The 144,179-nt window shown below is 41.0% G+C and overlaps 13 protein-coding genes and 2 pseudogenes across 13 annotated transcripts in view; 8 read left to right on the top strand and 7 right to left on the bottom strand.

Annotated features, from left to right (window-relative positions):
- LOC114566263 (olfactory receptor 52N5-like) overlaps positions 1-598 on the top strand; it is a 1,265-nt gene extending 667 nt beyond the window's left edge. Inside the window, exon 2 of the mRNA XM_028594591.1 lies at positions 1-598. This exon is cut by the window's left edge and continues 348 nt beyond it. Coding sequence (XP_028450392.1) covers positions 1-598 — 598 coding nt within the window.
- An 11,333-nt stretch (positions 599-11,931) lies between these two features.
- Positions 11,932-12,876, top strand: LOC114566262 (olfactory receptor 52N2-like). The gene has a single exon (XM_028594590.1). It carries the CDS (start codon positions 11,935-11,937, stop codon positions 12,874-12,876), a length of 942 nt encoding a protein of 313 aa, XP_028450391.1. The 5' UTR covers positions 11,932-11,934.
- Positions 12,877-26,647: 13,771 nt separating this feature from the next.
- LOC114566261 (olfactory receptor 52D1-like) lies at positions 26,648-27,849 on the bottom strand. Its single transcript, XM_028594588.1, has 2 exons — positions 27,768-27,849; positions 26,648-27,597 (listed from the first exon to the last, which is right to left on the bottom strand). The coding sequence occupies exon 2, from the start codon at positions 27,590-27,592 to the stop codon at positions 26,648-26,650; it is 945 nt and encodes a 314-aa protein (XP_028450389.1). The 5' UTR covers positions 27,593-27,597; positions 27,768-27,849.
- A 1,800-nt stretch (positions 27,850-29,649) lies between these two features.
- LOC114566260 (olfactory receptor 146-like) lies at positions 29,650-32,416 on the top strand (annotated as a pseudogene).
- A 21,897-nt stretch (positions 32,417-54,313) lies between these two features.
- On the top strand, positions 54,314-59,423 carry LOC114566259 (olfactory receptor 1052-like). Its single transcript, XM_028594587.1, has 4 exons — positions 54,314-54,324; positions 55,005-55,161; positions 55,262-55,924; positions 59,253-59,423. Exons 1-4 carry the CDS (start codon positions 54,314-54,316, stop codon positions 59,421-59,423), a joined length of 1,002 nt encoding a protein of 333 aa, XP_028450388.1.
- Positions 59,424-66,857: 7,434 nt separating this feature from the next.
- LOC114566258 (olfactory receptor 10J4-like) lies at positions 66,858-68,788 on the top strand. Its single transcript, XM_028594586.1, has 4 exons — positions 66,858-66,867; positions 67,036-67,223; positions 67,330-67,992; positions 68,624-68,788. The coding sequence occupies exons 1-4, from the start codon at positions 66,858-66,860 to the stop codon at positions 68,786-68,788; spliced, it is 1,026 nt and encodes a 341-aa protein (XP_028450387.1).
- Positions 68,789-71,315: 2,527 nt separating this feature from the next.
- On the top strand, positions 71,316-83,972 carry LOC114566257 (olfactory receptor 10J4-like). The gene is made up of 4 exons (XM_028594585.1): positions 71,316-71,676; positions 82,110-82,297; positions 82,391-83,053; positions 83,808-83,972. The coding sequence occupies exons 1-4, from the start codon at positions 71,316-71,318 to the stop codon at positions 83,970-83,972; spliced, it is 1,377 nt and encodes a 458-aa protein (XP_028450386.1).
- An 8,525-nt stretch (positions 83,973-92,497) lies between these two features.
- Positions 92,498-93,427, bottom strand: LOC114566771 (olfactory receptor 52N5-like). The gene has a single exon (XM_028595501.1). It carries the CDS (start codon positions 93,425-93,427, stop codon positions 92,498-92,500), a length of 930 nt encoding a protein of 309 aa, XP_028451302.1.
- Positions 93,428-101,013: 7,586 nt separating this feature from the next.
- Positions 101,014-101,958, bottom strand: LOC114566476 (olfactory receptor 52N5-like). Its single transcript, XM_028594971.1, has one exon. It carries the CDS (start codon positions 101,956-101,958, stop codon positions 101,014-101,016), a length of 945 nt encoding a protein of 314 aa, XP_028450772.1.
- Positions 101,959-107,160: 5,202 nt separating this feature from the next.
- LOC114566256 (olfactory receptor 5B17-like) lies at positions 107,161-108,096 on the bottom strand. The gene has a single exon (XM_028594584.1). The coding sequence runs from the start codon at positions 108,094-108,096 to the stop codon at positions 107,161-107,163; it is 936 nt and encodes a 311-aa protein (XP_028450385.1).
- A 10,472-nt stretch (positions 108,097-118,568) lies between these two features.
- On the bottom strand, positions 118,569-119,513 carry LOC114566255 (olfactory receptor 5B17-like). The gene has a single exon (XM_028594583.1). The coding sequence runs from the start codon at positions 119,511-119,513 to the stop codon at positions 118,569-118,571; it is 945 nt and encodes a 314-aa protein (XP_028450384.1).
- Positions 119,514-124,200: 4,687 nt separating this feature from the next.
- LOC114566254 (olfactory receptor 5B17-like) lies at positions 124,201-125,220 on the bottom strand. Its single transcript, XM_028594581.1, has one exon. The coding sequence runs from the start codon at positions 125,134-125,136 to the stop codon at positions 124,201-124,203; it is 936 nt and encodes a 311-aa protein (XP_028450382.1). The 5' UTR covers positions 125,137-125,220.
- Positions 125,221-128,658: 3,438 nt separating this feature from the next.
- Positions 128,659-130,845, bottom strand: LOC114566253 (putative olfactory receptor 52P1; annotated as a pseudogene).
- Positions 130,846-132,834: 1,989 nt separating this feature from the next.
- On the top strand, positions 132,835-133,779 carry LOC114566252 (olfactory receptor 52D1-like). The gene has a single exon (XM_028594580.1). It carries the CDS (start codon positions 132,835-132,837, stop codon positions 133,777-133,779), a length of 945 nt encoding a protein of 314 aa, XP_028450381.1.
- Positions 133,780-140,015: 6,236 nt separating this feature from the next.
- On the top strand, positions 140,016-144,035 carry LOC114566251 (olfactory receptor 8U1-like). The gene is made up of 2 exons (XM_028594579.1): positions 140,016-140,936; positions 143,976-144,035. The coding sequence occupies exons 1-2, from the start codon at positions 140,016-140,018 to the stop codon at positions 144,033-144,035; spliced, it is 981 nt and encodes a 326-aa protein (XP_028450380.1).
- Positions 144,036-144,179: the final 144 nt, after the last annotated feature.

Raw genomic sequence — 144,179 nt, 5'->3', positions numbered from 1 at the left:
GCTCATGATTATGGCATTTGACAGATATGTGGCCATCTGCAATCCCCTGCGCTATGCTTCCATAATGACCAACAAAATGGTGATCAAGCTGTCAGTTTCTGCCTGGGGAGTGGCCTTAGTAATGGTCGGGATTCTGCTCAGTCTGACCATACGGCTAAACCGATGCAGGACTCTGATCCAAAGTCCTTTCTGTGACAATGCCTCACTGTTTAAACTCTCCTGCGAGGATGTGTCTATTAATAATGCCTATGGCCTCGCTTTCACCATAGTTCTGTTCACAAGTTCTATAGGCTGCATGGTTCTCACCTATACTAAGATTACAGTAGTGTGTCTCACCAGTAATAACAAGTCTTTGAACAGTAAAGCCGTGAAGACCTGCAGCACTCATCTGATTGTGTATCTGATTATGGCATTTAGTGGAATGTCTAACATTGTTCTGCATCGCTTCCCTCAGTACACAGACTTAAGGAAAATTATTAGCATTATGTTTCCTATCATCCCTTGCAGCCTGAACCCCATTATTTATGGTTTGCAGTCCAAAGAGATACGAAGATTCTTGTCCAATTTGAAGTTCAAGAAAGTATTGCCATCATTGTAAAAAGAATTTAAGAGTTTCTTTTTGTAAATTAATCAGTGCAGTATATAATGTGGACTAAGTGTGCTCCACTGTACCCCTTTACAAACACAGAGTGCATGATCACCTTTTAAATTGAAGCTCAGTAATAAGGGTTGATCTCTGACAACTGTGGTATTTGGAAAATTGAGATGCAAGGCACATGTACAAGATGCTCAAAGTAGGTTCATTTAACACTTTTTATAGTGTGTTGATCTATCGCCCTCCCGGCCCGGCAAACGTCTTTCTTACTGATTTTAATGACTTCCTATCGTCTATCATCAAACTGGAAAAGGTCTTAATTATTGGAGACTTTAACCTGCATATTGATGATTCTACATGTAACACAGCTGCTGATCTCCTTTCTATCACAGACTCTTTTAATTTTACTCAACACGTTACTGGACCTACACACATTAAGGGTCACACCCTGGACCTTGTCTTCTCTCTTGGTCTAGATCAGCGGTTCCCAAACTTTTTTTCCTGCGCACCCCCTTCTATGTCCCAACCGGGTTGGCGCACCCCCAATTCACACTTCAAAAAAACCGCAACAAAGCTTTGTTTTATCGCCATATAAAGACTCATGTTTAAACATGCGCAATAACCAGAACACGCATGACAATAACAACATCAACAACGTTTCAATATAATGCAACAAAGCTACGCACAAGCTTCCACTTTTAAGAGGACGAGTGACACACAAAGGCTCAGTAACAGAAAGCAAGGTTATTTTCCGCCGCGTAAAAGAAACATTATTATCCGCTGGATAGGCGAGCCTTTTCAGAAAATTTTCGTCATGCATACTGGAGGCCAAATGAAACGGATTCTCCTCAAAAAACCGCTGCAATTCGTGCTGGAGTTCAAAGAGCCTTGTCAGCACTTTGACAGCCAACGCACCTCTGTGTGCAGCAGCAGTGATTTGTGTTCGCTGCCCATGTCATTACATAACAGTGTGAATATTCATGAATTTAGCGGACGAGCTTTAATGAAGTTCACCAGTTTGACTGCGTCGTTCAGCACAGCAAGTAGATCAGCTGGCATGTTTTTGGCTGCGAGGGCCTCTCTGTGAATACTGCAGTGTAACCAGCTGATGGATGGGCAGACTCTCCTAATATGAGCTATAAGCCCCGTGATTTTCCCCGTCATTGATTTTGCCCCTTCTGTGCAAATTCCCACACAGCGCTCCCAGTCGATGCCATTGGTCCTCATAAAAACGTCAATTATATTGAAGATTTCCTGTCCTGTTGTTCGGGTAGCAAGGGGCCGACAGAACAAAAAATTGTCTTGTACTGTTCCTTCAAAAAGGTAACGGACATACAGAAGAAGATTGGCCAGATTTGCAACATCTGTAGACTCGTCTACTTGCAGAGCGTAAAACTCACTTTTCTTCACACGGCTGACTAGTGTAGCCAGGATGTCTTCAGACATGGCATCGATGCGGCGCGACACAGTGTTATTGGACACAGGAATCATGTCCAACTTTTTTGCCTCTTTCTCTCCAATCATACACTCCACCATCTCTTTGGCCGCTGGCAAACACACGTCTTCGGCAATTGTGTGCGGCAGCCCCTTTCTCCCTACTCTGTAAGTGAGCAGATATGAAGCCCGTAATGCGTCTTTCGTAGACCCAATGCATGAATGAAACTGCATTTTGTTTTGGCTTTTCTGCAACTCCTCCAATTTTGCTTTAAAAAATGTAAGGGGCTTTTGACTTAAATGGCCATGTTTCGTGTTCAGGTGACGACGGAGATAAGACGGCTTCAGACAGCTGTTTGCTAGAACTTCACTGCACAACACGCACTGAGGCTTCGGGCAATCTGTATCGCCGATCCAAGTGAAGCCCAGACCCAGATAATTGTCATCATATTTCCTTCTTTTTTTCCCCGTGTGGTGTTCACCCTCATAACCTCTTTTTTGGCATCTCCTTCCCTCCTCTTCGGTTTCCTCCGGTGCATCTTCTGACTCCCGCTCATTTTCTTTCTCTATTCTCTCCGTCTCTGTTGCCTCCAAATCCTCACTCTCTCTTGGTCCCTCTCCTCCTTCGTGACTAACCACTTTATCATAAGACGTCCCACTTGACAGTTTCCCTGATTTCAGCCAGTTAAGCATATTTATAAAATGAATGAAACGAGTTGGCACGCATATAGCCTAGCGGCTGCAGTAGGCCTACATTAAAGAAGAGCAATGCGTAGAAGAAGACAGCAGCTGTCTTCTTCTACGTTTCTATCAAAAACTAATAAATTATAGTTTTTTTTATTTAAAATAAAAGCGATTACAAAAGGAAATGTTTATTGTTCATGTTTTTTTATTGTATGGAAAAATCTTTTTATATATGTCAATGGAAAAATCCCACTTAAAAAAACAGACCGCCATTACATTTTTCCTCTCGCGCACCCCCTGGTGGCAGCTCGCGTACCCCTGGGGGTGCGCAAATGCATGTGTGGAAGATGTTCTTGTGAGTGATCATAGTTGTGTGTTTTTTGAGATTAACTTTCCTCTTGATCCTCCGCCCCTGAGAATTAGGGCCCAAAGGCGGATTATGAATCATGATGCTGCTGAGAAGTTCTCTGCCTTGTTCGACCCATGTTCTCTGATGGGATTCATTGATGCAGATGTTTTTATCCAGTCTTTTAATACTCAGTGTTTAACAATTTTAGATAAAATAGCACCAGTTAAATCAAGCATTATCCCTCATAAAAAATCCTGTCCTTGGATTGATGAAACAATTCAAAGTTTTAGGAGAAATTGTAGAAAAGTTGAACGTCTCTGGAAAACTACGAAACTTGTGGTTCATAGGATTCACCTTAAGGAACTAAGGGTTACTTTAAACGAGATGCTGAGAAAGGCCAGAACTTGTTTCTTTTCTCAGCTTATATCCTCAAATAAGCACAACCCCAGAATTTTATTTGACACCATTAATGCTTTAGTGTCTCCTTCTGGCCCACAAGTGTGTCTTCTAAATCGGACTGTGATGAATTGCTCCACTTATTTGTGAATAAGATCAGAGATGTTAGGACCAACATCTTACCATCACTTCCTCAGAACTCTGCATGTGACTTGTCTCCCGCTCATTTTTGGTCCACTTTTAAACCTGTGACACTGCATGACATAATTTCTCTGCTACAGACTTTGAAACCCTCATCTTGTCCTATGGATGTTGTCCCTACTGTGCTATTTGTACAAGCTTTTGACTCCACTGGCCCCTGCATTGTTGAGATGCTAAATACTTCACTTTTAACTGGTGTCGTTCCTAGTTTTTTTTAAACATGCTGTTGTTAAGCCTGTACTTAAAAAGCCCACGTTGGATCCACTTCAACCTAAGAACTACAGGCCAATATCAAAACTACCTTTCATGTCAAAAATTTTAGAAAAAGTTGTAGCAGAGCAACTCACCCTTTTCTTAGAGAAGCACGAGCTGTTTGATATTTCCAGTCTGGTTTCCGTAAAAGGCATTCTACGGAAACTGCACTTCTAAAAATCTCTAGTGATATTATGATGTCAGCTGATTCAAAGGATTTTACAGTTTTGGTCCTATTGGACCTTTCTTCTGCGTTTGACACTATCGATCATACCATTTTGATAAATAGACTTCGTGATCTGGTTGGGATGTCTGGATCAGTTTTAAAATGGTTCTCATCCTACCTTTCTGGTAGACGTTTAAGTGTTCATGTTAATCAGATATTGTCTGAAACTGCAGAGTTGTCGTGTGGGGTACCTCAGGGGTCTGTCTTGGGACCTATTCTGTTCCTCTTGTATATATTTCCTTTAGGACAGATAATTAGTCAATTTAGTGACATATCGTAACATCTCTTTGCGGATGATATCCAATTTTACTGTTCCTTTAAGGAAACTGAGTTCTCCAAACTGTCATCTTTAATAAACTGTTTGTCTAGTATCAAACAGTGGTTATGTGACAACTTTCTGCTTTTGAACTCAGAAAAAACAGAAACTCTAATTATTGCCCCTGAAAGTCGTATCCCTGAGATAAAGCATCATATTGGGGACTTAGGCTTGTCTGTCCAGCCGAGTCTCAGGAGCTTAGGTGTGGTTTTTGACTCAGCTATGTCGTTGGATCACCACTCTAAATTATTAGTTAGGAACTGTTTCTTCCACCTGAGAAATATTTCTAAGTTAAGACCACTTGTCACTAAGGATGAATTAGAGATGATCATTCATGCTTTCATTTCTTCACGCTTAGATTACTGTAACAGTCTTTTTACTTGTCTGAGTAAGAATCAGCTTTATCGTCTCCAGACTGTTCAGAACTCTGCTGCAAGGCTTTTAATGCACATTAACAAAAGAGCACACATCACGCCTGTTTTAGCAGCACTTCACTGGTTACCAGTCCAGTATAGAATTCAATTTAAAATTCTGGTCATTACTTTCAGAGCCTTGCACGGTCAAGTTCCTTTCTACATCTCTGATTTGATACAGCTACATACCCCCACCCGTAGTCTGAGATCATTAGGTCAGATGCTATTAGTGGTTCCCCGCACTCATTTTAAAACTAGAGGGGATCGGTCATTCCCAGCAGTGGCTCCTAGGCTGTGGAATGACTTGCCTCACTCGCTACGTTGTGTGGATTCTGTTGAATCTTTTATAAAGCAGCTGAAGACTCTGCTGTTCAAGCAGGCTTTTACTTAGTCGATGGGTGTTTTATGGTTGTTTGTTACATTTTCTATTTGTCTTTCAATGTGCTCGTATTGTGACTTCTTGTGTTGAATTGCATTTCATTGTAAAGCACTTTGTGATTTTTATCTGTGAAAGGTGCTATACAAATAAATTTTACTTACTTCTTACTTACTTAAAATCTGTGCAAAAACACCAATGGTGTAATTTCTGGAAAAACACAATAGTTTGATCTTTATGAGCATAAATTGTGGCAAGAAAATGCAAAACACCTGTGTTCTCTTAAGTATGTGGCAATAGTATTTTAAACTAAATTCCAAAGCCCAGAATCATCATCTGGGTTAGGGCTAACCTTAACCCTGATTATTTTTATACAAGGCCTATAGCACAATGATCTGACAATGAAATGCAAATTAATGTTAACACAGGATTCCCACACAATTTCATGGACCGGAAATAGAATTTCAATGACCACACAGAGCCTTAACCCTTGTGTTGTCCTCGGGGGAAATTTGACCCATTTTCCAAAATGTCTATATCAGAAATATGGGTTTCCTTTTAACAACCTAATTTTAATTACCCCAAAAATAACATGGATCATTCCATACAATGCGCTTCGCAAGTACAACAAAAGATAGGATCTCTACTTTCATTGACTTTTGGGTGATTTATAAAAAAACAAGTCAGCAGAGAGAATGGGAATACTGTGGGATCCTGACAGTAAGTTAACGTTATGTCCGATGTTAAGCGGGTTAGCTTAATTTACAGATGTGTAGTTAGCCTAAAACGGACATTTGGATATTTGACTTGGTAACAAAATGCTTGCTGCAAACTTAATGCTGGACATAATGTTATCTTAGTATCAGAATCCCACAGTCTTCCCATTCTCCCTGCTGATTCCTCAAGTCTGTACAGTACACATTTTTGTCTTTATAAAACCTCAGTTTTTCAGGTTGGCAGCTTATAAAACTTAAATCATGGGTTATTTACCGTGTTGGTAGTGAATATTACCACACCTATTTTGGTGGAACATGTGTACTTGTCAGATTGGACAAATAGTCTAGCTAGCTACCACTCGCTCTCACTCCCAACTGGTAAAATATGGACGCTTGGTCATTGGCTGTCAGCGTCAGATAAACGCAAAAAAAGACTACTAAGAGCGACAATGGTAGCGAGTAGTAAGAAAGCCCAAGATTCCACGTGGGGAGGCTGGTTTTAGTGGTGGATGGGTCAAACAACACAGGAGAACAGGGTTTGTGTCCCGCGTGTCACTGAAACGTGCATTTTATAACCCCACCCACCATCTTTTCCTAAACTCAACTATCACGTTTTTCTTTTCCTAACCTCAACTGTCCTGTTCGTTTTTTCCTTAACCAAACTGTCCTGTTCTTGTCCCGTATGTCACGGAAACGTACCTTTTATAAGCCCACCCACGATCATTTCCTTAACCTAACTGGGTCATAAGTGACGCCAATACTCCCGACCCAGCATTTAGATAAAGCTTGTTTAGATCGAGACTTTTAGCATCAATAACAGCGCCAAAGGCACCTGACCAAGTGTCTGTATTTTACGCAATGGGAGTGAGAATGTGTCTGAATCTACCCTGCAGAGATCTGAGGAGCAGTTAACCATAGTCTTCATGAATCCAGTTTAGAACGTCAACACAAAAAAAGAGGAAGTTGACGGATATCTGGCCTAAATGAGGGACATCTGGTGGAATTTCTGGTGGCACCTGAACAATCCCGGAAATGAAACGTCATAAACATACTCCCGCTGTCCTCCCCAAAGGATTCCCCAGGGGACATGGTCATCAGCCTTCTCGAAGTCCACAAATCACATGTAGACTGGATGGGCAAACTCCCATGACCTCTTCAGAAAGCTTGCAAGGGTGAAGAGATGGTCCACGGTGAGGAAGGAATCCGCATTGCTCCTTCTGTTTTTGAGGTTAGGCACTTGCTCAAATAGACTAATTTATTTTCATTTATTTATTTTACTATTTAATTTATTCTGAAACTTTGATGAATTTTAAAGTTGTGACTCAGACCAACTGGTAATGTCCAACTTGTGCCCCAAAGATGTTCACAATTAACCAGCCCAGTCTCACGCCAGGTCGTTATATAGTCACGTTATTGTAATCTATTAAGTCGTGGACAGGTTACGAAAATCCTGTTTTTTCCGTGTGGCCATTACGAAATTGAAAGCAATGCATTTTAATGGGAAGCATATTTCGTGATCCCAGAACGAAAGCGAGTAGCGAGTAGTTGATAAGGCGAAAGTCGCGTAGGGAGGTTGGTCGTGGTGGTGGATGGGTCAGAAAACACAGGACTTTCACCCCGGAGACCGGGAATCGCGCCCCGCGTGTGGCAGTTCCTTTGTCGGCGTGTCCCGTGTGTGACGGTTCCTTTCCCCGTTCTTTTTTTTTCCTAACCCCAACCGTCTTGTTATTGTGGCGTTTCATTTCCCCGTTGTGGTGTTTCATTTCCCCGTTGTTGTGTGCCCCTGCGCGGGTTGCGAGTGGCGGCCCGTCCCATTGTTTTAGCTGGCGTGTGGCGCCTCATTTCCCCGATCGCGTGTGGCGGCCGGTCCCGTTGTTTTGGCCGGCGTGTGGCGCCTCATTTCCCCGATCGCGAGTGGCGGCCCGTCCCGTTGTTTTGGCCGGCGTGTGGCGCCTCATTTCCCCGTTGTCGTGTCCCCCAGAGCAGCAGGTTCGAAAAGCGTGACCTGTACACGTTCAAAAGTCGTTGCATATACACGAAAAAAACGGGATTTACGTAACCTGTCCACGACTTAATAGATTACAATAACGTGACTATATAACGACCTGGCGTGAGACTGGGTTGCAATTAACACACACACAAAACAGAGGCACAGTTATTAAATATAAATTCTCAACCTGTGGGAAAAACTGAATTATAGATTTCTTGGAGCTAAACATTGTACATTGTTACTTGTTGACATGTGCAATTTCTTCATGTTGCATCACACATTAACTGACGTCATTGCAAGTGATTCCCCTGCAGATACAATCATGTCTATAAAACACAGCAAAAGAGATCTGGTCATTATCAGCAATGAGCAGGAGACACAAGAAAGAGAACTCAACAGACTGGAACAAGAGACTCTTAGTGTAAGCATGACTGTTCTACATGTTTTGTCACATTTTCAAACTTTATTTTTACATTGTTACTACTTTCATGATGTACATGCAAACAAAAAAAACCTATAAACTATGCATACTGGGATGTATTCAGTCATATCGATATTTGGGAAAGACTGCAGGTTTCTGTTGTGATAAGTTGCTAGCTCACTAGTATTGTGACATGACATGATCTCTTGATACCTAAATTGCCAGGACACTACTTGTGACATTTAAAGCATTGTTTTGTTGTTTCAGGTTAATGGAAAACTACACCTACAACAGCTACACACTCCAACTGCAGGGGTTAATTGTTTCAAAAGAGTCTACGTACCCTGTCTTTCTCTTTTTCTTTTTCTCCTACCTGTTTATAATTGTCACAAATGACAAATAACAGCTGCTAACTTAGGTCATCATAAAGCTACTATTAAGATACTTAATACAATTTCAGTAATAGTAGCTGCTAACTTAGGCCATCATATAGCCAACAATAAGCTACTTAATACAATATCAGTAACATTAGCTGCTAACTTTGGTCATCATGAGTCTAACATTAAGCAACATTAGACAGTGTCAGCAAAATTGGATAATAATATTAACTATTACAAAGCTAACATTGAGGTAAAATGATAAAATGTTAATAACATTAGCTGCTAAACTAGACCATTATACTGTTAACCTTGAAGCTATCACACACTCGCAGGAACATTAGCCTGCTACCATCTCAAGGCTAATATTAAGCTACATTATACAACTATCACTATCATTAGGTGCTAACTTGTTTTGGTCTGTACCTGAGTGCAATTGCTGTTTTCACACCATAATACTGTCATTTGCCTTTACACGCTAGGTAGCTTGTTGTTTCTGCCAGTTTCTTTTTTTCTTTTTAGCAATATTTGCCAGACTATCTCTGATCGTTCTGCACTCATTAAAGTAGCCATATTATGAAGAAAAAACAATTCTGGGATTTAGGGTGTTATTTCATGTCTCTGGTGCTTCCACACACATACTAACTTGGAAAAAACACAAACATCCATGCTGTTTTGAGTGAGATACGGGTTTCTGAATGTGTCCTGCCTTCAGTCTCCGGGTGAGCTGGTCAAAATCGACAGGGCCATCTACGTCATCGGCCGAAACATTTGGTGTGTGCTAACCACTTTAGCTAATACCACATCAGCTAGATGTTTCTCCAATTGTCAGTACAAGGCAGGATTAGCTTGGAGATTTCTTCTAAATGAGGGTGCACTTCCAATTTTGTGTGGAATACCTGCAGAACAGGGACATGTAAGTAGTACTATAATGTTGTAGTGCTGTTTTGCCATTGAGAATGAGGTGGCTAACCGCTAGCAGCGCTAGCTTCTAGCTAGTAGGCCTTACCTACCTACTGCACATATGCGACTCCCAACAAAGATGATGAAGTGTGATGTCTTTTTTATTTATTTAACCATGTAAACCTATTCTGGTACAACCTCAAAATGCAATTAAAGCTGCGAGCAGCGATGGACGGGACCTCGCGGGACGCCGCTCCTTGCGACCGTGCATTTGCGTGGCACTCAGACACCGCAACTCGTCAACAATGAAAAGGGAACTCCCTGCCGAGTTCAAACCATCACCAATTAAAAAGGAAGTCTCTGCTGAGTCCAATGATACTTCACACAAGACTCTACCTTAAATGGTTCAAATGTTATGAAAGGGGGCGTGGTCATATTATAGGAGGCGGCTCAGTATCACATGTAGACCACACATTATAAGTTTCATGTAAAGCGGATGTTATTTGTCATATATTACGCATTTCCTGTTGCCAGCGGGGGGCGCTATGACCAAAAGTCAATTTTGGCCTGTAGGTGTCCTCAGGCCTGGACTTTTGTCAATCCTGAGAAATTTCGGGCCGATACGACAACGTACACTCAAGTTACAACAACTTCTTTGTTTATCGCTAAACACTCAAAATGGCTGCCACGCCACGCCCACACCGTCTGGCGAAAAGTTTTTCTTTTAATAACTTTTCATCTTTAAGGTGTTGGGATGGTACAGACCAAGTTTGAAGTTCATCGGATGAAATCTCTAGGAGGAGTTCATTAAAGTATAGCACCTTGACTTTAAGGCCTACTTCCTGTTGCCACTAGGGGGCGCTATGACTTTGAGTAAATTTTGTCAGGTAAATGTCCTCAGGGTTGGAGTCTTATGAATCCTGAAAAGTTTCGAGCCAGTTGGACAACGTACACTCGAGTTACACCCACTTCCTGTTTCGGCGGCGAAACGCACAAAATGGCCGCCCCCGCCACAGCCACGCCCTATGACGAAAAGTTTTTCTTTTAACAACCTTTCATCTCTAACTTCTTAAGATGGTACAGACCGAGTTTGAAGTTGATCGGATGAAATCTCTAGGAGGAGTTCGTTAAAGTACGACATGTGGAAATGGCCAAAATCACACTAATTTCGAACTTTGAAATCAAAATGGCGGACTTCCTGTTGGGTTTAGGGTATGGCTCTAATGAAGTCTTTTGTACATCTTGACATGTTACATATGTGTACCAAGTTTCGTGAGTCTACGTTAAACGCACTGCAGGGGCTCAATTTTCGTAACTTTCTAGGGGGCGCTAGCGAGCCATTTTTGTGCGTGTATTCCCGAAAAGCTTAAAATACATAAATGTTCACCAGACTTGATGCGACTGCCAAATTTGGTGAGTTTGTGAATATGCTAAGCCCCTTAAAAAGCCAATTCATTTGACGGGATAAAGAATAGAATAGAATAGAAACAATAATTCCTTCAGTTTCAATAGGGCCTTCGCCGCTGTCGGCACTCGGGCCCTAAATATACGTAGCCTGAGATGGCACAGTATAATAATTGTGATTTTCAGATGTATTCATTCCATGGATATTCAAAAAAATCATTAAATGTTATTTCATATTTAAATTTTCCTATTTGAAAAGGCACAGATTTTGTGGAATCACCCATAAATCTTTGTTTATAAGTAAACCCAGCCATTACACGCTGCGCCGTCATATCCCGCGCCACTTGATCAATGACAAGTAAATTCTCAACCTGTGTGAAACACTGAGTTCTTGAGCTTATTGATAGGTACAATGGCCAGCTTAAGGATTACTTCTTGTTGCATCACACATTGACTGACGTCGTCCCACATGATTCCCCTGCAGATAAAATCATGTCTACAAAACACCGCAAGCGAGATATGGTCATTATAAGCAATGAGCAGGAGACACAAGAAAGACAAATCAACGGATCGGAACAAAAGACTCTCAGTGTAAGCATTACTGTTCTACATGTTTTCTCACATTTTCAAACTTTATTTTTACATTGTTACTACTTTCATGATGTACATGCAAACAAAAAAAAACCTATAAACTAAACTATGCATACTGGGATGTATTCAGTCATATCGATATTTGGGAAAGACTGCAGGTTTCTGTTGTGATAAGTTGCTAGCTCACTAGTATTGTGACATGACATGATCTCTTACCTAAATACCTAGATACCTAAATTGCCAGGACATTACTTGTGACATTTAAAGCATTGTTTTGTTGTTTCAGGTTAATGGAAAACTACACCTACAACAGCTACACACTCCAACTGGAGGGGTTAATTGTTTCTCAAGAGTCTACGTACCCTGTCTTTCTCTTTGTCTTTTTCTCCTACCTTTTTATAATAGTCACAAATGTTGGTATTACTGTTCTGGTTTTCAATGAGAAAAATCTTCACCAGCCCATGTATCTGCTTTTTTGTAACCTGCCCTTAAATGATGTACTTGGAAATTCTAACATGGTGCCCCGTTTGCTTTTAGACATGTTGCGTCCTCCCTCTGAGCGCATCATCAGTTATTATGAATGTGTGGTCCAAGCTTTTGTCTCACATATGTTTGGCACCGCTTCCCACACAGTGCTCATGATTATGGCCTTTGACAGATATTTGGCCATCTGCAATCCCCTGCGCTATGCTTCCATAATGACCAACAAAATGGTGATCAAGCTGACAGTTTCTGCCTGGGGAGTGGCCTTAGTAATGGTCGGGATTCTGCTCGGTCTGACCATACGGCTGAACCGATGCACGACTATGATCCAAAACCCCTATTGTGACAATGCCTCACTGTTTAAACTCTCCTGTGAGGATGTGTTTATTAATAATATCTATGGCCTTGCTTACACTGTAGTTCTGTTAACAAGTTCTATAGGCTGCATGGTTCTCACCTATATTAATATTGCAGTAGTCTGTCTGATGAGTAACAACAAGTCTCTGAACAGTAAAGCCTTGAAGACCTGCAGCACTCATCTCTTTGCATATCTAATTATGTTGTTGAGTGGAACGGTTGTCATCATCCTGCATCGCTTCCCTCAGTATTCAGACTACAGAAAACTCACTGTCATTTTGTTTCATATCGTCCCTGGCAGCCTCAACCCCATTATTTATGGTTTGCAGTCAAAAGAAATACAGAAATTCTTTTTCAAGTTCATGTCCAACAAAGCTTTTCCATTATCGTAAAGAGAATTTCCAATGTTTATTTGTAAATGTTATGTATCAACAAAAATAATATAACATTTGAACAAATAGTGACACAATCAGCTATTAGCTTTGTAGCAACTCATATTTATTCCAATAACACCACAAGAATTAAAATGATTTATTGTTAGTTTTTATTTATTGTTGAGTATTTTAAACAATTATATTTAACGTTTTGTTAAAATTTCAAATAAATAATTATTTATTAACTATTTGGCCTTTTTGTTCCTTGAGCCCCTGCCGCTCAAAATTTCTGTGCACATCGCTGGTCAAATCCCATTCATATTAAAGTACATGACATTGGGATGTTTTGCCATTATGTGTCCTGTTTGACATATCAAGCTGTACAGACAGAACAAGTGATAAGAAAAGAATAAATGCTGAATTAATCCTAAAGAATCCAAACGTAAATTGTTTGAAATTGATCCTCTATCTTAAGAACTCACTCTGACTAATGTTTACGGTAAATGTAGTTGCACCCCTAAAAAATTAAGATATGCCAAGAAAAAACATATCACCTGGAAACATATAACTTCTACCAGAAGAAGGACATAGAATAAAAACTGAAATGGATTGGAGGCACGCAATCTACAAGGAGTTTCTGGCAATGCTTAATACAGAGATGAAATATATATTTTTTAGGGCAGATATAAAATCTTGTTAATACCCTCACAACTCTTTGACACCAATGAGAGACTACATGTAGTTATCCACTTAATATAAATCACAGTTAGTAGATTAGCATTATATTAGAATATAGCAGTGGGCTGAAATATTTGTATATGTTTTCCTTTGCCATGCAGGTCCCTCTCCTACATGTTCTAGGTCTGTGTTGTGTTTTTAACCAAATGCTGGACTGAATCCAGACTGTGCTTGAGACTAAGTAGCCTATAGTAAAATGACACTGCAAAGCAAAATAATGCACATTACCTTTTTACCGGTTGTAGAAGATAAATGAAGTAATACATCAACAGTAAAGGAAATGGTTCATGCATAATTTCATCATGATGAAGGCATTGTTTAGCCTTCAAAAGTCTAACGTAACAGCAGCCTTTTCATCATGAGACTAATGTCTAAAGTCTGTAGTATTACGGTAAAAAAAAAAAATCAGTAAAACCAGTCACAAACTTTGACAATCATGTTTATGTAAAATATACAAATGTCAGTAACATGAGTGCCAAACTGTGAGAAACCATCACATTAAGGCACTTAATACAATATCAGTGACATTAGCTGCTAACTTAGGCCATCACATGGCCAACAGTAAGCTACTTAATACATACTCATTAACATTAGCTGCTAACTTAGGCCATCATACGGCTAACAGTAAGCTACTTAAAGTTCCAATATGTAATATTTGTACTGTAATAAATCCAAACATGACACCAATGCCTCATCAGATATTAAGGAAACATGTTAAACTAAAATACTATCTTTTCTGACAGTAATGCTAATGTCAGTATTTTTTCTTTTTGAAATTTACATTCCGTGACGGAATTTATGTTTATGTTTTGATCTGTGTGTTGTTATCAACGGCCCAGTTTGACAGGCAGGCCGGGTTGCCAGATATACCTGTAAAAACGTAAACCCAGCACGCTACAGCTGTAACGGTAGTACAGCCATGAAAGCAGCAAACAAACGAACAGGATCAACGGAGATAGATTCTACATTACATAAAAAAAGAAAGCAGCATGTTTCAACCCGCTGGTAAATATTGGAGATGTATTTGAAAGATGGAGACAGCTTGGATCCCAAAAGGACGCAGAGTTCAATTCAATTCAATTCAATTTTATTTATAGTATCAAATCATAACAAAAGTTATCTCGAGACACTTTACAGATAGAGTAGGTCTAGACCACACTCTATAAATTCCAAAACCCCAACAATTACAGTAATTCCCTCAAGAGCAAGCATTAACAGTGGCTATTGCGACAGTGGCAAGAAAAAACTCCCTTTTAGGAAGAAACCTCGGCAGACCCAGACTCTTGGTAGGCGGTGTCTGACGGGCCGGTTGGGGGTGTGATGAACAGTGGTGATAACAGTCACATTAGAAGTCACATTGACTTCGAAGGTTATCGTGGAAGTTCATGTCATAGCAGGGCACATCGTGTCATACTGAGTAGTGCAGTCTCCTATACCGGATCCTGACTACTCTGTGCATAGGAACATCACAGCAGGGCGTTGCGGGATGTAACGTGGCGCTGCAGAGCACGGGTGGAGGCAGGACGCAGCAGGACGCAGCAGGATGCGGCCAGGAAATGCAGAGAGTAAGAAGTAAGAAGTAACATAAGGACTCCGGGGAGTAAACTCCCCAGAGCTAGATTAGTAACAAGCATTTCTGGGACAGGATGCATACAAAAGTAACAAGTTGAGATGAGAGAGCAGCTCAGTGTGTCTTAGGGAGGAACAGCCTCCCCGGCAGTCTAGAATTGTAATAGCATAACTTAAGAGAGGCAGGTTAAAGAGAGGTGCCTGGTCGGGCTAGAACTCTCCCCAACCGGATCGGGCTGTACTGGCCTGCCTCCCTCTACTCTCGCTCGATTATTAATTATACAGTATAAAAAGCTGATGACTACGAGGAGAAGCAGGTGGGCCGGGTTAGGCGGACGCTGCAACTCCTCACTCCTTAACTATAAGCTTTATCAAAGAGGAGGGTTTTCAGTTTACTCTTAAATGTGGTGACGGTGTCTGCCCCTCGAACCCCGACTGGGAGCTGGTTCCATAATACTGGAGCCTGATAGCTGAAGGCCCTGGCCCCCAGTCTACTTCAAGAGACTCTAGGAACCATAAGTAGCCCCGCATTCTGGGAGCGCAGTGCTCTAGTGGGACAATAAGGTATTATGAGCTCTTCTAAGTATGATGGTGCTTGACCATTTAGAGCTTTGTAAGTCAGGAGGAGGATTTTAAATTCAATCCTATATTTCACTGGAAGCCAATGCAGAGAAGCTAATACAGGAGAAATATGATCTGTTCTCTTAGTTCTCGTCAGAACACGTGCTGCAGCATTCTGGATCAGTTGGAGAGTCCTAAGGGACTTATTTGGGCAACCTGATAATAAGGAATTGCAGTAATCTAGTCTAGAAGTAACGAATGCATGGACTAGTTTTTCAGCATCGTTTTGAGACAGGATATTCCTAATTTTGGCAATGTTACGAAGATGGAAAAAGGCTATTCTTGAGGTTTGTTTTAAGTGGCCGTTGAAGGATATATCCTGATCAAAAATAACTCCTAGATTTCTGACAGCAGTGCTGGAGGCCAGGGTAATACCATCCAGAGTAACTATATCTTTCGAAAACGAAGTTTGGCGGTGCGTTGGTCCTATCACAATAACTTCAGTTTTGTCTGAGTTTAACATCAGGAAATTGTGGGTCATCCAGGATTTTATATCCTCAATACACGTTTGAAGTCTTGCTAACTGACCACTTTCATCTGGCTTAATTGACAGATATAATTGGGTATCGTCTGCGTAACAGTGATAGTTAATCGAGTGTTTCCTAATAATATTACCTAGAGGAAGCATATATAAGGAAAATAGAATTGGTCCAAGCACTGAGCCTTGAGGAACGCCATGGCTAACTTTAGCGTGCTTGGAGGGTTTATCATTAACATTAACAAACTGGGATCGTTCAGAGAAATAGGACTTAAACCAGCTTAGTGCGATTCCTTTAATGCCAACTAAGTGTTCCAGTCTCTGTAACAGGATAGTATGGTCAATAGTGTCAAATGCAGCACTAAGATCTAGTAGAACAAGAATGGAGACAAGTCCTTTGTCTGCAGCAGTTAGAAGGTCGTTAGTAATTTTCACCAGTGCCGTCTCTGTGCTATGATTCTTTCTAAATCCTGATTGAAAATCATCAAATAGACTGTTGCTATGTAGAAAATTACATAACTGATTAGCAACCACCTTCTCAAGGATCTTGGATAGAAAGGGAAGGTTAGATATAGGTCTATAGTTTGCTAAGACCTCAGGATCTAGGGTGGGTTTTTTCAGAAGAGGTTTTATCACAGCTACTTTAAATGAATGCGGTACATAACCTGTTAGTAAGGACATGTTGATCATATCTAATAATGAAGTGTTTACCACGGGTAACGCTTCTTTGAGTAGCCTCGTAGGGATGGGGTCTAAGAGACAGGTAGATGGCCTAGCTGAGGATATCTTTAACATTAATTGTTGAAGTTCTATAGGATAAAAGCAGTCCAAGTATATGTCGGGAGTCGTCGTTCTTTCTAGCGGTCCTGCATTTAAAGATGAACTGTTAGAAGTTAAAGGCAAAAGATGATGAATTTTATCTCTAATTGTTATAATTTTATCATTAAAGAAGCTCATGAAGTCATCACTACTCAGAGCTAGAGGAATAGATGGCTCAGTAGAGCTGTGACTATCTGTCAGCCTGGCTACAGTGCTGAAAAGAAACCTTGGGTTGTTCTTGTTTTCTTCTATTAATGATGAGTAATAGTCTGATCTGACCTTTCTTAGGGCCTTCCTATAGGTTTTCAGACTGTCTTGCCATTCCAAACGGGATTCCTCCACTTTGGTGGAGCGCCACTTACTTTCGATGTTTCGTGAGATTTGTTTTAATTTGCGAGTTTGGGAGTTATAACAAAGTTGTTGGCTTATTTTCTCCTGAACAGGTAAGCATTAGCTTCAGGTTAATTTATCACAGCTACTAAGGATGGGCATTTTTTATCATTTCAACATTTGTGTACTCACATTGAATTATATAGCTAGAGTACCCGAGTTTGGTACTCGCAAAAACAATTGAGACATAGCCAGTAAAGTGATCCCGACTGGTCCTGGCTAAAGCCGCCATGCTAACCCTGCTAACTGCTAACGTTACCGGAGGACCAGGCAAGCAGCCCATGGCTGTTTACAACGTGTAGTTCAGCGGCTGGAGCCAACAACAGTGAGTTATTTTAAGCCACGAGAGGGGGGCTGTAAATCGGAAAGAGAGGACTGTTTGTTGGCAGTGTGTTTAGCGATTGGTGCCGTAATTCGAAGCCAATGAAGGGTGTTCCGTCGGCAAGGTAGTGGTATTTTTAGCGTTTTGTATTGTAATTATAAGCCGAAAAAGTGTGTCTGTCAGTTGGTTACAGAGCTCCGCGTGAGCACAGGCTTTTATGACTGTCAATATAGCCAGAATCTAACGTTAGCTACTCCGCTGTGTTGTGGAGTAACGTCTGGCTATGTGAGAAAAGCGTCTAGCAACATTGTTGTGAATGCTGCGGTCTCAGCCTGGCAACCCCGTGAACTTCGAGTCTGGGAAGGAGGGGGCGGGGGAAACGACTACAGTATTTTGAATTGGTAGTGCAGTAACTATTTTAACCGCTAGCTGCCAGTATTACATACAATATTACATATTGCACCTTTAATACAATATCAGTAATATTAGCTGCTAACTTAGGCCATCATACGGCCAACATTAAGCTACTTAATACAATATCAGTAACGTAAGTTTCTAACTTAGGCCATCATACGGCCAACATTAAGCTACTTAATACAATATCAGTAACGTAAGTTTCTAAATTTGGCCATCATACAGCCAACATTAAGCTACTAAAACAATTTCAGTAACGTAAGTTTCTAACTTAGGCCATCATACGGCCAACATTAAGCTACTTAATACAATATCAGTATCGTAAGTTTCTAAATTTGGCCATCATACAGCCAACATTAAGCTACTAAAAACAATTTCAGTAACGTTAGCTGCTAACTTAGGCCATTATATAGCTAACAGTAAGATACGTAATGCAATATCAGTAACAGTAGCTGCTAACTTAGGCCATCATAAAGCTACTGTTAAGATAATACAATTTCAGTAATAGTAGCTGCTAACGTAGGCCATCATATAGCTAACAGTAAGCTACTTAATACAATATCAGTAACAATAGCTGCTAACTTTTGTCATCATGAGTCTAACATTAAGCAACATTAGACAGTGTCGGAAAAATTAGATAATAATGTTAACTGGAGCTGCTCTCCCCGCTACCCGACACTGGATAAGCGGACGAAGATGGATGGATGGATGTTAACTATTACAAAGCTAACATTGAGGTTAAATGATAAAATGTTAATAACATTATACTGCTAACCTTGAAGCTATCACAAACTCTCAGGAACATTAACGTGCTACCATCTCAAGGCTAATATTAAGCTACATTATACAATGGCACTATCATTAGGCCTCTCCGGGAACCATCACCTTATCGTGGTGGGTTTGTGTGTCTCTATGAACCTGAGGGCTGTGTTGTCTGGAGCTTTGTGCTCCTGGTAGGGTCTCCCAAGGCAAAGTGGTCTCAGGTGAGGGGCCAGACAAAGAATGGTTCAAAAACCCTATGAAAAAACGAGGAAGAGGTGAAGTGACCCTGCCCGGAGGCCCGGGGCCCCCGTCTGGAGCCAGGCCCAGATGGCGGGCTCGTCAGCGAGCGTCTGGTGGCTGGGTTTGCCACGGAGCCCGGTTGGGCACAGCCCGAAAAAAAGCTACGTGTCCCCCATCTCTCCAGCCCATGGGCCCACCACCTCTGGGAGGAAACGCTGGGGTCGGGTGCGCTGCCACATCAGGGGCCTCGATGGACCAGACTTGGGCAGCAGACGCTGGCTCTGGGGACGTGTCACCTCTCTGTGGGGGAAGGAGCCGGAACTGGTGCGGGAGGTGGAGCGCTACCGGTTGGATCTGGTGGGGCTTACCTCTACGCACAGTCTCGATTCCGGGAACCATACTCCTGGATAGGGGTTGGACTCTTTTCTTCTCCGGAGTTGCCCAGGGTGTGAGGCGCCGGCTGGGGGGGCTGTCCTGGTTGACACGTCTCTTCAACATTGCGTGGAAGTCTGGGACAGTGCCAAAGGAGTGGCAGACTGGGGTGGTGGTTCCCCTTTTTAAAAAGGGGGACCAGAGGGTGTGTGCCAATTACAGGGGTATCACACTTCTCAGCCTCCCTGGTAAAGTCTACTCCAAGGTGCTGGAAAGGAGGGTTCGGCCGATAGTGGAACCTCGGGTTAAGGAGGAACAATGCGGATTCCGTCCTGGTCGTGGAACAACGGACCAGCTCTTCACTCTCGCACGGATCCTGGAGGGAGCCTGGGAGCATGCCCAACCAGTCTACATGTGTTTTGTGGATCTGGAGAAGGCGTATGACCGGGTCCCCCGGGAGATACTGTGGGAGGTGCTGCGGGAGTATGGGGTGAGGGCGTCTCTTCTCAGGGCCATCCAATCTCTGTACGACCAAAGTGAGAGCTGTGTCCGGGTTCTCGTCAGTAAGTCGGACTCGTTTCAGGTGAGGGTTGGCCTCCGCCAGGGCTGCGCTTTGTCACCAATCCTGTTTGTAATATTTATGGACAGGATATCAAGGCATAGTCGGGGTGGGGAGGGGTTACAGTGCGTAGGCTGGGGATCTCATCGCTGCTCTTTGCAGATGATGTGGTCCTGATGGCATCATCGGCCTGTGACCTTCAGCACTCACTGGATCGGTTCACAGCCGAGTGTGAAGCGGCTGGAATGAGGATCAGCACCTCTAAATCTGAGGCCATGGTTCTCAGCAGGAAACTGATGGAATGCCTCCTCCAGGTAGGGAATGAGTCCTTACCCCAAGTGAAGGAGTTCAAGTACCTTGGGGTTTTGTTCGCGAGTGAGGAGACAATGAAGCGGGAGATTGGTCGGAGAATCGGCGCAGCGGGTGCGGTATTACATTCAATCTATCGCACCATTGTGACGAAAAGAGAGCTGAGCCAGAAGGCAAAGCTCTCGATCTACCGGGTCAGTTTTCGCCCTACCCTCACCTATGGTCATGAAGGCTGGGTCATGACCGAAAGAACGAGATCCAGGGTACAAGCGGCCGAAATGGGTTTCCTCAGGAGGGTGGCTGGCGTCTCCCTTAGAGATAGGGTGAGAAGCTCAGTCATCCGTGAGGAGCTCGGAGTAGAGCCGCTGCTCCTTCGCGTCGAAAGGAGCCAGTTGAGGTGGTTCGGGCTTCTGGTAAGGATGCCCCCTGGGCGCCTCCCTAGGGAGGTGTTCCAGGCACATCCAGATGGGAGGAGGACTTGGGGAAGACCCAGGACTAGGTGGAGGGATTATATCTCCAACCTGGCCTGGGAACGCCTTGGAATCCCCCAGTCAGAGTTGGTTAATGTGGCTCGGGAAAGAGAAGTTTGGGGTCCCCTGCTGGAGCTGCTCCCCCCGCGACCCGACACCGGATAAGCGGAAGAAGATGGATGGATGGACTATCATTAGGTGCTAAGTTGTTTTGGTCTGTACCTGAGTGCGATTGCTGTTTTCACACCTGCCCAAACTTATTGCAGCAAGAGGGCAAACGCTGCAAGGTTCGATTAAACCGATCTAAACAAGGCAGATGTGAAAAGGTCCTTCAAAAGCGTTGTGAACAAAGCAGTACAACAATTTTAAGAATGTCATAAAGTCCTTTAAAGGAAAATTAATCAAAAACATCAAGTACCTTGCAGTACATTACTAAGCTCTTCCAATGTGTAAGATAATACTGTCATTTGCCTTTACACGCTAGGTAGCTTGTTGTGTCTGCCAGTTTCTTTCTTTCTTTTTAGCATTATTTGCCAGACTATCTCTGATCGTGCTGCACTCATTAAAGTGCCCATATTATGAAAAAAACACTTTTTCTGGGATTTGGGGTGTTATTTTGTGTCTCTGGTGCTTCCACATGCATACAAGTGAGTGAGATATGGGTTTCTGAATGTGTCCTGCCTTAAGTCTCCGGGTGAGCTGGTCAAAATCGACAGGGCCGTCTACGTCATCGGCCGAAATATTTGGTGTGCTAACCACTTTAGCTACCACATCACTTAGCTGTTTCTCCAAATGTCAAGTACAAGGCAGGATTAGCTTGGAGATTTCTTCTAAACGAGGGTGCACTTCCAATTTTGTGTGGAATACCTGCAGAACAGGGACATGTAAGTAGTACTATAGTGTTGTAGTGCTGTTTTGCCATTGAGAATGAGGTGGCTAACCGCTAGCAGCGCTAGCTTCTATCTAGTAGTCCTTACCTAGCTACTGCGACTCCCAACAAAGATGGAACAGAAGTGTGATGTCTCACTCTGTAGCTAAAACAGAGAGCTCAACACAAAGCGAAGTTGTAGCAATGTGCAGTACAACAAAAAAATAGTGTTTTTTTAAATTAAACCATGTAAACCTATTCTGATACAACCTCAAAATGGAGCTCAGCGTAAATTCAGTCAGGGAGACTTCTATTCGTGGTCTCGCCCCCTTTTACTGTCAGCTGGGCGGTGGGTGTTACGGTTGTATACCAATTAGAGTCTGGCACTTATGTTCTAACCAATCACAGCTGACTACCGTGTTTTAAATCTGTCCTCTCTCCTGCTTCTGTCAGTTTTCAGACTTCAGTGCGACTGGCGTGTTGGCTTATGGCACTTGTGTTTTTCCTGTATTGCATCTGGCTCGGCGCTCTCGCCATGTCGGATTCCGATTGTTTCTTTGGGGGTCCCGGATCTTGGACGGGTGGTTTCTCCGGCTTCAGGGCTGGATTCTCCCGACATCCGGGAGCTGGCGGAGGTAGCTGCGTGTGTCTCTCTGAGGGATGTGCTGGCTGTACCGGAGGCGGCTCGTGGTCGGAAGCGGACCAGGAACGCTGGTACTCCTCCTTGCACTCCGCCGAAGCGTCGCAGTTGTGGTTCTTCCTGCCGGCCTGCTGCTGCTGCTGTTCCTGGTGGTTCCTCTTATTCTCGAGTCTCTACAGGCTTTGGGCAGATCGATGCAATCTATGGATGCGAGGCTGCTGGCTGTGGAGGGCTCCTCGGCTGCCGGTGCTTCGGCGACTGTTAATGCCGCTCTGGCTTGTGCGGCCCTGCCGGTGCCCAGTTTTTCTCAGCCGTCCGTGTCGGCTCCGGTTGATGTTACTTATTCCCTGGCTTTGAGTGTGGCATCGTCAGCTGTGGGTAGGCCTTATATCTCCGAAGCTGCTAATGTCTCAGCCCGGATGAGCTTTCTAAAGAGCTGTCGATTGGGCAGTTTGTGGTGGCTTTCGGGATCTACCGGGATGTGATCTGTTCTGTGTATCCCGACCGGAGACAGGAGTTTGATGCGTATCTGGAGCTTATCGCTGATCTTAATTTGAGGTATGGTAGGAATGTGTTTTATCAGTACCACAAAGCCTTTTCCAGGAAGTCTGCTATGTATATTGCCCGATCCAATGTCCGCCTGAACTGGTCCATTCTTGACACTGAACTTTTGATCTTGGTCGCGGGGGGGTTCCCCGGCGTTGCTGGACATTTTGCCTCCTTTGCCCTAGTGTGGCATTTCAGCGTGACGTAGCCGGGGCGGGTCCGATGCAATGGGCTTCTCAGAGTAATCCGGTTCCTGCCGTGGATTCCCGTGGGCATCAGGTTTATAATCCTAGATATACTCCCATTTGTAATTTGTTTTAATGAAGGTGTTTGTACGTAATTGCGTTTTCCTTCATATCTGCAGCGACTGCCGAGATGCGCATCCCAGGTCAGTCTGCCCCCGGCGCCCAGCTCCGGCTCGGAGGGGCAAGCAGCAGTTGCGACGTGTTTCAAAGACATTTTGAAGATTCATCCGTCCAATAAATGTTCCGGCTTTGGCATTTGAACTGTCGTGTCATCCCAATTCTGTGTTTGTGGATCATGTTCTCTCAGGCCTCTCTCAGGGTTTTCGGGTGTGTGTGCTTTCCTATCCAACTGTGATGCACGTATGTAAAAATCTTATTTCCGCCGTCTCTGATCCTGATACCGTGTCACTGCTGTTGGATGCTGAGGTCAAGAAAGGGTATGTCATTGGGCCGTTTGCTTCTCCCCCATTTTCGGTGTTCCGTATTAGTCCTATTGGTGTAGCTACTCGGAAATATTCAGGCAAGAAGCGGCTGATTTTTGTTTTATCTGCTCCGCGCAGTGGTATGATTGCTAGCGTCAATAGCCTGATACCGCCTGTGCCTTTTTCTCTGCATTATGCTACTGTGGATAATGTCATCAGGCTGATTAAAGTGGCTGGGAACGGGGCTTGGCTCTCTAAGACTGATATCACTGACACATTCAAAATCGTGCCCATTCATTCTTCCCAGAGGCCTCTTTTTGGTGTTAGGTGGGATTCCAAGTATTATTTCGGGGTGCGGCTGACTTTTGGGTGTCGGAGTAGCCCGTGTATTTTCAACCACATATCGGAGGCTCTGTGTTGGATCCTGCTTAACAGGGTTGGGGTGCCATCCGTGCTTCATTTGCTGGATGATTTTCTGCTTGTTGATCCCCCTCAGGATAGTGCTGGCTCGTCCCTTGGCAAGCTCCGGGCTTGTTTTCAGTCACTTGGTGTGCCTCTGTCGGAGGCTAAAATTATTGGTCCCGATACCTGCCTGGAATTTCTCGGTATTACCTTCGATTCGGTCCGTATGGAAGCTTCTCTTCCGCTGGAGAAATTACAGCGTATCCGTGGGATTGCTGAGTCGTTTCTTGGTGCGGGTAGCGTGACCAAACGAGAGAGTTGGCCAAACGAAAGAAAACTTGGCTTTACATTGTAGCCTCAGACATTAGCCTATTCTCTAATTTAGCTAACATGTCACATACTCACCCTGCTACCCTTCTTATTAAACTATAATTAGCCGAGTCATCTTCTGGTAAGCAAGCAAGAATATTAAATTTCAAAACGTACCCATAATTTGCTCGCTACAGTGTCCAGTGAGTCTATTGAAAAGCCTTGAAATCAATCCACTCAGTTTACTTAATCCTGGGTATTCACTCCTCACAACTGTAAATGGCATACCTATCACAAAACGAAAAAGGCAGTTATAGCTAACGCGTTAGCAAACAATTACCTAATTTCACATCCAGCAGACATGAGTTTTATTTTAACCTTGTGAATAAGTCACTCTTGTTTTAGCTCTATTTGTATCTCCAACAACTCTTGATAAGCTCATCTTGCTAAAATACTTTCTTCAGCAGCTAGTTGCGAATGTTCCTTGTGTGTTGTTTAATGCTGAGCCATTAACGTTAGCATAGTGGGCTTATCATCACTGTTGCATGCTGTTGATACACATGGGGCAGATTAAAGTGCAGAACAATACGATAAATTTGACGGCAAGAAAATTCAAAACAATGAGCTAAAAGCTGCATAAAGCTGCTGGCTGATATTTCTTTCTACTTACGTGTCTTAAAGAGAGTTTCATTCTTGGCACAATTGACCCCAACAAAGAAACCGCTCAACTAGCAAAACCAGTTCTAACTGGTTCTGCAAGGCAGTTATAAGAATGTTTGATTTGTCAGTTTTTGGCAACGTATTACAGTTTTATAACACAATGTAACAAATAAAAAATAAAAAGGAGTTTTTGAAATCTGTAAACTTTTTAATTAGGTGTGATTTTAATAAAGGCAAATGAAAGGTTAAAAAAAAAAGAATTTATTTGGAGATTTCTATCAGCCCTGCTAATTAAAATATAGGAGACTCGTATCTAAGTACACTAAAACGGTGTCCAAAATCACCTCTATTTTCCACGGGGCACGTTTGCATATTCCAGCAGCGCCGAGAGCCCCGTGAGCAATCGCAGCCATTAAAGTTGGGAGTGTTCCCACATTTCAAAGAATGTTTTTTTTTTCACAAAAAATGAGGCCCAATGGTGCCACAGCCTTATGTTCCTACATTTCTAAGATTTTTTTCAAAATAAGGCACTATGTCACATTTACTTTTTTTATAAATTTGTATCAGATTTTATCCCTCTTTCTCCTAGTTTGGTAGCCAATTACACCCAACCTGCAATGGACTACAGATGGAATGTAACCCTAACATAGGACCTAATTAAAAAAAAATCTGTTTTCACGAGATTCACGAACTTCTGTCTGTAGGGCTGACGCCAAAATCGTTAGAGAAATTTAAGGAACAGCAAGAGCCGTGGTTGTTTATGACCAAATTACGAACTGGCTACTTGGGCCGCGCTGTAATGCCCTTTATCCTTATTCATACTTTTTTTATGAATTTGTATCAGATTTTATCCCTCTTTCTCCCAATTTGGTAGCCAATTACACCCAACCTGGAATGGACTACAGATGGAATGTAATCCTAACCCTAACATAGGGCCTAATTAAAAAAATTATCTTAGAAATGTGGGACCACTGGGCTGTGGGAACATAGGGCTGTTGGACCATTGGGCTGTGGGAACATAGGGCTGACCCCAACTGGAGAGACGATTAGATTCAGGAACTTCTGTCTGTAGGGCTGACACCAAAATCGTCAGAGAAATTTAAGGAACAGCAAGAGCCGTGGTTGTTTATGACCAAATTACGAACTGGCTACTTGGGCCGCGCTGTAATGCCCTTTATCCTGCACATGTCACCCCTCGCCTAAACCAGCGTATTTCCAGAAAGTGAGAACTCAGCTGAGATGGACCATCTCCTGTTGTGTATTACATGTGTAAAAGGGAAACATATGTGAAACCAGCTCAACATAACAAGTTCTTCCAAGGTCTTTAATTGCATAAACACAAACCTAGAGGATAGGAGTGTGTAAAATCTCATAACCATCACAAAGCTTCCCTCCTTTTACATTTCATTCTTTGAATAAACAGTTTTTTCTTTTGAATCAAATGCCACATGTAACATTCCTACTTTTTGTAGGGTTAATGGTTTGCGTCAATATTTGTGACTGAGGTTATCATCATAGATTGGTCACTGTTAAATTCATCAATAGTTGACTTCACATGTTACTTCACACAGCTGAAAATAAAGAAAGAAAACACAATTGTACAATTTTCATGTTTGAAAATAAACCCTCTAGATTTAAAATGATGGTTTAACTCTTTCAAGGTGGAATAGTTTTGACAAACACTTGAGTATTTCTTGGGATTGCAGCCCATAGATAACAGGGTTGAGGCTGCCGGGAACAATGCAAAAGAGAATGACTGAAATCTTCCTGTACTCTGGGAACTGGGGGAAGCGGTGAAGGGCGATGGGGATCAGCCCAGTGACAAGCATGATCAAATACAGGCACAGATGAGTGCTGCAGGTCTTCAAGGCTTTACTGTTCAAAGATTTGCTATTACTAGTCAGACAGGCTGCTGTGATATTAGAATATGTGAGAATTATACTGCATATAGAGGACGAGAGAAGGACGACAGTGAAAGCGAGGCCATAGACGTTATTGATGAACACATCCTCACAGGAGAGTTTATAGAGCGAGGGATTATCACAGAAAGGGTTTGTGATCAGAGTCCTGCATCGGTTCAGTCGTATGGTCAGACTGAGCAGAATGGCCACCAAAACAAAGGACACTCCCCAGGCAGAAACTGTCAGCTTGATCACCATTTTGCCGTTCATTATCGTAGCATATCGCAGGGGATTACAGATGGCCACATATCTGTCAAAGGCCATAATCATGAGCACTGTGTGTGAGTTGGTGCCGAACATATGTCCGGTAAAAGCTTGCATCAGACACTCATAGTAGTGAATAATGCGCTCAGAGGGGGGCACCAGGATGTCTGCGAGCACCCGTGGAACCAGGAGAGAGTTTCCCATGACATCATTTATCGACAGGTTACAGAAGAGGAGATACATCGGCTGATGGAGGCTTCTATTCTTCCATATCAAGATCACGATTCCCATGTTGGCAATTAAGATGAAAACATAGGCCAAGAGCAGAAATAAGAAGACAGGGTACTTGTTAGTCTTGGTGACCATTAACCCCTCGAGCTGAAGAGTGAGGCTGTTGTATGTATAGTTTTCCATCTGAGCTATACAGAAATAAAACGAGAGAGAGAGAGAGAGAGAGAGAGAAATAATTAATGATATACTTTACATACTGCAATAAAACAAACTGGTAAAAATGTATATTCTACAACGAAAGAAAAACACATACTACTATGAAGACAATATTCTTGAGCAATAAGAAGGCTTTCTTTACCATTTCAGTCACAACAGTAGATGGACAAAGTACTCGAAGGCTTTACATGAGTGGAAATAGTAATCCCACAAAAAAAAAAAGAAAAACACGCTATTACATGTAAAAATTTACCAAAGTAAAAGTAAAATGCGTAACAGCACTAAAAGTGTACTCAAAAGCAAAGGTAGTGAAGCTCAAACTCTTGCAAAATTGTAAATTACTGATGCAGAAATAATGGTGAAAGGAAAACACAACAGCAATATCAAATGCCACAACACTTTAGTACCATACTGCTACAGAAATTACTTTTCTCTATCATTGCTACCTTTACATTTAGCTGCACTAGAACCCAGTTGTCACCAGTGAAACAGGTGAAAAAAGAGATTACATATGTATGTACTGTTAATACATTTGTTTGATCCCCCACCTTCTTATTTAAATCCGTTTACCACCCAAAGAATTTCACATGTATGCCGTTAAAAGTGAACCCCTCAAACAAAATGTTCATTTACATGTAGATGGCTTAAACACATAACATCTTGAAAGCCAACTCCGATAATTCTGTCAATATGTGAAATGTGAAAAGTGACTCATTTTAAACACCCTTCCCTGTAACAATTTAAATCAGAAAACCAACAATAAGAACCGTTCTGTCCAGCACAGCAGTCTTCAGGCCTTCTCTAAAGGCAGTCTTTAAGTTTTATAAGCATCATTTCATCTGGGAAAACCCTGATCATTACCTAAGAAGCATTACGTAACCTTCATGGGATTAATTAAAACTGTCAACAAGCTTGTTAGGTAGAAGTTCATTATGAACTTATTGTGTTTTGCCATGTTATAATTTTAGATGTTGGAGCACATAGACCACATACACATCTGTGACGACGTATGAGAGCCATAGGTAGAAAAAAATAAAACCCAGCACACACCAATTTTATTTTACTTTTTAGATTATAAGCACTTGAATTGAACACCCCTGACCTGTGTTTACCACCAGGCGCCAAGGTTTTGTTTTGTTCAGTCATCCAACACTCGGCACAGGAGCGTACCAATGTTCCCACCGCCCTATGTTCACACATTTCTATGATTTTGTTTCCAAAATTAGGCCATATGTATGTGTGTGTGTGTATACACAATTCAACAGTAAGCCAAACTCCATTCAAATGAATTTGGGAGTCACGATATTGCGTCCAAGCGTACAGTATGACCAAGAGTGTATCTGTAGAACACAAACAAAAATATACAATAAGCAAGATGCATGTAGCTACTATGCATCAGTTGTATAGTGATTTAAGTATACAGTATACATGGCATGCAGTTAAGCTGATAACTTGCTAATGTACATGTGGTTTATCTTAAAATTTACTAACTTACAGAAATGAGGCTTTATAAAATATCGCACAAATTATGTCCAGATATTGTTCTATGGTCTGTGCTTAAACTAGTACTTACAGATGATGAATTCGAAGGAATAACAAAAAGAAGGATTGTAACAGATGGGATTTGAGTACACTCAGCAAAAATGTGGCAGCATACTAAAAACTAAAATGGCAGACTTCTAGTCCGGCTATCACCGGACCAAGCTCAATCTTTTACAATTGAACATTATTCTGGGGAGTCTGCTCTGTATTTCCTACTGCACAAGAGGCGTGATCAATGGGCATAGTTCATGACTCCATACCCAATTGGATAGTCCTTCAACCAATCAGACCAACGATCCGGGTAACATAGCAGCGACGGCGGCATCAACCGGTTGCTGCGTTTCGGTGGCCGTCATCTTGAATGTAAACAAAACACTGCTTAGTCGCTTCTCCCAGTCTAGCCGGCTTCCTGTTCTGCGTCAAAGTGCATATCAAACTACAAGAAATGTACAGGGCCAGAAGGGGATTCAAAACTTGTGGAGATGATTAAATCTGCTAGTCAGGCAGGCAAGACGCTCCCCGTGTGGTATGCCGAGTGGTATTTTTATATATATATTATATATATATATATTTAGTTTTTCATAAATTTGTATCAGATTTTATCCCCCTGACTCTTAATTTGAAGGGAAATGTAGGAACACAAGAACTCATTTTGAAAAAAAAGCGACGATTCTACTCTGGCTCAAAAGGCCAGAGTCTTTTAAGAACCACCGGTCACTTCTCAAAGTTTTCCCTTTAAATATTGTGTTCGTTGAAAGCCAGACCAAGAAATGAATACTCAGGATTCGTTCAGTTAAACTATAACAATCTTTAGTAAAATGATATTGCAAACAGATATTTCATATGCATATGGATCAGCCGCTCCTTCGAGACTTTCTCTCCCTAACCACCAGCAAAATCTTTCCGGGTCTGACACAGGACCTTCCTTTTCCCTATTCTTTTATTCATCTTCAGGTTCCTCCTTCCGCCATTGCGTCTGGGCCACCAATTGTTTGGATATCACTCAGACTTTCTGTCTCCAAGAAGATAGAGAAGTTGCGCGCTAGAGATTGTCTGTTCCTTTAAGAGATTTTATTAGGTGCATTCTGTTCCAATTGTTTATTAAACAAATCAGGAGCACTTTTGCTGCACTAAATTTGAACCTGTCTTATCTTACACATGCCAGACAGGAGGAGACAGCGAGGCCATCCCAGGCTACAGGACATTCTTATTCTAAAAGCAATATATTTCTACAACATAGGGCTGTGGGAACATAGGGCCTAATTTTAAGAAAAATCTTAGAAATGTAGGACCATTGGGCTGTGGGAACATACGCTCCCATGTCGAGTGGCGGATGACTGAACAAAACAGTGGTGCAGCTGGAACACATCACTTCCGCACCTGGTGGTAAACAGGGGTCAGGGGCTGCATCCTCCAAAGGATGTCGCCTACAAACGCAGGCAAGGCTGATCATGAGCCTCCTCTATCAATGAGACGGTTTAGCCTTCAGATAGATAATCAATTTGAGTGCTTATAGTTAAAAAAAAAGTAAAATAAAATTGTGCTCTCTCTCTCTTTTTATTTCTACATAGCTCAAACTATACATACAACAGCCACACTCTCCAGCTCGAGGGGTTAATGGTCACCAAGACTAACTAGTACCCTGTGTTCTTATTTCTGCTCTTGGCCTATGTGTTCATCTTAATTGCCAACGTGGGAATCGTGATCTTGATATTGATGGATAGAAGCCTCCATCAGCCAATGTATCTCCTCTTCTGTAACCTGTCGATAAATGATGTCATGGGAAACTCTCTCCTGGTTCCACGGGTGCTCACAGACATCCTGGTGCCCCCCTCTGAGCGTGTTATTCACTACTATGAGTGTCTGATGCAAGCTTTTACCACACATACACTCACCTAAAGGATTATTAGGAACACCCTACTAAGACCGTGTTTGACCCCCTTTCGCCTTCAGAACTGGCATGACGGATCCATGTTCTCATTCTGTTTACGCCAAATTCTGACTCTCCTATCTGAATGTCTCAACAGAAATCGAGACTCATCAGACCAGGCAACATTTTTACAGTCTTCAACTGTCCAATTTTGGTGTGCTTGTTCAAATTGTAGCCCCTTTCTCTATTAGTGGAGATGAGTGGTACCCGGTGGGGTCTTCTGCTGGTGTAGCCCATCCGCCTCAAGTTTGTGCGTGTTGTGGCTTCACAAATGCTATGCTGCATACCTCGGCTGTAATGAGTGGTTATTTGAGTTGGTCTTCTATCAGCTGGAATCAGTAGGCCCATTCTCCTCTGACCTCAAGCATCAACATGGCATTTTCGCCCCCCAGGACTGCAGCATCCTGGATGTTGTTCCTTTTTCAGACCATTCTTTGTAAACCCTAGAAATGGTTGTGCGTGAAAATCCCAGTGACTGAGCAGATTGGGAAATACTCAAACCAGCCCATCTGTTACCAACAACCATGCCATGCTCAAAGTTGCTTAGATCACCTTTCCATTTCTGACATTCAGTTTGGAGTTCAGGAGATTGTCTAGACCTGGACGACACCCCTAAATGCATTGAAGCAGCTGCCATGTGATTGGTTGATTAGATAATTGCATTAACGAGAAATCTTACAGTTGTTCCTAATAATCTTTAAGGTGAGTGTATGTTAGGTACCAACGCACACACAGTGCTCATGATTATGGCCTTTGACAGATATGTGGCCAGCTGTAACCCCCTGCGATATGCTACGATAATGAACGGCAAAATGGTGATCAAGCTGACAGTTTCTGCCTGGGGAGTGGCATTTGTTTTGGTGGCCATTCTGGTCGGTCTGACCATACGGCTGAACCGATGCAGGACTCTGATCACAAACCCTTAATGTGATAATCCCTCGCTCTTTAAACTTTCCTGTGAGGATGTGTTCATCAATAACGTCTATGGCCTTGCTTTCACTGTCGTCCTGCTCTAGTCCTCTATTTGCAGTATAATTCTCACATATTCTAAAATCACAGCAGCCTGTCTGACTAGTAATAGCAAATCTTTAAACAGTAAAGCCTTGAAGACCTGCAGCACTCATCTGTGCCTGTATCTGATCATGCTTGTCACTTGGCTGATCCCCATCGCCCTTCATCGCTTCCCCCAGTTCCCAGAGTACAGGAAGATTTCAGCCATTCTCTTTAATGTTGTTCCCGGCAGCCTCAACCCTGTTATCTATGGGCTGCAGTCCCAAGAAATACTGTTTCTCAAAACTATTCCACCTGAAAAGAGTTAAACCATCATATTAAATCTAGAGAGGTTTGTTTTTCAAACATGAAAATTGTAAAATTGTGTTCTTTTCTTTATTTTCAGCTGTGTGAGTAACATGTGAAGTCAACAATTGATGAATTTAACAGTGAGCAATCTATGATGATAACAGCAATCACAAATATTGACCCAAACCATTAACCCTACAAAAAGTAGTAATGTTACATGTGGCATTTGATTCAAAAGAGAAGCTGTTTATTCAAAGAATGAAATGTAAAAGGAGGGAAAGGCGGACACTACATGTGCACTTTTGTGTTACTTTGTGATGGATGTGAGATTTTACGCACTCCTATCCTCTAGGTTTGTGTTTATGCAATTAAAGACCTTGGAAGCGTTTTCACATACAATTTATCAGGGTAATGTCAGATAAGTTCAGGTTTGTAGTGCATGTGTGAAAGGGACTAACGTTTTTGTATGTATTTTCCCTGCTCAGAATTTTCTACCCCAGTTGTAACGATGAGAAACTGTGAAAGATGAAAGAACATTGTAAAACCAAGTTGATGTTGTGTTTTCAGATATTTGGTTGGAATATTAAAGTTTTTCCAAATTGTGATTTATTTCCTGTTATTTACTTTTATAAAGAAGGCTTGTTTGGTAAAACTGTAAACACAAAAATCAAAATCATAAAGTTGAGATAAATTTGTAGGATACTCGTAGGGTACAGATTTGATCATTGGCAAATTATCAAAGATGTTTTATCGATATTAATAAAATTATGAATATGGTTATTAATAACTTTATCAAATAGAAAGGGGTGATTTCGAGCACGGACCTGTTCAGCCAGCAATTATTACAATAAGGACACAAATAATCACAAGCAACTGCTATTTAAGTATAATAAGATTTATTAACGTCACAATTATCAGTAGCTAATCAATAATCCTTCAATAATAAACTTATATCCCCTTTTACGATGGTTGTGACCGCTGCCCATGTCTTCTGTGTCACTTACACAGATGAGACTAGGATGCACCAGAGTCATCCTCTGGGGTGTGATATCGACCAAAAACAGGTTTTGTGATGGGCGGTAGCTGGGAATGCTACCACTGAATGTTACGCCTAATACTGGTGTACTGAGGGGAAGCATTGTTTCAATGATTTCTGCAGAAGTGTTAGAATGTGTCTGACTTATTCTGGAGACGCAACCCAGCAGGGCTAGGATGCTCACACCCCCTTTTTCCCCTGCTGCGGTGTCTGTACCGTGGGCATTGCCGTTGTGGGCAGGGTCTCCCCAGGACGTCATGGGAGGGGTTTGTGAGGCGCTAGGCGTCGTGGTTTCTAGTTCTGCTGATGACGAATCAGTGTCAGGCCTCTTTGAGGAGTCTGACAGTTCTGCTGGATACAGACCTTGTTTTGGGGATGGACGCGTGTTGTCAGAGTCATCGGGAGCTCCCTCCCCCTTTCATGGGGGTGGAGTCCAGGCAGAGTGTGGCTTTGAGCTACACAAAGTCTCCATTGCAGTGGGTAAAAGTTTTGATCCACTTTTACCACACTTGGTTTGGAGGTTTTCTTCCTCTTTAACGAGTGGAGAAGTTATGGTTTCTTCAGGAAGAAGGATGTTGCAATCAGAAATTAGTTTCCAGCAAACGGCCCGATATAGGCTCTTGATAACTCTCACCTATGACCAGCTCTTGGACGTGTGAAGGTGTCAGCATACTTACCCGTTTCGTTGGGTCCCACCGGTCACTCTGTTGTAGTTGGAGAGTATCATGCAGCCAAGGCTCGATCAGATAATGTCTCTGGAGCTGGCGGGGGTTGTTCAGAACAGGAGAATCATAGTCACTCAGTTGAGGATGGCTCCTCCCCTTTGGCAGTGGGGATGGAGTCTGATCTAAGCGGGATGGCGAGCTTTGTGGCTCGCACCGTTTGTCAGTGGACGGAACTCTGATTGTATCTGTGTTCCTCTGATGTTGCAAGACATTCCTTCCCCTTTTGGCAGGGGAGTGGTGATCTCTCCTCCGAGGGGGAGGAGATGAAGAAGAAGAAGGGTCCCTCCTCCGGGAAGGTGAGGAAAAGGGTTTTCTCCGCCAAGGTAGCGGAGATGAACAAGATCGGTCTCTCTGAGTAGGAGGACGAGAAGAAGATGAACAAGAACGGTCTCTTCTCTGGGAAGAAGACAAGTGGGTTTTTCGCCGAGGTGGCGGAAGAAAATGGTGTCTCTGACGGTGAGGAGACCAAGGAGGAGGAGAATAGAACGCTGTTCTTTGCTTGGCACGCCGGAGCTGTGCCGAGAGGTGCCTCACGGCTCTCCTCTAAGCGGGAGACCTCATCACGCCTGGCTTGGACTCTCTGTCTAAGCCAGGCTGTTTTGCGCTGCTCAGCTTCATAGCTGTCTTGCAGCAGTGCGAGCTGTGCTTGGAGGACAGTGCGTTGCCGATGGGTTCTGCTCTGATAGATGAGCACCAATTGGCCAAGCAAGCCTTGTATGCAAGCTTTTAGCATCCAAGATGGCTGTGCCATGTAACCTAATAGTTCCTGGAGTATTTCATCGCAGGTAGTTCCATAACCATCACGGTTATTCCTTTCAGAGTCTAGGATGAGACAAGCGACCACATTCTGCAGGTCTGTGTCGGTCAGGTCGTTGGAAGCTTTCGCCTCCAGCCTCTGGTACTCGAAAGAAATCATTTTATCTCTAGTAAACAGATTCCTACCAGGGCTCAAAACCTTTTAGGTGACAAAGGAAAATTAACTGAACAAGTTGATTCAAGGAGCAGGTGAAAGGCTTAACCTGTAGTTCCTTTAGTTTTAAGTGTTGACTGCTAATTAAGCTTATTACTACCATTTACCACCAACCCAATTCTATCAGGTGGTCACAGAGGTCGCACCACCTCAGGTGAGTAATAGCTTTTACTATCAAAAATCTGAGTGTTAGTATTAATAACTTTAAGATCGAGTAGAGCGTGGAAATCTTGACTGCTAACTAAGCTAATTACTACCATTTACCACCAACCTGATCCTGTCAGGTGGCCGCAGAAACCCGGACACCTCAGGGGAGTAATAGCTACTGTCAAGGATTTCAAGTAGAGCATGAAAATGTTGTTGTCTACTAACCAATGTACACACTGAAAAATGCACAGACCACAACTGAATGTATGCTTGGCAGGTTGCAGAAAAATTTATTTAAAAAAATAAAAATTTCAGAAAAATTTATTTTTTTAAAATATTTAAAATTAAAAAGGTATGGACAATTGTGCATAATTGTTGCACTAAAGCTGGTATTCAAAATATGATATATATATTTGTTAAAAAAAAAAAATAATATTCAAAAATCATGGATTATTATGTATAATTATTGTAACGCTGGTTCTAACAGGCCTCACACGGGGCACCAAATGTAGGATACTCTGGTACAGATTTGATCATTGGCAAATTATCAAAGATGTTTTATCAATATTAATAATTATGAATATGGTTATTAATAACTTTATCAACAAACAATCAAAACGGGGCACCACCCTGCAAGTCAGGGACCAATAATCAAACTGTGGAACAGTCTCATTTCTGTGGTAATCCTTTAAAAGGAAACAAAGGAAGGGGTGATTTCGAGCACGGACCTGTTCAGCCAGCAAGTATTACAATAAGTACACAAATAATCACAAGCAACTGCTATTTAAGTATAATAAGATTTATTAACGTCACAATTATCAGTAGCTAATCAATAATCCTTCAATAATAAACTTACACACCCTTTTACGATATCACAACCACAACAAGCAAAAACAAAGCAGCATGTGTCATGGACACGTCTGTGTCTGTGTGTGTGTGTGTGTGCGTATGAGAGAGAGTGAGTGAAAGTGGAGGGGGCGGTGTCGAAATGTAGTCTGACACAAAAACAACTACCAAAATGGCTACTCCTGTGAGCTGCACATAACTATTTAGCCTCAAGAGGGTGGTAGTGGTATGCTAGGTCATGTGTTAGCTCTACTTACAAACGTAAGCCGACTCCACGTGGTTAAGGTAGCAGCGCTAACTCGGAAGCTACGTGGCTAGCTTGTGTCCGTGTGTGTGTGTATATAATTAGTAACAGAAGAAAGTGTAAAGAAAGAGGCACTCTGATCTTAGTTATCGATGATGACCAGCCCCCCTCAGCCACTCCGGTCTGGACCACAAGTGTAGTTGGGACAGACTCTGAGGCTTTTGTCTCGCTGAGGGAAAACGGTCACTATAAAAACTCCAGTGGCTAACAGCTGATTTCCACGATTATCTCGCAGACAGTAACTAAACTCCGTGAAAAGGAATGATTTAGCAGGTAGCGATTACAGTTATACCAAGCTACTTAACACAACATAATCAACAGTATCGTGATCAATAATACATTCACAGAAGCAGATTAATAACCACATATAGACCATCCATCCATCCATCTTTGTCCGCTTATCCGGTATCGGGTTGCGGGGGTAGCAGCTCCAGCAGGGGACCCCAAACTTCCCTTTCCCGAGCCACATTAACCAGCTCCGACTGGGGGATCCCGAGGCGTTCCCAGGCTAGGTTGGAGATATAATCCCTCCACCTAGTCCTGGGTCTTCCCCGAGGCCTTACCAGATGCCCAAACCACCTCAACTGGCTCCTTTCGACGCAAAGGATGACTGAGCTTCTCACCCTATCTCTAAGGGAGACGCCAGCCACCCTCCTGAGGAAACCCATTTCGGCCGCTTGCACTCTGGATCTCGTTCTTTCGGTCATGACCCAGCCTTCATGACCATAGGTGAGGGAAGGAACGAAAACTGACTGGTAGATCGAGAGCTTTGCCTTCTGGCTCAGCTCTCTTTTCATCACAACAGTGCGATAAATTGAATGTAATACCGCACCCGCTGCGCCGATTCTCCGACCAATCTCCCGCTCCATTGGCCCCTCACTCGCGAACAAGACACCAAGGTACTTAAACTCCTTCACTTGGGGTAAGGACTCATTCCCTACCTGAAGAAGGCACTCCATCGGTTTCCTGCTGAGAACCATGGCCTCCAATTTAGAGGTGCTGATCCTCATCCCAACCACTTCACACTCGGCTCCGAACCGATCCAGTGAGTGCTGAAGGTCACAGGCCGATGATGCCATCAGGACCACATCATCTGCAAAAAGCAGAGATGAGATCCCCAGCCCACTGAACTGCAACCCCTCCCCACCCCGACTACGCCTCGATATCCTGTCCATAAATACTACAAACAGGATTGGTGACAAAGCGCAGCCCTCGCGGAGGCCAACCCTCACCTGAAACAAGTCCGACTTACTGCCGAGAACCCGGACACAGCTCTCGCTTTGGTTGTACAGAGACTGGATGGCCCTGAGAAGGGACCCCCTCACCCCATACTTCCGCAGCACCTCCCACAGTATCTCCCGGGGGACCCAGTCATACGCCTTCTCCAGATCAACAAAACACATGTAGACTGGTTGGGCATACTCCCAGGCTCCCTCCAGGATCCTTACGAGAGTAAAGATCTGGTCCGTACATATAGACCAGTACATGATTAAAATCACAGATCACATTAATGGCAACAAGTGGTAGCGAACCCTTTGCTCATTAGTAAAACACACTATTTATCTCTGCCTAGACGTAAGGCTTCTTACTGTATGTTCAGTCCGTTTTGTTCCTGTCCATAGATTTCCACAGAAATGAAACAGAGCGGGTCTCTGGCGCTCGTCAGCGGCCACGGAGAAACTTCCCTCCAAAAAAGCAGCAAGGGGCAAGTTTAGTCGACTTTGAGAAGAAAAACGTTGTTTCCTTCTCACTGCAGATATGAAAACACTGGTGCGTTTTCAAGAATCCAACCAAATTAAATCCACTTTCTCCAGAAAATAGAAGTTCAGCACAAGCGCTTGCGTTCCTCCTGTCAGCAACGTGAGTTGCAAGCAAAGACAAAGGATTTTGGGGTGATCAGGCTTATTTATAGGTCAAGACTTAATGCTGTGTTTATGGTCCCACTGACCCAATAGGAAGACTCAAAACTCTTGAAAGTGTTGAGACTACAATCTTTCAATTCTTTGACTTCCTGCCAATTGTCCCCTCTGGCTGGGACTTTCGCATAGAGGTGCGAACTCACCAGGCTGAGGTGCTTGCAAGTAGGCCAGTCTTTTGTCTCTGAGCTCTTAATTTAATTTTAATCTGAGGCCTTTTGGTTAAAATCAGATTTAACACCACTGGTGGTCCCAACAAATTTTTGAGAGTGTGATCTTTATTCCATCATTCATGCATATATGTAACATAACTTTAACCAAATGTTAAACATATGCTATCCGTTCATGGTATATTTAAAAAAAGCAAACAATTCAGAATAAGACTTGGATATCAACAGGTTTTTGGATATGAGTCGACCTTTTCAAGAAGCTGTTTGAAGGAATGAATATTCCCATGTATACGGGAATATTAGTGGATTATTCACGTTCATTAGCCGTGTTAACAGTTTGGTTGAAATATCGTCTTTTTTGGAATAAGAGCAAAAACTGGAATAGTGACTCACATCAAATAATTTCTAATAAGGGAAGAAGTTCCACTCTCTCGTTACCTCAAGCTTCTGAACTGGTTGCAGTTCCACTCTTGATCCATATAGGGGGTGCTGACAGGCGAGTGCAGAATGAAAGGGACTCTATGGAGCTATACCCCTCAAAATCCACTGTTCTCAGGATATAATTGTTTGTCTAGTAATTTGAATGTTGCATTTGAAAGGGGAGGCTAAGAAAATAGACTGCTGGGTGGTAGATTTTTTTAAAGTGGCTTTTTTGTTCTAAAAAGCCTTTTAAAATGTCAATGACATCATACACATATATGGCCAGAGATACTGCTTTACGGCAAGCTCTGAGTCGCTTCCTTTTTTCTCTTGAGGCATTGACAACACAGCTGACAGGTTAGGCTCTCCCTGTCAATACACATGCTAGAAAGAGGTTTGCTAATGTTTTAAAGACCACACCGAAATATTCACTCTGATATTCTGGTTCTGCTTCGGATGCCGTCAAGCGGGATCTCTGATCGTAATCAGTCCTTCACTGACCAATCAGCATTCATTAGCAGAATGCTAGCATGTTATGGGCAACAACGATTCAACCTGTAAGAAATCAAAAGGACATACCCACTGAGCAATGACACGTCCACTGAGGAGCCAGAATGAAAGTTTTTGCGACGTCTTTTTCAGACGTCTATTTAACGTTCACTTTTGACGTTCAAGGGACATAGAAAGTAAACGTTAAAAAGATGTCCACTGAGGAGCCAGAATTAAAGTTTTTGCGACGTCTTTTTTAGTCGTCTTTTTAACTATTTACCTAAATATTGAACGTTCATTAGACGTCTTTTGTAAACGTTGTTTAAAAGTTAATTATTGACGTCCAAATGACATTTTTAGAGGGTTCTAAATGAACGTTTTTACGATGTCATTTCTAACATGTTTTCAACGTCACTTAAAGGACATTCATACAAGTTTTTATGATGCATTTCTTGGACTGATTTCAGATGTTACCAAACCAACTGTTATTTTAATTGTTAATGACACCATTCAGTGCTGTCTTACTATTAGCTTTATTAAACCATGTTTTGGTCATCAAACCTTCAGGTTATTCCAAGGTTGGATGACCATGGTATTCAATAAAACTAACTCTAGTCATATAGTAAAATCAGTGAGCAGAACTAGTGCTTTAAAATTGTAAATAATAAAGGAATTCCTATCCCTTTGATGCACCTGTCCAAGACATGCAAAGACATTTTACTAGCCTTATTTACAAATGGAAATTAGTGACATCTGATCTGTTAAAGAAAAAAAATAGTGACTATTTTTTCCATCTTTAATGAGGTTTTCAGCAAAATATTAACAGGCTGATAAATAAAACAATTATAATGGTTACAGTGTACTGCCAAGTGAACAAAAAACAAATTACTCCAGACTAAGGAAGGGAATGAGATAAAAAGTCCCCTAAACTAGAAATAAACATACTGACGTGCACCTCTCGAAAAAATGTAACTACACGTCGCTCGACCGGGTCTTGGTAGCGTTGCATTTCCTCCGACTCATTTCCTGGTTCTCCTTCTCCATAAACAACATGACATCAAGGAGAGGGATAACTTCTCCTGCTCCAGATTTCCCACCATGGTCAGAAAGAACAGAGGAGACTCATTGTTTCTCTCACTATGACTCTAGAGTTTCTACTCCCTCTGAAGCTATTCGCCTTTACTCACTTTCTCCCTTGCTCTATCACCCACTCCCCCCACACACAACATCAGGCCACTTACGTAAGCTACAGCGAAAGCTCTGCGTGAAGCCTCTGCAGAACCATAAAACAAGCTTTATAGTACTCATGCAAAATTTCTAGTTACTTTCCACCCCTGTATGCCCTCCACCTCCCTTCCTCCCCGGCGCATGTTTGAGATGTTCTGCTGCATGATGCTTGATTGTAGCCTCTGTAGCTTCTTTATCCCATTGCATGACTGCAGCTGCAAGAGTTGAACAAAAACAAAACCAATATAAATATGTAAAGAAAACTAGTGGTACATTGCAATATGCAAGTTCACATACATGAAAGGAGGGAACGCTGTGTACCGTTAATTGCTTCAAAAGTTGTAGTCTTCTCCAGAGGTAGTTTCTGCTTCTTCCCCTTCCCCTTCATATTGAATTTTGCCATTAGCCGGTTGGTAAAGAGCCTGGAGAAACAAATTCACAGTTTAGAATTTACATGCGAGTGCCAAGAGTAGACTAAAGAGATGTGGTTGTGGGACACTTTTCTGGAATCGATTAAACAAACCTTTGAGGTGACCATTTGATAACTACAATGACATACTTTCCCTGAACTTGTAGAACCCCCTCCTCTTTATCTTCCATGTCAAGTTGTAATCTCATGATTACATTTCAGATAATTAAATTGCATTTATAATCTCCTCCATCATCTCCAGCTGCTCTATATGGGCAAATGACAGTGGAGACTCACTTAGATTTGAGATTTTTTATCAATTTGCTAGGGGTGGTACGGTTCACAAAACCCACGGTTCGGTTCGTATCACGGTTTTCGGTTCTTGTTATTTTTTCTTTTAATCTTTAACACTCCAGAATATACTTCAGCATATAGCTAAAATTAGCATATTGAATATATGTTGCACAAAACATGCACACAGTGGCAGTTCTATATTGTTTTATTTCATCATAGGTAACATGAAATCCAAAATGTTCCCACACACCAGACTATAAACGACGCTGGAGTATCCTCCAGCTCTGGGTAGCCTCTCTCACACCTGACATCTCTACAGGTGACGTGACGTGACCTGCAGCAGCAGCAGCACCCCACTCCACTTGAGGAGCGGTCGGCTCGGTGTCTCTCAAAATCTGACGAAAATCTTTTAAACTGACCTTTGTCGATCTGAAATGAAGAAGATTCAGCAACTGCATGGCCTATTTCTCGCTTAAAATTTTTTCAGAAACACGTTTTGGTGAACTATTTTAGTACAATATGAGATCGTATTCTGAACGAGCCGCCATTACAGTCTGTTTTGAAATTAGGGACCAGCCAGACCCATGTGACGCAATCGTCCAATCAGCTGCCATGGGTTGCATTTGTCACGCCCATCCCGCTCGTCATTTCCAGTAAGTGTTTTTAACATAGGTGTCGAAAGTGGGCACTACGGCAGTAAGAGGTTAGTGACCATTAACAGTGGACTGACGAACCGTGCGGTACACACACGCTCCGAACCGAGACTAGCGAACCGAGCGGTTCGGGTGTTTTTTCATGAACCGTACCACCCCTACAATTTACCCTTTTATGAAATATAAAAATGGCAGTCAATTCAACTCTAGAGCTCTTCCTGTTTTTCCACAGCTTACTTGTTTCAGACAGTGGCCTGATGAATAAAGTGTATAGTATAAGTTGGTTAACATATGTAACATCCTCTGTCGACTGGAAAACTGTGACAAGAAACATATCGTGTTTGTATTATGCATGTTACATGTAGGAAAATATAATACTGTTATCCTTAAACAGATAAAAGGGATAAAGGGATACTTCACTGATTTAGCATTAAGCTTTGCATCAGTAGAAACCGGTAGTATTTTTGAATGACAGTGCTCACCTCCCTCGTGTCCCCCTGAGACTATATTTCTTTGTATTGTGGGTCTCAGATGACGCAAAATTCATAATTTAGCGTCATCTGAGGCATTTTTGCCCAGAGTCTGTGGACTACAGCCAGCACGTCTGCATGTTTTCAACCCGCCCATAGGGGGCTGGACTGTCGTCTTTACATGAAGCTTACCGAGTGTCAGCCATCTTCAAGCTTCGCTAAACAGGCTCTCTTTTCAGCAGAAAACTTTTACAATAATTATGAATATGCAGGATACTTTATTACAGACTGAATACTCGTCACACTAGGCGAGCTTCGCCTGCTACGGAGACCAGCACCTTAGCCTGCGGTGTCACTCAATGCCACTAGCCGGTAAGGGGACATCGTCAGAGGTGAAACGCAGAACGAGGGCAGAAGTATGAGCTAGCTAGGTGGAAAGCTAACGCTAGCCGGCCACCTGTTCCATCAATCCTGCTTGCAAGTGTCCACTCATTAAACAAACTGGACTACATCCAACTTCAACGAAACTCCCAACGCGAGTTCAGAGACTGCTGTGTTTTTGTTGTTGTGGAAACATGGCAGTACGGTACACAACAACAGTGGTTATTGTGGACTATCCAGCTACCAGGCCTCTGTCGCCTGGTAAGACTAGCTAGTGGAGGTGGGCTGTGTCAATAATAAACAATAGTTTGGTTAAATTTTCGGAAAAAGCAACATTTTTATTACCTACATTGCTTACAATATCATATCTCAAAAAACTAAACATATTAAGTGCATTTAAGTGCCATATTATATTGATTTCAAATTATATCAACCTCAAACTAAGGCATACATTAAACGTTACTTTAAGTTGTGCAACTTAACTTTCAGTTTCAACCTGAGACTGATCTGTAAATAGGCCTATATGTAAATGTTAGTTATACTCAACCTATTGTCATTTATATATTTGATTACAATGCTAAACAGCTGTTTCACTTATGCTATTAGATCATTGATCAGCTGTTTCTCTGCTAAGAGAGAGAGAGAGAGAGAGAGAGAGAGGCACAACAATCAGCTGTTTTTCCAAAAGGGACAGTCAACACATTATTGTCTTAGTTTTTGGTAGTTGTGTTTGGTGTAGTTACTTTCATCGTCAGGTCCGCTTCGTGGAATGGATGATTAAGTTAGACTCCATGTTTTCTGTTGAGATGCTAAAGCACTGACATCGCGCTATTATTGTGGTAAGCTACTTCCATTTTGCAGTAGACACACTGTACAGAGTTTTTGTTTTAATTATGTTTGAACTGATTCCAAACTTTGGACACTTTCTGTCATTTTCTCCAGCCTGTCTCTTCTTAGCCCCTCGCTATTTACACTCTAGCATGTGTCGCCAGCGGCAGACTGACCAGCGTCTGGTGTGCGACAGTAATAATGATCCGTGCAGAAACAACGTCCGTCAGCGTTACAGCGTTGGTAACATTGATTTAACGAAGCTTCGAGGCAAGTCATTTTGCATAGAGGATTTTTTGTAATCGAATTATTCGAGGAATTGTTTCAGCCCTAGTTGACCGTCTCACTGTCTGTAAACTGTAGGCGTGGCTTGGGAGTAGACTCTAAAGCAGCATTCTGGGAGTTGGTGTTTCTCATCCACATGAGCCCAAAACACATTTTCTGGCTTTTCTTGGCCTAGAGGCCACCAATTTCCCCCAAAAATAAATCACATTTCTACTACACAAGAGACCCAATATAAAAGATATATTCATCTTTCTAATGGTGAAATATCCCTTTAAACCATGTCCTGTTCTGTAGTACTTACTTGCCATGGCCATTGGAAATCTTAAGTCTGTTTCCCTACGAGACCCTGTACTGGATTCATGTGCAGAGGACCTGTTACTCTGCTCTGAGAAAGACCTCCCAGTGTATCTTGAAAGTGGCGTTTGAACACTTTCGTCATCTGAAAGACAAATTTTGTCAAATATTACCTTGTTGCTCGTAATAGTGGATATAGCTCTTGTGGCAAGTTGTGTGCCCATATAATTAATTAAGTTCAGCAGTCAGCACAAAGGGATCTATGTACTCTTGGCCATGATGATACTTTATATAGAATAAATTGAGTGGTCAGTCATGAAGCTCAGAATGTAAAACACATAACCAGTTGTTCAAAATATGCACTATAACATGGCCGCTACTTTAGAACATTTACACTCTTGCCACTGTGAATTGCATTCGGAGGAATACCGTTTTTAGACAAATCTCTGTGCCTGGACTGCCTGTCGGTACCGGTTGCTCTACTACGACTCGTCGCTGTGCCTGGACCCGTCGCTGTGCCTGGACCGCTTCCTGTGTCGGTACCGGTTGCTGTGCTGGGACCCGTCGCTGTGCCGGGACCCGTCACTGTGCCAGGACCGCTTTCTGTGTCGATATGGGTTGCTGTTCTGGGACCCGTCGCTGTGCTGGGACCCGTCGCTGTGGCTGGACTGGTGACTGGGCTCAACACCCCTCAACTGGCTGGCTTGGTTTACATTTGAATGTCCAGAGTCTGAAAAACAAAACATTGAGTTAATTTACAATTAAATGCAGGTTCATGTAAATACAGAAGACATACAGAAGAAATATGCTCTAATATTTCACTGGGATTTACACATAATGTGGTAGATTAAATTGTGCTTAATATGATTTGGTATTCAAGGTGACTGGTTTAATGTGATGATTACTCACTGCCTGTGGACCTGTCCCTGGACCCAGCACCCTGCACTTGGTGAGACCTGGCTGAATTTGAACGTCCAATGTCTAAAAATTAGCACATGTAAATTATTAACAATCATTTTGTAACCACCTTTATGTTATAATTATGCAAGAAAAATTATGCAAGAAATGAGTAGACTCAAAAGTGGATACCAGCGAACATTTTGTTAAATACAGCAGACTCAATCTGGATGGACTTTTTCACCTTTGTTGGTGGAATGGGAAAGGAGGGCGCCTTTATAATGGCACCTAGACAGATACAGTATATACAATAAATGGAAGTACCAGTCATAAAAATAATGAGCATTAACTTTGTAATCTTTTGCAAAACATTGCAATTCTATAAGAACTATATAGGTGTGTAATGTTAATAGCTTGGGAAACCACTACCAGTCACGTTTTCTTCTGCCTCCAACTCGTCAGATTCTGTAATTGTACAAATTAACATTTTAAAACATTATTAGTTTTAAAACAGTGACCTAAAACTTGAGGGCCCCATATAGATTCAGTGTATAGACTTTGATTCTCAAGACATATTCAACAATTATCGTAGAAGCATACCAAGAACATAGTCCTCAAACTTGCGTTGGGTCTTTTTCCTCCTTCCTCTTACTTCCTCATTTTCCTGCTCTTCCTCCTCGACATAGCTTGTCATGTCATAATCATCGCATTCACAAATGTTTACTGTAAGGTTAAAGACACAGACATTACAATAAAAATTACCATACTACTAGCATTTTGACTAAGGGTGCTCATCCGATACAGCTTCCATCAATCGGCCCCAAAAATCCTGATTGGAGCGCACCTTATTTTGACTTGGTTTTTGTAATTTGGCTGCCTTTCAATTTTTATTTTGTCAAAAGACTAATGAACCTTATTAGATAATTTACAAAAACTTACCGGAAGTCATTTTACGCTTTACCAAGGTGAATGTCATCCAGTCATGCTGAGGGGGGTGTTTATTGAGGAAAGCTGACTTTTCCCCTTTTTTTGGCCATCTAATAGTTTTGTTGTCAACATCAATCCAGTTGTCTGGGGCAGTTCCCTCCACTTCCTTGCCATGCTCCACCCACACAGCCCTGGCATACATGATCTGGTAAGTAAAGGCACATTCATAAAGTGTTAGCACGTTTCCACACTACTTATCTATGAAACTGCTACAAACAAACACAAATGCCACCAGAAATTAAATTTGGCTGAGAAATGACTCACAAAAGATAATTTAAAGTAATTTTTGTGTAATAAAAAAATCTAAATTTTACTGAGCTGAGCGTTCAACCCAACACCCTCCGCACCGGCCCGCCCCACACCGCATCACTGTAAGTCAGTTATGACAAAATAGTGAATGGTACATCTAGATAGAGGTTAACATAAAAATGCCAACCTTTAAATTCTGTGTTCTATACCATGGAGGAGAGGTATGAGGACAGAACCACCATTTTCATGAGGGAGGCAGGCCACCTTGCGGAACAGATCAGTTTCAAGCAGTTGTTGTCTTTTCATCCTGCCTTGTCGATTTGTTGTGTACACTATATTTAGCAATTTTGAGCTGCATGGCTTTTCAAACAACGCTGATGTGTAACACTGGTGCAGGACATCGCATAACACAATCCCATCCCTTCTTTCTCTGAGAAAAGCAAATCTTTCATCTCGCAAGAGAAAACAACTGTCCTTTTCTTTTGTAGAAACAAACATTTGGGGTCGTGCTTCAGGTTGTGTTTTGCTCTTGTTGTCATTTGCATTAGCAATCTCTGATAATCGCCTGGTCACCTGTGCTAGGGGATTTTTCCAACTCCGTACATGTTTCTTGATTTGTTGGAGATGGTTTTCAAAAGGAAAACTGGAAATATCATTCAATGAGCAATTGAAGTGGCGGACATCCTCATGAAGGTGAATCAGTCCATGTACATTGTACACTGAAAAATACTTTCCGTACAGGACAGCACAGCGCATGACAAAGTGTGAGATAAGTTCATGGGCATATTGAAGGTATGCATAGCGAGTGCTCTCATCGGACTCCAACATAATTGACATGGCTACTGTCAAGGACAGAAAATGGTAGTATCTTTCAGGAGATAAGACATTCTTCAGTACAACTGGTCCTGTATACAACAAAAACTGCCGAAATTCTGTGGCCTTCCACCTGTCCAGCTCTTCTAGACCGCGGGGCTGTGGAGCAAATTCACTAGGCATTTTTCCTCTTAGTCCATTTAGCTTTTGCAATATTTCTTCCTTTTGCCTTACAGATAAGCGGCAAAGTGTGGGGCCCCGAGTCAAGAACATTAGCATCCGTCGAACTACTCCCAAGTTTACCATATGCATATAGTCCAACACAAATGAGCTAACACAAGACATTCCTGCAGCAATGAATGGGCTGGCACGAGTTTGATGGTACTTGTACTCTACTGCGCTGAAAGCTTCATCTGTTCGCAAGGTGCATCCCTGTTCATTGAATACCACTCTTCTTTGGACATAAGCACCTTTGGTGATGCACCTCTCACAACTGTGATAAGCATTATGATTCTTAATGCACTTCAGATAAGCTCTTGCTGGTGCGTCACAGATGAATGCTTGAGTATGAACAGTGTAGGTCTTCTCTTCATGAATCATCCCATTTTCTGTGAGATGTTTACACTCCTTCAAATAGTCATCAAGATATTCTTCAAGAGGATACGGCTTCTTGTCCCCACAAAAGAGAGCAACCACAAATGGCTCAAGGTTGTGAAACTTCGGCAGTATTGGCCAGAACTGCACTTTGCTGCTTTGAAGAGTGGGACACCATCAATATTAATGCTGAGGTTTATCGAGTCGTGATCATGTTTGAAAGACATTGTCTGACTTAGTAAATGACAAATCCCCTTTTCTAACCCATAATAAATGTATTGCCCACCACATTTTGGCTCAGATCCTACAGCTCGTGGTGTAACAAGGAGTGTTCTTGCATCCTTTGGTAGCAGATGTCTTTGCTTTCTTAATATTGCCAATAATTCATTTAAGGATCTTTGTGTGGTTTTGTTCCTTGTAGACCATTGTCTTAAGTTCTCTTCTAAATCGGGAACATCCAATTCAGCATAACCATTTAGAACTTCTTTTTCTGACTCAGAAGACACATACTCCACATCAGTGTCAAAGTCTGATTCATCGGTTGTTGAACTGTCAGCTGAATGAATATATTCAAAACTGCTCGCAATGTCAGCCTGGTTATGTAAGCCACAGGTTGATCTATCAGTCACTGATCTCTGACTTTCATGGTCATCATCACTGTCAGAATGCAGGAACTGATCCATTTCTGCCTTCCTTTTGCGCCATTCTTTTAAATAAGCCATCTGTAATACATAGTTTAATCATGAATTTGATTCAGAAATGTGCTTCCTCATAATAAAATGTTTTGGTATGAACAGTTCTCAAAGCTAAATATGTATGAATAGAATGTCACTGAAAGAGTCATGAATTAGTCAAGGTTTATGTGATGTAGTTGGGCTATAAATTTAATTGATTTTACTATTTTATTTCAAGTTATAACCCAAATGTCATCAGTACTTTTTGGTGTAATGATTAAGATGGGTTTGTGCTTAAACCAAACTAGTTCCTATTACATTCAATTTAGTTTAAGAAACATAAAAAACGTGTTTTGCTTGAACAGAAACTTACCTCTTTTTTATCTTTATAGCTTCAACCTGAAAGAGATAAAAGAATTCCAAATTACAAAACTATATCGTATACAGAAATATACAGATCAAGGGCCTTATTCACAAAACACATTCATTCTAAAAGTAGATGTTAACTTGCTGATTTAGGAGGAAATCTTAAAAATATTTTGCGTGTTAGTACAAATTTTAGGACTCCTAAATGTTTGCTCTAAGATTTCAGAAAGCATTTAAGCGCTAAAACTAGCTCAGGGCTCCAGACTAACATTTTTTTACGTGGAGCGTTGTAGCCCCTTAATTTCTTTAGTAGCACAAGCAGAACATTTCAGGGAACACCTTAAATCGACAAGCAATGCACTTTCACAAATATTAAATAAATAGACATATTAACATACAGCCATTACAATGTGCAGTTTTATTTTAAGTTCACAGGCTCCAGACTAACATTTGAGTGCAGCAGCACCAGAGCCACTGAGAACTACAAAAAGTATTTGTTAACAATGATGGGGGGCTGACAAAGCACTGAGCTTGAGTAGAGCGCATTACCGCCACCTTCAGGTTATGAACATAGACTGTATATTATTAGTCTATGGTTATGAATGATCTCATTCGTTCATTCAGTCATTATATGGAGAAAAAAAAAATTATTATTTTATCCAGCTTGGTATCTCTACTCAAATAAAATATATATATATATATATATATATATATATATATATAATAGATATTTATTTTAGACCCATGTCCTCAATTTTCCTCTCCAATCAGGTTACAATACACCAGTATATGCTTGCGTGTAGATGCAGAGTTTTGTTTAGTCTAGTCTGCCCTATGATGGTTTCCTTTCTGCATCTATACCCCTTTGTATGTTACCCCAACCAAGGATTTATAAAATTTTATATTTATTATTGATTTAGCTTCTGAATTTTCTACTTTGCTGTATATTGAAATGTTTTGTGCTCTTAATATTTGTCTGCCAGCTCCACACCATTCCAAGATGAGCTGGTATACCCAAACAAATATAACGTGGTTCCAACCTTATCAATTTTGTAAAGCATCATTATGTCACATTTAAGGTCATGTCTCTCACTTAAGTTACCTGTTTGCACGTTTTTTTTAAAGCTGACAGCGAGCCTACACCCTCAATGACTTGACTTGCTCAACCACTGCCATGCTTAAAGTTATGCTGACAATACTGAAAGATCTGTTCTTGTTGCATATTTTATCTCAAATTCTGGTCTTACAAATGCTATAAGGTATCTGGCTGCAGACCCATCTGTGAACATTTGAATATATCCTAGCTATCCACACACATCCTAGCTAATTTCCCACTAGTTCCCTTGTTTAAATTTTTTCAAAGTGTATATCCATCTCTGGGGCTGCGTCAGCCACTGATGGCTATACCAATTTTCTCCTATTTTTCTTGCACGTTCCCACCAAAACAATCTTTTTTACGTTTTGCTTGTTCCCCTCTTTTTGCTGGGTAATCATCTCTATGAGCCTGAACATGCACAAAATATGACAGTATCATTTGAAGTCTTCTGATTTATTTCACCCACCTCATCCTGCAGTGCAGTAGTTGGACTCAATTTTGAAAAATCAATATGCTGGTTGGAAGAGTCAGATGCAATTTTTTGAATGAAATATGAAATATTTGCTAATTCAGTCTGAAGTAATATACATTTTTTTACCTTTTAAAAGCCAAACACATCCACAGATGTCCGAAAGGGTCCTTAGTCAAACATTCAACCAGTTTTGCATGTCCACAGACTTCCAAAGAGGTCCCTAGTTGGACGTTCAAATATTGAGCGTGATTTCCACGTCTACAGACGTCCGTAGGTGGTCTTAATCAGATGTTCAGATATTGAACCAGTTTTGCACGTCCACAGATGGCCAAAAGAGGTCCCTAGTTAGACGTTCAGATATGGGGCTGATTCCCACGTCTACAGACGCCCATAGAGGGGTCCTAGTCAGACGTTCAGATATTGAGCCTGATTCCCACGTCTACAGACGTCCAAAAGAGTCCCTATATGACGGTCAGATATGGGGCTGATTCCCACGTCTACAGATGCCCATAGAGGGGTCCTAGACAGACGTTCAGATATTGAGCCTGATTCCCACGTCTACAGACGTCCACAGGGGGTCCTAGTCAGACGTTCAGATATTGAACTAGTTTTGCACGTCCACAGATGGCCAAAGAGGTCTCTAGTTGGATGTTCAGATATTGAGCCTGATTCCCACGTCTACAGACGTCCACAGGGGGTCCTAGTTAGACGTTCAGATATGGGGCTGATTCCCACGTCTACAGACGCCCATAGAGGGGTCCTAGTCAGACGTTCAGATATTGAGCCTGATTCCCACGTCTACAGACGTCCAAAAGAGTCCCTAGTTAGACGTTCAGATATGGGGCTGATTCCCACGTCTACAGATGCCCATAGAGGGGTCCTAGTCAGACGTTCAGATATTGAGCCTGATTCCCACGTCTACAGACGTCCACAGGGGGTCCTAGTTAGACGTTCAGATTTTGAACCTCTTTTGCACGTCCATAGACGTGCAAAAGAGTCCCTAGTTAGACGTTCAGATATGGGGCTGATTCCCACGTCCACAGGGGGTCCTAGTCAGACGTTCAGATATTGAACCTCTTTTGCACGTCCATAGACGTGCAAAAGAGTCCCTAGTTAGACGTTCAGATATGGGGCTGATTCCCACGTCTACAGACGCCCATAGAGGGGTCCTAGTCAGACGTTCAGATATTGAACCAGATTTGCACGTCTACAGACGTGCAAAAGAGTCCCCAGTCAGACGTTCAGATAATGAACCAGTATTGTACGTCCACAGACGTCCATAGGGGGTCCTAGTCCGACGTTCAGATTTTGAACCTCTTTTGCACGTCCACAGACGTACAAAACTGGGTCAGAACTGACGGACGTCATAAAGACATTATCTGAACGTTCACCTGACGTTGCATGTTTGCTGGGTAAGTACTCGTTCATTCAACTTTTGACGTATAATCCATGTTGAACTTGCAAAAACTACAATCAAATCTGAGATTTCTCAACGACAGTCAGGCGAAAGAGACAAATTTAGCTGTCTAGCTCCAAAGAGTCCCATTCATTTTCCACTCACCTGCGGTCACCCCCAGTGGAACTCTGGTGGAACTGCAACCAAATTCGGTACAGTGGGGCTGAATAGGGAGTGGAAAGGCTTTCTGTACTCAAGCTTTGCTCACACAGAGACAGTACGAAAGCCACGCCCACTCTCCGCTGTCTGTTGACTTGTATTGCGTGAAGGTTTCCTCCTTGTCATTTCCGTCTGCTAGCAAACAACAGAAAAATGTCCAAAAGCTGCTGTGTGGTAATATTCACTACCAACAAGGTTAATAACCCATGACTTAAGCTGCCGAACCGGAAAAACTGATTTTTTATTTAGACAAAAGTGGATCTTTTACCCTGTAGCACTTTGAGATTTGTTTCAAATGTAAAGTGCGTTATAAATAAAATGTATTATTATTATAGATGTGAGGAATCAGCAGAGAGAATGGAAATACTGTGGGATCCTGACAGTAAGCCAACGTTATGTCCAGTGTTAAGTGGATTAGCTTAATTTACAGATGTGTAGTTAGCCTAAAATGGACATTTGGATATTTGACTTGGTAACTAAATGCTTGCTGCAAACTTAACGGCAGACATATTGTTGGCTTAGTGTCAGAATCCCACAGTTTTCCCATTCTCCCTGCTGATTCCTAAAGTCTGTACAGTACCCACTTTTGTCTTCATAAAACCTCAGTTTTTCGGGTCGGCAGCTTATAAAACTTAAAGTCATGGGTTATTTATCCCTGTTTTGGTGGAACATGTGTACTTGTCAGATTGGACAGATAGTCTAGCTAGCTACAACTCGCTCTCACTCCAAACTGGTAAAATACAGTATGGACGCTTGGTCAATGGCTGTCAGCGTCAGATACAGCGCAAAAATGCACCGGGCAGAGCAGCAGCTATGCAGCGCTTGAAGATGACGAAGTATTAAGAGCAACAACGATAGCGAGTAGTATGAAAGCCTGAGATTCCGCGTGGGGAGGCTGGTTTTAGTGGTGGATGGGTCAAACATAACCCCACCCACCATCTTTTCCTAAACCCAACTGTCACGTTTTTCTTTTCCTAACCTCAACTGTCCTGTTCTTGTTCCATGAGTCACGGAAACGTACCTTTTATACAAAGGACTCCCCAGGGGACATGGTCATCAGCCTTCTCGAAGTCCACAAATCACATGTAGACTGGATGGGCAAAATCCCATGACTCCTTCAGAAAGCTTGCAAAGGTGAAGAGATGGTCCACTGCGAGGAAGGAAACTGCATTAGTCCTCCTGTTTTTGAGGTTTGTCACTTGGTCAAATAGACTAATTTATTGTCATTTTTTTTTTTTTTACCATTTATTTACTCTGAAACTTTGAGGAATCTCAAAGTTGTGACTCAGACTAACTGGTGCTGTCCAACTTGTGCCCCAAAGAAGCAACTACTATTCACAATTAAAAACACACACACACACACACACACACTCCGCACTAGCATTTAAAGTAATAGCTTTGATAATTAATCTTTAATTAGGAGATTAAACAGAGGCACAGTGATTACCTTGGCAACAAGGATAATTATGTTTCTTTTCAAGGGCTTGTTTAAAACAACAGAGGTAACTTAAAATAGGTCCCTTTGGTATTCTTTGCTATCCTGTGTACAATTTGTTTTTAATGAATGGGATCTGATGTCACTTTATGTAACTAATGATGTTTGGACTCACCATAATCTCCAATATAATCAGAAAAAGGTCAGTTGCTCTTCAAAAGGCAAAAATGGATTTGGATGAAGTTCTACATTCATCTGACTAAGCCTGGCGGAGCAGCGCGACATCCTCAGGTAAGATGATGATGATACCTTGTTTATGAACCATGTCCAGGTGTTTTAAAAAGGAAAATAGGAAGATGTGCTGTTTTGAGCTTGTGCACAGATGAAATCAACATACAAAGCTTTTCATTTTTTCAGTGTAATTATTCTGCACTTTTCATCTGTTGACAGCAAATTTGTTCTGTCTGTCTGCTGAGGAGAGATGGAGGTTTTGCCGTTTGATATTTCACCTAAAAGCCCCAGAGGTCTGTAAATGTTTCTATGCTTTTCATTATGTGTTGCTTGCTCATTGTGTTACATACTGTTGTGAGGATGTCCAGTGCAATCAAACTTCACAGTGTCATTATTTTAGAAAAGAGTAGAAAATAAATGTAATTTCTTAGAAGATGATTGATGGTGATGGTTTAATAATGTTAGAGTTGCAAAGATGCAAGGAGTTAGTCTGAATTTGTTTTCCCTTGAAAGCAGATTTTTTTCAGGGCTTCTGTTTAATGGTTTGTCAATGATTGAAGGCAATAACACATTATTTTCACATACAACTTTATTAGAAAAATTATTACCTGCACTTATCGTACGATGTCGGAGCTGTAAAACTACATTTATGTGTCTTATTAGCTAATTTAATACGTAAATAAAAGATTCTTAAGCAGCATGTTTGAGGAGTTAGATCTTAAAACCTACTTAACATGATAGTGAAAGAACCATCTATACCTTTAGATTTTCTGATGAATTTACATCAATTTATGCTGGCTTTTACACAGATGTCCTACAGACCGTGAGACTTTGTCATATACGTATCAGTTTTGTTGACATTGAACTACCCCTTCAACCAAAAGCTAAGATTGCCTAAACAGAACATTGCAAGTATTCAATAAAGCTTCAGCTGCTAGTGGATATATCCTAGTGGGTAGGAAAACAAATAGATACTTTCATTACAAATGTTTGCTTATTACTTTGATAACAAGTGGTATTAGTAATGTACTACAGATATGTAACAGAAATAATCATTAGGACACAGAGGTGAATATTGAGCAACTGGTTAACTTTATGAATGTATTTGATATTTTTTATGAATGTCTTTATTGGCCTGGTGTTTTTATATTTAGTACAACACAATCTATTTCTACATCTGTATGAATAATGGTGATGGAAATATGAACTATAACACCCCACTGTCTTCTGGTTTCCAATTGGTTATTAATCACTTATGCCTTCCTTTCATCACTCTGTCTCCAGATTCACACCCTATTTTGTCGAACAATCACAGATCCAGCTTTGTCAACAGCACTTGGGAGCCTGATGGCATCACTTTCTTCATCATTCAGGGCTTCGCCGGCCTTGGCGAGAAAAAGATTATCATTTTTGTCATCCTGCTTCTGGGTTACATCATCATTCTGGGAGGAAATAGCATGATCATTTTTGTGGTACAAAAACAAAGCCCTGTATCTAGTTATGGCAATTTCTTCAGTGTTTTAAAATATAATTATTTGTTTCATAATCGCTGTCACTGTTTTTCTCATGCAGGCATTGACTGATACGAAGCTCAACTCTCCCATGTATTTCTTCCTTTACAACCTCGCCTTTGTGGACATCGTCTACACCACCATCACCATCCCCAAAATGCTCTCCGGCCTCCTGACAGATGTGAATACCATTTCCATACTGGCCTGCTTCGTTCAAATGCATTTCTTCTTTACGGTATCAGTTACTGAATATGCCATCCTTACTGTCATGGCGTACGACCGCTACGTGGCCATCTGCAACCCTCTGCGCTACACTACCATCATGACTCGGACTGTCCGGCTGCTCCTCATCGCAGGAGCCTGGTGCTTCGGCACCATCTGCACGCTGCCAGCCACTGCTATGACCTGGCAACGGTCTTACTGTGGCCCAAATGTAGTAATACATGCCTGGTGCGACCTGTCATCTGTAAGGCGGCTGGTCTGCGGTGACACCAAGATAGATAACATTGTATCCATTTCCTTCGCCATTCTGGCGCTACTGACCACAGGAGTCCTCATCCTCACATCCTATGTCCTGATTGGTGTTTCCATATTGAGGATGGGTGTCACTCAGAGGCTGAAGGCCTTCGGGACGTGTGCAGCCCACCTGACTGTGGTGTCCATCTCTTACAGCTCGGCCTCGTTTGTTTACATCTCATACCGGGTGGGACGCTTTTCACCAGAGGTATGAGGTACCTTTGCCTTTGTTTTAGTAAATACATATATATACATATAGCTGCGCATCAGACAGTTCACGCCTCACCGTTGTCCATTAATACCTGACAATGGACACCTCGAAGGGCATTAACACGCTTATACCATGGTCACTTGCCGAATAACATTTTTAAAACATTACTTTATATTCTAATTTGTTTTACAATCAAAATTTAAAGTTTATCCAAACAATAACTCTGTTTCCTTGGTTACGCCTGACTGTTTGACTAATACCTGGAGCAATCATTCCCATCCATCAGGTTGTTATGCAATGGAAATGTTCACTCCCCCAGGAAATACGAAGGACCTTAGATATGACATGCCTCCCTTAGCAGCCAGAGATATTTATAGACTAGTCAGCTGATAGAACTGTTCAGTTTAGCTACGAGCTAGAAAGCTAATGCTATGCTAGCAAGATCCAAAGTCAATAACATTGTGTACAGTTGGCAATCAGTAAAGATAATTTCACAGTATGTTGGAAAACAAGACAAGCTAGCTATCCAACCATGTCATTGTCCCCAAAACAATATAACGACTTTTATGAACAATTTGATCAGCGATGTGTAACGTTACTGTTGGATGCAGCGGCGCAGCCTTAAGTAGCGAGCAACCTGAACACTGAACGGGATATGAGATAACGTTATTCTCTGTGAAACTTAGACAGTCCGGAGGGGAAGTATAACTTACTTCTTGCAGCCTGTTGCCAAAGATCATGTTCCCGTCAGGATTGTAATAACTTCATCTTGAACTTGGTGATCCTCTAACTTTTTATCTGGCGCCATAAAATCCTTTAAATGTTTTATATTAGCAAATGTTAGCATGCAAAACACTTAACTACAACGGTGAACATGGCTTCTGTTAGGATTAAGCTCAAAGCACCACTGTCTCTAAGAATGAAGTCAATGTATGTATAGAGCACATTTAAAACCAACCTAGGCTGAACAAAATGCTGTACAAAGTTATGTTACAAAACAAAGGAAGACAATAAAAATATAGAAACAATAAACATCATACAAACAACAGACTTCTATATAAATGTCCCTAAACTAAATCATACGCCAAAGAATAAAAATGTGTTTTAAGACGAGACTTAAAGGTCCCATGACATGGTGCTTTTTGGATGCTTTTATATAGACCTTAGTGGTCCCCTAATGCTGTATCTGAAGTCTCTTTCCAGAAATTCAGCCTTATTGCAGAATTACAGCCAGTCCCACAATGAGCTTTCCTTAGGATGTGCCATTTCTGTGTCTGTAGCATTTGAGGAGGAGAGGGGGGGGGGTGGCCTTGACCAACTGCCAGTTTGCTCGTTTGAAAGCCATGATGTCTCTCTCTCATGGGTGGGCCAAATTCTTTGGGCAGGCAAAGCAGAGAAAGGGTAGGTAACCTTTACCTTATGACCTCATAAGCAGCAAGATTCCAGATCGGCACATCTGAGCTTTCGTTTTCTCAAAGGCAGGGCAGGATACCCAGGGCTCAGTTTACACCTATCGCCCTTTCTAGCCACTGGGGGCCATAGGCAGGCTGGGGGAATGCATATTAATGTTAAAATACCTCATAAAGTGAAATTTTCATGGGACCTTTAAAGATCTTTGGGAAGTTTGTTCCAGAGTCTCGGGGCCACAACGAAGAAGGCAGGTTCATGGAGGAGTGATGTAGGGTAAGGAGATCAGCAATATATAAAGGGGCAATTCCATGTAATGCCTTAAAAACAAGTAACATTACCTTCAAATCTATTCTATATTTGACCGGTAAAAAGTGAAATTAAGCCAATATCGTGAAGATATGATACCTCCTTTTGGTACCAGTCAACAACCTAGCAGCAGCATTCTGGAAAAGCTGCAGGCATGATAAAGATGATTGGCAAATCCCAGAATACAAGGCATTGCAGTATTCAATACAAGATGAAATAAGAGCATGAAGTGCTGTGGGCTCTTTTTGCTGGAATTACACCAGGTGCAGATGCGCCGCTTTCCATCTGTCCAGTGGTTTAGCTCGTCCTCCGCTGTGGCTTATACCAAACTAGGACAATTTCAGTAGCGGAGTGTTTTGCCTGCCAGACTTGCAGATCTTGTTGTTTTGGTCATTTTTCCTGGAAATGTGTGCTTCTATCATAAAAGCAAGTAGTCTACATAGATAAATAGTTTATACCATTTAGTGCAGTTATGAACGACATGGATTAAATATTTGTAGCTGTGTTTTAGTTTTTAAAATAGTGTAGTGATATCATAGGGACACTGCACATGGTGTTTATTTTGACAATTGCTCTAGCCATGCCACTTCCTCTCCTTTGCAATGGCCAATGATTCCATTTCAAAAGACCTAGCCTGTATTTGTAGCAGAGCAGAATGTGGAACCACAAGAATTTCTTGAGTGGCGATGAACATGGCGCAGATATGCCTGTTGGAATTTAAGGTCCATCATATTATCAAAAGACTAATAATATTAAACACCCCACAAGATGACTGTGTTTTGACAGAACAAAAAAACATGCTAATGAGCTTCTTATTCTTAGAGCAGTAGCTCTGAAGGTTGTGCAAAGAAAGAAGTAATTTAGTCATGAAACCTCTGGAGAGCATGGATGTTCCAAGTACATTTCATAGCAGAAGTTGTTGAGACATTGGTTTCCAATAACAAGTAGCCATTCTTATGCTCCCCTAATAGCAGTAAATACATATTAGATAGAGGACAAATCAGGAGATCACCAAAACTTTAGAATTGATCCTCTGGTAACCACGAATATTCACAGGGAATTGCTCTGGAATCTGACCATTTGGCTTTCAAAATAACCTGTCACCAAATCGTTGATTGGGGGGGCATTTTGTGAAATGGTCAGGGGGTCACCAAACATATTAACACTGAAGTAGATTCATTGTTTTTTGGAGACCATGAATGTCTGTAACAAGTATTTTTGGAAAACCTGAAATGGTCATGAATGCTCCCAAATTGTTGGACAAACGGACTGACCAACGCATTTTACTTCTTTTAGGCGTGCATCACTGAGACTGTTTAGTACTCTGCCCTGACCCCTTTGATTCATCCCAATGGTGATAAATATCCAGATACAGAAAGTCTAATGATCACCACAAATAGGAGGAATCATGTTGATGCAACATGACCATTTGGCGATTTCGTGGAAATCTGAAATTGTTAATTTTTCAAAGTGACAAACCAACCAACAAACCAAACCAACCTTGTTAAAACCAGGAGCTGCCCCGATTGCGGAGAAATGCCAAATATCCTCAGTGAACCTTGTATGTGTTCAAAAAAGTTTGTTTTAACTATATCTACTTTTGTTTTAGGAACGTATTATTGTGTCTGTGCTGTTCTCCGCTCTGACTCCTTTCCTAAACCCGATGATCTACAGTCTGAGGAACAAGGAGCTCCGAGAGTCCATCAGGAGGACTCTGAGGAGGCTCAGAACTGTTGCTGTGTTACCGAAAAAGTACTTCAACACAGTGTCCCTTTCCTAACCCAACGAGAGAAAAAAGGCAACTGAAAATGCTGTAGGCTGGATTGCGAAGATCCAGGACTTAGCCAACATTTTTAACATCGACAACTTCTCAGTCCCTCCCCCCTTTCTGCTAAAGCCCAAAACGGTCTCTAAGCCCCTCCCCCCACAAGGGAAAACTGGGACCAAAGGGAGCTGTGGATTTTTGCAAATCGCACTACAGGCTGTAGGTGGTGCCAGAGGAGCCAGATTTTTTTTTTAATTGCCTGCTTCATGTAGTTCTACTCGAACATAAGGCCAGTTTCAGCAAATATGACAGAAGGTTAGTTTTATAAGTCTTACCTACTGCACCTTTAATTAGGAAATAAAAAAACTGTCTTTCGAAATTATATATTGTGCCAGTCAAAGGATACATGTGTTCCACTGTCTATTTATTAACTCATTCAAAAGATTTTTTTGTTAAACCTTTGAAATCAGCAATAGAAATTGTCCGCCAGTTCTTACATTGGTATTTTTGCTTATTGTGATGTTGTTTTTTGTAGTATCTTCAAATGTTTCATAAACCTAGAATCAGTGCCTAGAAACTGAAGCTAAAACGTTATGTAAGTTAATAAACCGTAATAATAAAAGTATCAATTTAAAAAAATAAATACAAAAATCAGACATGTTTTAATCAAATCTTAATAAATAAACACAACACACTGATCTAAAAGTTTTCTGAATGTACAAACATTGACTCTACTATAAGTAATTTCAACTACGTACATCTTTTAGTTTTTGAGATATGTTCATTTTTTAGGAGCCGAGTTTAAAGGCGTTTACATAGTTTTATCTGCAATACAATGGTGTCACGCGGTTTTTCACCGGACATCACTTGACATGCTAGCGTCATCATAAGTACAATGCAATGAAGCGAAAGACAGAAGCCTTAGCTTTCTGCTTTATTTTAGGTTGATAGTTAAAAACAGAAATTGCTTCTCTCCCAATAATATTCTCCCAATGCCTCAGATTTATCTGATGACCCTTTGGAGTGGCCAGACCCCCTAGTTAAAACTAGCTCCACCTTGAGCAGCTACAAAAGTAACTTGCTGCTTACACATTGATGCATCGGTATTTACAATCTTATAACGTCACATAGAATCATATACCAATCACTGAAGACATTTTTCCAGAAACAAATATGATTTTAAATGCAGGACTTTTACTTGTAAAGTACTGTTGATGGGCAGACGCCCATAGGGAAATTCAAGATCCAGTCACATAGGGGCAGAGGTGTATAAAGTACTAGAGACCCATACTTGAGTAAAAGTACAAGTGCTCTATCAAAAAAGTGACTTGAATAGAAGTTGAAGTGCTCTTTAAGCACCCCACTTAAGTAGAAGTACTAAAGTATTCAAAATTGTTTGTACTTGCAGTATTAGTACTGCAAGTAGTTTATTTTTAAATGTACTACTCAAGTACTAAAAGTAAAAGTACAAGTATTGTGTTATGTAGTTATTAAAAAAAGCAGTCAAATTTTGAATGTCATATTGTTGGAGTTCAACTTTTTGCTTGGTATTACAGTAAGACGGTGCATTACAGGCAGTCACAAGCTGTACATTGCTAGATATGAAGGAAGTTTCTGATATAAACCCCAAAAGGTACATTAATGTCACAGCTGTTATAACTACTATTATCTGATATAACAGTGGGTTATTAATCACTTATTAACAAATACTGAAATAAACCATCACCTTATTGTGGTGGAGAGGTTTGTGTGTCTCTGTGAACCTGAGGGCTGTGTTGTCTGGAGCTGTGTGCTCCTGGTAGGGTCTCCCAAGGCAAAGTGGTCTCAGGTGAGGGGCCAGACAAAGAATGGTTCAAAAACCCCAATGAATAAACGAGGTAGAGATGGAGTGACCCTGCCCGGAGGAAGCCCGGGGCCCCCGTCTGGAGCCAGGCCCAGATGGCGGGCTCGTCGGCGAGCGCCTGGTGGCTGGAGGGAGCCTGGGAGTATGCCCAACCGGTCTACATGTTTTTTGTGGATCTGGAGAAGGCGTATGACCGGGTCCCCCGGGAGATACTGTGGGAGGTGCTGCGGGAGTATGGGGTGAGGGGGTCTCTTCTCAGGGCCATCCAATCTCTGTACAACCAAAGCGAGAGCTGTGTCCGGGTTCTTGGCAGTAAGTCGGACTCGTTTCAGGTGAGGGTTGGCCTCCGCCAGGGCTGCGCTTTGTCACCAATCCTGTTTGTAATATTTATGGACAGGATATCAAGGTGTAGTCGGGGTGGAGAGGGGTTGCAGTTCGGTGGGCTGGGGATCTCATCGCTGCTCTTTGCAGATGATGTGGTCCTGATGGCATCATCGGTCTGTGACCTTCAGCACTCACTAGATTGGTTTGCAGCAGAGTGTGAAGTAGTTGGGATGAGGATCAGCACCTCTAAATCTGAGGCCATGGTTCTCAGCAGGAAACCGATGGAGTGCCTACTCCAGGTAGGGAATGAGTCCTTACCCCAAGTGAAGGAGTTTAAGTACCTTGGGGTTTTGTTCACGAGTGAGGGGACAATGGAGCGGGAGATTGGTTGGAGAATCGGCGCAGCGGGTGCGGTATTACATTCAATTTATCGCACCGTTGTGACGAAAAGAGAGCTGAGCCAGAAGGCAAAGCTCTCGATTTACCGGTCAGTTTTCCTTCCTACCCTCACCTATGGTCATGAAGGCTGGGTCATGACCGAAAGAACGAGATCCAGGGTACAAGCGGCCGAAATGGGTTTCCTCAGGAAGGTGGCTGGCGTCTCCCTTAGAGATAGGGTGAGAAGCTCAGTCATCCGTGAGGAGCTCGGAGTAGAGCCGCTGCTCCTTCGCGGTGGTTCGGGCATCTGGTAAGGCCTCGGGGAAGACCCAGGACTAGGTGGAGGGATTATATCTCCAACCTAGCCTGGGAATAACTCGGGATCCCCCAGTCGGAGCTGGTTAATGTTGCTTGGGAAAGGGAAGTTTGGGGTCCCCTGCTGGAGCTGCTCCCACCGCGACCAGATAAGCAGACGAAGATGGATGAAATAAAATGTGTGATGTAGTGGAAAGTTAGCAAGCTAGCAAAATACAGATAAACTAGCAGCTTAACATCACAGGGTGAAATGGTTAACATTCAGGACTCACTGCAGACTGAAATAACTCAGTAATAGCTTAATCTGCTGCAACAATAGCTAAATAGAAAGAGTTCAAATTATCGTACGTAAATAATGTAGCTGTAACTACACACACTGTAACCTACACAGTCTCCGTAGCGTGAGGAATTCACAACAGTAACGAGTAATGATTCAGCACATAAAAAATGTATCGGAGTAAAAGTATTTCATTCATTGAAAATATGTACTCAAGTAAAAGTGATTTTGAAAAAATAATACTCCAGTAGAGTACAGATACAGCCTTTTAGTACTTAAGTACAGTAGTGAAGTAGTTCTACTTTGTTACTATACAGCTCTGCATAGGGGTCACATAGTCCCAAGTCTCTGAGCTTGATGATGAGCTTTGAAGACACAGTGGCATTGATTGCTAAACTATGGTCAATGAAAAGCATTCTTACATATGTGTTCCTATGGTCCAGGTGCGAGAGTGCATTGCAGGCAGCTAGGGCAATGGCATCATCTGTTGACAATCATACATAAAAGGTAAAAAGACACTGTTCCAGGTCAAAATAATAATACATCTCTAGGATGCCTTCCATACAGGTCTAATTATAGCTAGTATAATATTAGCCTTGGACAGGAAGAGGGTTCAGCAGATGGGACCTAATTTATATTGTGTGTCTTGACCCTGAACCACAGCACTCCAGTTGGCTGGTCAGCAGTGGTGGCGAAATCACTGCCCTTGTTCTACTGGCTTTCAGCTCATATCCTTCTATTTATGCCAGAGCCAACAGGCTCTTTCCGCTGCCTCTCCCAACATTCTGACTGCTGTTAGTCTGTCTGGGCCTCTTACTCCTACCTTTGTCAGCAGACTCCACACCGATGTGCGGGAAATCCCCTACAGCCCACCTCCAGTGGAAACAACCAAGTCTGCCAACTTTTGTTCCTGCAGTCATTGACCAGCTGCTGGTATTTGCTGGCCTTCTGCTCTGCTGCCTCTTCATGACTCCTTCCATTGACCAGATTACCATGTCTGGCCTCAGGGTGGTGGACAGGACAACTTCGATAAAATTAATCCTCCATCTATTTGCAGACTGTGGCAATGTATTTCCCAGCCAGTGCTTTGCTGGAGATGTTCCTGTTTTGAGAGGGCGTTGACATACCACTTTTCTAGACACTTGATGGGATTGTTTCCCCTTGAACAAGCAGCTTAAACTCTCTTTCCTGTTTCTGATCACCAGACCCCTCAGTTTCCTGGGCTTCAAAGTTATTCTGGCCCAGCTGGCCATTCAGTCAACCTGCACTCATGAGATAAACATTTGCTCACACACGCCAGTGGCGCAGCATGAGTAAGAAAGTCACTTTTTTATATATATTAATGCATTTATTTTACAATTTACTTGCAAATTAACCTTGGCCCAGACTATCTGCTACTGTCCAACTTGACAACAACAGATACTACTCACTGTGGTGGAATTTCCAGAAACACAATGTTGTGGTATGATGAGATAATGGGGAAGCTTTAACAACATCAACTCAATCCTAGGCCACAGGTCAGGGGACAAGAGTATCCGGCCAATCTCTGATAACCAAACCTGTTCATATATAATTATGTTTGGTAGCACTTGTCTCTCTACAGATTCAAGGAGTGTAGTAGCTGCATGATAAGGGAATGTTTTGTTTCAGCACATCTCCTTCTCCATCCCCATCTCCTTTTGGAGGTCGGTGGGCCTTCCACACTTTTGCATACTTCCCAGAGAGAGAGAGAGATAGGCTGAACTAGGCTTTAGCATCTGTGTTTAGCATCTTTGTTTACCTCAATGGTTCAGCTAAACATAATGCCTCAAGTTTAAATACACCTTCGGGAGGACAAGAACTTCAGAGAGTTGGGATGACACCACACAATAACACATCATGGTTAAACTGTACTGCCTGCTTAATTCTCTCCTCAAGTGAGTATTCATTAAATGTTCCTGTGTAATTGATCAAGGTCTCCCTAATCTCCTTCATGTATGCAAAATGAATTGTGCTGCTGCTGAGATGTTCCTTAAGACTCTCTCACACACACATACACACACACGTGCATGCATGCACGCACACACATAATTACACAAGTACAGTAAGATGTTCTATAATTAATCTTTAATTAGGAGGTCAAATATTTGAAGCAGACACTCGTTACCTTGGCAACAAGGACAATTATGTGTCTTGTGTTTTCTTTAGGTGCTTGTTTATAATCACAGCGGTAACTTAAAATAGGTCCCTTTGGTATTCTGGTACTATCCTGTGTACAAGTTATGCTTTTAATGATGCCACTTTGTGTAATTAATGTTGTTTTGATCTCATCATAATCTCCATTAAATTTAAAAAAAGGTCAGTTGCTCTTGAAAAGGCAAAAACACGACATCTATAAAGTTCTGCTGACATCTCATTAAATCTGACTCAGTAGCACAACATCTTAAGGTAAGGTATCTAATTTATGATCCATGTCCAGGTGTTTGCACTTTTAAAAAGGACAATAGGAATATGTAGTGTTTTGTTCCCTGCAGGGGTAGTGCTTTTTAAAGTTTTGAATTTGTATGACTTTGTAATTTGTACTGTCAAACTTAGCTTGTGCACAGGTGAAGTCACATACAAAGCTTTTCATTTTGCAGTGTAGTTATTCTGCACTTCTTATCTCTTGATAGCAAATTTGTTCTGTCTGCTGAGGAGAGATGGAGCTTTTGCCGTTTGATATTTCACCTAAAAGTCCCAGAGGTCTGTAAATGTTTCTTTTGTTGCTGATTGCGTGATATACTGTTTTGATGTCGTAAACAGAAAAAAAGAAATGTCATTATTACATAGAAGAGGATTTGTCATGTTTTAATTACAAAGAGATGGTCTGAATTTGTTATCCTTTGTTCAGTGCTTTAGTGTTATTGTCAATGACTGAGGCAATGCCACATTTTGACAACTTTAGAGAAAGTCCGATGAATTGTTTTTCTCTTATTTAAATAGCATAAAGGCTTGATATTACCTACTCTTATCATACAATGTAATAGCTGTGAACTACATTCATGTGTCTTGATTATTTAATAAGGTGATGTTTGGGAGAGATTGGTTTCATGTAGGAACAGGGAGCAAGACCTGAACAAAATGTTATAAAACTAATGTGTAATTTTCTGAAACATCAGTTCAAAATGGGGTTTAAAAACAATTCTCATAAAATTAGGAAACGTCAATGTTCCTGCCTGGCTTAAGGCTGGCAACGAAAAGGGAGACCACACACAGATAGTGGAGCCTACAAATGGGGGCTCGTCCAGAATTCTTTGTACTTAAACTGAACTGTAACATTTTCTTTGTGGGAGTGTTTCACACAGATTTTTGACTTGCTCTGGTATCTGCATGGGTTAACAGGTTGACTTGCCCTTGACTAGCTATATTCCAGTAAGTGTTTCTGTTTTTTTGGCCTAATAATATGGCCAAAATGTTTTCTTGAACTGTTAAAGGCTGATAAGTCGTTTTTAACCTTTATTTCTGATAAAGCAATGAGGGACACCAGTTCTCCCCATTGACCCTTTTTTGTTTTAGTTTGCTTTTGTGAATTGGTTAGAGCAGTTCCAGGGACTCCTCGGGTGCACTCCATAGCTGTCTAGGTGATTTTTTTAGCATGCTTGAAGTTAACCAGATTACTTGGCTTTGTGCTTCATTTATCCCACCGCTAGCTTGCATGAAGTCTAGGGTTGAGTGAGTCAGGTAGTATTGGTTAAGCAGTTAGCCAGAAGAATGGAGTTCCATAATTAGGGCAGCCTGTCATCTGTTGGGTGGTGGAAAATGGTTTCCAGTTGTATTTCTTGCCTGATGTTTAAATATGTCCTATTGACTTTGACATTGCAATAGGTTATATTAAAACATGTTGATACACTGCAGGCAAACATTTTTGACAATTAATAAATCTGGCTGGATCATTTGTGAAGAACGGTCTGAAGATGCAGTGGAGCAGTTTTTTATGTCATTTTAGCAAAAACTGTGGGAGGGTTTTATCTACAGTTTTTGAGAAAAAGAGTGATGAACTTCATAATTCCCGCGAGGTTGAAGCATATGAACATTTCTGCTCAAATGGGCCTAGATTCTGGTGAAGGTTGCACAGTGCTAGCATGTATGATTGATTTGTTATTAATTTTCAAAGTTTTAAAAAACAGTTGCTGATGCGCCACCATCAGGACTTTTAGCCCACAAAGTCAGTTGAGGAAGTTTAGCATAGGACTGGACTTATGTGCCAAGTGCAGTCTAAAGCTGTCAGATAAATATAGTGGAGAAACAATTCCCCTGTGAACTATAGTGGAATACAAGTATAAAGAAGCTTAAAATGGTGGATAGTACGCCAGTCCCTCCATTTTCTGCCACCTATCCGAGGCGGATGACCCTCTCAATGCAATGGTTTCCAGCCATTCCATAGCCATTCCACTTATAAAAATCCTCTCTGTCTTCTGATGTCCAGTCTGTGAATAATCACTGATGCCTCTCTTTCCTCACTCTCTCTCCAGATTCATACCTTCCCTTGTCGACCAATCACAGAGCCAGCTTTGTCAACGGCACTTGGGAGCCTGATGGCGTCACTTTCTTCATTATTCAGGGCCTCACCGGCCTTGGAGAAAAAAAAATTATTATTTTTGTCACGATCCTTCTGGGATACATCATCATCCTGGGAGGAAACAGCATGATCATTTTTGTGGTACAAAACAAAGCCTTCTATTTAGATATGGTAATTTAATCACTATTGCCTCAGTCTTAAAATGGAATTATTCCTATGCTAATCGTCACTTTTTTTTCTCATGCAGGCATGGACTGATTCGAAGCTTAACTCTCCCATGTATTTCTTCCTCTATAACCTCTCCTTTGTTGACATCGTCTACACCACCACCACCATCCCCAAAATGCTATCCGGCTTCCTGACAGACGTCAATACCATTTCTTTCCCAGGCTGCTTCCTCCAGATGTATTTTGTCATTCAGCTAGGAATTACTAGCCGTTCCATCCTGACTGTCATGGCGTTTGACCGCTACGTGGCCATTTGCAACCCTCTGCGCTACACAGCCATCATGACTCGGACTGTCCGGCTGCTCCTCATCGCAGGAGCCTGGAGCTTCGGCAACCTAAGCATCCTGCCAACCATCTCCCTGTCCTTGCCGCGGTCTTACTGTGGACCGAATGTGGTAAAACATGGCTGGTGTGACCCTTCGTCTGTAAGGCGGCTAGTCTGCGGTGACACCTCAGTTGAGAGCGTAATGTCGCTTTCCTCCGCTATAGTGTCGCTACTGAGTACAGGAGTCCTCATCCTCACCTCCTATATCCTGATTGGTATTTCTATATCGAGGATGGGTGTCGCTCAGAGGTTGAAGGCCTTCGGGACGTGTGCCGCCCACCTGATTGTGGTATCCATCTCTTACACCTCGGCCTCATTTGTATACATCTCCTACCGGGTGGGAAACTTTTCACCAGAGGTACTAGACAAATCATCCAGCTTTTATATTTACATTTGCCCTTGTTTTAGTACATCACATATACATATACTCACATATGTCCAAAAAAAAGTATCTTTAAAATACTGGTGTTGAATACATAACCTCATAAAAAACTAGCAAGTAGTTCAAAGGTTCATTTTTGAACTTGGAAGCAGAACAAATACTTTGTCTTACCAAAGCTTTTAACCACTTCCTGTGGCCTTGCTCAGCAGACAAAGTTGCGCAGTTGTGATGAGATATTTTAGTTCTTTATCATGTGTCCGAAGTTTGTAACTTTTTTTACATTTAACCACAGCAACACATTCTCACTCTCGACTTTCCAAATAAGGTCGCTTTGTCAGGGCCCTTTGGTGTAATTTTTGAAAATGCAGGATACTGACGTTTAGGCAACAAAAATACTTGTGAAAATTATTTTCTATATAACTTCTTTTATTGGAATGTGACTATAACTTTCAAATTGCTATACTTGATGTCTTACAAAAGCAATAGGTCACTTCAGTATGTTTTGATTACTATATGTTGCTTTATTATACTAGAAATGTCAAATGTCCTCAGTGAACCTTGTGTGATCAATAAAACATTATTATTTTTTATTTTTATTTTGTTTCAGGTTCGTATCATTGTGTCTGTGTTGTACGCCGCTCTGACTCCTTTCCTAAACCCGATGATCTACAGTCTGAGGAATAAGGAGCTGCGAGAGTCTATCATCAGGACACTGGGCAGGTTCAGACCTTCTGCTGTATTACCCATAAAGGACGTTAACACAGTGCCCTGACTGGGAGAGAAAACCTGTTCAATGTTCATTTGTAATTAAAAAAAGACAATATATTCAGTAATTATATGATTTTTAAACCAGTCTTTTGGAATTGTATATTCTGCCCATAGACTGTAAATAAATAATGGACGGAGCTTCCGGGCCTGAAATGTGCGTGGAAGTGCTGTAACCTGCTTTCTGTCTAATTTCCAGCAGGGGGCGACTCCACTGGCTCCAAAAAAAAGTCAGTTTCTAAAGAAGTCCAGGAGTAAATGGCCCTCATTTATCAACGTAACGTAGAAACCAGGGGAGATATGAGCACAGAAATTGTCTTACGACAGGCTTCACGTGTGATTCATGAAACGTTTGTATCACACCAATCAGAGTGTAAGAATGGTTGTACATTGATAAATGCGGCGGCTGGAAACCATCGTCATTTAAATATCACGCCCCAATATATTCTGGGTTTTGAGGCTTCGCCCCTACAATTTACGACATCGCAAGACGTAATCCGGCTGAGAAGCGGCACTTTTCAGAGGTGGAGATTGAAACCCTGATATCTCAGGTTCATTTGCACTAACGTGTGTACTTTTGGCAGCCTGAAAACTGTTATTAAAGGCTGTACAAAAGAATGCGCCATGAAAAGAGATCACTGATGCGGTCAACAGTGTTGCCGTAGTAAATCCGACTCCTGAAGTTTAGCCTATTTAATTTATACATCCTTGACACATTTTCTATAGTCCTAATAGTAATATACAGGCTTCTATTGCAATCTCTTAGGCCTACATGTAGGTGTAGGCTACCTATATTTAAATAAACACAGGGTAGCAGAGTTTATGCAGTGTCTTTTATTTTACTAGGGTTTTTTTTCATGAGTCAGAACGAGGCAGCAGCTGAGGGAGAGCGCGTGTCCTCCACCCTTCGTGCTGGGCCACCACCTCGACCCTGTCTCCTGACAGCAGAGGGGCTGGAAAAACAAGCCGAAATAACTCGGTCAATGGCAGAAATAAATAATTCACGACAGAGAAATGAAAACCTGAAGAATAAATAAAAAACTGTTGTGCATTGTCACGTTTCCTGTATTGAATATAATTGTCAAACATAACACTATAGGCTACCTTTTAAAAGCGAGGAATAATATCCTGTCTCCTTGGTATAGCCCCAGTTGGGGCTGTGCTGGACACTGCTCTCTGGGCATCGGGTCATCTGGTTCCATCACATTTACATTACCAGTTTTCCTGCACGATGTCGTGCAGAACCCCACAGGCAAAACAGACCCATCTGCCCATCCGATGGAGCGCTCCATCGTGGCACGTGCGCGTACGTGTGCATTGTTGTACCGGCTCATAGAGGTCTTCTAAAAGAGCCAGATCTGCCATTGCTGATAAGAGATCAACTGATGACTTCTCCTTCTTCTGTTAAACTGATTATATGCTGCACCGCAAGTCCACGCTGACTCTAAAACTTGCGTACACGAGTTTAGACCAGACGTGAGATTTGATCACAGCCTACGCTCACATTCAAATGGATAAATGCCGAGCTTTGCGTAGGAGTCGGCGTACGCCCGTCCTACGCCTGTTTTAGGTCGTACGCACGTTTCATAAATGAGGACCAATGAACCTACTTCTCACTTGAATATATTACCTCAGTAAAACATTTACATAACGGACTGATCTCATGAAGTGGCGTGTTTATGACACGCCAATTTGTATGCCATTGTTGGCATGTTATTAAGACGCATACTCGCTTTTTAGCGTGTTTATAAACGCTGTTTGGCCTCCATTGACTTACATTATCTTGCGATTGTGTGTGAATTTACGCCGTAGCGAGTAGTATGAAAGGGCGAAAGACTTTCACCCAGGAGAGCAGGGATCGTGTCCCGCATGTCATTTTTCCTTTCCACATTTGTTATTTTCCTAAACCCAACCAGTGTGTCACGTTTCTAAAACCGAACCCCGTTCTTCTTTTCTTAAAACCAACCTGCGTGGGACGTTTCCTAAACCCAACCGTAGCCTCGCGATAACACGCCACGTGACTTAAGAAAGTGGCGTGTATGTTTACGCTGTGACGTATATGGCGTAGACATAGCTCAAAATGCGTATAGATAATCCAACACTTGGCTTTAGAAAAGTGGCGTGTATGTTTACGTTTAATGTTCCACTGTCTTTTCATTAACTTTTCATTTTAAATTTGAATAACAGGGTCACATTAAAGTTAGATAAAGGCAGAATGAGGAGGTTTTGTCCATTTCGGTTTGTAAACAGAACATTCAACTGGGCAACTTTGTCACTTGGAGTGAGCTGAACCATCTGTAGCTCAATGTGACAAAAACGAAGGAGCTTGTAGTGGATCTGAGGAGGGCGAAATCATCTGGGACCCATGTTTCCATCCAGGGTGTCCCTGTGGACACTGTTGAGGATTACAAGTACTTGGGGGTGTACTTAAACAATAAACTGGACTGGACTAGACACGCTGAGGCTGTCTACAAAAGGGCCAAAGTCAACTCTTTTTCCAGAGGAGGCTGAGGTCCTTTAACATCTGCCGGACGATGCTGAAGATGTTCTATCAGTCTGTTGTGGCCAGTGCTATCTTCTTCATTGTCATGTGCTGGGGTAGTGGGATGAAGGTCGCAGACACCAACAGACTGAATAAACCAATCCGGAGGGCTGGTGATGCCATGGGGGAGGAGCTGGACACACTGACGACCGTGGCTGAGAGGAGGATGCTGTCCAGGCTTCTGTCCTTCTGTGTTCTATCTTGGACAATGTCTCACACCCTGTCTACGACACACTGGCCCAGCAGAGGAGCACCTTCAGCAGAAGACTCCTCTCAGCCAGATGCACCATGGAGCTCCACAGGAAATCTTTCCTGCCGGTGGTCATTATACTTTACAACACCTCCCTCGGAGAGTCACACACCAACTCTCTGTCATCATCTCTGTTAGGGTGAGGTTTGGACCCAAAAGCGAACACAGACTAGATGGTTGGCATTTGACAACAGTTCTTTAATGTAAGTTCAGCCAAACAGAAATCTTGTAATTCAACATAGGAGGGTGGTGATCCAAATGGAGTGGAGGTAGGCAAGGCAGACTCGAAAACACTCAAGGCTGGTGGCTTGGCTGGAAGCGAAGATCAGGTAGACCTCCAGCGTCTGCAGACAGATAGACGACAGTTATAAAAAAAGTTAATAAAAAGAAAAAAACTTAGATAGCACAAGCTTTACTAGAGAACTAGCGTGTGTGGCCAAGAGTAGTTACCACTTGGTGTACTGAAACAAACTGGAGCTGGCTGCCTGGATCACAGGAATACTAGTGCTGGAGCTTGATTAGTAGATCACCTATTTGCACATTAACACTGTACATTTCATATTTTATATATTATTACTGTATATTTGTTTTTATTATATATGTTAAAAGTCTTGATAATATGTTGTTTTTATGTGTTGTTTGTATACCTGGAGTGGTAATAAATAATTATAATAAATAATTTCCCCCTGGGATTATTAAAGTATTTCTGATTCTGATTCAAAGTTGGCCCCTCCTCCCTCGTGGGCAAAAACCAATCCCAGATTTAGTCTCATTTTCAAACAAGCTTTGTAGGTGTTTCGGCTTGCTATATTTGTGGTTTTTAGGCATTGTGTCTGCCATTTTTGGAGCTTCCTCCTGGATGTGTGCTTACGATCTGGCACCTGGTCGCTATGTTTTTATAGAGGTTCAAATGCCCAAAAAAGCCCCGAACACAGATAAATAAGAAAAGATACTGATGATAAAGAGGAGTTAGTTTTGTATTAGTCTATACATTGTTTTTAAGAAAAACTCCTACTCATTTTGCCTTTAATTATTCTTTAATTAAATATGTTAACTAAAGATCCCTTCTCAATGAGAACTCAATTTTCCCACAAACTATATGAATGGATGGACCAAATTTAAAATAAATGTTAATGTTTGATTATGTCTCACAATTAATTTGTCCGATGATTTGCTGTTTACTCCTGCTGTTGCCAAACATGTTTAATTAAATGTAACCTGTGTGGCACCCTAGACAACAGTAGGGCCTCTAGGTGCCCAATTACAGCCAATTAAGGTCTTAACCAGGCAGCTCATTTTCTGTGACTTCTTTTTCACCATCTGCAGTCAGAGAGATACAAAAAGTCAGGAGACTTGCTCAGTTGTGAACTGTAGTACATTTTAAGGTAATTGTACTTTACTAGAGTATTTGTGTTTTATTCCATTTTGTACTTCTAATCCACTACATTTTCTTGACAGATGTAGTTGCCGGTTACATTTCAGATTATTATTTTTCATCTGGAAAGCTTTTTAAAACACAACACACTGTTTAAATTAAAACGGGTGAAACCCAACCTTTTTGGCTTGTAATGTCTTTTAAAATCAGCGTGTAGTTGTGTCTGCTTGTCTTGTTTCAGATTGTTTTCAGTTCCACTCGATGGCGAACCGTGGCTCTGGACCCTGGGCCTTCAATAGGACAAATTGCAGTAAACAATCAAATAAAGCAATACAAATAATAGCCAAGGCTTAATAAAAGTTTCTTTTCCCTCAACCAGTTTCTTTTCCCTCAACCAGAGAAAAAGAACGACATTTAGTGAATTAAATCCTATCTAATACTGGCTATGCTTTGTTGTGAATAGAACGAAAGAGAGCTGTGTCTGAATCCACTGTCGTCACGGAGTTAAAGGTAGTGAATTCCATTAAAATGGTGACTCATTCCTTAACACTAGGTTCGCTAGCATCCATGCTAATCGGTGCTAATCATGGATGTATTAAGAGAACGATGCTAATACTGTCTATTGCTAATAGTGCAAAGCTAACGGGTTAGCTAAGATGCTGTATTCATATGCTAATAGGGTAATAGCTAGCAGAGTACTGTGTATTGCCTGTGAAAAGGCTAATGATTCTATCTATTGGTTATGGAAAGTAATGTTGCTTTTCAACACTATTGCTAGCTGTGGGTATTTGTTGAATATATGTTAGTACAAGTTGTGTGTTTAATTGTTTAACTGGAGTTTATGGTGAAGTAACTCAAAGAGGCTAATTTTTAGTGCATTCTTTCTACTGTTACCTGTGCAGGGAGGGATAAATAAGCACGCATGTCTTAATGCCTCTAAATTACAACACTGTAGCTTAAGTTATGGGAAAATAATACAATTTGAGAGATGTTTACATGCAATTTATTAATTATATTTTTTGCATAAAGGTTACAAAATAATATAAATGTACTTTTGATACCTGAAAGGGACTTTTGATACTTAAGAGAAGAAATTTAAGAACGGTTGTACAACTGAATAGAGATTTAGATATTTCAGTAGGGGTTAACTGAAATATCACCTCATTTTATTTTCATTGTAGCCTCAGCAATTGATTTTATTACTGAATAGTAATTGAGAGAACTGATTTGGCCTTATCTACAGGTGGTGGAGGTGGAGATTTGTGAAGCGCTACGCACGGGAGGTCCGGTCCAGAGAGGGATATTGGATCACATTGATTCTTCAGATCCCAGAGTCTTCCAGGGGTTAGAGATTCCTAGTTCAGTTGGCTGGGTAGCAGCTACAGGATTGAGACTCAGAACTTATACGGATTGCCCTGGATTCCTTCTTCATGGTGGTAGGACAAACAGAAACCAAACTCATATGGGCCCCAACGTTGAACATCTCTGAACTCTTGTCATCAAAGAACAATTGAGCTCATAGAACTGAAAAGGGTTTCTTTTATGAGCGCACTTTATTATTTTAGTTGTTATTTTTCATACCTGTGTTTTATCTGTATATGTGTATGCCATGTTTCTGTGTATATTAATACACTTCTCAAACTTTATCCTGGTTTCCTAGTCTCTTTATTGATGTTCAATTCTCTGGCTCTTAACAATCTAGTTTTCTTCTGGATCTGGTCCAAATTCACATTGATATCAACTACATAACACTACTACGAGCTATTTCATAAATGTACATTCTTACTACATCGTAATAAGGGTTACAAATATTTTTTTTACTTGTGTTTCTGTTGTATCTGCTAGCCTTCGCAACTCATTTATAAATGCTTTGTAAAGCATAGCAAGTCCTCACTTTAGATGGGCTCACATCATGTAGTCAAATAATCAGTAGTAACTCATGAGTTAATCATGGATTGATGTGTTGGTAAGTGCTTTGCCTTTTCCAACGTTTTGAATTGTTAAATTTTTCCTCTACACATGTTCAGCGCTTATTTCTAAATCCCATATTCTCTGATATAAAACAAAAATTGAAAACTGGTCAATGTGACCCGAAGTCAACACAAGGTTAACTAATCAGTAGTAACTCATGAGTTAATCATGGATTGATGTGTTGGTAAGTGCTTGTTAAAGATGTATTAATAGTAACTATCCGTAGGCATATTTCTGAAGGCATGTCCAAATAGAACAATACATGTGTGTGTCTAGATTCTGTTAGCCTTTGGAACTCATTTATAAATGCTTTGTAAAGCATAGAAAGTACTCACTTTAGATGTACACACTTTAGATGTATACACAGTATATTTAACTAACCAGTAGTAACTCATGAGTTAATCATGGATTACATTATTGGTAAGTATTTGTAACAGATGTGTTAACACCCCACCTTTTTCTAAATCATAACATTTTATTTAAGACATGAACAAATGTAGGTCTAGATAGTCTGTTAATCATTAACTTCCTAGTTTTAAACAACCTTTTACGTTCCTGAGTAACTAGTTGATAATGGTAAAATTACTTAATTTACAAATGGTTAATGCATCATGTAGGAATTATTAAAAAATATACTGATAAACATTTTACATGGGCTTACTTACTATGGACCAACCATTTACTAACTGCATTTACAAATGCTTTACTGATTAGAATGAATGTAGGAACTATGCTTTACAAATGATAAACAAATAAATTACTACTAGTTTGTAGATAGTTTATAAAGGGAAAATTATTTAATTTACTAATGGTTTTTGCAATACTTAGAAAGTGTCAAACTTCTATTTCTAAACAGAACTTCCGAGAGCCTTATTTACTATAAACAAACCATTTATGAGTGTGTATACAAATGCTTCATTCATGAGAATTAACATAGGAGCAATGCTTTACAAATGATGAACAAAGCATTTAGCAATAGTTAGTAACTGGTTTATAATGGGAAAATTATTTCATTTACAAATGGTTGTTTCATTATTTGTTAAGTATAAGTCATGTACTTACAAACATATTTTTCAAGATAGGCTTATTCACTATGAACAAACTATTTATAACTATGTGAACAAATGCTTTACTGATGATGAACTATGTATGAACAATTAATAAGTAATAATGAACAAACCATTGACTAATAGTTAATTAATGCTTAATAAATGATGAATTATGGATAGTTATTATAAAGTGCTACCCACTCTGTTTTCTCATTCTTTGGACATGTGTACCAGCCCAGTCTCATGCCAGGTCGTTATATAGTCACGTTATTGTAATCTATTAAGTCGTGGACAGGTTACGTAAATGCCGTTTTTTTCGTGTGGCCATTATGAAATTGAAAGCAATGCATTTTAATGGGAAGCATATTTCGTGATCCCAGAATGAAAGCGAGTAGCGAGTAGTTGATAAAGCGAAAGTCCGCGTAGGGAGGTTGGTCGGGGTGGTGGATGGGTCAGAAAACACAGGACTTTCACCCCGGAGACCGGGGATCGTGCCCCGCGTGTGGCAGTTCCTTTGTCCCGCATGTTGCAGTTCCTTTGTCGGCGTGTCCCGCCATGAGGTTTTTCCTAACCCCAACCGTCTTGTTATTGTGGCGTTTCATTTCCCCGTTGTGGTTTTTCATTTCCCCGTTGTTGTGTGCCCCTGCATGGGTCGCGAGTGTCGGCCTGTTCCGATGTTTTGGCCGCCGTGTGGCGCCTCATTTCCCCGTTGTCGCGTCCCCCAGAGCAGCAGGTTCGAAAAGCGTGACCTGTACACGTTCAAAAGTCGTTGCATATACACGAAAAAAACGTAACCTTTACGTAACCTGTCCACGACTTAATAGATTACAATAATGTGACTATATAACGACCTGGCGTGAGACCGGGTTGTGTGTACAGCACATTCAGAATCTGCATCTCAGTTTGGGAAACATGGCCTGTTTACAGTCACCACAGTGCGTTGTACACAAACCAGCCAACAGTTTGCAGGGGTGGGGGAAAGATGCATGGCCAATAGAAACGTAAATGTCAATGTAAAGAGTGATTTCAGTTTGATGAACAAAGAAATTGTTAAAATGTCTCGTCCACCAGCCTGGAGACAGAATCTAAAGACCAGTCACATATTCTGTTTATTGAAATCATACAACCGGTCACTACTGTACTATTTAACTGCAAATAAACCAGGATTCAGACTAACTAGTGCTGTCCAACAATAGGTACGACTTTTCTCTCTCTCTCTCTCTCTCTCTCTCTCTCTCTCTCTCTCTCTCTCTCTCTCTCTCTCACAAACATACCCAATTAAAGTACAGTAAGATCTTCTATAATGAAGTTTTACCCTGGCAACAAGGACAATTATGTTTCTTATGTTTTCTTTAGGTGCTCGTTAATAACCACAAAGGCAACTTAAAATAGGTCCCTTTGGTATACTGTCCTGTGTACAATTTATGCTTTTAATGATGTCACTTTCTGTAATTAATGTTGTTTGGCCCCCCCATAATCTCCATTATGTTTAGGAAAAAGGTCAGTTGCTTTTCAAAAGGAAGAAAGTAGACTTGGATGAAGTTCTGCTTCTATCTCACTAAACCTGACTGAGCAGCGCAATATCTTCAGGTAAGATGATATGTTATTCATAAAACCATGTCCAGGTGTTAAATTGCACTTTTAAAAAGTAAAACGAAATGATGAATGAAAGAGTAGTGTTTTGTTGTCTGTAGGTTGTAGAGCTTTTTAAAGTTTGGACTTTTTGAAAACATACAAAGCTTTTCATTTTTGCAGTGTAGTTATTCTGTACTTGTTGTCTCTTGACAGCAAATTTGTTCTGTCTGTCTGCTGAGGAGAGATGGAGCTTTTGCCGTTTGATATTTCACCTAAAATCCCCAGAGGTCTGTAAACGTTTCTGTGCTTTTCATTATTGCTGATTGTGTGATATACTGTTGTGATGATGTCCAGTGCAATTAAACTTCACAGTATTGTCATCTATTATAAAATTACAGAAATATTTTAGAAAAGAATAGAAAATAAATATAATTTCATAGAAGATGATGTGGTGGTGTAATAATGTTAGAGTTGCAAAGATGCAAAGAGTTAAAGAATTTGTTATCCCTTGAATGCAGATTCAGGTGTTTTAAAAAGAGAATAGGAAGATGTACGGTTTTAAACTTGTACACAGATGAAGTCACATACAAAGTTTTTCATTTTTGCAGTGCAATTATTCTGCACTTGTTGTCTGTTGACAGCAAATTTGTTCTGTCTGTCTGCTGAGGAGAGATGGAGCTTTTGATTTTGATATTTCACCTAAAAGCCCCAGAGGTCTGTAAGTGTTTCTGTGCTTTTCATTATGTGTTGCTGATTGTGTGATATACTGTTGTGATGATGTCCACTGTCATCAAATATGACGTTACAGAAATATTTTTTTTCAGTTCTAAACAACAGAAAACAAATGTAATGTGTAATAACGATGCTACAGTTGCAAAGAGTTAAAGTCTGTTTTTGTTTGTTCAGCGTAATTGTCAATGATTGAAGAGTATGACACATTATTTTCACAAACCCTTTTTTTGTCCTTCGGTAACCCGAAGGACAAAACAAGGGTTAATACAGCACCTTAGTGCCTGTTTGTACAAATGTTTAAATGTGCTCTAGAAATGGTAGAATGCCGTAGCTGTAACCTACATTCATGTGTCTTGTTTGCAGCATTTTTGAGGTGTTAGATCATAAAATCTACTTGATTTGAAAGTGAAAAAAGCATCCACACCTTCAGCTTTTGTGATAAACTTACTTCAATTAATGCTGGCTTTCACACAGATGTCCTACTTAAATTTACCTTTTTAGGGTATTTGATTATAAACTGATCCCCGTGTGTTTCAAATCAAAATGTTCAGAACAGACTCAGCTTTCCGTATAATGACACCCACATTTGTTCCAGAGCAATGTGTAAAGAGATAATTTGGCGCTAAAGCTGCAACGTTGATGTTTGCTTTTTGATATTCCTCAAATCTCTTTCTGAAAACAAACCTTAACTTATGATGTGTTGTAAGAATTGTTTTTCGGTGCTTGAAATGAGTTCACCAGTCTTTTAGGTTATGTATGATTAAAATAGTAAATAAATGTCTGAAATGAGATCTTGAAATATCGCTTTTTGAGTCAGAGTTTTGTCAAACGTCATTTGGATGTCTTTTGTCCTCAGAGGGTTAAAGTTATTGCAGCAGATGGGCTGGGCTGATTCTGTGGAATGTTGCTCTTCATATGCTGTGGCTAAAAATGTTTTAAGGTTCTCTTTAATTTAGCATGATTATCATTATTTTCTTTTTTAGTTTTTTAGTGTGCGTTATTTCATTAATGTTTTTTTTTAATACAACCTAGTTTGTACATACATTAAATGATTCTTTCCTTTTGCTTCTAGTTCCGCTTAGTTATGCATATTTTCAATTAACCAGGTTATCTATTTGTATAGTATTGCTATTTTTGTATGTGCTTGCTAGATGGTTATGGAAAACTCAAATTAAATATGAATCAGTAGTTATTGCCAAATTGCCAAATTATTTTTTTCTTGACCATATTAAAGCCCAATATGTTATGAATATTTATGATACAGAAATAACCAGAAAGTATCATACACCAAATAAGAACATATTTCATGTTTATATGTTATAATGGCAGAACACACACATACATATACATATATATATATATATATATATATATATATATATATATATATATATATATACATACATACATACATACATATATACACACACACACACACACACACACACACACACACACAGTGGGGCTAAAAGGTTTTTAGTCAGTCAGCAATTGTGCAAGTTCTCCCACTTAAAAAGATGAGAGAGGGTTGTAATTTTCATCACAGGTACACTTCAACTATGAGAGACAAAATGAGAAAACAAAATCCAGAAAATCACATTGTAGGATTTTTAATGAATTAATTGGTAAATTCCTCGGTAAAATAAGTATTTGGTCACCTACAAACAAGTAGGATTTCTGGCTCTCACAGACCTGTAACTTCTTCTTTAAGAGGCTCCTCTGTCCTCCACTCGTTACCTGTATTAATGGCACCTGTTCAAACTTGTTATCACTATAAAAGACAGTCACACTCTAAACTCCACTATGGCCAAGACCAAAGAGCTGTCAAAGGACACCAGAAACAAAATTGTATACCTGCACCAGGCTGGGAAGACTGAATCTGCAATAGGTAAGCAGCTTGGTGTGAAGAAATCAACTGTGGGAGCAATTATTAGAAAATGGAAGACATACAAGACCACTGATAATCTCCCTCGATCTGGGGCTCCACGCAAGATCTCACCCCGTGGGGTCAAAATGATCACAAGAACGGTGAGCAAAAATCCCAGAACCACACGGGGGGACCTAGTGAATGACCTGCAGAGAGCTGGGACCAAAGTAACAAAGGCTACCATCAATAACACACTACACTGCCAGACGTGTCCCCCTGCTTAAGCCAGTACATGTCCAGGCCCATCTGAAGTTTGCTAGAGAGCATTTGGATGATCCAGAAGAGAATTGGGAGAATGTCATATGGTCAGATGAAACCAAAATAGAACTTTTTGGTAAAAACTCAACTCGTTGTGTTTGGAGGAGAAAGAATGCTGAGTTGCCTCCAAAGAACACCATACCTACTGTGAAGCATGGAGGTGGAAACATCATTCTTTGGGGCTATTTTTCTGCAAAGTGACCAGGACGACTGATCCGTGTAAAGGAAAGAATGAATGGGGCCATATATCATGAGATTTTGAGTGGAAAACCTCCTTCCATCAGCAAGGGCATTGAAGATGAAACGTGGCTGGGTCTTTCAGCATGACAATGATCCCAAACACACCGCCCGGGCAACGAAGGAGTGGATTCGTAAGAAGCATTTCAAGGTCCTGGAGTGGCCTAGCCAGTCTCCAGATCTCAACCCCATAGAAAATCTTTGGAGGGAGTTGAAAGTCCGTGTTGCCTAGCGACAGTCCCAAAACATCACTGCTCTATATGAGATCTGCATGGAATGGGCCAAAATACCAGCAAGAGTGTGTGAAAACCTTGTGAAATGTTTGCCCTCCGTCATTGCCAACAAAGGGTATATAACAAAGTATTGAGATGAACTTTTGTTATTGACCAAATACTTTCCACCATAATTTGCAAATAAATTCATAAAAAATCCTACAATGTGATTTTCTGGATTTTTAATTCTCATTTTGTCTCTCATAGTTGAACTGTACCTCTAATGAAAATTACAGGCCTCTCATCTTTTTAAGTTGGAGAACTTGCACAATTCGTGGCTGACAAAAAACTTTTTTGCCCCACTGTATTCCTTTTGTATGAAAATAGCCACTCACAGTTATGTTATGCAGTGTTGTAGTACTCGAGATCGGTCTAGGTCCCAATTTTTTAAGGTCAAGACCACAATTGCAGGGATTTCGTTAAATTGCAATTAATGCCTGTGTGTTAAAACTTCCAATTGCAACCATTAACTTGACTTATATCTAATTTTAATTTTTTACATTAAACCCCCCTCTCCCTGCCCCCTTTACACACACTCCCAAGAAAGTAAATGCAGGAGACAGGAGAAGAAGTTCTGGCTGTCTGACACAAATCTGGTCTTGGTCTTGACCCGGTCTCGCCCTGCCTTGGTCTTGGTCTCAAACCCTCAAAGTCTCTGTCTTTTCTCAATGATTACAAAATCTATAATCAACCACGGGCCTAGGGTACCATGTACAGTTATGAGCATCAATATTCAAACATGGTGTTCGTTAAAGACAATCCATGACTAGCACAGAAGTCTTATGTGCAGCAATTTCTTGTTTGTTTAGTTAAATTTAGGGAATGATAGTGGATTGTTAATAAACCAAGCTATTTTAACCAAGACCACAATCTTCCCATAATCTTAACAAAGAGCTTAGAGGGCCTAAACAGAACCATAACAAGGGTTGAATATGTTTAAAATGCTACGAGTGGATTATATTAATGATTAGGAGACATGGGTGCATATTGGCCTTCTTGTACATTTTAAATGTATTTGTGTGCAACACAATCTATTTCTACATCTGTATGAAAAATGGCCATTGAAATATTTACACACTGAGTTAAAATGTACCATGCATGAAATATGAACTTATAACACTTTCCTCACTCCCTCTCCAGATTCACAACTCCCCTTGTCGACCAATCATAGATCCAGCTTTGTCAATGGCACCTGGGAGCCTCATGGCGTCACTTTCTTCATCATTGAGGGCCTTGCCAGCCTTGGCGAGAAAAAGATTATATTTTTTGTCATTCTGCTTCTGGGTTACATCACCATCCTGGGAGGAAACAGCATGATCATTTTTGTGGTACAAAACAAAGCCTTCTATTTAGTTAAAGCAGTTGATTCAGTCCTGCAATTATTCATATGGTAATCGCTGCCACTGTTCTTTCTCATGCAGGCGTTGACTGATCCGAAGCTTAACTCTCCCATGTATTTCTTCCTCTACAACCTCTCCTTTGTTGACATTGTCTACACCACCACCACCATCCCTCAAATGCTTGCCGGCTTCCTGACAGACATGAATACCATTTCCTACCCGGGCTGCTTCTTCCAGATGTATTTCTTCGCTCAGCTAGCAGTTACCGGCCGTGCCATGCTGACTGTCATGGCGTACGACCGCTACGTGGCCATTTGCAACCCTCTGCGCTACACTGCCATCATGACTCGGCCCGTCCGGCTGCTCCTTATCGCAGGAGCCTGGAGCTTCGGCATCTGCTGCACACTGCCAGCCATTTCAATGTCCTTGCTACGGTCTTACTGTGGCCTGAATGTGGTAAAACATGGCTGGTGCGACCCGTCATCTGTAAGGCGACTGGTGTGCGGTGACACCTCAGTGGATGGCATTGTGTCCCTTTCTTTAGCCTTGTTTGCACTACTGACTACAGGAATCCTCATCCTCACCTCCTATGTCCTGATTGGTGTTACCATATCGAAGATGGGTGTTGCTCAGAGACTGAAGGCGTTCGGGACTTGTGCAGCTCACCTGACTGTCGTGTTCATCTCTTACAGCTCAGCCTCTTTTGTATACATCTCTTACCGTGTGGGAAACTTTTCACCAGAGGTACGAGAAAAAATATTGTTTTAGTACATTACATATAGGCACATTTGTCAACCAAGAATTACTTTTAAATACTGGTGCTGAACACATGACATCAAAACAGACTAGCAAGGAGTTTGAAGGTTTATCTTTGACCTTGGAAGCAGCAGCTTGACCAACCACTTTGTGTTTTCCAACGCCTTAGATATTATAATACTTAATCATGTGAAATATAGTAGACATCATAGTAAACATCAGCACAGAAAAACCTTTTCATACTCAGCACCTGCTGCTAGCAGTAAAAAATGCCTAGGAACCTTGTATGTTTAAAGGTCCCATGACATGGTGCTCTTTGGATGCTTTTATATAGACCTTAGTGGTCCCCTGTATTTGAATTTTATTTTCTGAAATTCAGTCTTGGTGCAGAATTACAGCCACTAGAGCCAGTCCCACAATGAGCTTTCCTTAGGATGTGCCATTTCTCTGTGCCATGATGTCTCTCTCTCACGGGTGGGCTAAATTCTCTGGGCGGGCAAAGCAGAGAAATGGGAGGTAACCTTGCTCCTTGCTCCTTAAGCCCATCTGAGCTTTCATTTTCTCAAAGGCAGAGCAGGATACCCAGGGCTTGGTTTACACCTATCGCCATTTCTAGCCACTGGGGGACCCTAGGCAGGCTGAGGGAACACATTAATGTTAAAAAACCTCATAAAGTGACATTTTCATGCCATGGGACCTTTAATTCTAACACTGTGTTATTACATTTTTTATTTTGTTTCAGCTTCGCATCATTGTGTCTGTGTTGTATGCCGCTCTGACTCCTTTCCTAAACCCGATGATCTACAGTCTGAGGAACAAGGAGTTGCGAGAGTCCATCAAAAGGACGCTGGGCAGGTTCAGACCTTCTGCTGTGTTACCCAGAAATGACATCGACACAGTGTCCTGACTGGGACAGAGAATTTGGAATTTGTCCATTTGGAATTAAGAAAGGACTGTCCTTGATTTTTAAACTAGTCTTCCTTCAATCAACTTGTTCAGCTGTCTTTTAACTTTCTAAGGTACATTCGTATTAAAGATAATTAGGCCCTGTGTCCGCCATTTTGTAGCTTTTTCTCAGATGCTTCCTTATGATTTGGCACCTGGTTGCTACGTATATTAAGGTTGATGCCCAGAAATGCCACGATTAGAGCAAAATAAGAAGATCCAGGCAGAATGCACGCTCTCTTCAGATACAGTGATACAGCCACACACTTCTAGTGGGTCATTAACATAAATGTATAAAAAGAACTGGATACAGAATTCAAGGCAGAGCTCAGTTTATTCCTGTTCCTCAGTGGCGCATGAAGCCATCATGGAGCCAAAAATTACCTGGATGCTTGGCACTGCTTCTGCACTGTGCGGCCCATAGAGCAGGCGCACTAGACGCCTTCGAGCCGGCTACTTACAGTTTAGCACTCTGCTAGTCTCCCATTGCCAGCTCTCCACCGTGCTGTTGAGTAAGGTCTTGCTACACTACAGATACATTCTGGGATAGGAGAAAAAACACTGGATGTGATCATTTCTTTAAACCAATCACAATTGTATTGTGCAACGCTAAGCTTTGTACGCAACGACGGTGGCTCTGCAAAATAGCTTATTTGCTCTTTCCAGCGTATCACTGTGTGTACCTCGTCCCAAGGAATCTCACCAATCGGTCCCAAAACATCCCAGTTAGAGAGGAAATGCCATAAACATATTCTTTGTAAATCTTTACAATAATTCCCTGAAAAAAAACAAGCAGGCATGCCTTGTTGCAAATCTTCTTCAAAACTTAACATTTTCAGCACGTAACTTGCTAGCTCAAAGGTTGTTGTTTCCCAGAGTGAAGGGATTATGAGAACGGCAACACACAGAGAGCAGAATGTAATGGACATCCGGCACATAAGCCGCATTCTGGATGTCAGGCAATATTCCTGGCAATGTACTTCATTTGATCCAGACTAGCTCTCCACTACAGGCCTGGCGCCAGGATAAAATGATTAAGGGGGCAGGTAAAAATTGTGAGGGGGCAATTTTTTTTTTCATAAAGTAGGCTAAAATTAACTATTTACCCAGGCTTTACCTGCACTGCTGCAACAGGGTCAGTACTCACAAATATGGCATTTCTTGAAGCAGTTAAGTTGTCCATTTTCATTCTTTTTTTTTTATAATAGGTACGACTTGACAAAGTAACTATTTAAAAGTCAGTTTATGAGCTTTAGGCTTTCATTAACGTTACAGATCGAAACACACACACACACACACACACACGCGGCTCTGATTGCGCTCTCCCACATTTCTGTCCCATAATGGTTGAGAATAAAGTATTTCTAATAAGTTTAGCTAGTGCAGTAACGTTATGCTAATGTTAGAAACTGCTAACGTTACACGAGTTACGTCTAACTTGGATATCATGGCATCAAGTGACGGACACAAAAATTGTAATTCCACTGTTTAGCCACAATGTTCTTTTTGCTTCAAACCTCATTGCTCTTCCAAGGGGCCTGGTCATACTACTCATTGTGCCTTTAATCATCCTTTTAATGAAATACGTTAGAGGTGCCCGGCCACATGTATTTCATTACTTTGTGGTGATGTTTGAAGTTGTACCATGCCACAACTGTTTCAAAATACATTAACTCAAATTTATCAAGATCTCAGATAAAAATCTTCGGTGACAATTTATATCTTAAATCCATGGCAATTTTGAAACTGGGGTTTTGACTTAACCCAAATATGAGCAGATTTTTAAACTGGATGTAAACACACTGATTAAAAGATCTTTAATCAGGATGTGTGCACATATCTATACAGAGCCCCTAAAGGGACTTAGGGATTTTTTTTCTTCTTGTGCGCATGAAAAAAACTTTTTCTGGTGCACACAAGGAACTTTCTCATGAGCACGAGATACTTTCCCCCGTGCACGAGAAACTTCCTTTGCTTCTGGTGCACACAAGATACTTTCTGGTATGGATGACAAATTACCTTTCGGGTACACACGAGTGACTTTCTCTCATGCTCACGAGAAACTAATCGTGTACCAGTGTTAAGGTTTAACTGGTTTTCGGAGTAACTGGTGATCTTCCAGATGCGACGTAGGCATGGCATGAGAAACCCTGGCCAGGAATGATCATGTAGGTGACTGTATCAATGCCTGTTTTATATACTGCAAACGTCAATAACTCGTTTAAACGTTCATCTTGCCATTCTTATGTGTCATAATCCTGTTTAATGTGTTTGTAATTAGGTTTATTTAAGGGTGAGGCTATTTGCACCTCTGGTACAATTAGCAGTGTATGCTATTTGTACCCTGGTGCAATTAGAAGTGCTATTCGTACCCTGGTGCAATTAGAAATTAATGCTATTCGTACCCCTCCGGTGCACACAGCAATGTGTTCTATAAATACCCCGTCTGGTACAAATATCAATGTATTCTATTTGCACCCCTGTGCATTTACAGTACCTTGGCATATAGTTACACACAGTTATCCATACTACTCATGTATTACACATTTTTGGAATATTATCGCCCTGACATTCTTACCCTAACCATAACCAATCCCACTACTCTTGCCTAAACCTAACTAACCCAACCAGAGCAGGCATATTCATGAGTCTTCCCCTACTACTATTTACTTCCCCTAAATTTCGCGTTCGCGGGCTCTCACTTGCACAATTGCATGCAAATTATCCAATCCAAAATAAACAGATAGATATAGAAAATAAATACGATAAATAGAAATTCAATTGTTATAAACTTTTAGAGACAACTTTGCCAGTTTTTGCGGTCATGGAAGATGAACGTCCGCCATGATTTCGGTGCACGCGAGCAACGTGTTTTTGTTGTTACATCACAGGGTGTGAATAGCTCAGCTGTGTGGCTGAGGCTATTCGTACCAGGGGTGCAAATAGACACTCCGTTTATTTAAACAATCTGAGGTGTTTGTTGACGCTGCAGCTCGAACGCAGAGTGAAGACCGCTGCTTGCAAAACAGAGTGCAGCTTCCCAGATTAACTTGTGGTACAACATCTGTTGTATTGACCCAATACTATGACTGAAGTAAAGACAACAATTTGCTGGATGTCATCCCTTCTCTCTCTCACTCCTGCATTCACTGGCTCTTGTCAGCTGTTCCTACGAAGTTTTGAACAATTCTGAATCATTTGGTTCATGGGACAATAAATACTTTCAACTTTGAACTTGAATTAAAGGCAAAAAAAGCTTAACGAAAAACGATTATACCTGGACAGTACTATATTACACATTCATTTCTTAAGATTGATCTGTACCTTTTTCACTGCAGACAGTCATAATAGGAAAAGCACAGGTGTATTCAAAACCATTAATGATGGCTGCATTCCACTTAGGAGAGACCCTGGTATTAAACCATTAATGATGGCTGCATTCCACTTAGGAGAGGTCCTGGTATTGTGCATGCTGACTCACTGAAATATCTTACTGAGACACTTGATGGAGTTTAGCCATCATTAAGGTTATCAATTTCAGCTGTGCCTTTCCTACTATGACAAGTCAAAATGTCTGCTGTGAAAAAGGTCCATTAGGAAAGCCTAAGTGACACAATTAAACTGTGCACTCAAGAGTTGTGCAAGTTAATAACTGTAATTGCACAAAAAACAAAAGAAAATGTGTTTGTTTTTGCTCTAGGGAGCCTAAATCTCCGCCCAAGAGTTGGTTGTCAGACCTCAACAAGATTGTACATGCCTTCTGCAAAACATGTCTGTCAAATATCTTTGTGAGAGTAAGAGCTGCTGGATGCCAATTATTCTAATGGCCTTTGTGACAATTTTGGACTTTTGTCAGAGATAATTCAGCACAAACAGATTTAGATCAACATGAAGTGTGATGCTGCCAATGGTAATTTTAATATATTTCTGCATTCATGCCACTTGGGAATAACAGGGACCGCCACCGTGGTTACGTTGTTTTACGACTGCCAGCATTCACATAGTCGGGATGCATGTTCTTCTTCTGTTATATTGGTGTTTAGCATAACAACTTGTTGCATGACTACCACCAACGGTTTGCCGTAGCCTAGAGCATCAGGTGTGTGAAAACATGGATGCCACAATAACAAAAGATTTGCTGCTGTTTTTTTATACGAGCATACAAACAGTACATCGCCAGGTGTTTGTTTGTGTTATCTGCAGGACAACGAATGGGAGAGGACACGGATAAGGAGTTGTTTTTATACATGGGCCTATTTATGAATAATTTGAAACATATTATGTCTGTGTATGTTTCTTGGCAGAGGTGTTTGTCTGCAATAAACAGTTTATTGTCATTGAAATATGTTCAATGTTAGCCCAGCTTAGTTTATATTACAAATAATTATAACAACAAAGACATTGTACAACGCGTCACCAACTGGGAAACTTGTTTAGCAAAATCCAGCCCGAGTTTCCCACCTCTGATTCCCACAGGAAGTGATGTGATGTGAAACATTTTCACTCTGATGTCTATGAACGCAGCATATATCTCTATCTGTCTCCTTGCTGAATCAGACTGCTGGTTGCTCTTTCATTTTGGTTTTATTTGAATACTTTCAGATGATTTATTTTCAGTCTCTGGTTGAATGTCTGCTGATCCTACACACATGTAGATGTAAATAAACTTTAAAGACTGCGCTCTCTTTTCAAAGTGATATCATGACTTCGCGTAAGCATACACGCCCACTTTCTTAAGCCAAGTGGCTTGTTATCGGTACACATTTTGAGCTATCCGAGTGTATGTCTACACGTACACTTGGCGTATTATCGTGAGAAGAAAGCAACGGTTTTGTTTAAGAAACGTCACACGAGGGACATGATCCCCGGTCTTCTGGAGGCCAAACGGCGTTGATGAACATGCTACAAAGCAGGTATGCATCTTGATAACACGCCAATAATGGCATACGAATTGGCATTTCATACATACATACATTTCATGAGATCAGTCAGAGAATTTTAACACTGTCACATAAAACCTTGACTGTAAAAGTCAAAAAAGTTAAAGTTGCCTTCACTTTCTGTACTTTCTAATCTTTAGACAATAACAGGTTTCAAATATACAAATATTTAAAGTGAGACAAAAAACCTTTAACAGAAAACATCAACTCTGATGTTCATTAAACCGAATCTGAGAAATTATTATGTGATTAATTGTCTTATTTATTGCTTTATGAAAGCGTCTTGCATGTCTTCCCCAGGTGATGTTTTCAACTCTGCCTCCTGCACATTAATCCCCCCCTGCAGCAGTGTGTGTGTGTGTGTCTGCAAATATTATTATGTGAACAATCTGAAGAATTTTCTACAATTTCAACTATTTAGTTAACAAGTGATCCACCGTCGTGATACACAAAACCCTGGGTTGAACCTGAAGTTACCTCGTTAACGCCAAATCTTGCTTCGCAGTACAGGCCTCTGGGGCCCGTTTCATGAAGGAGGTTTAACAAACTCTGAGTCTAACCCTGAACTCTGAGTTGATTTACCCTGAGATGGGAAACTCTGAGTTTTCGGTTCCAGAACAGCTGATTTTAGTTGGTTCAATCAACTAAGAGTAGGTTGACTGTGAGTAAAGCGCATGAACCACCACTATAAAAAGGCAGCATGAATGGAGCCAGGATACTACGATTCACCATAACAACAACTACAAAAAAATTGGTCGCCGTACTTTACCCCTCTGGAACTGGAAATGCTCATGCAAATACAGCGAGTTTGAACATATATTTTGTAAAAAAGCAACACGGCTGCTGCTGCAAGAGAGCAAGAATTGGTGTGAGGAAACTGCTGCTTGAGTCAATGCGTAAGTTCCAATATATCATATTAATTATATATTTAATCACAAGTATAATATTACTGGTGCAAACTGGTGGAATGGTATTGAACGTATAATCTATTTCATAGTTGCAATCCTGCAGGGGTGAAAAAGTAGCCTACTACTAATCCCATTCTGAGGTTGCAGCAGCATGTCATTAACAGAATTATAATTCATAATCTTTTATTTCAAAGGGTTTACATCATTCACCTGCAATACTGTGGAACTCCTTTTTAATGGATCTTAATGGTTTGTGGAACAGTACAGAAACTTTTAAAACACGTTTCAGAGTGAGTAAAATTCTTCTGAGGGCACTTTGCTATGCAGTGGCTTTCCTAATGCTCCGCATCACCAATGTTGTAAAGAAAACTGCCATTTGCAAAAAAATTTATGCGACACAAAGAATTCAATTCAATTTTATTTATAGAATCAAATCATAACAAGAGTTATTTCGAGACACTTTACAGATAGAGTAGGTCTAGACCACACTATAATTTACAAAGCCCCAACAATTACAGTAATTCCCTCAAGAATAAGCATTAGCAGTGGCTGTTGCGACAGTGGCGAGGAAAAACTCCCTTTTAGGAAGAAACCTCGGCAGACCCAGACTCTTGAATAGTCACATTAAAGATAATGGAACAGTGACTACGAAGGTCATCGTGGAAGTTTGTGTCATAGCAGGGCACATCGTGTCATACTGAGTAGTGCAGTCTCCAATACTGGATCCTGTCTAGTCTTTGCGTATGAACATTATTATTATTATTATTATTAGGTAGGTTAGTAACGAGCATTTCTGGGACAGGATGCATACAAAAGGAAACAAGTGAAAACAGAGATGAGAGAGCAGCTCAGTGTGTCATAGGAAGGAAGGAACTTCCCCGGCAGTCTAGAATTATAATAGAATTATAATAGCATAACTAAGACTAAGCAGGTTAGCTTAGAGAGAGGTGCCGGATCGGGCTTGAACTGTCCCCTGCCAGATCGGGCTGTACTGGCCTGCCTCCCTCTACTCTCGCTATATTATTGATTATATGATAAATAAATCTGACTACGAAGAGAAGCAGGTTGGCCAGGTTAGGCAGACGCTGCAACTCCTCACTCCTTAACTATAAGCTTTATCAAAGAGGAGGGTTTTCAGTTTACTCTTAAATGTGGTGACGGTGTCTGCCCCTCGAACCCAGATTGGGAGCTGGTTCGGGAGAATGTGCTGGGATGTAGAGCATGTCCACGATGGGTGACGTTAGTGATATGAGGACGGAAAATATACATGCCTTGATAGTACGAGTTACCAATCTTACCAATCTAATATACCAGGTGCCAGTAAACAAAATGTCATGTCTTTTATTACATCCAAAAAGGAGCTCCACACTCACTTAGCTGCTACAGAGCTCTGCGACGCCGGCTATGTTTGCTGCGCATGGTGAACCGTCATATCAGCGGTAGTTGGTGGTTCAGTTAACCTGAGAATAGGTGACTGTGAGCCGGGTACAGAGCACCGCAAGCTGCCCGTTGTTTCAACGGACATTACGGTTACGTTTAGGAGACAATGTGAGCTTTACACGGCCACAATGGTTAAGTTTAGTCACCAAAACAACTAGTTAAGTTTGGGAAAAAATATCATGGTTTGGATTAAAACACTCCCAAGGAACATACATTTCCTGAGTGAAAGTCTTTTGTTTTCCCCGGGAAGCAAACTCTTAAAAGTCCTGTGTTTTATGACGACCTATCCACACCAACCCTCTCCCTACGCGACCAGCAGCGTTCTTATACAGCAGTGTTTATTGGGGTGCATGCAGCAAAAAATATGTGGAATGCTTACCAATTGCAGTGCTTAACTTTTCGTAGCTATATGAGTGAATGGCTTATGATCGCCTGAATCTTTATGGAGCGTTATAGTGAGTTTCAGATCATTGTTTTGTCTGTTTAATGTTCTGGTTCACTCTCAGCACTCAAAGAGTCGTGTTCAAGAACAAGCTGTAGAAAATCTGCTGTACACTTCCTGCTTGGTCCGTTTAGACACCAAAACTACTTAGATAAGGTAATAAAACCCATCATGGTTTGGGTTCAAATCAGATGTTGATGATGAACTTTTTGTACAATATCATATAAACCTGTTTATGAGAAAGTGTTGAAAGATGTATGTACTCCAAACTATTACCACCAGGAAAAGAATCCCCATAAAGAACCTTAAACAAGGAAATATTACAAACTTAAAGTTTATTCAGTTTTTAAAATACTTGAATATCATATATTTTAATTTAATGGCATATATAGAAGCATATAATCATTGCAAATAGCAGCAATCATTCACAGTGTGTACTATATATATATATATATATATATATATATATATATATATAGTTATTTGTAAAAGCTAGTATTAAGTTATTCAAGCACAATGTGCACTTCCTCTGGTTCTTGAAAGAAAATACTAGGGTACAAAAGAATTCTTTTTTTAAATCTTGTTCGGGAACAAGATAGATATGCAAACAAGATATAAACTTGTGTAAAGAAGTTAACTTTTACCAACTTGGAACAAGATCCCAAAACAGAGCTATTGGAACCCGACTGTAGATATTTTCATGACATAAGAGGATCACAGTTTGTTTTATTTTGTAATTTTATCTCACACCACACCATCATTTTTTCCTCGTAAATATTATGTAAATTTGTTCTCTGATCGCTTTGATTTGCAGTCCGTAGATAACAGCGTTCAGGGAAGGAGGAACCACGTGTAACAAGATGGATGCAAGCTTCCTTTCGTCCGATAAGTCGGGGAAACGATGGAAGATGATGATGATGTTGCCTGACAAAAGCAGTAGGATGTACACGGCCAGGTGGGTGGCACAGGTCTGCAGCGCTTTGCTGTTCAGAGTTTTGTTCTTACTACTCAAACACACCATGGCAATCCTTAGGTAGGTGAGCATGACGCTGCAGAGCGAGCACGCCATCGTGAGCATGGCGGTGCCGAGACCGTAGATGTTGTTGATGAGAATGTTTTCACATGACAGCTTGAACAAGGAAGCATTGTCGCAGAACGGGTTGGTTACTGAGCGCCTGCAGCGTGACAAACGGACGCTGAGGATTATGACGATCGCCACCAAAAAGAAAGGTACGCACCACGCCGACACTGACAGCGCCACTACCACCCTGTTGGTCATAATGGTGGCGTACCGCAGTGGGTTGCAGATAGCCACATAACGATCAAAGGCCATGATAATCAGAACCGTGTGAGAGATGCCTGCATGAAAGTGAGCACAAAACGCCTGAACTACACACTCGTAATAATGAATGTACCGGTCTGGGATTGGAGTAAAAATGTCACTCAAGATGCGAGGGATGATTGTCGTGGCGCCAAAAACATCATTGATGCTCATGTTGCAGAAGAGTAGATACATGGGCTCCTGGAGGCTCCGCTCCATGAAGATCAGCACCACCAGGCCGATGTTGGACACCATGATGAAGACGTAGATGAGGAGGAGGAGGATGAAGGCGGGAAAGGAGGACTCAGGGCTGACCTTTAACCCCTCCAGCTGGAGAATATCCATGTTGAAAGTTGCATTGTCCATGCTGCAGGGGGATAACAGTTTAAATATGATGTTGAGCCAGATTGAACACAAAAGTTTAAACCCCTAACCATCTAAACCTAAGCCCCTAATCCATGAATAAAGTTATTGTTCAACAGAACTTTAGTCCTATTTTATGGTAAAGTTAACAAAGATTTGATTCTTTTACAAATCAGGTGTACCCAGAATATATTGTAAATCTTGTCAATTAAAATGCTTTGTAAGTGTGAATTGATGCAGAAGTTCCCCTTAAATAAACCACAGTAAGATTTGAATAAACAGTTGTTCATCGCTCTCTCCTTCATTTTATCAGATTTTCTGTTGTCCAATTTCTGGGGTCTGGAGGTTGCGCAGAAATCAAAAAAAATTTTGTTATAGTTTAAAGTCTTTGTTTAATAGCAGTTAAAAAACATCAAAATTACTTTTTTTAAATGAAAAAGAACATTATTAGCACTGTCATAGAAACATATTGTTTGTAAAATTGCACAGAATTATGTCGCCACACTTCACAATCGCTTTTAAATGTAAATGGACACTTTGGTATGTTTCAACCTGGACTCTATTTTCTCATGTTTTTGTGTCCAAGTTACTGATGGGAACAAGATCTATGGCCATCAAAATTGGTCCAGTATTGGGTGCCCATATGTAGAGGTTTGCTCCTCAACGCAGCGGGCCCAGGTTCAGCTCAGGACTGCGACCCTTTGCTGCATGTCATTCCCCCTCTCTCTCCTATTTTATGTCTTCAGCTGTCCTGTCAATAAAGGCCTGAAAATGGCCAAAATGTATCTTAAAAAAGTTACTCAGATTATTATTCTAAGTGTCTGACAACATTATGGAAAGGATCCCTACAGAGATAGACCTTTTTGTTGAAGAGTAAGATCCTTTAAGTTTAACATGAAGCAGCCCCAAAATCACCATCACCAAATGCCACCAGACTCCATAGATCTGACTGATCCATAAATAATCAGTGATTTGACCATCGTAAAACACACTTCATTCAAAGTCGACAGAAACTAAATTAAACTATCAAAAGCCATCTTGGTTCATCTTTCCACTCTTCCAACAATCACCGCTATGGTTTGGTTGAAATAAACCCTTAAATCACCCATTTATGCTGATCAGTACTGGACCAATTTCAATGATTTCTTTGTTCACGTTAGTCACTTAAACACCAATGCATGGGAAAACATTCAAAAGTTTACTTTCTAACCTACTTAAGAAATGAAACTGGCTTCAAATATAGAAATCTTTAAAGTCAAGTCAAACATTAACACTGCATCTAAACAAGTTCACTTAACTAGGAAAGAAGAATATATTTCACATTTTCTGGCACAAAGACAGAATCCTTCTCTTTTACCTTTTGGGCAGTCTCACCTGTCTCCAAATTCAAAACAAGAAACACAACACAAAATTCACAACAGTCTACTAGAAGAGCGGACAGAATTCCTGCGCAAACATAGAATTTTTTAAATTTACAGATTAGACTGCTTCAATAAAAACAAGTATGATTTCCTATTTCTTTTCTGTCATTCAGGCTACAATACATTTCAGTCAACTAAAATGTCTGTGCAAGCCTATTTGTACGTCTACAGCCCAGCAACTTATCCTCTAAATTTTTCCTCAATAACCTCGACATTGAGTTTCTTTAGACTAGCTATAGATTATAACTCCAAAAAAAAAAGTCTTGAAGGAAAATGGAGAATTTAAGGTTTGACAAAAATGTCTCTTTTGATAGTAAAGGTTTCAGACCCCTGTACTAGAAGGACAATATTACTGCAAAACAGTTTCAATAATTACAGAACAGGCCGCTTTAATGAAAACAGAAGCTTATTTCCTAAAACCACACTACAACTCATCTCTTCCAGAATCTGTTAAACAGAACAAACATGGAACATCACATCTCTCAAATCTATATAACAGTGATCCTGGAGAATCTCAGATAGTTATGTCATTGTTTTGCTATTTGTTTGTGCATATGTGCTTTTAAACTTTGTATGTACTTTTGTATGTTTATTTTAATCATCAATCTGCCAGAGACTACAGATAAAAATTAGCCTGTCATGTTCTGTGTTGATTAATGTGCATTGCCCCTTTTTAAATAAAAGAAACATAAAACACAGAATAGATACAGTGAGTTAACTGTTTTCAGGACATAGCTATACTGTTTTTATAAAACAAATATGCCAAAACACAGTTCATTTCATTTCAATGTTAACATTTCAGTAAGTTATCTTTCTCTACACAACATTCATTCAGTAGTTCATTCAATATTCAGTGAGCAGTGGAAAACATTTCTAGGGTGAGTGAGTGTGTGTGAGGTTTACTTGTTGACATGAACCTCCTCCAGTCAGACCTGAGTTGGACTGCAAACTCTTTATATAAACTGTCTGAGCAGCACTATAAGCCAGACCTCCACTAGGGGCCCCGAGGGCTTTGATGTCTTCATACCCAAATCATTCAATTATGTTTTTAGGTTGTGTATCTATATATGTATATATATATATATATATATATACGCTCTTAATTTTTACTCTGACATGGTATCTGCTACGGGATTTGGATCCAATCCAAAATTATTATTTATTAATTTTTTATTTTGATTCATTTGTTTAACAGATGTAGAGGGAATTATGTCTAAAATAAGGCCCTAAGGCCTTTCAAATCTGACTCCAATTTATTTATTTATTTACATCAGACTTAAGTTTACCAGAACACAAGGATCAGTGTGAGACGAAGAGTTCAGTTAAGCAAAGTTTACTGAGTCCAGCATAAAAGGTTACAAAATAATTGTGGGTTCACAAACAGTTTTCCTGGCAACAGACATTAAGCCAGAGCTGGTCAACCAAGATCTCGTCTGAATATTAACTCTGATCTGAGTTTTCCCTGTCTTTATTCTCTCCTCACAGGTGGGGTGTCTCCTAGTTCTAGACAGAAACTGTTATCTTTCACAAACACACACACCAAGGTCAGGGTCTCTGTGTGGTGCAACTTCCTCGTCTGCTCTCGTAACTTTAACTGTCTTTCCTGTTTTTTCTGCTTATCTGTCTGGTACACAATGCATTCTTATGCCATGAAAGGCTTAAACGATAGATAGATAGATAGATAGATAGATAGATAGATAGATAGATAGATAGATAGATAGATAGATAGATTTTTATTGATCCCAAAAAATGGGAAATGTTGCAGCAGCAAAATATCAGACACACAGCACACATACAGAGTATACATTAAACAATAGGAAACAATGTACATGAAATATCAGACACACAGCACACATGCAGAGTATACATCAAACAATAGGAAACAATATACATGAAATAATAATTGAATGCTACATGAGCAATACTTAAAATATATACAATTTGGAAATAAAATGTTCAACTGTTTCAATAGATATAGATAAACTTAATCACTAGTAATGATACGATGTAGATAAACCTATTGTGCAAGGTTGTGCAAGGTGCATTCAGTGTAGTTGTGATGTATATGAGTCTTATCTCACACTCAGTGATGAAGTGTTAAAAAGTTTAATTGTCTGTGGTAGGAATGATTTCCTGTAGAGGTCCATACAACATCGAAGCTGTCGGAGCCTCTAAGAGAAGGTGCTCCTCCGTTGGACCAGTGTGGTGTGGAGAGGGTGGTCGGGGTTATCCATGATAGATAACAGTTTGTTCAGTGACCTCCTCCCCACCACAGCTTCAAATGTGTCCTGTTTGCAGCCAATAATGGATCCAGCCTTCCTGATCAGTTTGTTCAGTCTGTTTGTGTCTCTGGCTCCGATGCTGCTGCCCCAGCAGATGGCGGAGGAGAACAGAGCGCTGGCCACAACAGACTGGTAGAACATCTCCACCATCCTGCTACACATGTTGACAGATGTCAGCTTCCTCAGGAAATAGAGTCTGCTCATCCCCTTCTTGTAAACAGCAGTGCTGTTGATTTTCCAGTTCAGCCTGTTGTCGATGTTGACACCCAGGTAGCTGTACTCCTCAACCATGTCCACATCTCCACCCAGAATACAAAGGGGCTGCGGAGCCGTTCCCTTCCTCCTGGAGTCAATAACCATCTCTCTGGTCTTATCCACGTTCAGCAGCAGGTGATTCTTACCAGACCACTCCACAAAGTTGTCCTCCAGCGCTCTGTACTCTCCCTCCTGTCCATCCCTTATACACCCAACAACTGCAGAGTCATCAAAGAACTTTTGTAGGTGACATGACTGAGTTGTACTGGAAGTCTGTGGTGTATAATGTGAACAGAAAGGTTGACAGCACAGTCCCCTGTGGAGCCCCTGTATCACTCACCACCACATCAGACAGAACACGGTCCAGACGGACAAACTGTGGTCTGTCTGTCAGGTAGTCAGTGATCCAGGAGACTGTGGACGCACCAACACGTTAACGGCTTAAGCTTAACCTTCTATTCGTCAGTGACATTTCCTTGAACCACTTCCTCAATGACACAGCTTCTTTTGCAAAGTGCAAAAATATATATTTTAACTGCAAGTATTCTACACAGAACATAAAAAACAAATTACATTACAGAAAAACTAAAAATACATGTGAGGGTGTGGCAGAAATCTGCAACGTGTCATCAACCAAGGGTTGGGGTGTGCACTGCTGTATACCATGATGATTAACTTATGTGACTTTCTACATGACAATAGTTTGAGGATTTTAAGTTAGGCTTTAGATGGCATCGTAGCACAGAGATGGCACTTGTGAAAATTACAAATGACCTTGTAACCACTTCAGCCAAAGGACTTGTCTCCATACTTGTCTTACTAGATCTTAGTGCTTCATTCAACACCATTGGCCATACCATCCTCTTACAGTGTCATTCAAGGTACAGCACTAAGCTGGTTTGAATCCTTGTTATCAGATCAATCTCAGTTAGTTAATGTTACCGATGAATCCTCCAGGCACGCTAAAGTTAGCCATGGTGTTCCACAAGGCTCAGTGCTTGGACCAATTCTATTCACCTTATATATGCTTCCTCTAAGCAATATTATTAGTAAACAGTCTATTAATTTTTACTGTTATGCGGATGATACCCAATTATTCCTAACAATCAAGCCAGATGAAACCAGTCAGTTAGTTTAACTTGTATTAAGAACATAAAATTCTAGATGACCTACAATATCCTGATGTTAAACTCAGACAAAACTGAAGTTATAGTGCTGGGCCCTAAACACCTATGAAGCTCACTATCTAAAGATATAGCTACTCTGGATGGTATTAACCTGGCCTCCAACACCACTGTCAGAAAGCTCAGAGTTGTTTTTGATCAGGATGTATCCTTTTAACACCCACATAAAACATATCTCAAGAACCGCCTTTTTTCAACTGTGTATCATTGCCAAAATTAGGCACATCCTGTCTCAAAACGATGCAGAAAATCTAGGTTGAAAAAACAAATCTCTCTCCAGTTGAGCTAGAATACTGCAGCGCGTGTACTGACATGATCTAAGAACCTATAACCTAACCACTTTTCTCCCTAATTAGCTTCTCTGAATAGGCTTTCTGTGAAATGCATTATTGAATATAAAATCCTACTCCTGACCTACAAAGCTCTTAATGATCAGGCACCATCATATCTTAAAGAGCTCATAGCACCCTATTGCCCCACTAGAACACTGCGCTCCCAGAATGCAGAGTTACATGTGGTTTCCAGAGTCTCCAAAGTAGAATAACAGCCCCCAGTCTGGGTGTGGGAGGTAGACACTGTCCCCATATTTAAGAGTAAGCTTAAAACTCTCCTCTTTGATAAAGCTTATAGTTAGGGAGTGACAAGTGGCAGCGTTGGCCTAGACCAGCGGGGGAGGGTGTGTCTCTCCAGACACAGTGCCCCCTCCTTCTCACTGCTTCCTTATCAAGGTTGTATGTTTGTAGGTTGGCTCAGGTTTGCCTTGAACCAGCACTTAGTTGTGAGGCTTTTAGACTGCCGGGGGACTTCATTTGACACACTGAGCCCCTCTCTCCTCTCCTCTCTTACCATCTGTGTGCATTCATGTCCCAGTAATGCTTGTTACTAACTTATGTTAGGTTGTAAAAAGTTAAACCATTGGTGATGTCTGATAAAAATGTACTTTTAGTTGAATGAACACTGTAGCTGGAGGAAGCACTGAATCAACCGATTGCATCACACCACACTAATCAGCATTTGACTGCCTCACCCCGAACCTAGTTTCTAAAGAATTAATTAACTCATATCTGTCATTTAGCATACTGGAGAAAGCTCCTTGCCCCCACACACGGAGACCTATTGTTTCTGCCTTTTGGGGAGCCACTCAGTCTTGATTAGAACAAAGAAAATGCATATCTCTGTAGAATCGGCACTACATGATAAACAACCTTAGTCTGTGACCTGGAGTAGACCTGAAATCAGAGGTGTGTCCTTAACCTGAGGGACATAGAATTCGGATCCTGAGAGAGATTCGGGGCTTCAATCTGTGACCCCGACAGGGGAAGCATTTTTGAAGACCGCTGTTTACAGTGTATTGTTTTGTCATGTTGCATGGCTGCTAACTGTGACCCGACAGGGGAAGCATGTTTTGCAGTCTGCTGCTGGCAGTGTTTTATGTTTGATTGTGTTTTGACTGTTGTTTTCATCATGTTGTTCAATTAAACCTTTTGCTTAACTTTCAATTCGACCCCAGCCTCTCCTTCCTCCTCAGAAATCTAAGTGACAAGTCTTTTAGATATTCTTAACACTTAGTTCCAGGGAGCTCAACCCTTCTAAACTGATTCATCCAGTGGAGATTTAACAGCAGGTAAATGAGGACCTCCGGGTCCTCTGCACTCTCCCTTAAGTTACCAGCTAATGCTTGCTAACTAGCTAGCTTGGTTGGCAGAACACTGAACAAGATATTTTTAGGTGACCAAAATGTTCCAATTAACTTTGATGAAGTGAAAACACAGTAAGAGGGTTAAAGTTTAAGATGAAAAACAAAACAGCCAAAAACAAGTTCAGGTCTATTTTAATGTCCACAGTGTTAGCATGGTTAGCATCGCTAAGCCTCTGTCCTGATTGACAGGTCCTAAAGCATGAAATAAACAGTACTTTTATCATCGTTAAACACACTTCATTCAAAGTTGAGAGAAACAAAATGAAACAAAAACCATCTTGGTTCATCTTTCCACTGTTCCAAGAATCACCTCTCTGGTTTGGTAGAAATAAACCCTTAATTCACCCATTTACATATGAAAATATGCTGGCTCTATACACACTAAAAGTACTGATTATTTACATGGAGTCTGGTGTGTATGATGATAGCGATCCCTGAGCCATTTCATGTTAAACAAAAAGGATCTTACTCTTTAACAAAAAGTCTATCTCTGTAGGGATCCTTTCCATAATGTTGTCAGACACATAGAATAATAATCTGAGTCTGTCAGCGGCAAAAAACAAACTATTAGTGGACGCTAACTGACTGTAAACAGTTTTCCTATAGGGTTACATTGCAGCCCAGTTTGTGGCTGCTGGTTACAGCGTTCTAGCCCAATACTGGACAAAGATTATTGTTCACATTAGCCACTTAGACCTCTATGCATGGGAAAATAGGGTCCAGGTTAACCCTTTCATTTAGTATTGAGTCATTTTGTCATATTTGTTTTTTTCCTGGTAAACCTTATGAAGAACTTTTCTCTGACTGCTTTGATCTGCAGTCCGTAGATAACAGCGTTCAGAGCAGGAGGGACCACGTGGAACAAGATGGAAGCCATCTTCCTGTGGTCTGACAAGTCGGGGAAACGATGGAGAATGATGATGATGCAGCCTGACACGAACATGATGATGTAAACAGCCAGGTGGGTGGTGCAGGTCTGAAGCGCTTTGCTGTTCAGAGCTTTGTTCTTACTACTCAAACACACCATGGCGATCCTCAGGTAGGTGAAAATGATGCTGCCGAGGGACGAGCCCAGCAGCACCACCGTGTAGCCGAGACCATAGATGTTATTGATGAGAATGCTTTCACAAGACAGTTTGAACAAGGACGCGTTGTCGCAGAACGGGTTGAGTATGACCCACCTGCAGCGCGACAAACGGACGCTGAGGCCCACCAGGATCACCACCATAAATAAAGCCACCGCCCAGGCTGACAGCGACAGCGACACCACAATCCTGGTTGTCATGATGGTGGTGTACCGCAACGGGTTGCAGATGGCCACGTAACGATCAAAAGCCATGATCATGAGCACTGTGTGAGAGGCGCTCGCATGAAAGTGAGCACAAAACGCCTGAACGACACATTCGTTATAATGAATGTACCGGTCTGTGATTGGAATAAAAACGTCACTCAGCAAGGGAGGGATGATGGTCGTCGCCCCAAAAACATCATTGATGCTCATGTTGCAGAAGAGTAGATACATGGGCAGGTGGAGGCTCCTGTCTGCGAAGATCAGCACCACCAGGCCGAAGTTGGACACCATGATGAAGACGTAGATGAGGAGGAGGAGGATGAAGGCAGGAAAGGAGGACTCAGGGCTGACCTTTAACCCCTCCAACTGGAGAATATCCATGCTGAAAGTTGCATTGTCCATGCTGCAGGGGGATAACAGTTTAATTATCACGTTGAGCCAGATTGAACACAAAAGTTTCCCTAACCCCCTAACCCATAAATAAAGTTATTGTTAAACACATCCTTAGTCCTATTTTATCGTAAAATTAACAACTGAATTTTGTGCTTCCGATTTGATTCTTTTACATAAATCAGGTGTACCCAGAATATATTGTAAATCTTGTCAATTAAAATGCTTTGTAAGAACCTCGAGTGTGGCCCTTGAGAAATTGACCTATAGTGTTAGAGGGAGGACTTCTGAATTTTATAATATTTGGAAGATGTTTCTGGATCTGTTAAGGAGTGGAGATGTGGGGGAGGCGGTGGGAGAATAAGATGATGGAAAATGTCTAAGTGGTGTTTGGGAGTGTGCGCTGTAATCTACATCAAGATGTATTTATTTTATTTTAATTCTCTTTAATTTATTATTATGATTACTATTATATTTATTTATTTTTTTTTTTTTTTTTTGCTATCTTTATTTATTTGTTCACATGTTTTGGTCCTTTCAGTATTATTGGTGTTTTGATTGTTGTTTTCACTTCTGCCATGTGTTCGTGATGTTATGAGTGTTGGATGGTGATGTACTAAAACAAAAAAGCAATACAAATATGTTTAAAAAAAAAAAAATGCTTTGTAAGTGTGAATTGATGCAGAAGTTCCCCTTAAATAAACCACAGTAAGATTTGAATAAACAGTTGTTCATTGCTCTCTCCTTCATTTATCAGATTTTCTGCTTTTCAATTTCTTTTGCTCAGTCTGGATGTTGCGCAGAAATCTAAACAACTTTTTTATATAGTTTTAAGTCTTCATTTAATAACCACACTTAATAACTTATTTTTAAATGTAAAAGAACATTATTAGCACTATCATAGACATTATCATAAATTTATCATAAAATTGCACAGAATTATTTTGCCACACTTCACCATCATTTTTAAATGTAAATGGACACTTTGGTATGTTTTAACCAGGACTCGATTTTCTCATGTTGTGTATCCAAGTGACTGATGGGAACAAGATCTATGGTCATCACAATTGGTCCAGTATTTGGCAAGACGCAACAAACTGCAATGTAACGTTAATTGGCAAATGTTCACTAAAAGTTCTGTGTTTGCCAGTGACAGACTCAGATTATTATTTTAAGTGTCTGACAACATTATGGAAAGATCTTTACAGAGATAGACCTTTTTATTAAGGAGTAAGATCCTTTTAGTTTAACATGAAACAGCCCCGAAATCACCGTCACCAAACTACACCAGACTCCATGTCAATAATCAGTACTTTTATCATTGTGAAACACACTTCATTCAAAGTCGACAGAAACTAAATAAAACTATTAAAAGCTGTCTTGGTTCGTCTTTGCACTGTTCCAACAATAATAGGTTTGGTTGACATAAACCCTTAATTCACCCATTTATGCCGATCAATACTGGACCATTTCTTTGTTCACGTTAGTCACTTACACACCACTGCATGGGAAAACATTTAAACTTTACTTTCTAACCTACTTAAGAAATGAAACCGGTTTCAAATATAAAAATCCTCAAAGTCAAGTCAAACATTAACACTGCATCTAAACAAGTTCACTTAACTGGGGAAGCAGAATATATTTCACATTTTCTGGCACAAAGACAGAATCCTTCTCTACATGTTTTACCTTCTGGGCAGTCTCACCTGTCTCCAAATTCAAAACAGGAAACACAACACAAAATTCACAACAGTCTACTAGAAGAGCGGACAGAATTCCTGCGCAAACATTGAATTTTTAAAATGTACAGATTAGGCTGCTTCAATAAAAACAAGTATGAGTTCCTATTTCTTTTCTGTCATTCAGGCTACAAAACATTTCAGTAAACTAAAATGTCTGTGCGTCTACAGCCCAGCAACTTATCCTCAAAATTTTGCCTCAATAACCTCGACCTTGAGTTTCTTTAGATTAGCTATAGATTACAACTGCAAAAAAAAAGTTTTGAAGGAAAATGGGGAATTAAAGGTTTGCCAAAAATGTCTCTTTTGATAGTAAAGGTTGCAGACCTCTGTACTAGAAGGACAGAATCTGTCAAACAGCACAAACCTGGAACATCACATCTCTCAATTCTATAAAACAGTGATACTGGAGAATCTCAGATGATAGTTATGTCATTGTTTTACTATTTGTTTGTGCATTTGTGCTTTTAAGCTTTGTACATGCTCTTGTAAGTTTAATTTTAATGCCATCAATCTGCCACATACTACAGATGTTGTCATGTTTTGTGTTGATTAATGTGCATTGCCCTTTTTTAAAATAAAAGAAACATAAAACAGAATAGCTACAGTTAGTTAACTGTTCTCAGGACATATCCATACTGTTTTTATAAAACGCTTTGGTTAAATTATTTTAAGTTCTTTAAAACACTTTGAAAATCTAACATCTTAAGATTGTTTTCCAGTTTGCCAAAACACAGTTAATTTCTTTCGTCAATGTTAACATTTCAGTAAGTTATCTTTCTCTACACAACATGCAGATACAGTTGATTCAATATTCAGTGAGCAGTGGAAAACATTGCTAGGGTGATTGAGTGTGTTTGAGGTTTACTTGTTGATGTGAACCCCCTCCAGTCAGACCTGAGTTGGACTGCAGACTCTTTCTATAAACTGTCTGATCAGCACTATAAGCCAGACCTCCACTGGGGGCCCTGAGGACTTTGATGTCGTCATACCCGAATCATTCAATGATGGCGTTGTGTCACTTTGTAACACACGTTATAATGCCCGCCTAGCTGCTAGCGTGGCATGTACTCATACTCTGCTTCTGACTGTAGTCCTTACCTAGGTACTGTCAGAGAAGCTCAAAACAGAGAGCTCAACACACAGGGTGAAAAGAGGAGCTGCAGTAATGTGCAGTAAAAAAAAATTAAGTCTTTTTTTTAATTAAACCACATAAACCTATTCTGATATAACCTCTAAATGCAATTATGAACGTGGAAATGAGCATAATATGAGCACTTTAAAGTGAGATGAGCAGGTAGTGTTTTTCTTAATGCTAAAACAACTCACAGCTGTTGAAAGAAATAAAGCACCTCCTAGTTTGCTCTCGGTATTTCACACAATTAAAATATGTGTCCTATTTTTTTACAGCGCATAACAACCGACATGAGATGAAATGGCAAAGGGATGAGTCTCTAAGAAAATCCCCTCTGTTAAACTCTTTGAATCTAATATCTCAACAAAATTAAAAAAAAGAACTTGGCTTCATCCAATATTTACGTTTCTGTTCTGGACATTTATTGAAAGTAGGGCAGATGTAATAAGATAAAGCCTCTTTTGCACATTAAAACATAACATTTGAATAAAACTTGCAATACATAAAACAATTGTCTTAAAGTCAGTAATCAACTGGGGAACATTTCATGCTGATAATTGTTCAGCCTACAATCCACTCGAAGTCTGTGAAAAGACTGAAAAGTCTAAAATGTGACACCATCTCACATCTAAAGACAATTTGTCGTATTGTCTCTGAGTTTTCAGTCACAGATTAAAAGATTTTACTACAAAACTTGTTATAATATCAAACAGATTTTGTGACTGACTTAAGACAGCTGGGACTGAGTTTAATGACCACCTTACACCAAACAATAGAGACAACTGGAGCACCCCAACTCAAGCAAGACTCTCAGGATTTCATTCCTTTATTGGAAAATTGTCTGCGACAGTTTGATCGCTTGAAAAGTCGTTTGTTGTCAGGTCGGCATTAGTTAGTAAAATAGGGTAGTGATGGCATGTCAAACGTACATTTAGCCCCGTTTTGATAGCAACCTCACCTTCAAACAGCATGTCAATCAAATCACCAGAACTGCCTTTTTACACTTCAAAAACATTGCCCATCTCCGCCTATAACTTACATTCTCTGCTACCGAAATTTTTATCCATGCCTTCAGTACTTCCAGAATTGATTACTGCAATAGGATTCTATATGATTCGTCAATACATCCAGCACTCTGCTGCTCGTCTGATCACCCATTCACGCTCCCATGACCATATCACTCCGCTCCTCCAGAACCTCCACTGGCTCTCTGTCCCAAAAAGAATACAATTCAAAGTCCTCCTCACTCACAAAGCCCTTCACAACAAAGGCCCCCTCCTATCTCATGACCTGCTTCACCACCACACCCCTTCCCGCAGCCTCCGCTTCTCTGATGCCAACCTACTGTCACCACAAATCATGACCAAGCGCCGGACCTGGGGCGACAGAGCCTTCTCTATAGCTGCCCCCTGTATGGAAGTATCTCCCCAAACACATCCGCGACTGCACCAATCTGTCAATGTTCAAGTCACGTCATATTGTACTAAGTGAATTGTCATAGAATGTGTATTTCCTTTTAAAAATCTGTAAAGTGATCAGTGTACTTGTAATCAGGACATCCCTGCCTCCGCTTTGATTTTAACTTAGTTTTCTAGTCTCTTGTGAGTTAAATTTTGGGAGCTCGTCTGAAATCAATACGACACGTAACACGTTGTAACTTGTATGTATTCCAGATGTTTTTCGCCAGATCACCACATTGACTGCTGCTGTTTATTATTAACTTAATGGTATTACAAAACTTAAACGCTGGAGTGCCCATTTAATTCAAACAACAAAAACTGAGATAATGAAAATAATAATAATGAAAACGACTGAATAACAATACAATTTCCATATTTTTTGGGGGGCATATTTGGGCCTTTATTTTGATAGGACAGCTGAATACATGAAAGGGGAGAGAGAGGGGGAACAACATGCATCAAAGGGCCACAGGTCAGAGTCAAACCTGGACCCCCTGATTTGAGCAGTAAACCTCTGTACATGGGTGCCCACTCTACCTCCTGAGCTATCCTTGGCACCCTCAATTTCCCTATTTTAAAGAAATGTATTGTTTTTCACACAATACACAATACTGAAAATACATTTCTTGAATTTAAAATTAGTCTTTACAGGTGTAAATATCTTTCATTAAACATTAAAAGCCTCCTCTGTGACAGTAAACTGAATATCTTTGAGTTGTGGACAAAACAAAGCATTTGAGGACATCATCTTGAAATTTGGGACACACTGATCCACATTTTTCACCACATTTTAGAGACCAAACATCGACAATGAAACTTTTCTTTAATTTAAAAAAGATACAAGTATACAATACACAAGTATTGTATACTTTGCAATATGTCAAGTTACTTTATTGTTATGAAACAAAGTTTTAATCATCTGCCGGACCTCTTTATTTTGCAGACCGTAGATAACAGCGTTCAGGGCCGGCAGGACAACGTGTCCCAGGACGGACGCCACTTTCCTGGATTCGGCCAGAAGAGGGAAGCGGTGCAGGATCACAATGAGGAAGCCGGACACCACGAGGATGACGTACACGACCAGATGAGTGGCGCAGGTCTGAAGTGCTTTGCTGTTCAGAGCTTTGTTCTTACTACTCAAACACACCATGGCGATTCTCAGGTAGGTGAGCGTTACGCTGCCGAGGGACGAGCCCAGCAGCACCACCGTGTAGCCAAGACCGTAGATGTTATTGATGAGAAGGTTCTCACAGGAAAGCTGGAACAAGGACGCATTGTCGCAGAACAGGTTGAAGACAACTGACCTGCAGCGTGACAGGCGGATGCTGAGCCCCACGAGAATCGCCACCAGCACGAAGGCCGTTCCCCACGCTGCCACAGACAGCGACACCACCATCCTGTTGGTCATGACGGCAGCATAGCGCAGTGGGTTGCAGATGGCCACGTAACGATCAAAAGCCATGATCATGAGCACTGTGTGAGAAGCACTTGCATGGAGGTGAACACAAAATGCCTGGACGGCACAGGCGATGTAATGAATGTACCGTTCTGAGTCTGAAATTAAAAGATCTCGGAGGACATGAGGTATAACTATTGTCGCCCCAAAGACATCGTTGATGCTCATGTTGCAGACGAGCAGATACATGGGCTGCTGGAGGCTCTTGCTCCGAAAGATCAGCACCACCAGGCCGATATTGGACATTATGATGAAGATGTAGATGAGGAGGAGGAGGATGAAGGTGGGAATAAAGGACTGGGAGGTTACGTTTAACCCCTCTAAGATTAGAATATCCCCAACAAAAGTGCTGTTTCCCATTTGTCATCTGTCGCATCAGGATAAAGACTGAATGTATATCTGCAGTTGTATATATATGCAGTTATAGTAACAGAAAAGCAACAAGATTTAACTGTGACTCTTTAAAAAAACTCTAGGGCTTTCCTCGCCTGAAGAAATTGTTTTGATTTAATCGAGGGTAAAAAAAAATTAGTTTCTTTTCAACTTAAATTATGTAACAAACATACTCATTTAAACTCAAACAATGTATTTTTCTAACAAAGCATAAGTGTGAGAGAAGTAGGGCTGTCCTCGACTAAAGAAAACTCTTCTTCAACTAACACTAGTTTTTACAGTTGTATCGACTAAACAATTAGTTGATTCAATCGTCAGATCTGTAAAACTAAATTTCTCCACAAAGAATTATGCAAAAGCCCCACTTTAAATCTATAAAGCCAGAGATGTGTTTAGACATGTCTTGAAAATAAATGATTCTGCACAAAAAAAGCGAATAAAATGACTAAAGAAATCGTAGTAGAATAAGAACAAAACGACCAATTAGTCAACTCAGATGGAGCATGTATGAAACTTAATTTATGTAACAAACATACTTATTTAAACCGTCAACTAACTTATTTTGTACTAACTTTTAAAAAATGTTTCCTTAATCCAACCAGGTAGTTTCATTTCAATTCTCAACGTTAACCATATGGAAAATTTGTTCCCCTCGAAACAATGTTTAAAAATTCAATTTCTTTGGAGTGTAGGGTTAGGGTTAGGGTGACATGTCGACTCAGAGGCGGCAGCCCTAAAAAACTTCATAAAGTTATCGCAGTGAATCTAAACATGTTTACATCACAATAACAATGACAGGCTGTAATGTGATGTAGAATTGTGTTCTTCTGAACTGTTACAGTGTTGTTACAGATGCATCTAACATATTAAGTCACTGTGTCTGATTTTTCTCTCCATCATTCACCTATCTTACAAAAGAGCATTATTTCTTTGCTTAAAATGGCATTTTAAGATTTCCAAAATGTCCCAGGAACGGCTGTTTCTAGAAATAATGTCCCAGTTACACTATGAAGAGCTTTCACTGGAAGTAATTCTCACAAAAGAAGACAGTTTTTGCAAAAAGAAGTTGTTAATCCAAGTCAATTTGCTTCAACATTCGTCTATCATGAAATCCTTGAATCATTTTAGGAAAAACGTCCAAAGAAAAACTTTTGAAAGGGAAACAAAATCTAAGAAACTTCAGGAAGAGCAACAAAAGCGAGATCCCTCTCTGAGTACAGACAGATACATCGATGTTGAATGTGTCTGAGCTGCACAAACTAACTTTCATTTGAGAGGAGGCAGAAACAGAGACACATATAAAACGTGACAAATAAATCAATAACTACTATACAATTTGGGTGAATCAACACTTTAAAAATTAGATTTCATTCTGAACACGTTATCCTCCACTTCAGTGAGAACTACTCTATAAAGCTGTGACAGAAAATGAAGAATACATTCGTCTCACAAGATGCTGTAAATTCATTAAAACACAGATTTTATTAAACACGTATGAGAAAACACAACCTCCCTCCACCTAAGACCAGACGTGAAACTGCAGACACTTTTATTCAGCATTCAGCTGCTGCGTCACACGCTGACAGATCAACTGTTGCCTGGCACCCATTGATACTGAGCATGTGTATCTCCTGTAGGTTGTTTTTAATTAAAGATATTGGCATAAAGAGTGGGGACCAAGAAGTAAGTGAGTAAAGTTTATTTAACCCTTGTGTTGTCCTTCGTGTCACGGGGACTCATTCAGTGTATGTAGTGTCCTACTACCCCGGCGTTGCACTTCGGGTCCCCAGGACCCTTTTGTGTATCGTTTCACATCAATCTCGGTCGCCTCGTCCTTCGGGTCAACGGGACCCCAGCGTGTGTGTGTGTGTGTGTGTGTGTGTGTGTGTGTGTAACATCATCTCACATCTCACAGCAGATACATGTCAAAGGGTTTTTATTCACAAGTTTTTCACATCTCAACACACACACACACACACACACAAACACACACACACACACACACACACACACACACACACACACACACACACACACTGCGTTCACATCATTTGTCTGTTTGCTCGTTGTGCAGAGCACACAGCCCAAGGTCACACCGGTGCCGTCCGAGCCGTAGAGGCTAGTACGGTCTCACACATTCCGCGCAGTAGGCCCGTGTGCAGCTCCTGCATATGTATCTCTTGCAGGCCCCGCACACGGCGTGCGTCTTGCGGTCCTTTGTCCTCGGACAGAGCTGACACCTCTTCCTGTTGCCGGACACCTGGGGCGAGGTTGGTTCCGAGTCGTTGTCTTCGTCGTTGTCTTTGTCGTTGTCTTCGTCGTTGTCTTCGTCCTCTTCGGCAGCCGCCGCCGCTGCCGCCCTGCTCGTGGTGGCTTTGACGAGCGCGGCGGACGCTTCCGTGCGAGGCAGACGCCGCTGTCTCTCGATGAGCGGAGTCACGAGCGCCCGGCCCAGCCGCTCGAGGAAAGCCCTGTGCCTGTCAAGCTTTGCCGTGCAGCCACTCGGGCCTGATCTCTCGCCAGAGCACAAAGGCGTTGTAGGCGGACACGTCGAGGATGTTGTGGAACATGGCGAGGGGCCAGCGCGCCGTCTTCCTGCGGCAGCTGTACGTGCCGACGAGCTTGTCCAGGTTGTCCACGCCGCCCTTGGTGCTGTTGTAGTGCAGGAGGATGTCGGGCTTGGCGTGCCTGGTGGCGCTGACCCGCGCGTCCCCCGTGTGCAGCGTGCTCAGCAGCACCACGTTCCTTTTCCTCTTGGGCATGTAGGACACCAGAGTGACGGTGGGCGTGAAGGCAAACTTGGACGAGAAGACCGCGCGGCCCTTGGCGTCGAGCAAGGCGCGCGGCAGCTCGGGCTTGTTTTTGCGCATCGTGCCCACCACGGTGAGGCGCCTATCGATGAGCAGCCGCCGCGCCAGCTCGTAGGAGGTGAAAAAGTTGTCTCACGTCACGTTGCGCAGGCCCCGCAGGCCCTCGGTCAGGTCCATCACCACCCAGGCGCCCTGATTCCTCTCGGTGGCGCCGCTCGCGGACTTGCCCGTGTAGACCTGCATGTTCCACGCGTAGCTGTACTTGGGAGTCGCAGGCCGTCCACACCTTGAATCCGTACCGGCCGGGCTTGCTGGGTATGTACTGGCGGAAGGAGCATCGACCTTGGTGTCGGCGTCCGTGTCGTCGTCGGCGTGGTGGGCACATCAAAGATGGAGAATGAGAAGGACGCAGGGAAAGGACTCGGCGGGAGAGGAGTAAGAGTGAAAAGAGGAAATGAGAAGCAGAAAAAGATAAAAAATAAACAAGGATACCAAAAAGAGAAATAAAAAATTTAAAAACATCCGTGTGCGCATAGGCACACACACACATGAGCATTGTAAACTACGGGGTGTCGACGAAAAGAAACACAGCAACAGCAGCAACAGCAGCAGCGGCAGCAGCAGCAGCAACAGCAGCAACAGCGGCGGCCGGAGAAGCCAAACTCTAGTCGGGTGGCCACGCACGCACGCATTATGTAGCAGAACAGCGTCGGTGGGAGGGCGGGCGCTGGTGTGTGTCCGTGCGAACGCACCCCTCGAAACGCTTTGCTCTGGCTGCTTGCAGCGCCGCAAGCTATCCGACCACTCTGCAAGCTATCCGACCACTCTATCCATCTATCAATCTTTTGCGTGCCACCGCCGGCGCTGCCTGCTGTTTATCCAGCAGGCGCGCTCGGACACTCACCTTGAAAGGGAACCAGTTGCTCGTCAACGGTCACGTCGGGGCCCGGGTTGTAGAGGCGAGGCAGCCGCCGCGCCCAGGCGTCCCACACGTCTCGTACGGCCGCCAGTTTGTCCGAGGCGCGTCTGGCGGCTCTGGTGTCACGGTCGTCGAATCGCAGCTGTCTGGAGAGCGCGTGGAACCGCTTGAGCGCCATGCTTGGCCATGCCAGGCTTGGTAAATAACTTAAACTTGCCGAGAACCAAGACACCGCTTGATTACATTAGAGTCGAGCGGCCGGCAGGTTGCACGGTGACATTAGAGTCGAGAGGGCCGGCAGGTTGCACGGTGACATTAGAGTCGAGAGGGCCGGCAGGTTGCACGGTTACATTAGAGTCGAGAGGGCCGGCAGGTTGCACGGTTACATTAGAGTCGAGCGGCCGGCAGGTTGCACGGTTACATTAGAGTCGAGATGGCCGGCAGGTTGCACGGTTACATTAGAGTCGAGAGGGCTGGCCAGTTGCACGGTTACATTAGAGTCGAGAGGGCCGGCCGGTTGCACGGTTACATTAGAGTCGAGATGGCCGGCAGGTTGCACGGTTACATTAGAGTCGAGAGGGCCGGCAGGTTGCACGGTTACATTAGAGTCGAGAGGGCCGGCACATTGCACGGTTACATTCGGTCTTGTTTGGGTCCAGGCATTAGTAGCTCATTTCCTGATTGATTCTACCACCACCACTCCAGTCCAGCGGAGGCGCTAATGAGCTAGATTACAACACACACAGTAGCAGAAGAATACCAGCTACACAACGGCCAACCATTGACATATATATAATGCCAACGGCACGAATGAAGTAAAAGAAAAAAACAGGAGTGAGTCGGTTCATTGACGTATGGCACTCGATTCTCCCGGCTCAGTGACACGAGTCGGTTTAATTAACCGGCTCTTCGGTCAGTTTGTCAACACTAGAGCTCACAGAGCTGACAGACGGAGCTTGGAGTTAGATCAGGACTAATATGAGTAAATGCTTCGAGTTTGTGCCTTTCCAAATTGCGGCAACCAAATCTTGAGCTTGAACTTTCACAGTCTACAACCTCCACAGCTGGGAGATTTTACCGTTATGGCTGGTTGCACTTGATGCGGGTACATGGTGGTGCTCGTGTGGATACTGTATCGCAATGACCACCGAGGAAGAAAGCCTGTGCTGTAAGGATACAGCCTGGTCTGGACGGGTCAACGGACATTGTTTCGCCCATACAGAGGTTTCCCCATCTGATCTATAAGGTTGATCTAACCGGACGGACCTGATGGCCAGCTGTCTAATGAGTGAGTACAACCTAGTCTAACCTAACCTAACATTTCGTGACTCTGTCTAGCTTAGGTACATTTGTTTTTAGTTGTAAATACACATTCAAATCACTAATCAAAACACACCTCTTCAGATTAGCTTTCCACATACAATACTCTTACATTTCTCACCAGATAGTTACTGTTTTTATTGTTTTTAATTGCTTCTAAATATGCTTGTTGTATGTTTTGGTTTTATTGCTTATCTGTTTTTAATGTGATATATTTGCTGGTTTTTACTGTAAAGTGTGTTTGAGTTTGATGAAAAGCCCTCTATAAATGAAATGTATTATTATTTATTATAAATAAATGCCTCACTTCTTTAGTGAAATAACCAAAGCTCTCATTACATTTGTGCTTTTGTGTCTTTACTTCAACAAAAAGGAAATAACAATATCACAATCTAGACACGATTAATGTAAAGTATGTACAGTGTGTGGTTTTATACATAATCATGCTGCAGCATAGTCTGAAGTGTACAAAGAAAAAATAGTTCAGTACTCTTTTCCTAGGCCTAGAACATGCTCTTATAATGTGACCTGGCTTCAGCAACCAGTTCACTCCTATCCAGCAGAGGAACTGGGGCTATGTTACAAAGCAGTCGCCTTCTTCTATGTCCATGACGGGGTAAGGGCTTTTTTCTTCTGTGGACTTGAAAGAACTATTTTGAAACTGGCTGGATGACCAGCTTGACGCCTTCTTGGGAGTTGACTGTGGCACTGCAGCTATTCTGTCTCTATGTCACTGGATGGTGTCCCCTAAATAAGTAAGAAGGAGAAAGAGCATTATAGTCAGACTCAATGGCCAAAACCGTAACATTGAGGATGCATCTATCATAATCAGTGTTGGGTGTAAGGCAATTACAGTAATATATAAATGTTGGCTGTAATGCAGTAATATAAATCATTACTAATTACATGTCAGTAATATCATACACGGGTCTCAGTAACGGGAGTTACAACATTTAGTGTTTTTTTTTTTCAAGAATTCACCAACACCGTGAAACATTTCTTCACAGACAAAAAAAGTGAGAATTACAATAGCCTTGGAAAGTATACATCATAAAGATGTTACCTCCAATTTGTCTGCAGCTGGTCTTTTCGCTTTAGGAATGGCATTTTCCTTCAGATAACGGGACTTGACGCTCTTTTCGGTGAAGTCAATGTTCGTTGCAAACACGGTAATCTCTCTCATGTAGCTAAAGTTATCATGGGAGCTGAAGTGCAACCAGCCACCACCGTAAAAAACCCCAGCTGCGGAGGGTGTAGACGGTGAAAGCTCAAATATTTCTTCATTTGGTTGCCGCAATTTGGAAAGGCACAAACTCGAAGCATTTTCTCATATTAGTCCTGATCTAACTCCAAGCTCCGTCTGTCAGCTCTGTGAGCTCCTCCCTGCTTCTGCCGACAGGCAGGCTCCGCCGTTGCTAGGTTACCTATGCAAATGAGCTGCTGAACTCTTGAACTGCAGGTCAGCTCTGCTTCACTGCGGTGTCAGGTTACAGCCTGTTGATACATGCTCATTACTATGGACAGGACCTCGGCAAATCGTTTTTTTGTGGAAAAAATACATTTTGGAGTATTGGATTGTATGAGATCGGCACTCGATTGGTGGGGACTTGACCGGAAAGCAGTACATAAACAGAGGTAATTATTAACACAACTTGTATGCCTTTCTGTCACATCTACTGCCGTCAAATTCGCTGTGTTCCCTTGTAAGGAATAACTGCACATGGCTAAGCACTAGTAATGGCATTTCGAACATGTTTAGAGGCTAAAAACACGTTTAAATCTTGCCCTGTTTAAGCCTTGTTTAAGACTGTTGGGTGCAAAATCTAGCAGGAGGATAACTCGGTGTAGGCGGCACCGTTTGTTTTCGTTTTCTCGCTATTGACAGTACTCCTGATTTACAAACAACAGAGCTACGGGTTGAAATCGACCGGAATTCTCCTTTAAGTTTCAGTTGGTGTTCGTGTGTGTTCAGTGACCACAAGTAAGTTACAATTATATTATATTATATACATAAGTTAATATTCGCAATTTATTATGGAGTTTACAGTAAGTGACAGCCTTTATCTCCATTATATAGCTTTATGGCATTCTTATTGTAGTTTCCGTTTTCAGGACATGTTGAGCACTGTATATTTAAGTAACTAGGGAGTTATTAGCCTCAACTGTATTTATGTTAGTTAACATTGATGATTATTTCTGTTTCCTTTAGAACCACACTTACACTGTAAAGTGTCTAAAGATATAGTGCCTGTGCATCTGTATTTGAAAGTATATATTAAAACCTTCAAGGAATATCCCTGCCTTCCGTGTCTTGACTAGACACCCCATATTGGTGACTAATTTTCATAACCAGTAAGAGTCCCCATTACACCCTGAAATGCTTCCTAAAACGAGTCCCTTCTTAATTTTGAAGGCTATTTGGCTACAAGCTGTAACTACGGTGATTGATATGAGGATCATCTTCTGAATATAGTAATTAATATGTTAGGCCTACCATAAATTGATATTTCAAAAAAGTCAGATATTTGCTCATTTTGTGTTTCTCTGTTCTGTGCACCATCCAATATTACCAGGTTCATATTGGGGAATCTGTTCTGTATGTCTGAATGATAAATGGTGCTAATACAAAATTGAACTAAAACAAAAGTCATTTATTTAAAACAACTAATAACGCAGTGTGATGTTAAATCAAACTATGTCCCACACATACATATGCTCATGGTTTTTTTTCCTTTAGTCTTTGCTATTAACATTCATCAACCACAATATTTTTAAATAGCAATGCATGGAAAATAAAATAAAAAATTCTTCACTTTGTAAGTAGTTTATTTTTTGTTTTTAACAACAGAACAAGTCAAAACAAATTTTTCAACACAATTTTTTCATTATTGGTATATTTATTGTACAAATTCTCACGTAGGCTACAACGTGCAGCAAGCTTTCACAGATGCCGTGCGGTAATTACCTCGTCACTGCCGGAGTCTTCAGCTGATTGTTTTAAACGTTATTACGGTACATAACTTACTAGAACAAAACAGAGCAACGTGTTGTTGCTGGTGACAAAACCACTGATTATACATATGTACATTGAAGCGATACTGGTGTTAAAGATCCGCTGATCGCTGTCTGATTCTCTGAAATGAATGCCTGCATTGCAATTAGGGGTGTGCAAAAATCGATACAGCATAGTATTGCAATATTTTCCGTGGCAATACTGTATTGATACACAGACGCCAAGTATCGATCTTTTATTATATATGTGTTGGTCAGTCTGTCTCCCATTTTGCAGCAATAAAACTGAAGTGAGATGAACAAACAGAGAAATGTGTCTTTTTAAATAAAACAGATGTTGACAAAGTTTCCTTTTGGGGACATAATTTGAAATTGGAAGAAATTTGAAGTTGGAAAAAAGGTAATAAATTGCAATATATTGCAGAATATTTCAATATCTTTAAAATCGCAATAATATCGTATCGTGACATAAGTATCATGATGATATCGTATCGTGAGGCCTCTGGTGATTTCCACCCCTAATTGCAATGTGGGAAATCGGCTTTGCACACACGAACAACAAAGCAATCCAGCTTCCTTGGCCGAAATAGACCGGAATAATAAAATTAAAAGAAATACAAATAAACCGTGAGAAGATCTGGTGAATAAATGTTGATTGAAACAGCGGTTATTGGGCAAGGCAAGGCAAGGCAATTTTATTTATATAGCACATTTCAGCACAAGGCAACTCAAAGTGCTTTACACAAAACATCAATCATTAAAGAACAAAGAGCAAAACAGGGATAACAATAAGAATAGAAATATTAATGAATACAAATGTAATACCTGGCCAACAGTTTTTAAGAGAAGATTTATTTTTGGGACTTTGGTCGTGATGTGACGACCTTTTTAACTTTATAAATACATAATAGATACATAAATAAAAATATAGTTCAGTATATCAGTAAATATGAGAATAAAAATCCCAAAATAAAATTTACAATTCCGTATTAAAATTTTATACGAAATAAAATACAAGAATAAAATTCAATGTTCGGTAAAAGAATTAACGAAAAGCATCATCAAAAAGAAAGGTCTTCAGCCTTGATTTAAAAGAGCTGAGAGTTGGGGCGGACCTGCAGTTTTCTGGTATTTTGTTCCAGATATGCGGAGCATAAAAACTGAACGCTGCTTCTCCCTGTTTAGTTCTGACTCTGGGGACCACGAGCAGACCTGTTTCAGACCACCTGAGAGGTCTGGGTGGGTCATAATGCACTAACAGATCTGAGATATATTTTGGTCCTAAGCCATTTAGGGATTTATAAACCAGCATAGGTATTTTGAAATCAATTCTTTGAGGCACAGGAAGCCAATGTAAAGTCTTTAGAACCGGAGTGAGATCCACTTTTATGTCCTAGTGAGAACTCTGTCTAATTAGTTTTTTAGGCAGTCCTGTAAGGATGCTGTTACAGTAGTCAAGTCTACTAAAGATAAAAGCATGGACAAGTTTTTCCAAATTCTGCTGAGACATAAGTCCACTATTTCTTGATATATTCTTAAAATGATAATAGGCTGATTTTGTTATTGTCTTAATATGACTGTTAAAATTCAGGTCCGAGTCCATGACAACACCAAGATTTTTTGCTTTGTCTGTTGTTTTTAACAGGGCCATTTGAAGCTGTGCACTGACTTTCACTTTCTCTTCTTTTGCTCCAAAAACAACCACCTCAGTTTTGTCTGTTCGGCCGTGCTCATTTCACAGAATTCTGTAAGACCAGGTTGGTCTGTACGGGAAGTCACAGAAACATCACATCCTGTTAGATTCCATTCTGATTTGTTAAAATCTTATCAGAGTACTTTGTACTCGAATTTGGATCGCGAATTTGGATTCGGCTCCTATCGATCAAAACAGGGTCATCGAGAAAAGCAATTATTTTGCACTTTACATTTTGCAAGTAAAATATTATTTTTAATAGTTTTGCTTCCCAGAGTTCGCTACCTGGGGAAAAAACTAAATAATTTCACCACGTAAGCGGGTGTTTTAAATCAAACCCCAATCTTTTCCATAATCTTAGTCGATTTGGTGTCTACACTCTACACTGTTGCAGTCACGTTTTTTTGGCTAAAGTCAAGTGCCACGGTCGCTAAAATGACTGGCAGCTCACTGTGCTCTATAGCCAGCGTCACATGACCAGACCACGGTGGCCTAATTTCGTAGCATATCATATGAAATGGTGTACATACATTTTCACCTAAAAAGGCAAATTTACCATAAATATATTCATATTTCAATTAATTAATTAAATCCAAGTTTAATTCTGTAAATACATTTCTTAAATTAGAGAAAATTTGTTTTTACATGTGCAAATATCCTTCATTAAACATTAAACAGCTGTATTTCATTTCTTTCCAGCCCCTTTACTGTTGCGAAACAAAGTGATGATCCTCTGCTTGATCTCTTTAATTTGCAGCCCGTAGATAACGGCGTTGAATGCCGGCAGAGTTGCTTCGCACAACACCGACACCACTTTCCTGTAGTCCGCCGTCCGAGGGAATCGGTGCAGGGCGATGATGACGGCGGCTGATACAAACAGGAAGACGTACACGGCCAGGTGGGTGGAACAGGTCTGTAGCGCTTTGCTGTTCAAAGCTTTGTTCTTACTGCGCACACACACCGCCGCAATATTCAGGTAGGTGATTGAGACGAAGCAGACAGAAAAGCCGAGCAGGAGCACCGTGTAGCCGATGCCGACGATGTTGTTGACAGTAACATTTTCACAGGAGAGGTTGAACAAGGAGGCGTTGTCGCAGAACGGGTTGGGTACAACCCGCCTGCAGCGCGACAAACGGATGCTGAGTCCCACGAGCATTGACACACTCAACAAAGACACCGCCCACGCCGACACCGACAGCTTCACCACCATCCTGTTGGTCATGACGGAGGCGTACCGCAGCGGGTTGCAGATGGCCATGTAGCGATCAAAAGCCATGATAATCAGAACAGTGTGAGTGGTGGATGCGTAGAGGTGAACACAGAAGGCCTGTACGGCGCAGTGGATGTAACGAATGTACCGCTCTGAATGTGGAATGAAAATGTCTCGGAGTACGTGCGGCGTGACAATCGACGCCCCAAAAATGTCATTGATGCTCATGTTGCAGAAGAGCAGATACATGGGCTGATGGAGGCTCCTGCTTGTGAAGATCAGCGTGACCAAACTGATGTTGGACACCAATGCAAAGATGTAGATGAGGAGGAGGATGATGAAAGCAGGAATGTTGGACTGGGGGGAGATGTTTAACCCCTCCAGGAGCAGGATGTCCTCGTTTAATGTCTGGTTCTCCATACCTGTGTAAAACTACACAAGAGCAGCGTTTTCCCCAGATTCGTGACAGGGTTAGGTGCAATAAAGAACATGTAAATTCACATTATTTTGAACCAATATTATTAGCTGACCTTGTACAAAACGTTGAAAAAGCTAGAGCAGATAACAAAAAGTTTAAAGTCTTCAGGTCTGGTTTTCCATTTCTGTGTAAACTGCAGGGGTTCCCCCTCTCTCCCCTTTTTCTGTTGTCAGCTCAAATAAAGGCCAAAAATGTCCAAAATATAACCTTAAAAAAAGAAGAAACTGCATTGTTTACCCTAGATTTGTGGAAGGGCTAGGTGCACATATTTAGCCATGGGTTTTGGAGGAAAATGTTATGTTTTTTCAATAAAAAAACATGCAATTTCGAGTACGCAAGTCTATGCACCAATCTAATCATATGTTTTTAAGCCTGGAAAAAATAAATATATTTAAAGTAGTATATTTGTCTTTTTTTATCCCGTTATGACTGATTGTTCTTCAACTTTAACTTATCCCGAAGGGAATGTAATCTGCAGCAGGCATCAAATCACATCAAGGTCTTTGACAAACATACATTATTGACAACAGCAACAAAATACAGAAAGATTCCACGCCACAAATGAAAAACAAGGTACAACTACCACACTGAACCAGAAGCTAAAAAACAAAATTAAAACATTAGAAATAGCACAGTAAATTATACATGTTATGTTAAATTAAAGTGCTGTGAAAGGGTAAGAGAGGGTTAGAAAAGTAGAAATGAATGGAATCAAGAAATAAATTATCCAAGCTATCTTGCAAGGATCCAAATAAAAGCTAGCAACTTAGTGAAGAAGACAAAACTAGATAATAAAAGCAAGTTTTATGGCATTCATGTTTTAAAAGCGTTATTACCCAAACCAGAAATTACAACAATTAAAGCAACCATATCATATCCACACAGGTTATATTAGGGTTATACTTATATTATTTTAGATGTATCGACCGATACGCAACTTCAGGTGTCAGAAACTGTATCAGGAAAGGAATAATTTGAGTCAGAACATCTCTAGTTTTGATTTTCTCCACTTTAGTTTTACATTCATTCGGTGTAGATGAAGTGGCCCAAAACATAGGCTCTGTTGATTCGCCTAAAAGCCTGAAAATGTTAGGGGAAGCCCTGCGAGTCTCTGTGAAATAACAACAAAGATTCTTACATGAATGACAGCTGCAATGCAAACAGCTGCATATCAGTTATTATCCAGACTTGACCGAGTTTCTTCATCAATGTGATTAAAATCTAAGTCATATCTTGCACTAAACCATTCAGCTTTTTCATCTTGTTCTTTAAACAGTTATTCAACAGTTATTTCCTTCTGATATGTTCATGTTTATGTATGCTACATCCACCAAGGCAAATTCCTTGCAAGCTTTACTTACTTGGCAATAAATCCTTTTCTGATTCTTATTGTGAAAATGATCCCAACGATTACCATTCAGTGAGTTATACACATTTTACATTTGTGAAAAAAACAAACCACTGGATAAAAAGTGACACAAAAACTACAGGTTAGATAAGAAACAGTTCTAATCAAGACTACAAGTCAAAATATTTCAATGTTTTTAACACTTTTAACGTTTTTTTACGTGTCAACATTAGTCAACCTAACATTTCAACATAGCTGGAGAAGTAAATCTAAATGTAAAGACTTAACTTTTCCCCACGTCTCACATTTCGTTTCTTAAGAGCAGATTGAATCGTTCCACTTCAGTAAGGACTCACTGTCAAATTTACAAGCAAAAGAAGGATACATCTGTCAACATTAATGTTTCTGCTGCTTTCAAAAAAAAGCCAGGTATTATATAATACTTTTTACTGCTGTAGAGGGTGCAGTGTGTTTGTTGGCATTACCTTGTAATCAACCCCGTACCAGAACTGAAACAACAGCAACACTTTTATGTAGTGCGGTAGAGGCCTACAGCTGACGCATCACACGCACAGGTTATCTGTCACTTGGCAACCACTCATCTTCTGTGTATCCAAAGAAACTTTTTCAGTTAAAGTGTTTAGCCAATGTACAGTGGGGGAAATAAGTATTTGACCCCTTGCTGATTTTGCAGGTTTGCCCACTTACAAAGAATGCAAAAATCTACAATTTTAATCATATGTACATTCTAACAGTGAAAGACAGAATCCCAAAGAAAATTCCAGAAAATCACATCATATGAATTTATTAAAATTGATAACCATCTGATGAGGAAAAACAAGTATTTGACCCCCTGGACAAACGGCATGTTAATATTTTGTAGAAAAGCCATTATTGGCCAGCACAGATGTCAAACGGTTTTTATAGTTGGTGACAAGGTTTGTGCACATTTCGGCAGGGATGTTGGCCCACCCTCCCCTGCAGACAGCCTCCAAATCATTCAGGTTCCGAGGTTGTCGCCTGGCAACTCGAATTTTAAGCTCCCTCTAAAGATTTTCAATCGGTTCAGGTCTGGAGACTGGCTAGGCCACTCCAGAACCTTGATGTGCTTCTTCTTCAGCCACTCTTTTGTTGCTTTGGCGGTGTGCTTAGGGTCGTTGTCGTACTGAAACACCCATCCTCGACTCATCTTCAGCTCTCTCACTGAGGGAAGGAGATGTCGGCCCAGAATTCCACAATACATGGCCCCCGTCCATCCTCCCCTCAATACGATGGAGTTGTCCCGTCCCCTTGGCTGAAAAGCACCCCCAAAGCATGATGTTGCCACCACCATGCTTGACGGTGGGATGGTGTTCTTTGGGTTGTACTCGGTGTTCTTTGCCCTCCAAACACGACGAGTTGAGTTGAGGCCAAAAAGTTCTATTTTGGTCTCATCTGACCACATCACCTTCTTCCAGGCCTCTTCTGAGTCGTCCAGGTGGTGAATGGCGAACTTCATGCGGGCCTGTACATGTTTCTTCTTGAGCAGGGGACCTTGCGTGCGCTGCAGGATTTCAATCCATGATGGCGTGAGTGTTACCAACCGTTTCTTTTGTAACTGTGGTCCCAGCTGCCTTCAGTTGATTCATCAGTTCCCCCTTGTGGTTTTGGGATGATTCCTCACCGTTCGCATGATCAGGGACACCCCACGAGGCAAGATCTTGTGTGGAGGCCCAGACCGAGGGAGGTTGGCGGTGGTGTGGTGCTTCTTCCATTTCCTGATAACTGCACCGACAGTTGATCTTTTCTCTCCAAGTTGATTTCCGATTCTCTTGTAGCCCATCCCAGCCTTGTGCAGATCAACAATCTTGTCCCTGATGTCCGTAGAAAGCTCTTTGGTCTTGCCCATGGTGGTGATGTTGGATGCTGGTTGTTTGGGTGTTGACAGGTGTCTTTTATACAGGTAATGAGGTGAGGCAGGTGTATTTGATGTAGATAATTGGTTCGGATTGGGGCTGTGTCTTAAAGAAAGACTAACTGGCTTGTAGGAGCCAGAATACTTGCTGTTTGTCCAGGGGGTCAAATACTTGTTCTTCCTCATCAGATGGTTATCAATTTTAATAAATTCATATGATGTGATTTTCTGGAATTTTACTGTATTTTTTAAGTCTTTTCCAGTTATTTTTCAGGATTCTTTGTCATCCCAGCTGACAAAATATTTTTACGGTGTATCTCTTACGGTGTATGTACAGTGTTAGTCATTTACCTTGCTCAAACAGTACCATAATTTCACAGATTATCTCAAATTAGAGCTGCAAAGATTTAGTTGTCAACTATTAAATTAATCTGCAACTATCATCAGTTTGAGAATTTTTACGTTACGTTCTAGTTAATTCTCTCTGTGACAATAAAAACAGCCAAGTCTCATGGCAGTTTGTGAAATGTTCAAGTAATTTAATCTATTGATTTGTGTACAAAGACATGTTTATCTCGTTTTTTTCGTGATGGTCAGCACATTTTTTAAACTAATTTATTTCAATTGGAATCATCTTTTGTGATCACAGCACAATTCTTTGGAAAACCATGCCAATGTAAAGTCAATGAGAAGATGGCGTAGTATGAAAATCCGCAGAGGGAGGTTGTGTGGGGTGGTAGATGGGTCAAACAACACAGGCCTTTCACCCAGGAGACTGGGGATCGTGTCCCGCGTGTCACGTTTCCTAAACCCAACCGTCACGTTCTTCTTTACCTAAATCCAACAGTCCCGTTCATATTTACCTAAACCCAACCGTCCCATTGTTGTCCCGCGTGTCATGGAAATGTACGCTAAAACAGCGGTTGTAGGTCTAAAAATGCCAATAATAGCAAAGCTGTATACAGCTTCTCTGCTGCAGCCCGACTGGCAGAAAGAATCATGCTGTGATCACGAAAGATGCTTCCAATTGAAATACATTAGTTTAAAAACGTGGTGACCATCACAAAAAAATTAGATAAACATGTCCTTGTACACAAATCAATAGATTAAATTACATGAACATTTCACGAACTGCCGTGAGACTGGGTTGAAACTGAATATCTTTGAGTTGGGTACACAAAAAGACATTTGAGGACGTCATCTTGGACTTTGGTAAACACTGATCCACATTTGTCACCAATTTTCTGACATTTTAGAGACCAAACTAGTTCATAGATAATCCATTTATCCAGAGAATAATCCACCCATTAATCAACAATGAAAATTATTTAAAAAAAAGATACAAGTATAAAATATACAAGTAGAAGAGGACAAAACATGCAACATGTCAAGTTACTTTATTGATATGAAACAAAGTTTTAATGATCTGCCGGACCTCTTTATTTTGCAGACCATAGATAGCAGCGTTCAGGGCCGGCAGGACAACATGTCCCACGACGGACGCCGCTTTCCTGAGGTCGGCCAGAAGAGGGAAGCGGTGCAGGATCACAATGAGGAAGCCGGACACCATGAAGATGATGTATGCGACCAGATGAGTGGTGCAGGTCTGCAGCGCTTTGCTGTTCAGAGCTTTGTTTTTACTACTCAAACACACCATGGCGATCCTTAGGTAGGTGAGTGTTACGCTGCTGAGGGACGAGCCCAGCAGCACCACTGTGTAGCCAAGACCGTAGATGTTATTGACGAGAATGCTTTCACAAGACAGTTTGAACAAGGACGCATTGTCGCAAAACGGGTTGAAGATAACTGACCTGCAGCGTGACAGACGGATGCTGAGCCCCACGAGAATCGCCACCAGCACGAAGATCGTTCCCCACGCTGCCACCGACAGCAACACCACCATCCTGTTGGTCATGACAGCGGCGTACCGCAGCGGGTTGCAGATGGCCACATAACGATCAAAAGCCATGATCATGAGCACCGTGTGAGAAGCACCCACATGGAGATGAACACAAAACGCCTGGAAGGCACAGTCAATGTAATGAATGTACCGTTCTGAGTCTGAAATTAAAAGATCTTGGAGGACATGAGGTATAATTACTGTCGCCCCAAAGACATCATTGATGCTCATGTTGCAGACGAGCAGATACATGGGCTGCTGGAGGCTCTTGCTCCGAAATATCAACACCACCAGGCCAATGTTGGACACCAAGATGAAGATGTAGATGAGGAGGAGGAAGATGAAGGTGGGAATTAAACCCTGGGAAATTACGTTTAACCCCTCTAAGATTAGAATATCCCCAACAAAAGTGTTGTTTTCCATTTCTGATTTGTTGTGTCAGGATAAAGACTGAATGTATATCTGCAGTTGTATGTATATGCAGTTAAAGTAACAAAAGCAACACGATTTAACTGTGACTCTTTAAAAAAAACTCTAGGGCTTTCCTCGCCTGAAGTAATTGTTTTGATTTAAATCAACAGATCTGTAAAACTGAGTATCTCCACAAGATCTCACTGTGACTCTTTAAAAGGTTAGAAATTGTTTGAGTTAGGAGATAGCCGTATGCTTTCCCCCCGCCAATGTCAAATAATAAAGATAGCCAACAACTTGAGTGTAACTGAGTTCATCACTAAACCATTTCCTTTAATTAGGGCTGTCATCAATTAAAACAAATCATAGTTGACTGACCAATTGGTTGATTTAATCGACAGATCTGGAAAAAAATTAATTTCTTTTCAACTTATATGATGTAAAAAACGTACTCATTTAATCTCAAGGTTTTTTTTCTTATAAAGAATAAGTTTGAGAGAAGTCGGGCTGTCCTCGACTAAATAAAACTCTTCCTCAACTTTGTTATTCTAAACCGTTATCATGATTTTGTTACAGAGGCATCCAACACATTAAATCAGATTTTCTCCATCATTCATCTATATTACAAAACAGCATTATTTCTTTGCTTAAAATTGCATTTAAAGATTTCCCAAATTGTCCCTGGAACGGCTGTTTCCAGAAACAATGTCCCAGTTACACTAAAAAAGAGCTTTCATTGGTAGAAATTCTCACAAAAGACGTCAAGTCAATCAGCTTCAACATTCGTCTATCATGAAAGCCTTGAATCAGATTAGGAAAAACGTCCAAAAAAACACTTTTGAAAGGATAAAAAAATCTAAGAAACTTCAGGTAGAGCAACAAAAGATAGATCCCTCTCTGAGGACAGACAGATACATCGATGTTGAATGTCTCTGAGCTCCACAGATTAACTTTCATTCAAGAGAAGGCAGAAACAGAGACACATATAAAACGTGACAAATAAATCAATAACTACTATATCATTTGGGTGAATCGACACTTTAAAAAAGCTTAAGTGTGCACAAGATTAGATTTCTTTCTCAACACGTTATCCTCCAGTTCAGTGAGAACTGCGACAGAAAATGAAGAATACTTTCATTCACCTCTAATGCATTTGATTGAAGGCAGAAACAGAAACTTTGCAAATAAATCTATAACATGCAATATCATTTGGTTCAACTAACACTTTGAAAGAGTTTGAAGATAATTCAAAAGTGCAAGTTTTGTGCCCAGATTAGATTTCTTACTGAAACATGTTAGGGTTAGGGTTATCCTCCACTTCAGGAGAACTCTTCCACAAAGCTGCGACAGAAAATGAAGAATACATTTGTCTCACTAGATGCTGTAAATTCATTAAAACACAGATTGTATTACACACGTATGAGAAAACACAACCTCCCTCCACCTAAGACCAGATGTGTAACTGCAGACACTTTTATTCAGCACTCAGCTGCAGCATCACATGCTGACAAGTCAACTGTTGCCTGGCACCCATTGATACAGAGCATGTGTATCTCCTGTAGGTTGTTTTTAATTTAAGATATTGGAATAGAGAGTGGGCACCAAGAAGTTAATGAGTAAAGTTTATTTATATGGCACTTTTCGCAATTGCTTCACAATAAAATGAAATACAATAAATAAAAGACTGAGACTGAGAATACAAAGGAAAACATGAAATTAGACAGCCATAAAAAACGTTTAACTAAAATCCTGTTTAAATAACAAAGAAAGAAGCTTATATTTTATAAATAAGCTTACACATACAACATACAATCATATACAGTAAAATGTATTCAACCCATCCTAAGACAGACACATAGCAGTGTCCGTGGAACAACTTGGGGTTCATTGTCTCGCTAAAGGACACATTAGGCCCATTGGAGATGAGCGACCCCTCGTCTGTAAAGTGGACGGGAGCAGGGGCAGGTTCCCACAGCCCTATGTTCCCACAGCCCAATCGTCCCACAGCCCAATGGTCCCACAGCCCTATGTTCCCACAGCCCAATGGTTCCACAGCCCAATGGTCCCACAGCCCTATGTTCCCACAGCCCAATGGTTTTAAGATTTTTCTTAAAATTAGGCCCTATGTTAGGGTTACATTCCATTGCATCTGTATTCTATTTCTACTGGATAATACGTTGGGTGTAATTGGCTAAAAAATTGGGAGAAAGGGAGATAAAATCTGATACACATAGGGCCTAATTTTGAAAAAATCTTAGAAATATGGGAACATAGGCAAGTTCCCACCGGCAGCAGCAGGGGGCGGAGACAAAATGTTGTTGGCAAGTCAGACAGCTTAGTGTCTGTACGGGAAGTCACAGAAACAGTCACATCCTGTTAGATCCCATTCTGATTTGTTAAAATCAGATTTGTTTATCAATATGTACTTTGTATTCAAATTTGGATTGCAAATTCGGCTCCTAACGATCAAAACAGAGTCATTGAGAAAAGCAATTATTTTGCAGTTTAGTGCAAAGTATTATTTTTCATAGTTTTACTTCCCAGAGTTCGCTAGATGGGGGAAAATCTAAATACTCTCACCACGTAAATGGGTGTTTGAAATCAAAACCCAATCCCCAATCTAATCTTAGTTGTTTTGGTGTCTAAACTTAAGTGAAGATCTTTGTCCGAACCCGACGGGACCCGAGCTATAGCCTACATTAGTCATAAATAAATGATTTAAAAAAAATGTATAAATGACTCATTCTTGACAAAAGGCAAAAGAGCTGTGTGCGTGCGCATATTTGAATGTCAGGCTGTAAATGGGTTTGGGCTTTTAAAAAGCTGTCAATCAAAATGTACTCGTCAGGCTCGGGCCTTGTCGGGCCTAACTTTTAAGGCCCGATTACATCACATGACCGGCCCGCGGTGGCCTAATTTCGTAGAATATGATATGAAATGGTGTGCATACATTTTCACCTAAAAAGGCAAATTTACCACAAATATATTTATATTTCACAAATTAAACTTTTAAATCCAAGTTTAATTCTGTAAATACATTGCTTAAACCTTGTGTTGTCCATAGGTCAAATTTGATCCATTTATATATCAGAATTAAAGGTTTCTTTGGACCAAATTTCCCCACAATAACATGAATGCGTGGATGTAAGTTGTATGGAAGCCATGTAACAATTCTTGGCAGGTAGAATTACTGATTTCTTTCATTGAATTGTGGGTGTTTTTTTTCTCACAATTTCACAGCATTTGAAATAAACTGTAATCCATTCAACATCCTCTGATCTTAACTATCAGTCAAAATAAAATAAAAAATGTTCTAAACATAAACTTAAATTATGTTTATTCACCATGTATTTAAAAAGCGTCGAAAAAAGTGACAAAAACGTCTCAAAAAGCATCAAAAAAAGTTAATTTGCAATTTTGACCCAGAAGGACATCAAGTTCACGGTCTACAGGAAGACAACACAAGTGTTAAAGTAGAAAAAAATAGTTTTTACATGTGCAAATATCCTTCATTAAACATTAAACAGCTGTATTTCAATTCTTTCCAGCCCCTTTACTGTTGCGAAACAAAGTGATGATCCTCTGTTTAATCTTTTTAATTTGCAGCCCGTAGATAACGGTGTTGAATGCCGGCAGAGTCGCTTTGCATAACAACGACACCACTTTCCTGTGGTCCGAGGGAATTGATGCAGGGCGATGATGACGGTGGCTGAAAAAGCAGGAAGACGTACACGGCCAGGTGGGTGGAACAGGTCTGCAGCGCTTTGCTGTTCAGAGCTTTGTTCTTACGCCGCAATATTCAGGTAGGTGATCGAGACGCTGCCGATGGAGAAGCCGAGCAGGAGCACAGTGTAGCCGATGCCGACAATGTTGTTGACAGTAACCTCACAGGAGAGGTTGAACAAGGAGGCTTCACCACCATCTCGTCATGATGGAGGCGTACCGCAGTGGGTTGCAGATGGCCATGTAGCAATCGAAAGCCATGATAATCAGAACAGTATGAGTGGTGGCCGCATAGATGTGAACAAAGAAGGCCTGGACAGCGCAGTTGACGTAACGAATGTACCGCTCTAAATGTGGAATGAAAATATCTCGGTTATTGCCAATTGATCCGGACCTCTGACCTGTAATAAAAAAATCAAATGCGACTCTTTGAGTGATATGTTTGAGAACCGCTAGCCTAGGCCAAAGATGGATGACAGAACTTGTGTTGGCAACCCAAGAACCTGCTGTCCAAGACATTTAAATTGTAAATTAATCGCTAACTAAGTATTTTGATAATCAATTAATTGGTTCGAATAAATTTTCATGAAACTTGTGTGTCGTGTGATGTCAGCTTGTTAAATGTGAATATTTTTCTAGTTTCTTCTCTCCTCTGGGACAGTAAACTGAATATCTTCGAGTTGTGGACAAAGCAACAGATTTGAGGACCTCATCTTGGGCTTCTGGTCACTGCAGTGATAATTATTCACTTTTATTATTAATTTTTTTAGTAATGTTTAACTATATGCACTGATTGACAGCATTAGGATTTTGTATCATGTTGTACATGTTTGTTTCTGTGTTTTTTTTTTTTTTTTCAACAGCATGGGTTAAGTGCTCAAGACAAATTCCCCAGCTTGTGTTACAATAATTAATCTTGATCTTGGGCTTTGGGAAACACTGGTAACACACTACGCCGTCATGGATTGAAATCCTGCAGCGCACGCAAGGTCCCCCTGCTCAAGAAGAAACATGTACAGGCCCGCATGAAGTTCGCCATTCACCACCTGGACGACTCAGAAGAGGCCTGGAAGAAGGTGATGTGGTCAGATGAGACCAAAATAGAACTTTTTGGTCTCAACTCAACTCGTCGTGTTAGGAGGGCAAAGAACACCGAGTACAACCCAAAGAACACCATCCCCACCGTCAAGCATGGTGGTGGCAACATCATGCTTTGGGGGTGCTTTTCAACCAAGGGGACGGGACAACTCCATCGTATTGAGGGGAGGATGGACGGGGCCATGTATCGTGGAATTCTGGACCGACATCTCCTTCCCTCAGTGAGAGAGCTGAAGATGGGTCGAGGATTTCAGCACGACAACGACCCTAAGCACACCGCCAAAGCAACAAAACAGTGGCTGAAGAAGAAGCACATCAAGGTTCTGGAGTGGCCTAGCCAGTCTCCAGACCTGAATCCGATTGAAAATCTTTGGAGGGAGCTTAAAATTCGAGTTGCCAGGCGACAACCTCGGAACCTGAATGATTTGGAGGCTGTCTGCAGGGAGGAGTGGGCCAACATCCCTGCCGAAATGTGCATAAACCTTGTCACCAACTATAAAAACCGTTTGACATCTGTGCTGGCCAATAATGGCTTTTCTACAAAATATTAACATGCTGTTTGTCCAGGGGGTCAAATACTTGTTTTTCCTCATCAGATGGTTATCAATTTTAATAAATTCATATGATGTGATTTTCTGGAATTTTCTTTGGGATTCTGTCTTTCACTGTTAGAATGTACATATGATTAAAATTGTAGATTTTTGCATTCTTTGTAAGTGGGCAAACCTGCAAAATCAGCAAGGGGTCAAATACTTATTTCCCCCACTGTAGACGTTTTGAGAATGTGTCAAATTTGACCCCAAGGACAACATGAAGGTTAACCCTCATTTTGTCCTCGGGTCATATTTGATCTTGGGCTTTGGGAAACAGTGATTGACATTTCCCACCATTTTCTGACATGTTAGAAACGAAACAACTAATCCGTTCATCTAGAAAAGAATCCACACATTATTGGACTATGAAAATAATCAATAGTTGCATCCCTAAAAAGAACAAATAACTCTCTTAATCTATGGGAGAGAGATACTGTAGGTGTAGGCCTTTACATTGGCAAAAACTTTTAACTGAAAAAAACCCATAAGTTTCTTTAGATACACAGAAGCTGAGTGGTTGCCAAGTGACAGACAACCTGTGCGTGTGATGCGTCAGCTGTAGGCCTCTAACACACTACATAAAAGTGTTGCTGTTGTTTCAGTTCTTGTACGGGGTGGATTACAAGGTAATACTAAAAAACACTTTGCACCCTCTACAGCAGTAAAAAGTATTATGTGAATGTACCTTTGCAATACCTGGCTTTTTTTCCCAAAGCAGCAGAAACATTAATGTTAACAGATGTGTCCTTCTTTTGCTTGTACATTTGACAGTCGATTAAATTCGCTCTTAAGAAATTAAATGTGAGACGTGGGGAAAAGTTAAGTCTTTACATTTAGATTTACTTCTCCAGCTATGTTGAAATGCTTCTCCCAGTTCGGTTGACTACTGTTGACATGTAAAATAAACATTAAAAGTGTCAAAAACGTTGAAATATTTTGATGTGTAGTCTTAATGAGAACTGTATCTTATCTATCCTGTAGCTTTTGTGTCACTTTTATCCAGTGGTTTGTTTTCTTCACAAATGTAAAATGTGTATAGATCACTGAATGGAAATCGTTGGGATCATTTTCACAATCAGACTCAGAAAAGGTTTTATTGTCAAGTAAGTAATACTGTTGAATAACTGTTTAAACAACAAGAGGAAAAAGCTGAATGGTTTAGTGCAAGATATGACTTATAACTAATTACAGAATCACAGATTTTCATGACTCTGATGAAGAAACTCGGTCAAGTCTGGATGATAACTGATCTGCAGCTGTTTGCATTGCAGCTGTCATTCATGTAAGAATCTTTGTTGTTATTTCACAGAGACTCGCAGCATTTTTCTTAACATTTTCAGGCTTTTAGGCGAATCACCTAAGCCTATGATTTGTGCCACTTCATCTACACCAAATTAATCAAAACTGAAGTATTTGTATCCTTGAGAGACAGCTTGGATTCATTATTTCTTTCTTTATTCATTTGTACTTTTCTAACCCTAACCCAAACCCCAACCCCCTAACCCTAACCCTAACACTTCTTCACTAAGTTGCTTTGCTTTTATTTGGATCCTTCCGAGATAGCTTGGATTGATTATTTATTACTTTATTCCATTCATTTGTACTTTTCTAACCATGTCTTACCCTTTCACAGCACTTTATTTAACATAACATTTATAATTTACTGTGCTGTTTCTAATGTTTTGAGTTTGTTTTTTAGCTTCTGGTTCAGTGTGGTAATTGTACCTTGTTTTTCATTTGTGCTGTGGAATCATTGTGTATTTTGCCATGGACCTTGATGTGATTTGATGCCTACTGCAGATTACATTTCCTTCGGGAAAAAAAACAAATATACTACTTTAAATAAAAAAACTTTTTCCAGGCTTAATTACATAGCATTATATTGGTGCATAGACTTGCGTACTCAAACTTGCATTTGCTTTTTTTGCTTTTTTTATTGAAAATATTTAACATTTTCCTCCAAAACCCATGGCTAAATATGTGCACCTAGCCCTTCCAGAAATCTAGGGAAAACTATGCAGTTTCATATTTTTTTAAGGTTATATTTTGCAAATTTTTTGGCCTTTATTTGAGCTGACAACAGAAAAAGGGGAGAAAGTGGGAACTCCTGCAGTTTACACAGATATGGAAAATCAGACTTTAAACTTTTTGTTATCTGCTCCAGCTTTCCCAAATGTTTGTACACAGTCAGCTAATAATATTGGTTCAAAATTATGTGAAATTACATGTTCTTTATTGCACCTAACCCTGTCACAAATCTAGGGAAAACGCTGCTCTTGTGCAGTTTTACACAGATATGGAGAACCAGACATTAAACGAGGACATCCTGCTCCTGGAGGGGTTAAACATCTCCCCCCAGTCCACCATTCCTGCTTTCATCATCCTACTGCTAATCTACGTCTTTGCATTGGTGTCCAACATCAGTTTGGTCACGCTGATCTTCACGAGCAGGAGCCTCCATCAGCCCATGTATCTGCTCTTCTGCAACATGAGCATCAATGACATTTTTGGGGCGTCGATTGTCACGCCGCACGTACTCCGAGACATTTTCATTCCACATTCAGAGCGGTACATTCGTTACATCCACTGCGCCGTCCAGGCCTTCTGCGTTCACTTCTACTGGGCCACCACTCACACTGTTCTGATTATCATGGCTTTCGATCGCTACATGGCCATCTGCAACCCGCTGCGGTACGCCTCCATCATGACCTACAGGATGGTGGTGAAGCTGTCAGTGTCGGCGTGGGCGGTGTCTTTGTTGATAGCGTCTACGCTCGTCGGACTCAGCATCCGTTTGTCGCGCTGCAGGCGGGTTGTACCCAACCCGTTCTGCGACAACGCCTCCTTGTTCAACCTCTCCTGTGAAAATGTTACTGTCAACAACATCGTCGGCATCAGCTACACGGTGCTCCTGCTCGGCATTTCGGTCGGAAGCGTCTCGATCACCTACCTGAATATTGCGGCGGTGTGTGTGCGTAGTAAGAACAAATCTCTGAACAGCAAAGCGCTACAGACCTGTTCCACCCACCTGGCCGTGTACGTCTTCCTGTTTGTGTCAGCCGCCATCATCATCGCCCTGCACCGATTCCCTCGGACGGCGGACTACAGGAAAGTGGTGTCGGTGTTGTGCGAAGCAACTCTGCTGGCATTCAACGCCGTTATCTACGGGCTGCAAATTAAAGAGATCAAGCAGAGGATCATCACTTTGTTTCGCAACAGTAAAGGGGCTGGAAAGAAATGAAATACAGCTGTTTAATGTTTAATGAAGGATATTTGCACATGTAAAATCAAATTTTCTCTACTTTAACCCTTGTGTTGTCTTCCCGTAGACCGTGAACTTGTTGTCCTTATGGGTAAAAATTGCAAATTAACTTTTTTTGGCTCTTTTTCCAATGTTTTTTGAAAATTTTTGAAACATTTGTCATTTTTTTCGTTGCTTTTTTAAATACAAGGTCAATAAACATAATTTAAATGACATAATTACCTTTTTTTTTTTTTTTAAACTGAAATTGTGGATTATTTGACTGATAGTTAAGATCAGAGGATGTTGAATGGATCACAGTTTATTTAAAATGCTGCAAAATTGGAGAAAAAAAACACCCACAATTCAATAAAAGTAAACATTAATTTTACCTGCCAAGAATGTTACATGCAATACAATGTACATCCACGCATTCATGTTACTTTGGGGCAATTTGGTTCAAAGAAACTCATAATTCTGATATACATATGGGTCAAATTTGACCCGAGGACAGCACCAGGGATAAGCAATGTATTTACAGAATTAAACTTGGATTTAAAACTTTAATTTGTGAAATATAAATATATTTGTGGTTAAATTTGCCTTTTTAGGTTCATATTTAATCCTCATTTCATATGATATCCTACGAAATTAGACCTCCGCGGGCCGGTCATGTGACGTAGAGCTGTAATCGGGCCTTAAAAGTTAGGCCCGACAAGGCCCGAGCCTGACGAGTACATTTTGATTGACAGTTTTTTAAATGCCCAAACCCATTTACAGCCTGACGTTATTAAAATGTGTGCACGCACACAGCTCTTTTCCCTATTGTCAAGAATGAGTCATTTATACATTTTTAACATCATTTATTCATGGCTAATGTAGGCTATAGGTCTGGTCCCGTCGGGTTCGGGCAAAGATCTTCAGCTCTAATGTGACTACTGTCATTTTTGTGGCATTTGAGTTTAGCCAATAAAAATTGACTACAACACTTTAGTTTAGACACCAAAACAACTAAGATTAGGGAAAAGATTGGGGTTTGATTTCAAACATCCGTTTACGTGGTGAAAGTATTTAGTATTTTCCACACTTAACAAACTCCAGGAAGTAAAACTATAAAAAATAATACTGTACTTGCAAAATGTAAAGTGCGAAATAATTGTTTTTCTCAATTACTCTTTTGTGATTGAGGAGCAGAATCCGATCTCCAAATTTGAGTACAAAGTACTATAATGGCGAATTTTATTATTTTAATGATTGTTTTAATATTCTAAAGATTATTAATTTTGTTCATGTGTAGATTCAAAAGGCTCGTAGTGAAACAGCTGGCAACCGTGAACTTTGAGTCTAGCTAAAGCTATTTCTTGTTGAGAAGACCTCAGTCTCTCATACTGTTTACTTTTAGCAGATAAAATGAAGAAGGCCATAAACTCTCTGGTCTGAACCGTGTCTCCTTCTGTCTCCTGAGATAAACTGTCGTTTAGGCTAAGGTTAAGAACAGGAGCAGAGGGGAAGGTGTTACAATGGTGTGACTGTTAATAATGTCTCTTTTCAACAATGGCCATGCTAAAGATAAATTAAGAGGGGTGGCTTAACGGAGTTTTTCACTATATGATGTTTTGACATTTAGGTTTCTAGTTAGGAAGACTTTTTCAGACGTGGTGATTGTACCTGTGAATTTGTGATTCTCTATATTTGCAAATATAATAAATACTCAAAGACCAAACTTTGGTTTAATTCTCAAATAGTCTTTAATTTGTCTCATCTTGTGTTCATTGATACACACTCCTGCTGCTGACGAGAAAAAACTTCCTCTACAGTACAAACTGATATATGGGTCTGAAAACATTTTAAAGGTGCCCTGCCACCCAAAACCGTTTTTACTTGCATTTTTTGAAATATGTTAGGTCCATATACACACACCTAAAGGATTATTAAGAACACCTGTAAGATTTCTCGTTAATACAATTATCTAATCAACCAATCACATGGCAGCTGCTTCAATGCGTTTAGGGGTGTCATCCAGGTCTAGACAATCCCCTGAACTCCAAACTGAATGTCAGAATGGGAAAGAAAGGTGATCTAAGCAACTTTGAGTGTGGCATGTTTGTTGGTGCCAGACGGGCTGTTTGAGTATTTCACAATCTGCTCAGTTATTGTGATTTTCACACAACCATTTCTAGGGTTTACAAAGAATGGTCTGAAAAATGTAAAACATCCAGTATGTGGCAGTCCTGGGGGGCAAAAATGCCTTGTTGATGCTAGAGGTCAGAGGAGAATGGACCGACTGATTCCAGCTGATAGAAGATCAACTTTGACTCAAATAACCACTCGTTACAGCCGAGGTATACAGCAATGCATTTGTGAAGCCACAACACGAACAACCTTGAGGCGGATGGGCTTCACCAGCAGAAGACGCCACCGGGTACCACTCATCGCCACTAAAAATAGGAAAATGAGGCTACAATTTGCACGAGCTCACCAAAATTGGACAGTTGAAGACTGTAAACATGTTGCCTGGTCTTTCTGTTGAGAAATTCAGATGGTAGAGTCAGAATTTGGTGTAAACAGAATGAGAACTTGGATCCGTCATGCCTTGTTACCACTGTGCAGGCTGGTGGTGGTGGTGGTGAGGTAATGGTGTGGGGGATGTTTTCTTGGCATACTTTAGGCCCCTTAGTACTAATTGGGCATCATTGAAATACCACAGCCTACCTGAGCATTGTTTCTGACCATGTCCATCCCTTTATGACCACCATGTACCCATCCTCTGATGGCTACTTCCAGCAGGATAATGCACCATGTCACAAAGCTTGAATCATTTAAAATTGGTTTCTTGAACATGACAATGAGTTCACTGTAGTAAAATGGCACCTACAGTCACCAGATCTCACCCCACTAGAACTTCTTTGGGATGTGGTGGAACGGGAGCTTCGTGCCCTGGATGTGCATCTCACAAATCTCCATCAACTGCAAGATGCTGTCCTCTCAATATGGGCCAACATTTCTAAAGAATGCTTCCAGCACCTTGTTGAATCAATGCCACAAAGAATTAAGGCAGTTCTGAAGGCGAATGGGGGTCAAACATGGTATTAGTAGGGAGTTCCTAATAATCTTTTAGGTGAGTGTATGTTTGTGTTATGTCATGAATGTGAAAATGAACTGCTACCTCCTGTGTCAGCTCTAGTCAATGAAAAGAAAAAGAAATCAGGCCAATTACAAAAGCTGGTCAGTCTGACGTGGTGTTGCCTGAGCTCATTACTATTCATGACTCGCCCAGTTGCGCTGGGTAAAGGATGCTGATAGCCAGGCTCTCATTGGCTAGTTGTTAGCCAATCAGAGTCAAGCAGCTTAGCTCGTTGAATATTAATGAGAACTGGCACAAATCGAGCTGAGTCTTCCTGCAGGCTTTCTATACCACGCTAGAATAGCTTAAAACAAGGTAAACAAGGCATTTTTTCTACAAAAAATGTTACAGAGTCCAGGATGGAACTTTAGACATTACCACAAAGTAATGAAATATGTGTGGCAGGGCACCTTTTAAAAAAATGAGAATGGTATCTAACATAATGTAAGTGTTTCTGTGACTTCCCGTACAGACAGAAGGCTTCTTGCAGTGGAAGGAAGCTGTCCAACTTGACCACAGCTTTTTGTCTCCGCCCCCTGTTGCCGCCGCTGCTCCTATCCACTTTACAGACGAGGCGTTGGTCATCTCCAACGGACCTAATGTGTACTTTAGCGAGACAATGAACCGCAAGTTGTTCCCCGGATGCTGCTATGTGTCTTTCTTAGGATGGGTTGAATCAGGGGCAATTCTAGGATCAGACATTGGCTCAGCCATAAGCCTGGGAAAACCCTGATGAACTTCCGGCAAATTTGAGATTTGTTCTGCAAGTCAGTTCAGCCAAGAGCCCATTGATCGTTGGTCTGATTGGTTGAAGGACTATCCAATTGCCCTTCTCTACCAATTGCCCAATTGCCCTACCCTTCTCAGTTACAGTTACTGGTGTCAACCAGGATAGCCCCTAATGAGAATGTGACACAGATACAGTGCCTTGCAAAAGTGTTAACCCCTCCTGCTAAATCAGTAATTTCACTAAATAACAATGAATATATGTAGTTATTATTATTATAACAGAGGATAAATGCAAAATATTTAACATATGAAAAAACTATGAAAGTCCCTTTATGGACTAACAGAATCAAATGAAATGATAATGAGGTGTAAACAATAAATAAATAAAAAATACAACTTTCATTGACGTGGTTACAGGTGCATAGCATCAGCGACAGCGACACAGGATATTAAACCTGTTTCTTTGAACCTGTAATTGTTTGTCCTCTGTCACTAAGCATTGAAATTGATTAAAAAATTATTATAATTCGGGCGCCCAGATAGCTCAATTGGTAGAACGGACGCCCATATATAGAAGTTTACTCCTCGATGCTGCGGACCTTTGCTGCGTTTCGTTCCCCCCCCCCCCTCTCTGCCCTTTCATGTCTTCTGCTGTCCTATCAAAATTAAGGTTGAAAATGCCCAAACAATAATAAAAAATAAATACATTATTATAATTTTTAGGGTTAGGGGTTAGGGTTAAGGTTAGGTGCCTTGAAGTCAACGGACGCAGCGCTGCCTTGAATTCGACCTTGGGGGCTTAAAACACCATCGAGCACGGTTTTTATGGCAGTCTGATTTCATGTTTTCCTTTGTATTCTTATTCTTTTATTTATAAAGTGCCATATAAATAAACTTTACTTACTTACTTCTTGGTGCCCACTCTCTATGCCAATATCTTAAATTAAAAACAACCTACAGGAGATACACATGCTCAGTATCAATGGGTGCCAGGCAACAAGTTGACCTGTCAGCGAGTGACGCTGCAGCTGAGGACTGAATAAAAGTGTCTGCAGTTTCACTTCTGGTCTGAGGTGGAGGGAGGTTGTGCTTTCTCATCCGTGTGTAATACAATCTGTGTTTTAATGAATTTACAGCATCTTGTGAGAAGAATGTTTTCTTTATTTTCTGTCGCAGCTTTGTGGAAGAGTTCTCCGTGAAGTGAACCCTAACATGTTTCAGTAAGAAATCTACTGCACAAAACTTGCACTTTTGACTTATCTTCAAGCTCTTCACAGTGTCAGTTTACCCAAATGATATTGCATGTTATAGATTTATTTGCAATGTCTTCACTTGAATGCATTAGAGGTGAATGAAAGTATTCTTCATTTTCTGTCGCAGCTTTATAGAAGAGTTCTCACTGAAGTGGATGATAACGTGTTCAGAAAGAAATCTAATCTTGTGCGCACAAAACCTGCCACGGTTCAATTCACCCAAATTATGTAGTAGTTATTGACTTATTTGTCACGTTTTACATGTGTCTCTGTTTCTGCCTTCTCTCGAATGAAAGTTAGTTTGTGCAGCTCACAGACATTCAACATCGATGTATCTGTGTGTCCTCGGAGAGGGATCTATCTTTTGTTGCTCTACCTGAAGTTTCTTAGATTTTTTACCCTTTCAAAAGTGTTTCTTCTGAAGTTTTTCCTAATCTGATTCAAGACTTTTATGATAGAAAAATGTTGAAGCAAATTGACTTCCAAGTATAACTGGGACATTGTTTCTGGAAACAGCCGTTCCTGGGATATTTTGGAAATCTTTAAATGCCATTTTAAGCAAAGAAATAATGCTGTTTTTGTAATTTAGTTGAATGATGGAGAAAATCAGACACTGTGACTTAATGTGTTGGATGCCTCTGTAACAAATTCATGTCATTGTTATTGTGATGTAGACATGTTTATATTCACTGTGATAACTTTATGAAGACGTTTTTTAGGGCTACTGCCTCTGAGTCGACTAAGATTTCTTAAGTCGAGATCTGTTGATTAAATCAACTAATCAGTCAGTCAACTATGATTTGTTTTAACTGATGACAGCCCTAATTAAAGGAAATTGTTTATTGATGAAATCAGTTACACTCAAGATCTTTATTATTTGACATTGGCTGGGGAAAGCATACGGCGATCTCCTGGAACTCAAACATTTTCTAACCTTTTAAAGAGTCACAGTGAGATCTTGTGGAGGAACTCAGTTTTACAGCTCTGTCGATTTAAATCAAGACAATTACTTCAGGCGAGGAAAGCCCTAGAGTTTTTTTTAAATCTTGTTGCTTTTCTGTTACTATAACCGCATATACATACAACTGCAGTTATACATTCAGTCTTTATCCTGACACGACAGACGAGAAATGGAAAACGACACTTTTGTTGGGGATATTCTAATCTTAGAGGGGTTAAACGTAACATCCCAGTCCTTTATTCCCACCTTCATCTTCCTCCTCCTCATCTACATCTTCATCTTGGTGTCCAACATTGGCCTGGTGGTGCTAATCTTTCGGAGCAAGAGCCTCCAGCAGCCCATGTATCTGCTCGTCTGCAACATGAGCATCAACGATGTCTTTGGGGCGACAATAGTTATACCTCATGTCCTCCGAGATCTTTTATTTTCAGACTCAGAACGGTACATTCATTACATCGACTGTGCCTTCCAGGCGTTTTGTGTTCACCTCCATATGGGTGCTTCTCACACGGTGCTCATGATCATGGCTTTTGATCGTTACATGGCCATCTGCAACCCGCTGCGGTACGCCGCCGTCATGACCAACAGGATGGTGGTGTCGCTGTCAGTGGCAGCGTGGGGAACGGCCTTCGTGCTGGTGGCGATTCTTGTGGGGCTCAGCATCCGCCTGTCACGCTGCAGGTCAGTTATCCTCAACCCGTTCTGTGACAACCCGTCCTTGTTCAAACTGTCTTGTGAAAGCATTCTCATCAATAACATCTACGGTATCGGCTACACGGTGGTGCTGCTGGGCTCTTCCCTCTGCAGCGTAACGCTCACCTACCTGAGAATCGCCATGGTGTGTTTGAGTAGTAAAAACAAAGCTCTGAACAGCAAAGCGCTGCAGACCTGCACCACTCATCTGGTCGTGTACGTCATCCTCGTGTTGACCGTCTTCCTCATTGTGATCCTGCACCGCTTCCCTCTTCTGGCCGACCTCAGGAAAGCGGCGTCCGTTGTGGGACACGTTGTCCTGCCGGCCCTGAACGCTGTTATCTACGGTCTGCAAAATAAAGAGGTCCGGCAGAGGATTAAAACTTTGTTTAACCCTGTGATGCCTGAATTTATTCACAATTATATAAAAAAATGTATTATGTGTGTTTCTGGCTCCAAGCTGATGCTAAGTTGAGATTGTAAAAAGCATATAGAATAAATATTAATTTAGGTATGATGCAAATTAGCGACAACAGGCATTCATGGTAAAATTCTTTAGAAAATGGTAACAACACAAAACACATTTTCCCATCTCAGATATGTAGATTTTATTCATGTCACAAAGTAATTGACAAATAAATGAATCTTGACAACAGCAAGAAAGAAAACACTCTCCTACTCCCTAACATTGACAGTAGTCTTTTTAGTATTAGGGTTAGGGGTTAGGGTTAGGGTTAATTTCACTTCCGTGAACTGGATGTAGTTCCCACTCCGACCGGTCCTACGAGAAACCAGTGCGTGCAAAAGGTTCCTGGTATGTATCGAATGTAAACAAACCGGCATTGGAGGAATACACACGCTATCTCACCTGCAGTTGGAATGGAAGGGGTTTGATGCAAATTAGCGACAGTCGGCATTAAGGGGTTAATATCAATAAAGTAACTTGACATGTTGCATGTTTTCTCCTCTTCTACTTGTGTATTGTATACTTGTATCTTTAAAAATAAAAAAAGATAGTTTTTGTTGTAGAATAATGGGTGGATTATTCCCTGGATAGATGGATTAGTTGTTTGGTCTCTAAAATGTCAGAAATTTGGTGAAAAATGTGGATCAGTGTTTCCCAAAGTCCAAGATAACGTCCTCAAATGTCTTGTTTTGTCAAAAACTCAAAGATATTCAGTTTACTGTCACAGAGGAGAGAAGAAACTAGAACATAATCACATTTAACAAGCTGACAGAGAAGTTTTTCTGTTTTTCCATTAAAAAATGACTCAAACCGATAATAGTTGCAGATTAATTTAATAGTTGACAACTAAATCTTTGCAGCTCTAATTTGAGAAAATCAGTGAAATCATGCTACTGTTTGAGCAAGGTAAATGACTAATACAGATACACTGGGGCAACATAGAATCCTGGAAAATAACTGGAAATGACTTAATAATACAATCATTTTCTATAATACAAATTTAGTTTGTATCTTTGATTTGAAATTAAACGTGTATTTTGTTGCTTTTAATGTTTAAAAGATATTTACACCTGTAAAAAACAATTTTAAATTTAAGAAATGTATTTTCAGTATAGTATGTGAAAACATAAAATATATTTCTTTAAAATATGGAAATTGAGGGTGCCAGGATAGCTCAGGTGGTAGAGCAGGCCTGTTTAACCTCTGTCACTAATAGACAAGTTCGCAAAATCTGGCTTGAAGCATTAAAATGGATTTAAATAAATTAAAAATATATATATATATTATTGTAATTTGTAGGGGGGCTGAGATGAAATTTAAAAGGGTGTAAAATCGCCACTGGCTTGAATACATTTTACTGAATATGGTTGTAATGTATGTAACTAATAAATAAAAGCTTCTTTATAAAAATAAACGCTTCTTTCTTTGTTATTATAACAGGCTTTTAGTTAGACAACGGTTTTTGGTGTTTGGTGTTTTAAGCCCCCAATGTTGTTGTCCAGGCAGCGCTGCCAGAAAGGCACTAGGATTAGGCAATGGTTAGGGTAAGGTGCATTGAAGTCGGCGGTCACAGCGCTGCCTTGAATTTGACAGTGTGGGCTTAAAACATCATCGAGCATGTTTTTTTTATGGCAGTTTGATTTTATGTTTTCCTTTGTATTCTTATGTCTTTTATTCATAAAGTCCCATATAAATAAACTTTATTTACTTCTTCTTGGTGCCCACTCTCTATGCCAATATCTTAAATTAAAAACAACCTACAGGAGATACACATGCTAAGTATCAATGGGTGCTAGGAAACAAGTTGACCTGTCAGCGTGTAACGCTGCAACTGATGGCCAAATAAAAGTGTCTTGTTGGGGACCAAGAAGCTGGTTAAACAGTGATTTGGCTCGGATTGAGTTGACTGGTGAGACACAGGGGAGGCAAGACAAAGGATCTTGGCCTACATGTGAATCCCAAAGCCAGTTTCACCAAACTCCTACAAGCCGCCACTTCACAAGATGGAGAAAGTGCATTCAAACACGAGGACGGCAAGGCAGACTGGTGGTGAGACAAAGAACTGCTTCACACCTGTGGCCAGGTTGCAGTTTTCCCATTGGTCGTCGGGTCCTTGAATGCACCACCCCGCCACTAGGAGGCGGAGGAAGGATAAAAGCTGTCCGCGTTTGTGTTTCTTTGCTTTCACGGTAACCCCCGGTTGCTGAAAGGAGGCACTGGTCCGGGCGCGTTGCCTAGCAACCCCCGGCTTCTTCTGCCCCTGCCCGTGCACCCAGCACCACTACCGCCCTCTTGAGGCTAAATAGTTTGTGCAGCTCACAGGAGTAGCCATTTTTGGAGTTGTTTGATGTGTTAGAACTACGATCGACACCGCCCCTCCCCTTTCACTCATTCCCTCTCACACACACACAGACACAGACGTGTCCATGCTGCGTTGCTTTGTTTTGCTTTGTTTTTGGTTGTGATATTGTAAAAAGGTATATGAGTTTATTAGTGAAGGATTATTGATTAGCCACCGATAATTGTGACGTTAATAAATCTTATTATGCTTAATTAGCAGTTGCTTGTGATTATTTGTGTACTTGTTGTAATAATTGCTGGTCAATCAGGTCCGTGTTTGGATTCACCCCTTCCTTTAATTCCTTTTTAAAGGATTACCACAGAATGAGACTGTTCCACAGTTTGATTATTGGTCCCTGACTTGCAGGGTGGTGCCCCGTTTTTGATTGTTTGTCGATTTGATAAAGTTATTAATAACCATATTCATAACTTTATTAATATTGATAAAACATATTTGATAATTTGCCAATGATCAAATCTGTACCCTACGAGAATCCTACAGTCTGAAGTTTCACTTCTGGTCTGAGATGAAGGGAGGTTGTACTTTCTCATACGTGTTTAATACAATTTATGTTTTAATGAATTTACAGCATCTTCTTAGACGAACGTATTCTTTATTTTCTGTTGCAGCTTTGTGGAAGAGTTCTCCGTGAAGTGGAGGACAACCCTAACCCTAACGTGTTTCAGTAAGAAATCTAATCTTGGCACAAAACTTGCACTTTTGACTTATCTTCAAACTCTTTCAAAGTGTTTTTTTTATTTCTGCCTTCACTCAAATGCATTAGAGGTGAATGAAAGTATTCTTCATTTTCTGTCACAGCTTTATAGAAGAGT

The sequence above is a fragment of the Perca flavescens genome, chromosome 13 (genome assembly GCF_004354835.1).
Source record: "Perca flavescens isolate YP-PL-M2 chromosome 13, PFLA_1.0, whole genome shotgun sequence".
NCBI classification, from domain to species: domain Eukaryota; kingdom Metazoa; phylum Chordata; class Actinopteri; order Perciformes; family Percidae; genus Perca; species Perca flavescens.
The sequence above is the reverse complement of the archived record's forward strand: the minus strand, read 5'-3'. Positions and strand labels throughout refer to the sequence as shown.

What these genes read in the sequence shown, in the direction of transcription:
- LOC114566262 (XM_028594590.1), top strand. Translation starts at nt 11,935, where the DNA reads ATGGAAAACTACACCTACAACAGCTACACACTCCAACTGGAGGGGTTA.
- LOC114566261 (XM_028594588.1), bottom strand. Translation starts at nt 27,592, where the DNA reads ATGGAAAACTATACATACAACAGCCTCACTCTTCAGCTCGAGGGGTTA.
- LOC114566259 (XM_028594587.1), top strand. An exon ending in ATAGCATGATCATTTTTGTG is followed by an intron (nt 55,162 to 55,261) that starts GTACAAAAACAA and finishes TTTCTCATGCAG; the next exon opens with GCATTGACTGATACGAAGCT. An exon ending in TGGGACGCTTTTCACCAGAG is followed by an intron (nt 55,925 to 59,252) that starts GTATGAGGTACC and finishes CTTTTGTTTTAG; the next exon opens with GAACGTATTATTGTGTCTGT.
- LOC114566258 (XM_028594586.1), top strand. An exon ending in ACAGCATGATCATTTTTGTG is followed by an intron (nt 67,224 to 67,329) that starts GTACAAAACAAA and finishes TTTCTCATGCAG; the next exon opens with GCATGGACTGATTCGAAGCT. An exon ending in TGGGAAACTTTTCACCAGAG is followed by an intron (nt 67,993 to 68,623) that starts GTACTAGACAAA and finishes ATTTTGTTTCAG; the next exon opens with GTTCGTATCATTGTGTCTGT.
- LOC114566257 (XM_028594585.1), top strand. Translation starts at nt 71,316, where the DNA reads ATGCTGAAGATGTTCTATCAGTCTGTTGTGGCCAGTGCTATCTTCTTC. An exon ending in TACAACACCTCCCTCGGAGA is followed by an intron (nt 71,677 to 82,109) that starts GTCACACACCAA and finishes CTCCCTCTCCAG; the next exon opens with ATTCACAACTCCCCTTGTCG. An exon ending in ACAGCATGATCATTTTTGTG is followed by an intron (nt 82,298 to 82,390) that starts GTACAAAACAAA and finishes TTTCTCATGCAG; the next exon opens with GCGTTGACTGATCCGAAGCT.
- LOC114566771 (XM_028595501.1), bottom strand. Translation starts at nt 93,427, where the DNA reads ATGGACAATGCAACTTTCAACATGGATATTCTCCAGCTGGAGGGGTTA.
- LOC114566476 (XM_028594971.1), bottom strand. Translation starts at nt 101,958, where the DNA reads ATGGACAATGCAACTTTCAGCATGGATATTCTCCAGTTGGAGGGGTTA.
- LOC114566256 (XM_028594584.1), bottom strand. Translation starts at nt 108,096, where the DNA reads ATGGGAAACAGCACTTTTGTTGGGGATATTCTAATCTTAGAGGGGTTA.
- LOC114566255 (XM_028594583.1), bottom strand. Translation starts at nt 119,513, where the DNA reads ATGGAGAACCAGACATTAAACGAGGACATCCTGCTCCTGGAGGGGTTA.
- LOC114566254 (XM_028594581.1), bottom strand. Translation starts at nt 125,136, where the DNA reads ATGGAAAACAACACTTTTGTTGGGGATATTCTAATCTTAGAGGGGTTA.
- LOC114566252 (XM_028594580.1), top strand. Translation starts at nt 132,835, where the DNA reads ATGGAGAACCAGACATTAAACGAGGACATCCTGCTCCTGGAGGGGTTA.
- LOC114566251 (XM_028594579.1), top strand. Translation starts at nt 140,016, where the DNA reads ATGGAAAACGACACTTTTGTTGGGGATATTCTAATCTTAGAGGGGTTA. An exon ending in TTAAAACTTTGTTTAACCCT is followed by an intron (nt 140,937 to 143,975) that starts GTGATGCCTGAA and finishes TTTCTGTTGCAG; the next exon opens with CTTTGTGGAAGAGTTCTCCG.